This window comes from Xenia sp. Carnegie-2017, unplaced genomic scaffold (assembly GCF_021976095.1).
Source record: "Xenia sp. Carnegie-2017 unplaced genomic scaffold, XeniaSp_v1 HiC_scaffold_3, whole genome shotgun sequence".
Taxonomy (NCBI): domain Eukaryota; kingdom Metazoa; phylum Cnidaria; class Anthozoa; order Malacalcyonacea; family Xeniidae; genus Xenia; species Xenia sp. Carnegie-2017.
The window spans coordinates 8,581,479-8,721,904 of NW_025813493.1; the positions used below are offsets into that span (position 1 = coordinate 8,581,479).

The 140,426-nt window shown below is 34.8% G+C and overlaps 9 protein-coding genes and 2 long non-coding RNA genes across 15 annotated transcripts; 6 read left to right on the top strand and 5 right to left on the bottom strand.

Moving 5' to 3' along the window:
* The first annotated feature begins 8,229 nt into the window (after positions 1 to 8,229).
* On the top strand, positions 8,230 to 12,845 carry LOC124454361. Its single transcript, XM_047005172.1, has 2 exons — positions 8,230 to 9,412; positions 11,816 to 12,845. The coding sequence occupies exons 1-2, from the start codon at positions 8,390 to 8,392 to the stop codon at positions 12,275 to 12,277; spliced, it is 1,485 nt and encodes a 494-aa protein (XP_046861128.1). The 5' UTR covers positions 8,230 to 8,389; the 3' UTR covers positions 12,278 to 12,845.
* Positions 12,846 to 36,918: 24,073 nt separating this feature from the next.
* On the bottom strand, positions 36,919 to 42,652 carry LOC124454740. 2 transcript variants are annotated; one of them, XR_006951590.1, is made up of 3 exons: positions 42,642 to 42,652; positions 40,474 to 40,480; positions 36,919 to 37,057 (listed from the first exon to the last, which is right to left on the bottom strand). It is a non-coding gene; the product is annotated as an uncharacterized LOC124454740 (long non-coding RNA). The 2 variants fall into 2 exon arrangements; XR_006951591.1 differs by lacking the exon at positions 40,474 to 40,480.
* On the bottom strand, positions 38,037 to 39,095 carry LOC124454739. The gene is made up of 3 exons (XR_006951589.1): positions 38,997 to 39,095; positions 38,558 to 38,684; positions 38,037 to 38,069 (listed from the first exon to the last, which is right to left on the bottom strand). It is a non-coding gene; the product is annotated as an uncharacterized LOC124454739 (long non-coding RNA).
* Positions 42,653 to 52,763: 10,111 nt separating the features above from the next.
* Positions 52,764 to 54,812, top strand: LOC124454446 (peroxidasin-like). Its single transcript, XM_047005256.1, has 2 exons — positions 52,764 to 53,851; positions 54,301 to 54,812. The coding sequence occupies exons 1-2, from the start codon at positions 52,772 to 52,774 to the stop codon at positions 54,364 to 54,366; spliced, it is 1,146 nt and encodes a 381-aa protein (XP_046861212.1). The 5' UTR covers positions 52,764 to 52,771; the 3' UTR covers positions 54,367 to 54,812.
* A 726-nt stretch (positions 54,813 to 55,538) lies between these two features.
* LOC124454104 lies at positions 55,539 to 59,651 on the bottom strand. Its single transcript, XM_047004915.1, has 3 exons — positions 59,309 to 59,651; positions 57,647 to 58,024; positions 55,539 to 56,259 (listed from the first exon to the last, which is right to left on the bottom strand). Exons 1-3 carry the CDS (start codon positions 59,397 to 59,399, stop codon positions 56,159 to 56,161), a joined length of 570 nt encoding a protein of 189 aa, XP_046860871.1. The 5' UTR covers positions 59,400 to 59,651; the 3' UTR covers positions 55,539 to 56,158.
* Positions 59,492 to 68,248, top strand: LOC124454176 (peptidyl-prolyl cis-trans isomerase B-like). Its single transcript, XM_047004983.1, has 9 exons — positions 59,492 to 59,517; positions 59,609 to 59,621; positions 59,770 to 59,854; positions 60,690 to 60,766; positions 62,123 to 62,236; positions 62,758 to 62,818; positions 63,761 to 63,793; positions 66,857 to 67,041; positions 67,608 to 68,248. The coding sequence occupies exons 1-9, from the start codon at positions 59,492 to 59,494 to the stop codon at positions 67,740 to 67,742; spliced, it is 729 nt and encodes a 242-aa protein (XP_046860939.1). The 3' UTR covers positions 67,743 to 68,248.
* A 485-nt stretch (positions 68,249 to 68,733) lies between these two features.
* LOC124454178 (poly(U)-specific endoribonuclease-A-like) lies at positions 68,734 to 71,846 on the top strand. The gene is made up of 6 exons (XM_047004984.1): positions 68,734 to 68,806; positions 69,279 to 69,399; positions 70,007 to 70,239; positions 70,666 to 70,823; positions 70,912 to 71,115; positions 71,384 to 71,846. The coding sequence occupies exons 1-6, from the start codon at positions 68,734 to 68,736 to the stop codon at positions 71,612 to 71,614; spliced, it is 1,020 nt and encodes a 339-aa protein (XP_046860940.1). The 3' UTR covers positions 71,615 to 71,846.
* Positions 71,847 to 72,780: 934 nt separating this feature from the next.
* Positions 72,781 to 80,859, top strand: LOC124454102 (transient receptor potential cation channel subfamily V member 3-like). Of its 4 annotated transcripts, none has more exons than XM_047004911.1 (10): positions 72,781 to 72,919; positions 74,082 to 74,261; positions 74,932 to 75,216; positions 75,547 to 75,794; positions 76,557 to 76,758; positions 77,201 to 77,521; positions 77,914 to 78,897; positions 79,199 to 79,804; positions 79,892 to 80,051; positions 80,457 to 80,859. In XM_047004911.1, the coding sequence occupies exons 2-10, from the start codon at positions 74,132 to 74,134 to the stop codon at positions 80,635 to 80,637; spliced, it is 3,117 nt and encodes a 1,038-aa protein (XP_046860867.1). In that variant the 5' UTR covers positions 72,781 to 72,919; positions 74,082 to 74,131; the 3' UTR covers positions 80,638 to 80,859. The 4 variants fall into 4 exon arrangements, with proteins under 4 accessions (XP_046860867.1, XP_046860868.1, XP_046860866.1 ...); XM_047004912.1 differs by having other exon boundaries at positions 79,199 to 79,738; XM_047004910.1 differs by having other exon boundaries at positions 79,199 to 80,051.
* Positions 80,860 to 81,909: 1,050 nt separating this feature from the next.
* LOC124454103 (lutropin-choriogonadotropic hormone receptor-like) lies at positions 81,910 to 110,389 on the bottom strand. Its single transcript, XM_047004914.1, has 23 exons — positions 110,323 to 110,389; positions 108,745 to 108,768; positions 107,980 to 108,500; positions 106,481 to 106,552; positions 95,737 to 95,805; positions 93,715 to 93,786; positions 93,199 to 93,270; positions 91,835 to 91,906; positions 91,523 to 91,597; positions 90,492 to 90,563; positions 90,225 to 90,293; positions 88,800 to 88,871; positions 88,555 to 88,614; positions 88,142 to 88,222; positions 86,483 to 86,548; positions 86,305 to 86,376; positions 86,157 to 86,222; positions 85,656 to 85,721; positions 85,277 to 85,345; positions 84,961 to 85,032; positions 84,745 to 84,816; positions 84,413 to 84,620; positions 81,910 to 84,231 (listed from the first exon to the last, which is right to left on the bottom strand). The coding sequence occupies exons 3-23, from the start codon at positions 108,177 to 108,179 to the stop codon at positions 82,936 to 82,938; spliced, it is 2,973 nt and encodes a 990-aa protein (XP_046860870.1). The 5' UTR covers positions 108,180 to 108,500; positions 108,745 to 108,768; positions 110,323 to 110,389; the 3' UTR covers positions 81,910 to 82,935.
* A 6,381-nt stretch (positions 110,390 to 116,770) lies between these two features.
* On the top strand, positions 116,771 to 120,369 carry LOC124454708 (acetylcholinesterase collagenic tail peptide-like). The gene is made up of 3 exons (XM_047005484.1): positions 116,771 to 116,894; positions 117,176 to 117,640; positions 119,044 to 120,369. Exons 1-3 carry the CDS (start codon positions 116,873 to 116,875, stop codon positions 119,229 to 119,231), a joined length of 675 nt encoding a protein of 224 aa, XP_046861440.1. The 5' UTR covers positions 116,771 to 116,872; the 3' UTR covers positions 119,232 to 120,369.
* Positions 120,370 to 123,603: 3,234 nt separating this feature from the next.
* Positions 123,604 to 135,433, bottom strand: LOC124454450 (tectonin beta-propeller repeat-containing protein 1-like). The gene is made up of 9 exons (XM_047005259.1): positions 135,335 to 135,433; positions 130,132 to 130,199; positions 129,690 to 129,959; positions 128,262 to 128,536; positions 127,333 to 127,522; positions 125,681 to 125,995; positions 125,287 to 125,480; positions 124,299 to 124,482; positions 123,604 to 123,790 (listed from the first exon to the last, which is right to left on the bottom strand). Exons 2-9 carry the CDS (start codon positions 130,178 to 130,180, stop codon positions 123,768 to 123,770), a joined length of 1,500 nt encoding a protein of 499 aa, XP_046861215.1. The 5' UTR covers positions 130,181 to 130,199; positions 135,335 to 135,433; the 3' UTR covers positions 123,604 to 123,767.
* Between the last annotated feature and the right edge of the window lie 4,993 nt (positions 135,434 to 140,426).

Here is a 140,426-nt window from a genome sequence, read left to right on the forward strand (position 1 = left end):
GTATTTTTCCTGGTAGTTTTTATATCAAGCTTATAAATGGTCTTACAGCTTTGTGCCATTATAAGTGGCAAAAACCTAACTAGTTTATGAGTTAGTTGTTTGAGCGATAATTCTTGGGTCAGAGAAATCGAGTTCAGGTAGTTTAAGACCTTCCAAACGTCCAATATTTCTTTATATTTCGGCAACAGTGGTTTAATTTCAAACACACCTTTAACAAATTTTCCAGCCCAATTTTCTACAAATGATCTCCCATCATTGGTTGCAATTATTAACGACAAAGCTGATCTTGCAGTGTTGCACTGTAACGAAGAACTTTTTCAAACAAATGGGTGAGGAAAGCCATCCCTTGTTCTAACGTTGCATTGAAGCAGTTAATGTGTCTTTCTTCGCAGAATCTCTTCCACTTGGAGAAATATGTGTAGTATTGTTTTTCTGGACCATCCCTTCAACATGCAATGATGACGTCTTTTGCTGTGGTTGAGATATTGTAACAAAGCTGATCTTGCAGTGTTAATTGCACTGTAACGAAGACTTTTTTCAAAAAAATGGGCGAAGAAATCGATCTCTTGTTCTAACGTTGCATTGAAGCAGTTAATGTTTCTTTTTGCGCAGAATCTCTTCCAATTGGAGAGATATGTGTAGTATTGTTTTATGGACCATCCCTCCGACATGCAATAATGACGTCTTTTGCTGTGGTTGAGATGTTGTAACATTCTATCTTCGTCCTGATAATAGAAATACTAGCAAACGCAGTTTCTTGTATAAAGGGTGTTGTTCCTCAAGGAGGTCGATAAGAAGAGGCAGTCCTATCTTCTTGAAAAATTATCGGTCTGCCCATGCATACCTCCGTAGCCTTGGCGTACCAAATTGGAGTAGGCCAATCCGGTAGAACGCAAACTCCGATGGCCTTCATTGTCCTCCATAATTTTTCGTAACACAATTGGTATGACACTTATGGGTAGAACCATAAAATTTCAAAGTCCCCCATTGTGCTATTAATGCATCTATTCTTTCAACTTCCGGGTCTGACTTCAGTGATGCAAACCGTCTGAACTCTTTGTTAATTCTAGTGGCAATTATGTCTATTTCTGATGTGAATTTAAGCTCGGCTAAAGACATTTGTAAATCAAACAGAATTCAACATCCACTCTGCACCTACATTAACATTTCTAGATTCTTTTTTGCCTTGTATATTAGTTGTCCCTGGGATGTGTGCTGCTGAAATCCAGATGTTTCGTGTAATGCACCACTCCCAAATATTTTTACCTATGTTGTTATAGACCTCAGAGTTACATGTGCCCATATGGTTTAGAGTTGGGCTACTAGTGTAAAACCGTCCTGCTGTTAAGTTAGTTAACTAGCTTGAGAAAGCTTGAGCATTTTTGCGTTAATTAATATTCGCGATACTTAACCGACATGTTTATATATACACCTAATTTTGAAAAAGTTAACACGCTGCAATATACTTGTGTTTAGTATCGTCTTAAAGATCTTGTTCTACAGATTACAAAATAGTGTTATTAACCTGGCCCAAATTTGTGGAAATATTCTACAGCTTGAGAAAGCTAGAGCCTTTTTGCGTTAATTAATATTTGCGGTACTTAACTGACATGTTTATATATGCCTAATTTTGAAGACATTAACACGCTGCAATATACTTGTGTTTACTATCGTCTTAAAGATCTAGTTCTGAGGATTACAAATATGGTTTTATTATCTTGGTACAAATTTGTGAAGGAGTTCTACAGCATATGAAAGAGTTTGCCTTTTTGGTTTAATTATTTTGTGCGTTATTTAAATGAGATGTAATTATGTCGGATTTTGAAGTAGTGATAAACACGCTGCAATCATTTTTCATTGGTACCATTTTAAAGATGGGATTCTGAAGGATAAAGTATTCACAGCAAAAATGATTTTCAGTGCACGATCGTTTGGACTTCACTCTTCTCAATAAGCACAGTCACGTGACATGAAATGAGCCTTTTTGCGTCTTGTAAATGCAGAATAGTTTAGATAGTTATTAGGCCCACATGTGTGCATTGCTTCACTTTGTTTTTAAGGCTATTGCACTATTTTTGAGGGATTAGCTCGATAAAAATTTGCGTGTATCCATACCATAGGCAACATATGCCTCAGTTGCATTAAATTATGTAATAATTCAATTATTAATAAATGCATTTAAGTGGCTATATGCCAATAAATATATTGATAATGTACATTCTATCGGGGATGATTTATGCAAATAGTTTTGATTTGGTTAATGCATTTCCATAAATCTGGCACTGGCAGTAATTGTATTTTTCTACTTCATTTTTAATATGAAATGTCTAAATGTCCAAGAAACGTTGTTTTTTTTTCATATTATTTACATATTTGGCTATTTATGTCCTATCAGTTTTAGTCAATTCATCTTTTGAGCGTAACGTCAGTGAACATTGATTATGGAGACATTGTATCGTAGCACATTTATCAACTGCGTTAGCTATTTCTTTTCTTTGTTCTTCTTGGCGGCGCTTCCAGCATTCCTGTTGGGGAATGGGGGAGGAGGGAAGGTCATTAGGAACCTCACACCTTTTTTGTAGCATGTGACAGGGATTTAAAAACGCGTAAACTTGGAAGCCTCACATTCTGTATAAATAGGACGCATGCTTATAGCCTTTAAAATAAAAGACAACATTTACGTCGAATAGATGTTGCATTTCTTTGCTGTAATGTGAGGAGGGGGTGGCAGTGGCAGGTGGAACTTGAGTCTACAAATATAAGGTTCATGCAAGTTAAAATCAGATGCTCATGTGTTCAGAGAATATTCTAACCATTCTAGGTACCCAAATATAAATCTTTATATAAATCTCTTTATTTTTTGATTTTTACACATAACGTAATGGTTGAATTGTAAATATTTCAATATTGTTGTAATCATCAATATCGCCTTTTTTTATTTTAAACATATTTAATTATTAATATCTTGAAATAGTTTATTACAGCACGTAATAATGATGGTACTATTTGCTTTGTTCTAATCCAGACCATACTTCAAATTAAATCGATGTTTCTTTTGATGCACTCAATTTAATATAATACGCTTGTTTGCATTTTTTAGTTATCAAATGCTGAAGATATTTTAGCTAGCCATGATAATAATTATAATGATAATGCGCTTCACCCGTCGTCGTGTCGCGAGGTTTTGCCATTTTTAGAGTCCCGACCATTTAACACTCATAGTAGTGAATGTACAGGAAACGACCATTATGAATTTGGCCAATCAGTGACTGACAGTAATGAGGCTAGCGAGGAATTCGACATGGTTACTACCCAGAAGCATTTCACTGAAGATATTCATTACACTAAAGAAAGTGAACATGGAGATGCATCTTCTATTAAACAAGATTCAAAAAAAGAAGCTTCAAGCAGACACACCAACAATGTGGTCAAAACCTTAGCACAATCCAATAAAGAAAACAAATGCATAAAACGTAGAAGATGCATACCAAAAGTCCATGCTCCAGAAAGGAACAACCAAAAACTATGGTGTTTCTGTCAAGAAGAAAATGCTGGAAGCTATATTTTGTGCGATGAAAAGAAAGAAGATTATCTGGAGTTTTATCATCCAGAATGCGTTGGTTTACCTCATCTTAAAACAAAGAAACAACTTGAAAAATACAGTAATAATATAGACGGCAAATCTTATATCTGTCCCATTTGTGCTAGCAAAAAATCCCGCAATGAATACCGTCCACAAGAACTGCTGTCACTTTCAAACAAAGAAACTGATGACAATGATCCAATGCACGTTTTTGGCACAAATGATATTCCCGACGAGGGTGCCCTGGAGTCACATGGAGAAATGGAAGACGTGGTCGATAATAGTGAACTCTTACATTCTTCTTCACCGTGCATTGATGAAAAAGATGAAGATATATGTACTGCAGATCGTGTATCTTACAGCATGGAAAGTAGTCCGGCGATTGAGAAAGTCATTTATCACTCTGACGAATTTCAAAAATGTCATTCCTATAATTTTTCAAGCAAATGGCGCGATGATTATAATGATGAAAAAGTATCATCTCCCTCAACATTTTTTGCAAAACTTGACAATATTGATAAAAGGCCTTCTACTTGTGAAAGTGATTCTAGCGAGGGAGCCGATGAAAAAATTAGAAGACGAAGCTAATATGGATAATATCTGTACTCATGCAACATCTTCACCATTCAGCGATGTTGAATCGTATGAGATGTCTTCCAAGGAAAAGAACGTTGTCAAAACATATGCTAATATTACCCCGAACAATAATTGCCACACATCAACCTATTGCTCCGATGAGCACGAAACTTTCCAGAGAATGATGGACTGCCCATATTTGCCACGACCAAATACATTCTTTATAGCCGATGTTTGTAGGTCTGAAACATTTTTTTTGAGTGAAGCAGAGTGGTCAAGGATCAGACCTACCACGGAAAAACCAAACACTCTTCGGTGTCCATGGACGGATATCATGATGGATCACATGAAAATATCCAACGCCTACTGCACTTCCAATTCGAAAGGCATTTCATCGCTAAGACAAAATCGAGGAAAAGAAATACGCCGATTGTGTTTAATGCTACAGGTCACTGCATCTTTGCCGATTGTTCCTGCAAGTTTGTATTGCAAATCTTTCGCAAAGACTTTCTTTCCAAGAAAGTTACCGTAACTTATGACGGATCTGTGAAACACGCTGCTGGAGAGCGCCAGTCTAGGTTCATAAAGAGTGACAAACGTAAGCAACTGGCAAATCAATTTCACAAAGGACCTGGCCAAATTTCAAAAGTGTACCAAGAAATCAAAGAGGGATTATCGGTAAATGCAAAGGCAGCTGGAAATAGAAATGAATGTGGTAAAATTCCAGAGACTGTGAGAAAAATTGCCAGTAAAGGAAGACAACAAACTCAGCTGGACAAAGACGTCATGAATTCCTTAAAGATGGCTAGGGATGATTTAATTCAGCGAGAAAAACAGCGCGAGATGCCTCCCAAACAGATTGAAGGATTTGTTCAAGCAATTTCATTTTGTCTACCTTGGGTATATATGTGGAATGAAGATCCGGTGCGTCTTTGGCATTACTTATGCATGAAAGATATTGCATACATGGACGCAACCGGAACGATTGTGCAAGATTTCATGGGCAAAAGAGTACTTTATTATGCAATTACTGCTCGACACCCAAAAAAAGGAAATCCATCATTGCCAATTGCCGAAATGATAACGAATGATCACAGGGCTCAAAGCACACGTTCCTTTATTGAGAGGTTTCGTCGAGATGAGGCAAACGTTTTCGAATGAAACGTTCGAATACCACGTCAGTTAAATACAGATTACTCAAAGGCGTTGATATTGGCTACTCTGAAAGAGTTCAACGGAGAAACCTTTGCTCAGTTTTTACTTCGACCATTCAGGATTGTGCAGAGGATGGCATTCAACGAAGATTTTGCATTTATGGTTTTACATGCTGGCTGCAGTCATTTCATGAACATAATTCAAAGGCGTTTGAAATCAATTATGCGTATCGAAGTCAGTACGGCAACGAGGTGTGGTATCGCGTTAACATGTATTGTGTGTCGCTGTTGGTAAACTCTAAAATCCAAGAAGAATTTGACTATATTCTTCTACCTGTTGCAATTTGCTTGCTTCATAAGACTCAAAATGATGAAGTCTAAAACGCGTTCAGCACCTTATGGAAATCGATCCATGCAATGGAGGAACGATAACAAATCCTTGAACATGTTGAAGTGCATGGAGTCTTTTCAAATGCAGGCAATGATGATGCCGATCTTACTGAAACAGAAAGAAATGCAACTCAAAATCCATTCAAAAACCATTACGATAGCTTGCTACGAAATGTCAAAGAAAGAGCGATGGAAGATGCAAAACATAGCAAGGGGGGGAAAAGAATCCATCGACACCAAAAACTAATGCTAAAGTTGGACAATTCCAGCAATCACCGGCAATTCCGTTAAGCGAAACTCCAGAATTCAATAAATGTACACAGAGTAGACGCCGTCATCATTCTTAAATTCTTTTCATAAAGGTAGTAAGAAAAAGAGAGCTTCTAAAAATCACCCTAACACGTTTTTAACAAAAGAGGCAGCTAAATTGTGGCTAGATATGTCGGCAGAGGACAAGTTCCGCTTCAAGGATACAGGAATGTTGAAGAAAAACAAACAAAGTAAAGACAGCGAGCGTACGAAATCCAGCAAATCCATTGGTGCGTCGCAGAAATTACAAGAGGTTTAATCAACATAGGTAACGATTGCTGGTTGAACAGTCTTCTGCAATGTTTGCATGCATTAAAAGTTGAATACCCCGAAACAACGACAAAACGTTATCCAACTGTAGCGAAAGTACTGAATAAAATCTTGCGAATATTAAAAAACACGAATGACAAACTATTGTATCCACAACAGCTGCACGACATTTTTCATATGTATTTTGGTTATGTGAGTGGCCAACAACATGATATTCACGAGAGTTTTATTGTTTTGCATGAACATTGTGACGCAGGCTCCTTTAGAGGAACGTACAAATATAGAAAAATTTGTGATGTCTGTGGAAAAACTCGGTTGCATGATGAGGAAACCTTCACGACGCTTTTTGCTTCCGTTGACAATGCCAACAAAACCTTTACAGAAAAAATCAAAAAGAGTTTAGTCGATTCTGTATTTACAGACTGTAGCACATGCAATGTGAGGACGAGTCACGTTCGCATAGGTGAACTCAAAACACTGCCTAAAAGTTTATGCCTTGGTTTCAAAAGATTTGTTTCAAATGGATCAGGAGTTACGAAGAGTTGTCAGAGAGTTCCACTACCATTAAAATTAACATTGCAGAATGATGGTGCATCGGCCGCTTATCAATTATCCTCATGTGCATTGCATTACGGCTCAGGTATTATGTGGGCCATGACACAGCTCTAATATTCAAAGATGGAAGAGTTTAAGGTCGACGATACATTCGTCTCTGATATGTCAAAAAAATGGAAGCAAAAAGTGTCAACTTATGCATACATAGCCTTTTACTCCGCTGAAAATTTTACTGACAAAGATTATGAAAACGAGCGACAGTCGTCAACCCAACTCAGCGATGATAGTGACGATGAGGACATACCCCGAAGTACAAGCTCATCAAATTTTATAGGCTCTGTTCATAGCATAAGTGCGCGAACCACACAAACGAATAGCAGAGATGCCCAATCAAAGGTCGATAGTTTGCCTCCATCAAGTGCACAAAAACATATGGAAATGTGTAAGGTATTTTACTCACTTTGTGATCTCAATATAAGAAATGAACGTGTTGCTTCATTTGAAACACACGGATACAATCTTCTGGGAAAAGATATCAAAACTCTTGAACCTTTGGAAAAGGGTTTTTCAAACCATACATATGTTCTTTCCAACCCTGGATGGCTCAATGATGAGATTATAAATTGTTACCTTCTATTGCTAACAAAAAACACGGAAAAGTTTGGATTGCGTAGTTTTGCATTCACGACGCAATTCATGACAAAACTTCGATCCGTACGCCAGCCGAATAATAAAGAGCGCTTTCATGAAATGTTAAGGAGGCACTACCAAGGTGTTTTGTTTCATCGTTACGACGTGATTGCAATTCCTATAAATGTTGGAAAAGGTAGTCACTGGTGTATGGCAATAATCAACACTGTTGAATGTTGCATTTATTTGTACGACCCAATGGCAAGAGGCAGTCAATATCTAACATTGGTAGATAATATAAAATTTTACTTCAAAGAACTTTACCGAATGAGAGGTCAATGTGTCGAAATAGCAAACAAAAATTCTCGGCGCATTGGGAAGACAAATTTTCAATGCAGAATGATGCCATTAGCTGTGGTGTTTTTGTCCTGGCTTATGCTCGTTATAGAATGGGCTTATATGATCATAGTCCAAATATTTTTTTGATAAACGCATTGCGACCAATAATTGCAAATGAGCTTTCACAGTAGTCAATCTTTTGTTGCGCATGTATTGCCCAACATTGAATCGTTTGTAATTCGATGCCTTCCGAGACGGCATGATTGACGCTAAGTTATCCCATTTTCTTCAAAACAAAAAACATACGATTGTAAGAAGATTATTTATCTTACCAAATACCCAAAATTTAAACTAAAGAATGATCGGTAAAGAGAGCTATACAAGCCGAAGTTAGAGTAAGTTATCAAATTTCGCCAACAGAAGCTATTTTTAAAACCCTCAAGCAACAAGGTCATCTGTTGAAAAACAATATGTGTAACCATAGCAATTGAGATGTCAAAATGATGCTCTAGTTATCGCCTATAACACTCTTGTGTTGCCAAGTAGCTCAAGGAAAACGTTTGCTGGAAAATCATCGACAAAAATGATATTGGAGCAGTTAATACACTCTTGGGTCCTGCCTTTATGTTCTTGGATAGCTGATTGTTGTGTTTGTTGTAAAAGTGATAATGAAAATACGAACACCACATCATACTCCAATATAGGGAATGCTACATTGGATTCTAACGATGAAAACACCACATCAAATTGCAATGACGAAACCGCATCATCAAAATTTAAAAAATGTCTAATCTTATTCGGCACATCTGTTGAAGCAACTAGTTGTTTACTTGCCTTTGCCGTCTTAATCACTGTGATTTGTGGACAAATTGTGTATTTGGACCAGCTTACAACCGACCGATGTGCAGGTACTGAACACCTTTTAACCAATTATTCCGCACCAACTTCTGTTCTTTCAGCACGAGCAGCAGGAGAATCATTCGAAGTATTCTTCCTTAATTTATGGTTTCCTTTCACTATGGTGTTGCTGTTGGGTTGGAAAAAAGCTAAAAACATTCACATAAGCAATCTTGTTATTTGTTTTATGACGGGTATTATTGCTGTGATTTACAAGGTATGCTTGTACATAATCTTTGACGGTGATATTACTGGATGGTGGAAAAGATCAATTTCAACTGGTATAATGTTAATTGGCATCATCATTAGTATTTGTCGTATTGCATCATATCAGGCACCGTCAGAAGTTAATACAACTCGGATAAAAATGTTGTTAACAATTGGACTGATTTTCTGTTTTGCTGCACTGTTCGCTAATGTTTATCGATTAGTTCTCGTTCCCTGGTTTAATAATCAGTCAAGTGACTTTTTAAAGATCTTGGTCGCTGCCATGGCTTCTTTAATAGCAACTATTCCAGTAGCCATAAGTAACTACATAGTGCTTGTTCCTCTTAAAAATATCATCGACGTTTCACGATCATATATTTTGGCGTATTTTAATCACGTGATACCCATTGCTCTTTATCGTGTCATGCAATCTGATGTAAAACATTTTGGGTATTTTATACTGTTTTCTTTTTTACAAGGACTTATCGATAATGTTACAAAGGTGAGTACAAAATGCTATTTTCATGATGTTTACCTACCGTATTGCTTTGCTTGCGATGAGAAAAGGAAAGTGAGTTTATTGATTTTGAGAGGAAGAAAAGCCTTGGATGTAAAAAGTGCAGCTCCTTTAAAAAACCAACTGATAAAATTCATTACTTTTGTTAAAAGCAACTCTCTCCTCAACCTGTCAGGTTATGTTACAAAAGCTACTTTTAATTAACAATTATTGTATGAGGTTTAGAATTATATGAAACTATTCAGACATTACTTAGTTTCAGTGGCGTAACCAAAGGAGGGTGGGGGGGGTGGGGGCAGTAGCCGCCTCATCACACGCTTGGATATATGTCTGTCGGAAAATTTTGGATGGTTGTCGGAATTTTAAATGGTCATTATGGATGCAAGCACCCCAAAATTACTGATTTTAATGTCATGTGTTTGAAGATTTCAGAAATCAGACTAGATTTTCTGTCAAACTGTGACACATTTCGGAAGTTATGCCTTTCTCAATATATAGTTACGTTAATGTGTTTAAATTTCACGTTGTACGTCTTTCATTAACCTGCAGGTAGTAGTGTAAATAGAACAGTATTCACAAATGATGAAAGTGTTCAGTAATTAATAAATATACGGAAGGAAATTCAATATACTAAATGCTCAGTAGTAAAATACTTTAACTTTTAATGACAGAACCGAACCTTAACACTACCCCTTACCCTAACTAGAAATTGTTTTTCTATGGCTTTTGTTTTAAATACAAAAGATTAAAGGGAGTCTGATGAGCACAAGCAGTTCCACGTGATATAGGAGATCTTTTATCTATTTTGATGCAGAATAACTTAACAGGTCAATTTCAAAGCATCACAACGTTGCTAAGACATATTTTAACATTGCCTTTTTTCCCCACACGAAGAAAGGTCATTAAGCTGCTCAAAATGTGTCAAAAACCTTTTTGCGTAGCACAATGAGGGAAAATCAAGTATCCAACCTTGCATGTATCGCCATCAATCGGGAACATGTTTCGTCTATTGCACTGAAGGAGCTTGAAAAACCATTTTTAAATGAAGGGACATGGAGAAAACTGTTTAACAAATAAGTGACAATTGTAATACCCAACAAAGTTTTCACCGAAAGTTTTTAGTTACAACTGCCTCTGCTTTGTTTTTTTCAATTCTTCCCAAATTCCCAACTCTTTGGTTAATATAAAATGTTTAAAAAACGCAGAATAAACGAAAAACATAATTTTGGAGTTATAGTTACGATATTTCCATGGATTTGATGATAATTTGTAAATAAACGATTAAAATACATACGCTACAATAAAACTTATAAGACAATCACCACTTTTGCTTGCAAAATGAATTGTGGCCACGCTCGTTTGCTATAGTGAACCTTCTTGTTTGTGGGAAAATTTTAGACTTAGCACCACTAGAATTGTCCAGTTACTCCACTGGTCAGTTTTATTGCTTTTAAGAATAGTTCTTAAAGTTGATATTATGCTAAAGTCGAATTGAACAAAGTTTATATTTCACAATTATAAATGGGGACAGTGTAGCCATTTCGGTGTTTTTTAGCGTTCTATTCTCAATAACAAACTTCGTAAGCATTTACTCGAGCCAAATGAATTTTCTTGCTTCTGCTTATAAGGAGTGAGACGATAGGGAGTGTTATAAATGTAGCACCAACACCGCGTTTCTGGACGATTAACATGTATCTACAAACATGTAAAGATAAATGATCGCACAACAAGGCACAATTTCAGACTCTTCAACATAAATAAAGTCACCTAAATGTGAGTGACATTTGTTTTCCACATAACATGTAAACTGGAATTGAGCTTGAAGCTTGACTTACTTTACTTTGACGACGCTCTTTACACGACGCTCAAATACCAATTTGAGAATTTTTCACCCTGTAGCAATTGGTTGTATCAATTTAATATAAAATTTGATAAAAAAATTTGAAATAAAATTTGTTAATTTTTTTATATTGATTATATCAATTTTTTATACGTGTCTTGGGTTATTATCGTAGTCCGTAATCATTCTGATGAAACATAATCGTAAACTTTGAAAACTTTGGTGTATATTTGCCAAAATTTTGATAAGTCACACTTAATAATATAACAATTTAGCAATACTGAATAGCTAAGGTGGATATTTGTTAGAGGCAACGAGTGGGCTACTGCGGAATTGCCAATTTACGACACCGAAGAAAAATAAAAAAACACAGGCGAATTTAAAATTCCGTATAACCTACGGGTATCTGGAGTAATAATCAAGCCAACTGTCAGATAAATTCTATTACTGTCACTTAACAAAAATAATCAATATGTATATAGAATGTAAAAACTTTCATGTGAATTGTATTTGTTTAGTTTTATGACATTATTCATCTCTTATTTCAGCTGACACGCAACTGTCGCAGCTATTTGTTCAAAAGGCTTATAAAATGTTTGAATATAACACCCGTACCATATTGTGAAAAACATAACAGACGATTAGAAGCTCACATCTACATTCAGGAAGTCCTATTTCAATTTGAAATGCTGATCCTTGCTCAGTTATATACGATCTTTTATCGCATGGACACGTTTCAGTCATATTCTTTTGATGGATCAAGTTTGCTTCGATTATTTGTTGGTCTTTTAATGGAGTTTATATTTGCTTGTCTTTCAACAAGAAATCTGATTTGGCAAGAAGGCACCAAGATCAAGCTTATTTTGAAAAAACACTGGATTTGCCATGTGCTTGCAAATGGTTTGGTAACGATGACAACAGTTTTGTACTTCTCTCCCGTCATCATTAACATATATAAATTTCGTTTTGCAACAGCCGATGACGTGAAAGATTTGCAACATTGCAATTAGGAGTTCATATAAAACGATATTCTAAACACGTCAACATTTTTACAAAATAAATTTCATTAAAATTTCTCTAATTGATATATTTGAACTGCACAAACAATAATTATAATCCATAAAACTTTCGAGTTCAGTTGAGTCCAGTTCTGGACTATCCTTACTTTCTTTTGTCCCATCAGACATTTAGATTAAACAACCAAAATGTAAGGATAGTCCAGACAAACATTGGGAACGTCATGTGTTATCAGATTCCTTTGATTTTGATGACCCTAATTGTATTTCTCTCCTGTCATTCTCACAAAAATGAGTCATATTTTGTAAATAAATTGCACATTTCACCTAACTGTATCAGTATATATATAAACTGATCTTTTATGCTTTAACATACCGGTGACATATTCTTGTTTCAGTTTAATCATTTCTTCAAATAAATATTTAGATATAGATAATACGAATGCATCCATCAGCATATTAGAAATTCTCTTGCACTCTCTTGCACTGCAAACTTTAATATCAAAAACATTAAATGTGATTTATGTCAATAAAAAGTCATGCAGCTGTTATGCTTTGTAAATGATCACTCTTTTTTCGTTATTGAGATAATTATAAACTATTTCCAAATGACATTACGTCATGTAATGTAAATATAGCAACTTGATCATATATATAAAAAGAAAATTACGTCATACTTATAACTAGCTTCCAGACAGTATATAAGTACTGAACAGTTAGAGCGAGGATTATTGTCATTATTATTGAGAGATATTCAGTAATACGAAGGATACCGAACGCTCGTGATATTTGGCTCTTTGTTGTTGGCCGTATCGTCATGAGGATTTGAGGACAGAGGTAAGTTGAAGACATTGTCTGAGAAAAAAAGCAATATTGTTAATGTCGTAGACTGATAAGTTAATACAATCTTTTATTTCTTTATTAGATTTCTTCATTTAATAAATAATATAAAATAATTAAAGTCTTCTGCTCTTAAATCTTTCTTGTTACCTGTGCTTGTTACGGTGAACATAAGTTAATATATCTTATAGGCAAGTTTGCACACATGCAAAATTTCGTATTTACCCATAACAGTTAAATTTATATATACGAGTCATGATTGAAATACAGAGACATCATCAAAGGACTTAAAAACGCCTTGAAATGATATTAGGCGCTTTGCTATCACAATGATGTTATTTACATAATAGACAAATTTTAAATATTTTATGGGCATTCAACTAAAGAAGTTACGTCTGTTTAAGGAGTGGATCTGTGCAAATTAAAATAGAAACAAAGTAATGTTACCTAGTAACCTTTACTTAGCAAACATTTTGAAAAGTTTCTTCACATTTTGTTTGGTAATTTCTGCAAATCGGCTACACTGTCAAATAAAAGGTTTGACAAATATATCAAATGATTCAAGTAGAGCATTGACCACGTATAAAGAAGTAAATAGAGCGTTGCCGCTGGCGCACTTCACCTTAAGAAAGCCTCGTTTCTGGAATACCTCACAGTTTGAGAAGGATTATGCACAAATCTAAGCGCCCCAGCCCTAGCTCACGTACGTACTTCTTGTAATTATGCTAGCATAATTACACTGAAGGTCAAACCCAGGACAACAGCAGGAGCCAATGACGGCCGGCCCACACCCTGCGTCCGCGCGGCGGGCCGTCGGGGTCTATTACTTCTGATGTGATAGTTAGTTAGTACTCATCAAGAGGTTTCCCCTCGAGGACCCAGTCCAACATGCGGAGGTGAGCATCTACTCGCTCCTTCGTAAGAACAACTTACCGTTGCAGTTCCCCGGGAGCAGCCCGGAGGAAGCTGTGAGGCCACCCCCTAAATCTCATCAGCTCCTCAACTAGCTTTTCTCGGTGCCCATGCGAATCGACATGCTTACATTGCCATTCCCCATCCCCGCAGCTTACAGCACCGCTGTCGTAAACACAAGTGGCAAACGAATTTCATAGTTTTGCCATCCAACCACGCACGATTATGCCGCCGACCATTGAAATGCTCGGCTAGATTCATGACGCTCATAGCGCCAGTTTGACATGCCAAACACTCCTTACCACTGACGCCATTTCATACACATTGTTTTATTCAACTACAGGTTTTCCCTCACAAACAAAAGAGGTGTTCACCGCAGTGATTGATTATGATCACAGCTTCAGTCTGTAGCCCCTGGCGTGGGTGGGGTGGTGAAAACTAAAAAACCAAGATTATGCAACACTGTCAATGGCGCACAAAGTTTATGTCTAGCGTGAATTGCCATCCGCCACTCGACGCTGGATTTTTTTCAGAGCGTCCATGCGCCCGAACTGAATGCCCTCATCACGCCCGCTCGCACGTGCAGCGTCCAGCTGTCTTTCTAGCTTTTGCGTCTGTTCGCGGAGATCTCTCTTGGTCTGGCTTCCAATGTCGTCTTTCAACGAAGCTAAACGCTCTACTTCGCCCAAAACGAGCTGGTACTCACCTTCGATGCAGTTGCCATCTCAAAGCGCTCAGCTCGTGATCAGCGAGATTGTTCGGAGCACGGTCTCAGCGGACGTACGAATGCGATCGTATTTTTCAGCTTTCTTGTCCAATCTGCGGCTTACGACACGACTAGCGAAAACGTGACGCAAACAGAACAGCTGCTAGGCCTTCGAACGCGACACCAAAAGGAGTTAAGAGGACGGTACTGAGTACGGCAACGCCGCTAACAGCGCTGCCCACAGTGATAGCAGACAGGGCATTGCTCGCGCCGTCTAACCCGTTCACAGCTCTTTTGTACTTTTTGTAGAGCGTTTGGCGGGCTTCTATTTCCGTGTGCAAGTGAACTTCGACCTTTGAAATCTTCTGTAATCGGTACGTATTTCCGGCATCGCTCGCAGTAGGCAGCGAAGGATAGAGAGGCGCCGTCGACATCGGAAGTGAAGAAGGGGGCGCGGAGGGCTCACACGAGGTCATACTGCTGAAATAGCAATGTCACTATAAAACCATCGGTAGCGTCTGTTGAAGAAAAACCAATAACGGCCACCGCGTTAACCTATAATGCAGAGTCGAAAATTGTGAAAGCTGAAACCTGCCCGCGTGGCTTGCGCACTTCGAAAGTTGTCTTCTCGACATCTATCACCTTCAGCCGGACTGTCGCAGCATCGTTTGCAGGAGCCGCAATCCCCATGCGAAGCAGTCGACTCAAGCTGAGAACCGGGCCAAGCGGAGACCATCCGCCGGCCCCCCTCTCCGCCTGCAGAGTAATACGCGTCGGAGGGCGTCACACTCTCCTTGCAGCGCCATCGGAACGACGATACTCAACCCACTTCATGGCCTGAGCTTGGGTGAGAACGGTCTCCAGCTGCGTACGGGTGGGGCGTTCGAAAGCGTATTCCCATACAAATATCGAGCTCAGTGGATCTTGCTCGGCATTTTATTGGCAGCGGAAACACGTTAAATTCGTCAAAGGAGGTTTCCTTGCCTGGAGCCAAATCTCGACTGCTTGGGTCGTGGACAAATCTAACTCCATGCTGATGATATGTATCAGGGGAACTCAAGATAATACATCCTATAGGTACGTCTCCAATTGTATCTCTACCTACCCCGGTTTTCCGAGACTTCCCGCGGGACCACGGCATAAAGAGATGGAAGTTCCAACCCCAGCCTCTCGCAGTTTACCGTTTCTCATATGATACCGCTCGTTTTCAGCCCGCTCAATCCAAGACTCTGAATCTGTATCTTGCCATTCTTCAGATTCGCTTCCTACCCAAACCGCGACACCACAACGTCCTGTCGTACGAGATCAGGCAGCGTTCCTGTAACAATTCTCGGTAAACCACGCAAACGGTCATCAACGCCATAGAGGTTGAGCTTGTTTACCTTCAGCTACGCGACAGTATGAGAGAGAGTGCCCTCAGTATCCTCATTCTCAATTTTCGTTTGTTTTGCACCACATCATCCTGCAAACGAGCAAGCTGCTCCTCCTGATCACTCATCACCGAAGCAGTCGCCGTCTTATCCCAAGTGGTCGCCCAAAATGCCATGTCCATGAAACATTCAAACAAAGCCTCGAGCGTTCAATATAGCAAGACATTTGCAAATGATGCAGCTCCCGTTAATGAGGAGTGCATTAATAAAGGCGGCATCGCTAGTCATCTTCCCTCAGACGTCTCCAGGCATAAAATGACGATCATAATTTATAAATTTGCTCTCCAGTGTTTTGGAGTAGGTCTCAAGCAAGGCCGCCAAATTACCGAACTTCTGTCCTGACCCCGGTACCGCAATAGCATGCTGTTTGATCTCCTGGAACTTCTGCCTCGCCAGGCGAAACTGGGGATGACTTAAGTCGTGTACGACGTTAGCGACCACCTCAAAGGGATACTTGCTGAGAAACTCTTGGGTTACTTTATTCACGAGCACGCGATAGTCAGCCACGATGGAAAGACGCATATCCTGATCCGCCTGAGGCTCCCTGAGATTTGCTTCAAACCCTTGAGGGTTTTCCGTGAACAATTGTAGCAGCTGCGCACGCGGAGTGAAATAGTTTCTTTTGAGAAAGGCCTCGAGATTCTTCTGGCACGCCAGAAAGCAACCAAAGACGAGCAGCAACAGACAATCGAACTCCCCCTTTTTCCGAGTCTGAAGAGAAGGCGCGGTTGTAGTGCCCGCCAGGAGTTAGTTTTTCAAACGGACATCAGCGACGCTGTCGCGAACCTGACCTGTATCTTCAGAATAGATCAGCAGCCTGGATTTGACCGCGCTCAGGACAGACTGTTCATTGATAAGCTCAGGGTGGCCCTCGAACAAGGCATAGAGCTCTTTTACGCTTGGTTGTTTTTTTTCACCTCCAGCAAGCTCAACTTAGTAAGGGGAGGGTTTGGTATACACCGCAATGCATTGCGCAGGAATGATAAAATCCCGGTCACGATTTGTTGCTCCAGCGTGAAGAAGACGTTCAATTTCAGATTATAGCTATACATTGTAAAGTACTTATAGAGGCATTCCCTCTGCGTTCCGCATTTGAGATTAGGGACCTTAAGATTTCACGACGCGCGTTACAACGACGCGTGTTTGGCGCGCATGGCCTGGTGCGAATGCGTCCGCGTGTCATTGTAAGTTAAGTCATTAAGATTGGATTTCCTTAACGACGCGAACTTGTGAGTTCACTATCGTTACTTTCAAAAAAATGGCCCCCTTCAAAAAAACAAGAAATGCTATAGCTGTTGCGTTTGACGCCGCTTTGATAAACGAAGAAGAATTTGCGCTTTTGTATGATATTTCGCGTTCAAAGAACCCAGAATTAAAACATGGCGGCTATTCATCTTTTGATTTGGAGGAAATTGATGAAGTTACATGTGCTGTAGACTTTCGTTTTAAGAAACACGAAATTCCTTTGCTGGCTGAAGCGTTAGATTTTCCTCATCGTTTCAAATGTAAACAAGGAACAGTTTGTGGTTGGCTGGAAGCTCTCTGCCTTGTCCTTTGTCGGTACGCTTATCCATGTAGATACAGTGATCTAGTACTGCAGTTTTTAAGGTCTGTTCCAGAACTCAGCATGATCATGAATACCGTTGTTGATTACATTTTTGAGAGGTATGGCGACAAAATAACCAGTTGGAATCACCTGTTGCTCAGCCTAGAAAATCTGAAGATTTATGCTGAAACCATCCGTCAAAAAGGAGCAGCTCTTGATAATTGCTTTGGTTTCATTGATGAGACATTAAGGCAGATTTGTAGACCAGGTGAAATGCAGCGAATAGTGTACAATGGTCACAAGAGGGTCCATGCTCTTAAGTTCCAATCAGTTACACTTCCAAATGGAATAATTGCAAACATGTTTGGACAAATAGGTAAATGCAATGTCAAGGGTAAATTCTGTTAAAAAACAAACTGAGTTATTTCTCTCTTAAAAGGAAGAAGGCATGATTCTGCCATGCAGGCTGAGTCAGGACTTCTAAATGACCTTGAAGAGTTTGCTCATTGGAATGGAAAGTCCATGTGCCTATATGGAGATCCCGCATATCCTCTGCGCATTTATTTGCAATCACCATACCGAAACCTACCACTAACCATGCCAATGGAAGAATTCAATAAGTCAATGAGTAATGTGAGAATATCAGTGGAGTGGATTTTTGGTGACATTATAAACTACTTTAAATTCCTTGACTTTAAGAAGAACCTAAAAATTAGCTTAGGTTCTGTGGGCAAAATGTATATAGTTGCATCACTGCTTAGAAATGCTCTAACTTGTCTTCAATCAAATATGACAAGTGATTTTTCTCAGTTGGAGCCACCCTCTCTTCAAACATATTTCTCATAATTTTTTTGTGAATATTTCTTGTTTCTCATACATTGTAATTACAAATTATTTTATTTGTCTGCAATTTTTGTTAAAAAAAAACATGATTAGTTTATTTGTCAGCAATTTTTGATAAAAGTGCTACTAGGGCTTGTGATAGTTGTTGCTGTTGTTGAACCAGTAACATTTGATTTGCTTGAATTTGCTGTTTTTGTTGCCTTTGCAATTTATCATGTTTTGCAGCATCTGATTTTGTCTCTCCATGAATTGCTGTTGACTTTCTTTCTAATTCTGTATTTGCAGCCTTTGCATTTCTATTTTCTCTCTTTCCGATTTTAAGCTTTCTTCTCTTAATTTTCTTTCTTTCTCCCCTTTTTCTCTTAGAAACTCTAAACTAGAATCTCCTCCTTTCCTAACTTTTTTTCTTGCACCACCTTGCTCGCTTTCATTTCGCTTCCCGGTTTCCGATAGGTTTTCCATAGCCCTTCTCCTTATCTCCTCTGCTGCTTGTTTGTCTGCATTATTTTTTCTTCTTTTTGCAGCTGTAGCCTCAGCAGCAACAACATCACTAGTATTTTCTCTAGCATGAATTTCTTCAAGTAAATCATCCAGCTCAGTTGCTTCTTGAAAAATGCCACTTGTATTTATTTCTTCTCTTTCTTTCTTGCAATAGTTTGCAAGCAATTTTTGCACTCTGTCTCTTACTGAACTCTGGTCGACACGAAAGCAAAGGTGGTTGCTCTAACTTCTTAGCAATGGCTTCCCACACCTTTCCTCTTTCAAGGGATTTTTTTCTTGTTTCAAAAAGTCTTGACACAACAACCTCCTTGCAAAATTCGACATCATGTTTGCCGTCCACTTCATAACAAAACTGATTCTAAAACATTTTGGAAATATATAGTGGTCAAAATTGATATATCAGTACCCGTTGTATAGTAATTTTATGCAAACATAAAAGGGGAACACCAACCGTTATTACAAAGTAAGACAAATTTCAAAGCCACTGGATGTTAATTTAGCTAAACAATTAATTTAACTCACGATGAATTTCGTGGTGTGCTTGATGAGCAATCACTTGATGCTGATGAAAACTGTTCTTCCATTTTCTTGCCTTGCTAAAAGCAAAAATGAAAACATATTTTACTCACAGATAAATATCAACACATCAATCACATACCAAACTCCACAGAGAATTGTAACAAGTGAATTAAAAGCTGAAATACTTACTTTGAAACTTTTTTTGTTAAAAATTCCACCCTCGATGTAGGACGACGTGGGCTTAAGCAAGACGCCGCGTTGTAGAAGCAAGACAAAACTCAATGACGCACGCACATGCGCATTGGTTTAAAATGCATTTCCGCTCACGTTGTAGATGAGCACGTCGTTAAATCTTAAGGTCATTATTCATGACGCGATGTCGTCGATGATGACGTAGGACTCCGGTTCTATACTCGTATCCTCGATCAATTCGGGTATGACGGAATAATGCTTCAAGACCGTGTTAGGTTGGTTTTATTGATCAGCGTAGGGGTTCGAAATGACGTACAGCCTTTTCGGACGAACGTGAGCAAGGAGCCATTTCATGAAGAAGCTCTTGCCCATATTGCTCTGACCCAAGAGCAAAAATTCTGCCCCCTATTTTTTGAGTGAAGGCAGAAGCTCGTCAAACCATTCTTTTTTGTGAAATTCAAGCCCGGGGATAGCGGAGTATTTGCTCCCACCAGTGCTAGTATCGCGCGAGATAACACTTGGAAGAACAACAGACGCGAGCGCCTGTGATGGCGTCGGGACGACTGACCCGGGGAAAAACAGCAGAAAATCTATTTCGGAAAGATATGCACCGCTCTAAATGTTGAACGACTGCCCGATGTGGGCGCTCGTCAGGTTCGAGGAAGGGCCCGCAAGGCCTGGGAGATGCTGTTGCTGATGGGCTGATGGAAATGTGAAACCGTCATGGGCGCCGATGCAAGATAATTGGGTGCCAAACTTGTGGTTGACGATTTCAACCTAGAAATGGCCCTCAATTTGCGCGATTCGCTGCTCTCTTGCCCGTGTTCTTTGCAGCATCCAGGAGTATGCTCTTGAATTCATTCAAACCGCTATTCTTTGCTCGCCCTGTGGTCTTCCGTCGTGTCCCTGTCGTTCTTCTAGACGCTGCGCGCTTCGACGTCTCCGTCTTCCGCCTTGTTGTCATCCTTGGCGCTGCGCGTGTTCTTGAACTGTTCCCGTCGTCTTGCGAGTCTTTCCAGCCTTCCATCTTTCTGCAGCACCGCCCGTCGTTTGCTCGCGGGATGGCACATATTCCACGCGATAGTCGTCGGAGGGGTAAGACATGTTGCCGTTAAGAATACCCACGCCGAAGATACTGTCAACGACTTTGTCCCCCAGCGAGCTTAGCGCACCGAGGGCGAAGGGATAGCGGTATTCTTCGCGTAAGGGCCTATCCTGGTGACGGCTCCCAACAGCCTTGGGGGGAAAGCCAATCCACCGCGGATCATGATTGCAGTTTGCCGTTCAGGCGGGGTCGTCTTCATTTGGTTGGCTATCCGGTCTCCCACCCCCTTTCCCATCAGCATGGGGAGCAGGCTCAACCCTGCCAGCGTGAAGGAAAGTCTCCTCGCTTCATGAGCATTTGTGACTTGATCGGGTCGCTCAATGCTTTTTGCATCTCCGACGGCAACACGCCGGCCCCTAGGCCTAACATGCGTAGAAGGGGAAGAAACCCGCCATATTGGCGGTTTGTCGTCGCAAGGTCACCTTCGCAATAACGGTAGTTGCTCGTTTTGAGATCACCACCTTCCATATTGCTTCTTTAATTATGCTAACATAACTACACTATAAGAACAAAACTCCACGCTTCAAATGTAATTATGCTAGCATAAGTAATTACCGCATAACTCAGACGACACTCCAGGTGATGTCTATCTCTTTAGACATCGTGAACATATAGTGATCGAGGCACAGAAGGTTCATTTTGATTGACGTGGTGGCGTCGGAGGGGAGTGCAATAAGACTGTCCACCACGGCCGTGAAGTGATAATCGATTGTGAGATTGCGTCGCGCTTTTGCGTTGTCTGTGACATGGTCCAGATTGAGATTGATTGGGATCATGAACCAGTTCTTGCAGTAGTCCTCGGCCGTGATGGGCACTTCCGTGCCGTACGTCTTTCCGAAGAACTCTTGGACCAATTTTTAGCCTCTCAGGTAGGAACTTTTATTGGGTTCGTAGAAGAAAGTGGCTCCTGTTTGGTTAGCTTCGCCCGCGCTGCACTGCCATGAGAACTTTAGGGGGTTATCTAAGAGGTTCTGCTTGTTCACTATGATGCGGAGCTCGCTTACGTTTTCGTGGATCATAGCCAATCGGTTACTGGAGTCGGCGGCGGCACCTTTGGCAAGTCCTGGTGCGTTTCCGAGCGTCGAGTCGGTGAAAAATAGAATCATCTTCCTGGCGGATCGACAATTGTGTAGGAGCACGAGAGTGCCATCGTCATCGTTCAACGACTTCTGAACTACTCTTGGCAGTAGGTGTGGAAATACAGCTCTTTAGCGATCGAGACCCGGTGTTTGTAGTCTTTTTTCATGCAATAGGTGGGGTAGACAAAGTCTAGCTCTAGCAGATCTATACGTATTCTGCTGAGAGGGTCTACATTATCCACACCACCCCCTTTGTTAGAAATGATTATGTAGCGGCTGAGATCGCCCTGCGGAAGGTCGACGCAAATCTTCACCTGTGTGCCTAGAGACAGCCAAGTATCCCCACTGGAGAAGAGGGGGAGGAATGGGCGAAATTTATACTGAAAGTTCCCGATGAGTACACGGACGATATTTTCTTGCACTGTATTCGAGAAGGCTTTGGTTGAAGAGAGCTGGACACCAGGCACCCTTTTGAGGGTATGATCGGCAGCAAAGTCAGGGTTTCCGACTCCGCATGCTGTGTTTGTCGTGAAGGCATAGCCAACGCAACGGTCTACTCCATATGCGTAGGTCTGCAAAGGGAGAGCTTTCAAAGCCTTCTTGTGATCCAGCTTCTGTAAGACGAATAAGTCACTATCCGCGTATTGCAACCTCCCGATCAAGCTCTCCATAAGACTCAGGATGTACTAAACCGGCTGCATATCAGCCACGATGCCACTTTGCGTGACCCCTTGTCCGTTGAGCTGCACACGGATTTTTTTCTCCAACTAAAGGCTGGGTTTGTAGGAGTGATCCAATGGGGATAATCGCCCGTGTTTGGGTGGTTGCGATTGTCTTTTACCGCTTACCGCATCTTGACGGTGAAAAACGATTCCGAAAGTGCTATAAAGTTGTTTGCCGAGCTGACGTCTATCCCAGTCGAGAAACTTGGATTGTCCGGATAAAGAGTGACCCTAGCTCGCCCCTCAAGCAGGGACACCTTATTCTCGGTCTTCTCCTCGATGGCATCCTGGACTACCTTCAATGGTGACAACAGACCACGGAAGGGCTTGGGGATTTGGGATGTGTCAAGAGTCGCCGCCATGGTTCACCTTCGGTAAATGCGTCAGTGGCTAGTACCTCCAAATGGATTGAAGGGGTTGTTTGGTCATGTTTAAACATGGCAGCAGCAACAAGCGTAGTCCTATCCGCGGTGAATAACTCGCCGACGGTCAATCGCGGCCTCCTCGAGCCCAACTTTACGATGTGGGTTAAGGACCTGAACACTGCGGGAAAGGCGATTTTCGTCGAAAATGCCCAGTTTGGGCTCCATTATCTGAATGTCGGGCCTGAAAGCAACAAGCTGTACGTTGTTATTGGTGACAGCGAGACCGCGCTCAGCAGCCTGACGGGGACATGCACAGAGGTCGGGCACCTCATCAAAGTCATAAACCAGACTCTGGCTAACGCCGGTCATTTTGGTATAGTCTTTAGCTACGTGCGGGCTCAGAGCCGAGTTCAGGTCAGGGTGCCGTCTGGTATGACCTTGAAAATAAGAAAGGAAAGCCCCTCCCTCATCCTCAGCTTAGGCAAGATTGCGGCAGGTAAATCGTGGGATGACGCAGGTGGCTACTCCGGAATCGTGAAAACCCTCCCTTATGCAGTAGACCTGAGCGCGGGTCGGCGGGCACTCCTCCTTTACACGGATCTGATCTACCCCGCTGTGGAGTATGAGGACAACTCAGAAAGCCGGGTCCTCAAGACCTTTCTCGTGGAGACACTCAACGGCATTAACGATTATGTGTTTGCTAAGCCCGACTTGCGGCGTCCACGCCCCTACCAACAAAATAATGAGGTGTCCTTTTTGTTGAAATTCAACACTAGAGATTACATTTCCAAAGGGTCTACAATCTTTCTGGATTTAAGAACCGTTGATATCGATTAATTTGAATCCGAGATTTAATGTGCCAAAAGATGATATGAACAACGTATCAAGCTAATGATGGGTCTTCCGGAGGACCTTTAGATTGCCTGCCATGGTGTTGCTGCAGCAGCTTGTCGCGATCTCAGGGGTCAAGGTCTGCGAGTCTACCCACTTCTGGAGTTCGACGATATTGCCGATGCCTTGCTCGATGGGTGGGGAACAATGTCTCGGGAAGCGTTCGTCGACATGGGGAAAAAGAACCTACCGTGCGCGGTGCGGGCAAAGGGCGGCATTCCTCATTGCGCCCTCTGCCCACTTACTGTAGAAGCGCTACGACACCTCGAGAATGTTTACAGGCGCATCATCGAGAACTGATTAACGCTTGCAATCAGCACCCTTGTACTTTTTAGACTCCCGCTGTTCTTCTTGTAATTATGCTTATAATAAGTTCTGATGTGATAATTACAGTATGAGGAATGGAAGATGAATTACCCGCTCTCGAGCGTTGACATCGAACACCTCCTGAAAGCCGAGCGAGCGTGAGGACGGTATGTTGGGGTCTGTAGCTACGACATCCTACCACATCTCAACGATGGGCAGTTTTGCATCAGCAACACGGACAACATCTACCCTCTCCATGATCCAGTCGAAGGGGGGGCACCGATGGCTAACTGTTTGTTCTACTGGAATGCATGCGCTAGTCTCCGATAGCTTTGAACGTGCGCTTGCTGAAATAGAGGTAATATATACAGAGTCTCAGCTGCGCAGATATTTTCTGGAGGCCTTTCTTGAGCGGGACATGGTTACGAATACGTTTGCAATGCAGAGTCGAGCAACGGCTGTCTGCGGGCGCCATGCCGTCCTTCCGGGGCGGCTGTTCATAGAAGAGGGTTTTGTAGAGGGGCTTTTAAAAAGATTAAGGGGGTGTCGGCGAAGACACTGTAGCCAATGATCAGAAGGTGCTTGAACTTGTGCCTCTGACCACTGGCGGTGGTCCTGACGATTTCAAGCTGAAGAGAAGTCGCCTACGACACGTAGTGTCAAAGCCCTTGTCCCGACAAAGCATGGTCGCGTTTCTACGTTCGGAAGCGTTGAGGAACGCCTCGCAGAGGCGTACTACAGTCCTGCGGGGTACTGGCGCAGCCGTGCTGCTATTTCAAGACTGGCTAAAGAGGGTGGCGTCAGGGAGAATGTGGCTCATGAATGGCTAACAAAACAGGCCATCCGGCAGATCTACTTGCCCGCTCCAGCGCGGAATCTTATCCCCCGACCTCAGTTTGACATCAGCACCCCGAATGAGGTCCACCAGGCCAATCTCTTGTATCTGCTTCACTATCGAGTCGGAAAACACACATTCAAATACGCATTGTTAGTCTTCGACGTAGCAAGTCTGTATAAGGAGGCCCAGGCAATCACAGACAAGACAGCGACCCAGGTTGGGAAGGCGTTAGAGTCTATTTATGCCCGTGGGCCTCTTAGATGACTTTAAGTTTTACAAGTCGACTATGGCTCGGAGTTCCGCTGGGCTGTGCAAAAAGCATGTGATAAAAATGGTGTCACAATTCAACGGGGTAAGGTCGGGGTTCATAGGGATCAGGGGATCCTAGAAAGATTTAACCGAACTTTGGCGGAGCGATTGTTCGGTATCAGCATCATTGCGAGCTGGCTGAGCCTGGAACTCGGAACAAAGAATGGGTATCAAGATTACCAGAGGTGGTTAAAGCGCTCAATAATGAAACTATTCGTTTGATGGGCGAAAAGCCCTCCCTTGCGATTCGAAAAAATAGCGTTAAGGCCAAACCCGCTGCGCCTGCGCTTAGTCCAGTTGGTTTCAAAGAGCAACGCTTGCCATCGGATGATATGGTGCGGTATTTGTATGGGCCTGGTGTATTTGAGGGGGGCGAACGGCATAGGGTGACCGATCCTATCTGGAGTGTGACATCCCACCAGGTCGAGCGGACTGTGGTTGAGGGCGGGAAGCCCGTGTTGTATAAATTAAGCGATGGACCCAAGCACGCGTTGATGTGCGAGGAGCTCCAAGTGGTGCCCTTCGGGACCGAAACACCGCCGGCTTAGTCGATAGGGTCCTGTCACGCTTTTTATGAAAGCTTTCACTACCAGGTACTACCTTGCGCTTAGCCGTGGAGCAGCTCTTCTACTGTAATTATCAGCATAATTACTCATTTATTATTTATTCGCCTGTGGCACCGGTTTCCCTATGCCCGTATGCTAGGGTAGAGATCCCATCGGCCGCGATCCAGCGCTTCGTGTCCAGCGGACTCAACGATGTCTTGTTGACGTGCTCACCAAAGTCTCATGCCCGCGACTGCGCAGCATATCCATACCGTGGTGGAAGCGCTTTGCTTGGAATAGCGCCTCTTTGTACTGGGCATGACTGATATGCTTTTTCACGACGGCTTTTTTAACACCTTTGGCTTCGCGCTCCTGCAGACCATCGGCTTTCAGGATAGAGTACATCTTGGGCCTGAGCCCCACAAACTCAAGGATAGGCGCCCCAGTGCACTCATCCTTCATTTACCCAGCACCTTATTGTTAGCTGTGCTGAACAGCGGATGGTCTTTGGGATAGTTTCTGGTGTCGTAATGACCGGCGTTGCGCCTCATGTCGGCCTACACATCCTCAGTCTGGATCTCCATCACAAGGCTGTTGGTGTCGGTGTAGAGGAGCTCTGCTGACGACCTGTACTGTGCCTTGAGATTGTTTTAGTACCAGTCGTACATCAGATGCTTCGAGAGGTCGAGAATGCTCATGCCCACGAAGACCGGCTGGTCTTCGTGGTCGACCGGAGCGCTTACAGGAAATGCTTGGCCGCGTCAGGCCCTCGGTAGAGCAGCGGCGGCTGCGTTTCCCAGTCGGAACGAACGACTATGTACGAGTAGCCACATGCCTTGTGCCTGGAGATTTGCTGGATGCCACTCTTTTCAGGGTTAAGCGTGCGGCCCTCGATTTTGCAGACCAGACTCTCAAAGTCAGCGTACATTATGAAGGGCGCTTTGAGCTGGAAGAGATTCACAGTCTTGCGAGCTCTCTACTTTGCTCAGACGGTACGTAACGACGCCGACTTCCCACCCGTACACGTTGATAGCAAGGTCGTTCTGACGCTCGACTCGTTCGAGCTGGGAGAGCGGTGTGGGTGCGCTCACCCCCGTAAAGTCAAGGCTATCTTCAGTGGGATACTTGCTTGGCCGTTGCGGATGTTTAGCTGCAGGAAACCTCGCAGGCCTTAGAGACCAATGGAGGCAGTCATCGTCTTTGGTTTTCTCGTTGACGATTGCCTTCTTATTCTTGACAGGTGGGGAGAGGAAGGTATGAGCCTACCTAAAGGCTGTTAATGAGCGATGTCAAGCCAGAGTGTTTTAACACGATCCACTACCCACCCAGACCCTTCCCGAGTGAATTTTTCCAATCTCTTCAGGATTGTTGGGAAGGCTTTATGTAGGGCTTGCGGAATCTTATGCGCCTATAGCAGCGTGATCTGCTTTGTCCGGAGCACTGGTGCTTGAAGAACTTCAGTACCTTTTGCTTCATACTTCCGAAGCTCAACCACTACAGCCAACTGGAACTTAACTCCTCGTAGAGCTAATAGCTCCTCGACGAGTTTGCGTTTGATGTAGGGCTGGGCGCTTTTGAGGAAAGAGATCAAATCGCGTTCGGAGGGGTGCCCCTTCGGAACCTGCATTTTCTAAGCTCTCAGATGATAGCTGAAGGCCTTCGTTTCATCCCACTTAAGTTCCGTAGGTGGTGGGGGAGGAGTTCTTGTGGGGCGTCGTGGTTTAAATTCTGCCAGAACTCATTGATGTATGAGTCCATCTCATCATCAGTAGGGCCTAAGCTTGCACGGTTTGGGGATAGGCCTGCACTTGCGTGGTTGGGGATACACCTACGCTTTCGCGGTTTGGGGATAGATGGAGTGACATTTCTTGGCGTGGGTGTTGAGGCAGCGGGTGGTTGAAGAGCCTTAAGAGAGGCGTTCAGCGCGTGTCCGCTGGTTGAAACTTGGTCATATAGTTGCAGAATTTTATTAACAGTATCCATAGAAATGAATATAGCCTATCATACGCTACTGTCTAAATGGATGTAGCCTAGCATATAATGAAAATTCAGTTACTATAACCTATCATACGTTATTCTCTAAATGGTTGTATCCTAGCATATAACCTACCATACGCCTTCTTTAAATAGTAATTCCCGGCCTTCACATCGCCGAGGACCAGGCTAAACTGCTTTCGTTCTCGGAACTCTTTTCTACGAAGGTGGGCTTTTCCGGCTTGCTGGCCACAATCTGCGCATCTTTGCGCCTCTGATACCACAACCCCGACGTGGGACCGGCACCGGCGAGCCACGCTGGATTTGTTGCCGATGCACTCTGCAATACTTTTCCATACATAAATTTCCACACGGTTCTCTAGTGTGGCCTTCACCTACGCGCACTTGTTCTTACCCCGCCTCATGGCTGTCCAACGTCTGGATATAGGCTGTGAATCGTCTTTCTTCAAATGACTGACGAACGGCAAAGGGCACTGCCTTAGACCCGAGGGCCGGCCGCGCGGGCGAGGGGGGTTGGCCGGCCGTCTTTGACTCCTGCCGTTATCCTGGGTTTGACTTTCGCTGTAATTATGCTAGCATAATTACAAGAAGTACGTAAGCGAGCTAGGGCTGGAGCGCTTAGATTTGTGTATACTCCTTCTCAAGCTGTGAGGTGCGCCAGAAACGACGCTTTCACAAGGTGAAGTGCGCCAGCGGCAACGCTCTGTTTACTACTTATAACTACTATTATTATTCATTGTGTAAGCAATCTCGGTTGCGTGGACATCATTTACGACGAATTCACAAAAGGTGATAAATATACTGCTTTTATAATTACTTTACATACAGGTACATACAGGTAAAGCATAATTTTAAAATTAAACGATATGCATCTTAAGTTAAAGTTTAATTGTAATTTTACTCGTCATCAGCAGGAACGAAGGAGTAACAGGAGAAGCATGCGCATTGCTCGTCAACCAGTATTTAACGCGAACGATTGCCAAAAAATGCGAAAGAACGAAGGAGTTGGTGTGGGTGTACCAAATTTAAGGGTGGGCATGTTACTCCTTCGTTTCTGCTGATAACGAGTAAAATTGCAATTAAACTTCGACTTAAGGTAAGTCTCGTTTAATTTTTAAATTCTAACTCGTCATCAGCTACGTCACTACGGAGTTACATGAGATTTTGAAGATCGGTGATCGTAAGTAGAAAAAGTATTGTCCATGCATACTAACACAACAAATGATATATTCTTGAATTACAACTAGAAACTTAAAAGAAACTTTTTTGGTGCAAATACTGCTTTGCTAGTGTTCCTAACTTCAATTCCTGTCAGTTTGGAATGCTTGCATTATCGTACTTCCCATTGTATCTTTCGGTATTTGTTTTTGGTAATATTTTGCAAAGGAGCCAGCGTTCGACCAGCCCGCAGAGTTCATTATTTCGGATAGACTTGTCCCGTCACAAATCCATGTGAGGTTGCAGCTGCTCTGCTACTATGCGGTGTGTAGGTCTTCGAGTTTATTCCAGCAGCCTGAAGACACCCTTAATCCAACGTGCAACCGTTTCTTTTGAGGCTGGATTATGTGTTCTTATAAAGCTATTCAATAGTTGTGAGCTACTTCCACGTATCTCGGCTGTACGCAAAATGTATGATTTCAAATGCTAAATAATACATAGATCCTTGTCAGTGTAGGCTATTAGTTTGAATGGTTTCTGATTGGTTCCCGGTCTTGTGTGTTTTGATTTACTTTCAATGGTGAAGACGTATTTTTTCTGGTAGTTTTTATATCAAGCTTATGAATGGTCTAACATCTTTGTCCCGTTATAAGTTACAACAACATAACCAGTTTATAAGTTAGTTGTTTGAGTGATAATTATTGGTTCAGGGAAATTGATTTCAGGTAGTTTAAGACTTTCCAAACGTCCCATATTTCTTTATATTTCGATGACACTGGTTTAATTTCAAACACACCATTAACAAATCGTCACACCAGCCCAATTTTCTCCAAATGATCTCCCATCATTGGTTGCAATTATCAACGACAAAGCTGATCTTGCAGTGTTATTTGCACTGTAACGAAGACCTTTTTCAAACAAATGGTTGAAGAAATCAATCCCTTATTCTGAGGTTGCATTGAAGCAATTAATGTGTCTTTCTGTGCAGAATCTCTTCCACTTGGAGAGATATGTGTAGTATTGTTTTCTGGTACCATCCCTCTAACATGCATGATGACGTCATTTGCTGTGGTTGAGATGTTGTAACGTTCTATCTTAGTCCTGATAATAGAAATACTAGCAAGCACAGTTTCTTGTATAAAGGGCAGTTTCTTGTTTCTTGTTTTTAAGCGAGGTCGGTAAGAGGAGGTAGTTCTTTCTTGTTGAAGTGGCATTGGTCTGCCAATATATATCTTTATAGCATTGCGTACCAAAATTGAGTAGGCCAATCCGGTAGAACGCAAACTCCATCGGCTTTAATTGTCCTCCATATGTTTTTGTAACACAATTGGTATGACACTAAAGGTTGAAACATAAAATTGTAAATTTCCGCATTGTGCTGTAAATGCATCTATTATTTCAACTTCCAGGTTTGGCTTCAGAGATGCAAACCGTCTGAACTATTTGTTAATTCTAGTGGCAAGCATGTCTATTCAGATGTGAATTTTAGCTACGCTAAGGAAATTTGTAAATCAATAGAGTCCAACATCCACTCTGCACCTACATTAACATTTTTGGATTCTTTTCCTGCTCGTATATTAGTTTTCCCTGGGATGTGTACTGCTGAAATTCAGATGTTTCGTGTAATGCACCACTCCCAAATATTTTTACCTATGTTGCTACAGACCTCAGAGTGACATGTGCCCGTATGGTTTAGAGTCGAGCTACTAGTGTAAAACTGTCTTGCTGTTAAGTTAGTTAACTTAACAATTTTCAGGAATACCTACCAAAGTTTGCGAGCTGATCCATGACGACTGTCAAAACCTCCTATCATTTAATTACACAATTTAAAACACATTGGTTTATTGTGGCCAGTTGGAAAATTCCATGTATTTTGTTGGATTCAAAAAATATTTAAATTAAGTCTGACACGCACCTGCTTTGCGCTTTGAGCCTTGTAAAAATTCAGAACAGGCTGTATAAAATTTCTAAATGCATCTCTTATTTGAGAAATGACAACTTGCAGATAGCTGAAATTATAAGACTGGTAATAACCAGCGCGTAGAGCTTAAATGCAGAATCGGAATACGGGATGCATGAGAAGATTCCGGAAGCGGATTTTTCAAATAAAGATAAAGTAGCCAATCAACGCGTTTACACGCAAAATTTGAGTACATATATTCTAATTATAGAATGGCATTCAGGGTTTACAAAACCTTTTTTCTATTTACCTGCTATTTATATTTAGTTTCAATTTAAATGCGGTAAGTTTTGTTATACGAAAGAATGTTTTATGCAGTTTGGTGTTTGAAATTTAATGAAGATATGATCTTCGCACTTTGCTGGACAATTTTAGCAATTGTCTCATGAACCTGAAAAATTCAGGTGACTCAACGGGATCCAACCCATGACCTCTGCGGTGCCGGTGCAGTGTCTGACCAACTGAGTTATGAAGTCACACAGTGGTGAGCAGGTCAATTTTGTTGGGCTCATGTTTTCTCGTGAAAGGAATGTCATATGAAAGAATGTTTTATGCTGTGCGGTGTTTGAAATTACATGAAGATATGATCTTCGCCCTTTTCTGGACAATTTAAGCAATTTTCTCAGGAACTGACGTTTCAAAAACAACAAAAACAGCCCTTCTCAGGACTATACCAACCTGGACGATATGCATTTACAAACATGTAACGATACTCCCGGCCTCAAACCATTTACTTTAAACGTATTGTGTTAGGCAAAACATCCTTTACATATATAGACGAACTACATGACAGCAAGCATATACTTACTCTATTATCGTACCTTGTCAAAGTGTCAAACTATAGAATAATTTGAAGTCATCGTGCGTGTAGTAATTACATTATACCCAAAAAACAATAAAAAATTAATGGATCGTTACATACAAGTCACAATCCTTTAATTGCATTTATATCTTTACTGCTTAGTAAAATAGTGTTTGAAGTTAAACGAAAAGAAAACGATCCAGCAAACTTGGTGACATGATAAACGACGCTGGAAACAATTATTACGAGCAAATACCTGTATGTTTGTTAACTGAGTTTTTTAAGTCACCAAACTAAGCTGTACTCTCGCATGTCTTGCTGAAATATATAATGAGAGACTTTGTGCATGCTGGCTACAAACACATCTTGTCGCAGTTTTTCAATTCTTAAATAATTCTTGTATAGACAATTTCTTAAATGCAAGAAAATAGCATTGTTCTGGCTTGAAAAAAATGTTTTATGCAAAGGATTAGATTAAACAGTTTCTGCGATCAAAATTCGATTTTAAAAAAATATTTCTCACCAATTTATAGTAAATATCAGTAAAAACTGTTTATTAATTTAGGTTAGAGCGGTTTTATATCCAAGTCTGAACACTGTTAACGACGAATTCAAAAAGGTGATAAATTATGTTTAATCAGTTATTTTAATTAATTGCTTGCCAAGCAGATACATGCAGGTAAATAGACATTAAATATTTTGACGAAGAAAGACTTTAATGCAAAATTACGAAATAAGGTGATAAAAGTGATAAAAGTTTTTGCAAAATCACTTTCTTGGTATGTTTTCCACATAAGAACACATTATAGATCAGCGCATTTGAGCTTCCCTACTCAAGTTAATTTTATAAACTTTTAACATTCACATTATCAACACAATTCAGGGGCTGCACATGATTGATAACTGGGGGGGGGGAATATTTATAGATTGGTATGTTTTAATCTTTTTTAATCCATAACCACAATTGATTGCAATAGAAGCTGCTAAGGTAAAACATGCATATATGAATCTTTCCCCCCTCTCTCAAAAAAATACAATAAAATTCTTCAGCTGATAAGAATAGACTATTTATCAGGTGCAACGATCCATTTTTTATTTTTTTTTAAGCTTGGTACATAATACGAAATGTAAAAATGAGAGATTGCTATTTTCTACCAATCATCTTGCAAACAAAGGCTTGCCTTTACAGAAATAGCTTGTTATTGGTTGCAAAGCCAATTTTTAACATCGAGGGTCGTGGAAAATTAAAAAACAAGGCCACATTACCTATATCTTTGAAAACCACATTACCAAACACTACTTGTACTCTTAATTTTTTTGTCAGACGGTATATTCAAGTTCATCTCGTTCAAATATGTTGTTGATATGTTCAAAGCCTGCTTCTCCCCTTTTTTAGTGTTTTTTGTATCCTTTTAATTTCTTTCAATAGCTTTCACATCGTTTTTAGAAACTGTGCTAAACACTTACTTGTTTCGTTTATTTTCAACACCGACTTTTAATGGCGTCCATATATACATATAATTACGGACAATCGTGTACAGTGGAGACTTATACATAATAAATATAATGTCTATTTGATTCAAAGTACTGTGAATTTTCCATACATTTTGAGTACTGGAGAAAAATCAGGGGCAGGAGAATCTGATTGGTCGGAAAATCCGAAATGTGTTGTTTCAGATGCTAACTATGATAACCGTGAACTTTGGGAGATTAACTGAATTTTAAAAACATACTACCTAGCGTTTTGAGTGAAGAATTTCATGTAGTACAATATCCTTGGAACATCATTTTTAGTTGATTAATTAAATCTTCCAATGTAATTTTGACATTGCAAGACTTTTACGACAACTGTAAATATCAACAAAATTTTATCACAGCTATCACCAGACATTAGCCGTCTATAACTAGAAAAAAATTCAATTTGTGTTGTGTACTCCCAAGTGTCATAGATATTTTCCCATAAGAATGAACAAGAAAAACGTTTTTGCAAAAGGTTTTCCAAAACTTAAGCTACTTACGCTAACCATTGCCTAAGTTTTCAAAACGATTTGCATAATATCAGTCAATAAAGCCAGTTCTTCTGTCCATAAATTTGACGAAACATGAAATTCATTGGATAAAAAAGATACAATGTAGAGGCTAGTAAAAGACTCTAACGTAAGTGCAACTTTTGTTTAACTTTACAGAGTGTCATCTCTTTTATATTGCTGCGCGGCATTAAAAAACATAAACATACTTTTTTACAATACTCTATGTTCTCATTTTACAACACCTGGAATCTCGTCTCTTGTGATTAAACTTATATCCCGCGAATCCGCCGTATCTTCTACTACCCTGTTGCACTAAGCAAATACAGTTACTTCATCAGCCATTTAATCTCATCATATGTATATATACATAGTATATTTGTAATTTCAATTTAAAATTTAATTGCAAATTGCTACTTTGAGTGACTATTTAGAGATTGACTATCATAAGCAAAGCAGAACCAAAAGAACCAAATATCAAAATATGACAGCAATATACTGCTTTGCAATGCATTAATCACTTTATAACATGAATATTTTTCTTATATTAAACTATATATGTAAAAATAGCTAATGTTTAACTTCACAATAGTTGTCATCTTAAACTTATCATTTTTTTTAGCAATAAGAGGCCTTCACTTGTAATAGATAATTTTGAAGCGGATCTATTTTAAATACATAGCTATTGGGAAGTTTACTCAGCTAAGCATGCTAGCAAAGCGAACTATGACTAGCTGATAGAATGGCTTTTTTGTCAAGGGTTAGTTTTTGACTATGAAGCAATTATTGGATGAGGCTGAGTATGATATCAAAAACTATTCAGACCAAGGTCAACGTTATCTACCGAAGCGAGTCATGCAAAAATTGAGTTCGATAATTTTTTTATTATCAACTTCAACTATCTGAAGTATTATCAAAACATGTCAATATAACAATTTTTTCAAACTTTCGTTAATTTTTTTGTCAGACGGTATATTCAAGTTCATCTCGTTCAAATATGTTGTTGATATGTTCAAAGCCTGCTTCTCCCCTTTTTTAGTGTTTTTCGCATCCTTTTAATTTCTTTCAAGAGCTTTCACATCGTTTTTAGAAACTGTGCTAAACACTTACTTGTTTCGTTTATTTTCAACACCGACTTTTAATGGCGTCCATAATTGTAGAAACTATTATTCGTAGATATGACGTCATAATTGCAGATATCAAAAATTATCTGTATGTAGTTGACCAATCACAGTTGACATTGCTTACATCGTGAATAATAAAAATTATTATTGCTTCAAGAATGGAAAAACTTAATAAAATTGGGGAAGGATTAAATGAAAAATACTCTTGGCATTTAATTACATGAGTGCAATGTGTAATGGTTGACAGTTACTTTGGCTTAAAAGCCTGGCGTCTGTATGACGTAATTGGAAATTAATTATACTTATGTAGTCCCAAACTGTACAACGTAGCTGATCAACAAACTCTTCAAAACTACCTTTTTTAGACTGAAAATATCCTCCTTAACGAGCTATAATATTTATTGTTAGAATTCTTAATCATGAGAAATGTTAGTCATGATGAGTGGGACATTTAGCTAAACCACTGAATTTCATAAGAGGTTACTTGCTCTTTGTGACTATGAATATTATTTAATATGGCCGCTTGAGATAGAATTTAATCTTAATTTATTGCACAAAGCAATATATGTAATCATATCATTTGCATTTAAATTAAAAAGAAGTGTAAATCTATTTTCATTCTTTCGTTGTAATCTATCAACCAAAACTACCTATTAAATGTCAATCGACTGGAATAAAAATTAATGTCATCAAAACAATTCGAAATTTTCTTTGCGTAGATGCAAATCTCTTTTTAATCACTAGTTTCATGTACATCATTCAAGAAATTTAATATGGGGACTAGTTTTTGATTTTACGTTGTGCGTATTCAAATTTATGTGACAATGAACTTCACAGATTTATCAAAAGCCAATGCTAAATTAATATAATATGTAAAACTTATTTTTCATGATCACTACGCAGGATAGCTTTTATGAAAGTGAATCTCATGTAATTCTTCTAACAAAAACAAAATTCTCATGCAAGCTTTGCTTTCAAAACATCAAAACTTTATAAAACAGCTTTAGCATTTCTCTATTGCTAAGATATAACAGTTTTTGTTTCAGCATTACTAATTTTTGTGCTTGTCAATTATCTCCGTCACTTTCCTTGTTACTGTCATCATCGCTTCATCATCATCTTCATTGTCATCATCATCTTCATGGTCATCCTTACTTTCATTGTCATCCTTATCTTCATTGTCATCCTTATCTTCATTGTCATCCTTATCTTCATTGTCATCCTTATCTTCGTCATCATCTTCGTCTTGATAAAAAAGAGAAGATATAAATCCAATACAATTTTGTAAATTTTTCTAAAGAAGACTTTACCCACCACGATGGTTTTAATTATATAAAGGTGTAATTTAGTTAGTGAATTTTTACAAAGTTTTTTGAAGACTTGTGATAACTTTCTAACAAAAATATTCTCGTGATCAACCAAAAACAATCATTTTTATCTGATTTTTTTTTTAGTTGGTTCACCACCTTTGTTCTTGTACAACTCCTTCAACAAACAGTAGTGGATCCAAAGTATGTCGGAATACATTACTGGAAATGTAATGTCAGTTTGAACGATTTAGAGGAAATCTAAAATCAGCTTTACTCATAAATACGTTCTTTTTTCCGACCAAAAGCTTTGAAAAAAATTTTAAATAAGATTTTAGAATTTATTTTGACCTACCCTACATCCGCCAACTTTTAAAAAGAAAATTGTGCATATAAATAAAAGCTCCATATAAATAAAAAAAAATAATTCAACTACTGAAAAAGAGACTTTGTCGTGGTGACAAACTTAAAGACGGATTTCAAAATAGCAAATACCGTGGTGAATGTTAATAATAACAATGCAATAGTTCTTAAAAGAACTGTTTTAACCAGAACACTAACCCAACAATTCAAAGGAACCGTTATTTACAGCTAGAAAGAGACACTATGCATTTATATAATATATAAGGACTTTATTTGAAGAGGGGGACACGTAACAGCTGAAAAGCTGACAAACCTGTGGCCCTCTAACTAGATTATACAGGATTACAAAAAAACTGATAATGAATAAATATATAAATAATTACAAAATTCTATGATAAAAATAGCTGGACTTTTTAAAAATATTCAGAAAGATAAAATTAATTTATAAAAAATTAAAATTAAAATTAAGTAGTGTACTATTGCTTAATATTGTTTCAAAGTTGTCCAGGTTTTTATATGAGCTTGTACAATGCTTTTTCACAGCTGTTTTGAATAGATTTATACTAGGCATTTTTTTGATATCATGGGGAAGGCTGTTCCATAACTTAACTGCGTTAACACTGAATTTCGGCAGACTACTTCTCAGGTGTCAACGTCTGCTAACTGAGAACCTCCAAATCATGCTATATTTATAATGTTACAAAAGGTCAATGTCATCCCTATTTTTAAAGACGACATTTAAAACAGAGACAGATTAAACACGTGATCCTTTTGTCAGCAAAGGACAGGATTAGTCAATTTAATTAATAACGACTCCATGACGCGTAGCTGAAATAACGAGCGACATTTTTTAATAATTTTAAAGTTTTCATCAGAATAAACATTGGCACAGCGAGTGTTGCTTAAAAGATGTTTTCCAGTCACTGAATCACATAGAATCGGATTTTCACTTTTACACCCACGTTTTGGTAGTTGTCGTAAAGGAACAGTTTTATTCCTGACCGAAGCTGGTACATGCTGTTTTATTCTTTCACTCAACCTTTGAGAAGTCCTACCTACATAGCGAGCATCACACTCACATTTAAACTCGTAGACTACATTGCTTGATATTTGAGCAGGGAGAGACTCCTTGGGATTGGGTGGAAGAATAGTTCTTTTTGAGAATATAAAGAGCACATTGCATGCAAAAAACAAACTCTCGGTGATATTTTTAGTTTCCCTCTCGATGTCATTAGAGGCCTTACCCATCCAGGGAAGTTTAAGGGAAGTCATTCCATGTTACCTCGCCTTCTAATTGCTCAACATGATATGAAAAGGGAAAATATCACGGTTTAGAAGACAGAAAGAGCAGAAAATTTTGCTTTGTTAATCTTACTGAAAAGCTTGCTGTGTTGCCATCCTCTGCAAAGAAATCATTTAAAAATGTGAAGCAATTCAATTAACATGCTAAGTAATTACATGTATCAATTTTTTTTCATGATTAGAAGAATGACAAATGAATTTTATTTGGTAGACAAACGATTAAACTTAACAGCAAATGCCCTTATTGTCATTACTGTCTCAACTTTGTGATATTTTTACCTAATAAACAGTTTGGCTGTTGTAATTATAGTTAAAATATTAAAACAAAACCATAACCGAGTGAAGGAACTGTGTCCATTGTAATAAATATGTCAAAATCCACGCTTTTAGAATAAAAAGAATGTATGCAAAAATTATAAAAGTTAATTGAGATTTGGTGAAACAGTTAGTTTGACGTCTATTGCTGTTTGACCCAGAAGTAGCTAAAAGGCAATGAGATGAAACTTTATGAAGAAATAGGCTTGTCAAACACGTACGCTGTTACAAGGAGATATGGAAATTACGTGAAATATGTCAAAACAGCTTACCAATGAGAGGTTCGCATTCATTGCAAATATTTTTCTCAGATACAATAGGAACACTTGAAACAATTGAATATCCAGCAATGACAAAAACTATTTCAATGAACATGATCTTCAAATAGGCTGGCATCTTCTACATGAATAAAAATCGCACTTAACAGCTGTTTATTAAGATATTTGTGTTGAATTTTCGTAAGAAAAACAACCCAGAAAACAGTGAGAGTATAAACAAGTAAACTTTTTCAGTGTAAGTATTAAAAGTATATAAAGTTATGGTAAATTTGCTTTGATATTTAGCTTTTCACAACAGCTTTTGACATTTTTACGCAAAACTTGTACGTCTTCAACTGTTGATAGGCAATAAACTCAATTAAAAAGACTGAAGTGAGAAATACAAATACAAAAACAAAGATACACTTTCAAAAATGAAATATAAAATTCTTACCAAATATTTTGTTTAAGATTGTTAAATTATGTCACTTGCAGAGTATGCATCGAAGAATTCACTCACCAACAATTGAAATATCCTAAATCATTATGGCTGATATCAATAAGAACAATATTCATGGAAGATATATTAGTCGTTGCTCATAGATACCAACTTCTCAACGACATATAATACAAAATAAAACAAATTCCGAATACGGACATCCGTTTTTTTATATTCAAGATGATACAAGAGTTTAGACACACACTATGTGTCTCAACTCTTTTGTTATCTTTATTATCAAGAAAACAGGATGTCTTATAGTGGGAACTTTTATATTTTGTATTATTTAAAAGTCTCGGCGATATATTGTTTGATTACGAAATGATATATGAGACTGTTCAAAGCTATATGCACTTAATAAGTGTATATATTGGCAATTTACTGTTGCGATAAATGAGCGGAAACATAAAAGAGCAAACTATATAATATCGTGAGTTAAGTTACACAAACGTAGACATTAACTTTATATCCAATTTTTGCTAATACCTCATATAATTCATAGTGACACATGATATAACTTGCTAAAAAAGGATTCCATAGTATAGGAGTACATTTTTAAATTGTAGCTACATGGAGCGTTCTTCAAAATGTTGAAAATTCGTGTCTTTAGATACAAAGACATATTGAAAGAATTAGAATTTATGTTCTGGCTCTTTGTTATAAATTCGAGAAACGTACGGTGCCCATAAAAACGGATATCGTGACGAGAATATCTCGTCTCGAGTCAATATATGCAGTTTATAAAAAAATTGTGTCGTCTTTAATCCACGAGGGCTTGTAACTTAGAGCATGCATGGTAACGAAGTACTATGCCAAAGGTGTGCGCCAAATCTTTTTTAAGCCACATTTTTTCATATAACCTTTACGAAATTCATATTCTGCTCCTCTCACAAAGGCTTTTGAATAGTATTTGTGTGATATTCATATAATGAGTCTCATATTCATGAGATATATTATTCTCGCATGCAGATAAAAATTGATCTATATAGGCTGTTGCTTACTTTGGTACAATGAAAGACTTCGGTAGTTCGCAAACAATCCAGCCATTTTCACGTCCTTGGGGTTTAGATTCCAAAAGTAAGGCAACTTGAAAGTGTAAGTTTTGACACACAAGTAATGGGTTCGAGCTGTCTGTTCCTTAGTATATTTATGCTTTAAGATTGCGTTTTCTTTCGTGTCATCACTACGTTTTTCATGCTTTCAGGCTTCTACTTTAATAAATGTGCGACGTTTGGGAACTTTTATTCAGACTCAGAGCTGTCCATAGAACGTTAATTGGAGGGGTGCTTTATTCATGTATTCAATTGTGCCCGAATGATTGTCTTTTGAAAGCAATTCACTTAAGGATTAAGCAATTTACTGTCAAAAGAAATCAGTTGGGCAAAACTGTATATATGAATAAACACTCATCCCCAATTAACGTTCTCGTGACCGCCATGCTTCTTATATACAACATTTGCTATATAGATATAAAGTTGATAACAAGATTTTTATTTAAATTTTTTGAATTAAGTTGAGGCGGCATGCAAAATTAATATGAATTTACGTCAAACGGAAGAATTAGTGATTGCTTTGATTATTTTATCTTAGCAATTTATTGCTTTAATTCAACCCCACTTGATGTTAATCTTTAAATACACTGACAAAGAAATTTCAATTCAAACTAGCTTGATTTAATGGTGAATTATTCGTTCTAGAATATTCTCCACGTTGTTGTTCTTCCTACATAAAACAAAAAGCCTTTCTTTACGACACTATACGATTCCGTGTGCTCTTATATTGTTCTATAAAGATAATTACAAGCACAATGTTATTGTTGTCAATGTAGAGACGTCATGCGTAAAGTCTTTTTGGTATTTCATCAGTTTTAATGGTCGATTGTTTAGCTAAGTGATCATTGTGGTTTGCGTTTTTAACTTTGATAGCAAACTTGGAGTATTTACCCACTACTAGAAAGGTTTTCATTACGGAATAAAAATACGTGTATTTTTAACCGTTTATTTATGATTATTTTTTCTTAATAGCAAAATTAGCGGAACATACTTTGTTTTGTTTATCGCCCGTCATATAGTAGTGCTATACGTAGCTGTACGTGTGTATGAGCTATTATGCATTTGGAAAAACGTGCACAAAGACCCCAAATGTATACCTTGAGTTTATAAACTCTGAAACCAATCGTACATGTAGAATATTGTTGAGACAGGCTGACATTTTCTTATAATTTATCTTTATTGGCAAAGAAAATCTATATGGAGCTATAATTACAAGAAGAATTTTAGTTTTCATACAAGTTTTATTCATAAGACATGATTCTTTGTCAAAAGGAAACAACTAACGTACATGAATACTGTAATTTCGAGTAAGTTGCTTTCGTTTTTTTAATATATATTTCAAAATGTGGGAAATTAAGTGTGATAAAAACGTATCGAGGACTACAATGAAAAATGTGAGAAATTTTTAAAACAATATAACTAAGATATGCATAGCCATCAGTTAATTCAGCCAGCTTGTCAAAACAATTCCATAATTTTGAGTAAAGAATCACTGCCAATGATAACTTATAAGGATTCCAAATTCCATTCGTTGTGGTACTACGCCTAAACGCCTACATGCATTCGTACCAGCCCACTTATCCACCAATCTACTTGCTTACCTATATACATACATGCAAGATGTAATGCTTTCACAAGAATTCTTGCCAGTAATTGCACCGACGGAAACTGTGAAATGTTTTGTCATTTTCACTCTGCATTTTTTGTCAGTGAAAATGTGTAACAAAATTCAAAGTAAAAGTTTTGAGTTAATTGTAACATAATTTAGACTCACTTATTTGTTATATTTACTATGGATTAACAAGCAAGCGCACAGACAAATCTTTGTCATCAGATTGTCCAACAATAATTGTAGCGAAATTTTCATCAATTATCGACAAATTTTGCAAGTGTCAATATTTCTCTTAAAGAAATGTAGCCCTGGAAACGATCTAAGATGAACCAAAGAGTTTTCATTATTTGAGCTTGTAAGCACTAGCTATAGCTACATATGTCACAAAAAGGACTAACATTTGACATCCTGGATAAATATATCTTTAATACCTTAGAGTATGATCTTTTGCCAATGAAATGCTTAAAGAAAGCTTAAGGAGTGATTCATTACTCTGAAAATAAATTTTAATCCCTCAGCATGCAATCATCATACAATAAATTGTTCTTAAGAAACTCTTTTTGTAACACAGTTTCTTTCTTGTTAAATAACGCGCGCCACTACAGATGAAAAATGGCAAAATAAAGTATAAATAGTAGAATAGAGTTTTTGAATAGACTTAAGCAAAGTGATATTTTCAGTTCAAGCGTTCAAGCAAAGAAGCTTACATGCAGCAGGCAGTATAGCGGATGCAGTATTCGTCAAAATAAATAATAGCTGCTTAATTTTAAATCTAAGGTACTTTCAGAAAAATACTAAATGTTTTGAATTTTAAAATATAATTTTACCAATGGAATTTTCTCGAATGGGCTTAAAAATGTTAATATATTATTGCAAACTGGGCAGTAGTAATTTATTTTGACGTAACCTAGATCCGCCACTGGACCAACCGGGTACTACTCTCCGTTTTAGGTTTTGATGAGCATTCTGCACGGGACTATATGCTCTTGAGGTACACTGCCTATAAGGTTTGCTGAATAGATATAAGACATACTGCTTGTATCAATCATTTAGTTGAGTTATCTCCAGAATTTATTACGTTATACTGAAGACAGAAAGGTCTTTGTGTGACAGGAATGCACTTGTACTTGAATATTGTAAAATTTCTTGTTACAATCTTAAAGGGCCTATCAAACAATACTGCTCCCCCAAACACTTAGGTTATAATCGCATTCATAAAATAATCTTTTGTATAATACCATAAACGTAGCTAAATAGGTCATTATGTCAGGAATACTGCTCATATATTGCCTTCCAGTAGACAGTTCAAATATCTATATCTAACATGTATATAAATGAAAAAGTCAAATTTAGACGTTTTCAGACTAGTTGCCAAGAATTTTTGTATAAACGAACCTTTGGTTTTCAAAAAATTCATTTCTCTTTATTTCGAAAAATAGTCACCTAAGAAGAAGACCTTATTCAACTTGTGTGGAGTGCTTATATGTACACAAAGACCCTTTATTCTTATAAACATCAAAAAACGAGGGAGGCCATTTTTTACCGAGATGATTGTTCAGAATGTACTGTCCAGTACACCTCATTTAAAAGCACAAAACAAAATGTTAATTAAATTGTAAACTTTTAATTCTTTGATGTTCTACTCGGCTATTAGTGTACTGTATTCGTAAACTGAATAACGTTGTTTCCATAATCCAACTCCTCGTTCTTAAGCAAAAATAGCGTTATATGGCCAAAAAGAAAACTGTCTCAGTCGTTTACAAAGAGTTTCTAATAAACACTTTATTTGAAAACTAGGTACTCTCATAGTTCTGGAGCTTGTTCAGCACGTGTTCTTCATATTTTATACAACAGCGATGCTTTCACAGTTTTATTTTCAGTTGTTAAAAATTTCGTTTTCAAAATCCTAAATTTTTTTTCACTTTAGGTGTTCAGTCATCTTAATGACGACTTGACTGTTATTTAGTACAGCCACACCACGCAATGAAACGTGCAGAAAACTCTTTTTTTCGTAAAAAATCTAGAATCATAAACACTTCCTTGGACTGTAGTTACTAAGAAACATAATACTCTAACTAAGAAGTTCATTGTTAAGTGTTTGAATTGTTTGACAAAAAAAATTGATCTTTATGGTCATCATTAATTGATCATCAAAATTTATCATCATTGAATGCCAATGTTAAATACCAATTTACTCTTGTAAAATCTGCTGTTTCATAGGAAACAGAACAGGTAGTACAACTATGCCTCTTATTTGACATAAGTTAATAACGCCATTTCCTCTAGTGGGAGAACCTTCGCCAGTTCCAATTGTTATGCTCTCAAGCCCATTCATATAATGATATCCCACATACTTTATAACGAAAACATAAAAATGCAATACATTGCGTAACAAAGTTTGAAAAAGGCTTTCAAAAGAACGGATCGATGGTGCAATGGGTTAGCATCGTCTGTTTTGTCACCAATAAATTGACCTAAGTTTCTTTTCTGATTTTCAAATTATGAGTTGCTCAGAGTTTAGCTATTTTTAAAAAATCATTAACTAACAACTTGTCACAATAATGAGCTTAGCAAAGAACCTAATATGATACCATAACAACGCTCGTGGAATCCAGAAGAATTTAATTATTATTTTCTATATTGAGTGGCGGAAACAAAACACTTTCCTTCAACAGCTATAATGACAAAGTTTTCTTTAACGGAATGATCTCTTCGTATAAGACCTCTTCAGGCATACAGGCAAGCACCATTTCTGTATATATATAGAGAGAATATCTGGTAAATGCCCATGCAGATCTTAGATTTGAAGCTATCGTGTTTTGCTTATTCATATTATATGGAATTGACAAAAGTTACAAATGAATGCTTTTCAATCGGTCGTTTTTTTGGCGTTATTCAGCATTTGTCTTGTTCAAGGTACGTAGCCTGGCATCACACGTTATTTGACGAAAAGTACACACAGCCTTATTCGTGATTGTTCCTTCAATGCTAAGTGTGTATGTATATCTCCCAATTACCTGGTAGTCCATTGACATTGTTGTTTGCTTCTTTAACAAAACAAGTTGTTCGCAGTCCATTGAGTAAATTTTAGATATGACTTTAAAAAAACTTATCAAATAATTAAGGACAATATCCAGTCTGGTCAAAAATACCGGGTACATTAAAGCAAGTAGATGTTGGTGATGATGACGTAATGTGGGGAGTTAATAACAAGAACCATATTTATGTCCGCGATGGATACAAATGGAAAAGAATAGCAGGTGGACTAAAACACGTGACAGTGGGAAAAGCAGGTGTTTGGGGAGTTACTTCTGAAGATAAAATACTCTATCGCAAAGGAGTAAACAGCAGTAATCATTATGGAACAGAATGGCTTCAAATATCAGGTATAAAATTTAGCGATAAGCCGGATAATATTTCTCATTGATATTTAACTAAATGTTTTTTGAATGCATTTTCCAATTTTTTAAAAACTGTTCTGAAGCTAGTACTGTAAGAAATAAATCTAGAAATATTTCCTAAAAACTTAGAAAGCATTTTGATAACTAATAGCTAAAATGGCTTAAGTGAATCTCTGTAATTCTTTAGCACTCTACTTAGCAAATTATGTACAATTTTTACAGGTGAGCTTAAGCAAATTGATTCAGGTCCTTCAGGAATTGTATATGGTGTAAATAGCGAAGACAATATCTACTGCAGACAAGGAATTGCAGCGGCAAAACCTGAAGGTGAGAGTTGGAAACAACTTGATGGGAAATTGAAGTATGTAAGCTGTGGACCTTACGGTTGTTGGGGAGTCAATGCAAAAGAAGAAATATTTTTCCGTTATGGAATTACAATGAATGAGTGTCAGGGCACAGATTGGATTAAAGTTGTTGGTAACCTGAGACAACTTGAGGTTAGATATCCTTATTAAATTCATAAAAAATACCGTATAAAAAATAGACAATATTATCGCCACCTCTCACGGTGATAGAGCATTCCTAAACTTATAAAAAATAAAGAAAATAGGTTTGGAAATCTTAATATATTGACGGCAGTTCGTATATAAGAGCTCTTTAATGATTACAAAATATATACATCACAGAACTCTTATCACTTTATAACCGGAAAATACATTCTTGTGTGAAGGGACAAAGAAAAGGTTTAAAGATTATGTACTATTTACCGACATTCTTAACTATTAATTTCAGTGATGAATGCTTTTTTAATATCAGGATACAAGGACATGTTAAAACTATGTGTGCTTACGACGATGTGCATGAAACATATTATGTGTGTGAAACACTGAAAAGTTGCAATTTCATTTATGTTTGTTTTTCCTTCGCTTAGAGATATAGAAAAGGCTGCTTAATTAAAACGATTAATCGTTAATTTAATTTGAAAAATCCCTTTGATAATTTTTTTTTAGAATACTAGTGATTGTAATTGACATGAATGACGACAGTCATAAGGAAAAAAACAGTAACAGCATTTTTTATGAAATATAGGTGACTCCACTTGGCATAGTGTTTGGAGTGAATGCCAACAATGATTTATTTGTACGTGTGGGGGTTACAAAGGAAAAAGGAATCGGAGTAAGCTGGCTCCATCTTGTGGCACCAAAATTCAAACATATATCAGTTGGTAGACACGCTTACTGGGCAGTTAATTCCATGGATGTAATATATTACTACAATGGTATGTTTGCCTACAGGATGCATGTTTTTCCGACTTGCTTTTGATCGTTTATTCAGATTTAACCATCGATATATCAAGGCACGCAGCAGAACGATAAATTGGGGGAGGGGCAATATTCTTACATTCATTTTATAATCCGTAAAAATATGGATTTCAAAAAAATACAGCATATCATGAATATATAACTATTGCCCCTCGCCCCCAATTTTCATTCTGCCTTCGTGCCCGGATGTACCGTAAACGCGTTTGATATTTGACTCATCTGTCACGAATGACAAATGTTGTTCAAAACTTCCGCGCATATTAGGAAATTTTGTCGATCACACTTGTCACGAATAACGAGTACGCACGGCAAGTTCACAAGTGTGCGGCGGACTTTAGCATATACTGGCATCATAAATACATCCAAATATTTTCAGCTTTTCAATAGTTTTATAATTGTCTTTTAATTGGACATGTTTCATTTTATCAAAATTTATGACAAGCTGAGGCTTTGTAAATTTGGTTGATTATAAGCAATTCCACTTGCTTCGAGGAGGAATAAATGTCATTTATTTGCACAAAGATTTGGTTCCACACTGGAAAAGAGCTCCTGGACTGCTGACTCGTGTTGATGTCAATCCTATGGATGTCGTATGGGGAGTTAACACCCAGCAGTCAATATTTGTACTTATTGGAAGAGGTTGGATTTCAGTGGCTGGAAAATTGAACCATGTTTCAAGTGGTGATTCTGGGGTGTGGGGAGTGAATGCAGTAAATGCAATATACTATCGAGAAGGAATTACAAAAGATAAGCTACAAGGGAACTCATGGACAAAGATAGATGGTACGTAATTTCTAATTATAGATTGGTTCAATAAATTCCGCTGGGTGGTTGATGCCTGCAAAAATACAATGTCATAACTAATTAAGCCATAAAGCTTTCAGTAGAATAAACTTTCATCTCAAAAGTTTATACAATATTTGTTCAATTATTTTTCTTGTTGTGTGTCATAAAAAATTATTAACTATTGTTTCTCATAACAATCAAAACTTGAATTTACTATCTTTGCATCCCATATTTGGATATTAATTTTTGTCATCTAAAATATAGATTCAATTCCAGTAGAATACTATTCTGCTCATAAAAATTTACTCGTGAGGCATGATACTCTTGTGAGGCATGATACTACTTTTTTTGTTGCTTAAATGGAAAATGTATGATACCCCATCAATGATTAAAATTTATATCAAGATTTTTTTCCTAGGATTGTTAAAGCAAGTTGATTCGGGTCCATTTGGTATTGTGTACGGCGTGAATGCAAATAAAAGTATTTATTGTAGAGTTAGTGTTACAAAAGAAAATCCAAAAGGGATAAGCTGGAAAAAAATTCCTGGAAAACTTAACTACGTAGCATGTGGTTTATATGGATGCTGGGGACTCGATCTATTGAATGCGATATGGTTTCTACCAAGAGTAAATGCTGAAAAATGCGAAGGAAAAAGTTGGAAAAGAGTTGATGGCTTGCTCATTCAACTTGAGGTATGGGATATAAATTATTTGTTTGAAGCTTGCACAAACATAAAGTTACACTTACTATCTACTTTGATGCTAAAATAATACAAAATCAAAACTCCAGTACAATTTTTCAAGAAATTGTTTTACCCATACATGTAAACAAACAATCTGTTCAAAAAGCACACCATAAATTTTACCATGGCGTTTATCTTTGTTCTTTTGGCTGAATTAGCGGAATTTAGAAAACTTGTTTACAACTATTGATAACAGGGCAGATCCAGAAGATTATGAAAGAGGGGGCCAAACTCTTTGAATTAGTTTGAAAACTGAATTTGGCCTGCCATTTTTATTATTATTCAATTTTTTTGGGTTTTTTTCTAGCAAAGGGAGGCTGCGGCCGCTTCGCCCTCCCCCCTAAATCCTCCCATGGATAAGTGGTGCTTCTTTGTATATTGTTAAAAGAATAACATAAGCATCCAAATGCATTTATATTCTGATTAAATAAAGTTTGCATCGATTTTCCATAATCAAAAAACAAGGAAATATTAAGCAAATAATGCTGGCAGCTAGCTTATTGATAAAAATACTTTACTTGGTAAATGTTATAGGTCAGCAGTGATGGAAATGTGTATGGAATCAATTCCAAAAATATTCTGTATGTTCGTCATGGTGTCACACCACTGCGTCCAACAGGACGTTTCTGGCGTGTCATATATGCCCCAAATTTGACGCATATTTCTGCTGGCCACAGGCTCATAGCTGGAGTTGATAAAAAGAGTAAAGTTTATTTCTTTAATGGTAAGTTTGTGTTTTTCAATTGAACGATATTTTCAGAAACATTTAGGACAATAGCCAAATGAGCTCAAACAATATTTCTAAAAGGTTGGATTATGCCCTTCAATAACGGAAATAATTAAGTGATTGTGAAATAAATAATTAACAAAGAATTGTTATAAGTAAAATAGCAACTCACATGAGTCGTATTTTGCATGCTAATCAATGATATATTGATATTATTATTGACAAAATTGTCCTTCATAAAGGTGGAAGCAAATTATCAACGTTTCCCTTCAATATTCACAATATCTTACAATATTTGTAGGTATGGAATTTCCTGAGGAAAGATACGTCATTTTATTAACAGACAAATACAGAAAAGGTGAAATTGGCAAATTCTCCGTAAGATATCCTAATCCCAAAATCAAATACAGCATAAACAAGCTTGAAAACTTCTTCAGTATTGATTCAAGTTCAGGAGTACTCAGCCTATTTATAGATGTTAACGAGAATAATCGGAATATGATCAATAATTCAAGATTCACAATAAGTGCAAAAGCTGGAAATGAAATCGCTTTTGTACAAGTAACCATTTACGTGCTTCCATTAAGCTTCGGAGATCCATTAGCCTTACCTGTTATGAATGCTGTAAAGAAGGGTCTAAAAGAGACCAAATCGATTGCTTTAAGTTATGGCAACTTTGCAAAAATCACACCAGAGTTACTTGACATGTTCTTGAAACAAATACCTTCGAGCAATCCTGTCTCGCGTATTTCTGCAGCAAAGACCAGAGTTGAGCAAGCCATTAATCTTGTCAAGTCAACGATCATAAACGCATATGGTAAGCAAACAATGATACAATTTTGAATAAACATGAAAAACAAAATAAATTCTAAATTTGTGATTGCATGCAAAATGGGCGGTTAACTGATATTTTACCGTAAAGTAATGTAGTGGCAGTGCATTTTTGGTGCGTTACTTATGACTTCTTTTATGGAGTAAGTAAATATATGGTACTTTTCTTGTTACATATAATTTTTTTAATAAGTACAATATTAATAAACCTTTTTAGAAAAGAAAAATGGCAAAGGTGCAGTACTTGGTTTCTTTCACGTTAATCAACTTTTCTCATCGTCTGTCCTGAAACTACTTTACAGAGAGTCAGATTGCCATGAGGTTTACACTTCTGTCAATTGCTCTTCTGATGCAAAATATCGTCGTATAGATGGAAGATGTAGCAACTTAAAATATCCTCTTGCTGGTGCAGCTGGGACACCATACATTCGGTTACTGAAAGCGGTAAGCTTTTAAGGCTCTTTTCAAAATATGAAATGATATGATTTAGTTATTGAAAATTTTAAATAGCTAGCAATAAAATATTGCCTACCTAGAAATTTATACTGATTAAGTAAGTTTAGCATTAGGAGACTTACTCCTATTGCTCAATGCACTTAATCATAAAGTGAGTGATAAAAAATGATTCTAAACCTTGTGTTGTTAATGATGGTAAAGTTTTGTAAAATCAGCAACTTACATGTCGAACAAAGGAATCTATCCTTTCTTATTTTAGAAATATTACGATGTGGATGGCTTGAGTGATCCTATTGGATACCCTAATCAACCAAATGCTCCATTAATGCCCTCGCCTTTTCAAGTAAGCAATGACTTCATTAGGGATGAAGTGGCCTCTTCTGCTGACTCAAATCTTACACCAGCTCTAATGCAATTTGGTCAGTTTCTTGACCATGACCTTGATCTTTCGGCAGGAGGTGAAGGAAGTACAGCGTGTCTCAATATAAGGTACAGGTTTTAATAAAAGTCTGCAAAATCTGATTTAATGAAGCGTAAGCATTGACGGATCAAGAGTAGGTCAGAATACATTACTGAAAATATGTAAAATACTTTACATATTTGTAGATGTAGAGTCCTGAGAAGGACTGTTGTTGTTGATGTTGACTGACGTTTTGGCAAACTTAGCGGTAGTCATCTTCAGAGCCAAGTGAGCTCTGAAGTTAAACCATTCACTTAAAAATACTTAAGAGCCAATCCTGTCGAGAGTATTTTAGTGTTAAATAAACTTTAGAAATTTCTAACCAACAGCGTTATTATAAAAGTATTTTGAAGTCAAAATGTAGCTTAATAATTTATTTTAACCTACTCTAAATCTACCACTGAACGTAACTAATGAAATAACTGTTGTTGCTCAAACTGTTACATTTCATTATGATTGGTTTGTTTGATTTTGCTATTTAATGATGAAACATAGAGATATTGACGCACTCCTGAAGCAACTAAAACGAATAAACGTTATCCAGATGTTATACATCAAAGTTGCAAAATGCAATTTTTCTGGCAAATTTCAATAGAAGATAATCATTGGTATTATATTTGACAAAAGAAACGCTTATTTAAGCATTGTGTAAATTCCTCTGTCGATGGGAGTTTGAAAAAGAGCAAATGCCAATTGATAGCTATTTATAGTTTCCTGCAAACTTCACACTCAAGACTTTGGCTAAAATTTTGTTTGTAAATAGAGCAGTAATGTATATGTTTTTCAGAGACTGTGCCATTCTTAAAAAAAGTTAAGTTCGTTTAATGATTTCAAAGCAATATAATTAACCATTATATTTTTAGTAGAAAATAGAACAGACATAATGAATTATCAATTTATTGATTTTAGTTGTGATGGATCTCCCAATGATTTTCAAGATCCTTGTTACCCAATTCTTCCTCTAAAAAATAATAAGCCATCATGCACCAGATTTGTACGATCTTCGGCTATGTGTCAAACAGAAGGTTTTCCCGTTGAACGTGAGCAGCTCAACGCAATAACTGGAGTGATTGATGGCAATAATATTTATGGTTCTTCTGAAAACACAACGAACAGTCTAAGAGATTTGAAAAGTAGGTTTTCTTTATTTTGAACTTTTTAATAGTAAACTTTATATTGGAAGTACATTTTCCATAAAAATATATTCGCAAAATGAACGTGATTACTTGCGTTTTTAAATTTTTGACTTGGTCAAATTGCTCAAAATTTTTTTTGGTTCAAACTTGTAAAAAATGATGGAGATGTTTGTAGTCAGAATAGTCTGGAACAATCCATTTTTGTGATGTGATGAAAAGGACTCGTAAATTAAAATATACATTCAAACAACCTTGGATGATGCTAAAGTTTGACTAAACCCAAACTTTATATCATGGCAGAAAATGTCCATTGAAACCCGATTTTAAATCACGATAATAAGAGGACAATTAGACTAAATTGAAAAATTTTATCACTGATAATGTGTACTATTTAGTTAGAGTATGTTATTAATAACAACATTTATAGAATGACTAAAAGTTTGAGGACGAAACATTGCATTATTCATCAAAAAATTTACAATATTTATGCGATGTAACATAAAAGTGCACAGTCTGTAGATTTGACTATCGGAATAAGCACATATTTAGTGGATCTTTAACACAGGGATGGATCTAAGATGGCTCTGTAGGAAGATTTTTCGATTAGATTATCGGAACCATTTTGCATTATCATGTCAGACGTTTTTATCTAAATTTTGGTACCCTTCATTATGGTTGGGATATTTCAAGTGTGCCACATTAAGCAAGTCTCACAATTGGCTTTCCCAAATTTTTTTGTGTGCGTGTTAGTATTTTGTAGGGGAAGTGGCATACCTCTTGCACCCTTCTAATCAAGGCTAGGAGGAGTAAACACCCGTCTTCCCTTTTCTCTAACTTTATCTTTGTTTTAACTCCACTTTATATTAAAAAAATTCAATTGTTGAGCCATGCAGTGTTGCAACTTGCTTGAACCGGTTCTGGGTTGTCGGCTTCATTGTCAGTATGCAAAACAAACCAGGTCAATTTCTCAAATTTTTACATTGTTAACAGCATTGAACAAAATCTTCCTGTAAAAACTGGCGACAAAGTAAAATCTTAATCTACTCTTTAAACATCAAGTAATATATCTGTTCTGCATATCAAGAAGTACATCGAGGTTGACTGCCAACGTTAAAAGATCTAAGACATTAATTAATGGGTCATTACATGCACACAATTTTCCACGAGTCATAAAATTTGATTATTTTTAGGCAACCTAGGATTGATGCGTGTATCGCAACGTGATGGAAAAGACTTACTTCCCGAGGAAGTGGACAATGAGATGTGCATCAAAGGTTGTTTTCTTGCAGGAGATGTACGAGCAAACGAGCAACAAGGCCTTACGTCGTTTCATACCCTTTTTCTACGGGAACACAATCGCATTGCAAAGATTTTAAAACAACTGAATGACCATTGGAATGGAGAAACTATTTTTCAAGAAGCAAGGAAGATTGTCGGAGCAACAATTCAACATATTGTTTACAAAGAATACCTTCCCATAATCCTTGGCCCTAATCCCTTGCCTTCATATGCTCAACATAATCCAGACGTGACTCCCAGTATCCTCAATTCCTTTGCAGCGGCAGCCTATCGTTTTGGCCATAGTACAATACGATCAGAATTCGATCTACTAAATTCTAATTTTGAGCCTTTAGCACCAGCAGTGAAGCTAAGGTTTATGTTTTTTAATAACACTATCACCAAATCTCTTGGTGTGGAGCCAGTCTTACTTGGTTTGGTTGGAAATATGTCTGAAAAGGTTGACCTCGTCTTATCGAAAGAAATTACGGAGCATTTATTTGAACGCGATGACTTTCATGGCGAGAACTTAGCTGCATTGAACCTGCAGCGGTCACGTGATCATGGATTGCCCGGATACAACCATTTTCGAGTATTATGTGGCTTATCAAACGCAAGCAGTTTCGATAATACAAGCAAAGAAATACAAGATCCAAATAATCGAGCCATTTTGAGACGTTTGTATCACGATAACCCAGACTTGGTTGAGTTATGGATAGCTGGTCTTGCGGAGGTTCCCTATCCTCAAGCAATCGTTGGTCCTACGTTAAGATGTGTCATACGAGAACAATTTTTACGTTTACGAGATGGTGATCGATTCTACTATGAGAATCCTGGAGTCTTCAAGTCAAGGCAACTGTCTGAGATAAGAAAAACTGGCCTATCTCGTGTGTATTGTGATAATGTCCATGGCGTTGTTTCAATACAAAGGAACGTATTTAAATCAGCTAAGGAATACGGCCATCGTGCGAACAAATTCCTAAGATGTCCTTGTGCCAGTGGAAAGGTGAGCTAAGTGCATTTAATAGCAAAGAATTATTGTTGGGTTCAGTTGTCCACCTTTATAAACATTTAATTTGCAATTCGTTTTCGGTTGTGAAATTCCAAAGCATATGACATGTTATACATTAAACATAAATATTTGATATTGAGCATCTACACATAGTACCAAATTAAGCGCTCATTATTTTAAATCTGATAAGTTATGCTACACTTAAGAATTGCAAAATTAACTGCATAGGCAAATTTTTATGCTGCCTTGGCATGGAAAAAACTATTTTTGATAAAAAATTCTAATTTGAAGAAAATGTTTAAATATCTGCTCTACAGAATTTGATTTTCAACAAAAATCATACCTTATTTTTGCAGTTTCTTTAGCAACCATGGGAAGTTGCCGCGCTCATTAAGAAGTCAAATTTGCAAGCATTACAAATATAAATTTCCCTTTCTTTACAGAATGTGAAAGTGGTGAACCCGACATTGACGAAACTAATGGAAACTGTGTTTGTAAGGCAAAATTAATGGTGTAACAATATACCATGAAATTGGAAGATAAGAAGAAATTGAATGCAGCAATTATTCGCCATTTACATTTAAAAATATTTCATGCTGATGGAAACAGAAAAGACTACATACATAATGTTTACGCATAATGTAAGTGGGTTTTTACGAGTATGTTTCATGATGCTATAATTTTAGTCATCAAGAAACTGCATGTTTTTGATGATGTTAAGTTATTATAGCAAAATTACTGATTTACAAAATTTCTTTAATGTACACATCCTAAAAAATAACTATCCAAAGGGTCGAGAGAGTGCTTATATGTTAATTATTAATGTTAAAGTACACAGCAGGAAAATGAGTGGGAGAAGTTTTCAGCAAAATCTTAATAAAGTTGTATATACCTATCATTTTGTGAAATAGCCAACCAAACTGAGAAAAATAAAACGTTTCATCAAAAAACTTAACTTTTCATCTGAATGTTTTTGCATGATCAATTGTTTCGCACAATTGCGTAATGCATATCTGGATGTTTAATAGTACAATATACGAGTACCTTGTTGTATCTTTTAACCCCAGATAATTGATAACTTATAATTGATATTGCGTAGTTTCTACTTCCAGTTGTTAAAAAATACAACAACAAAGTGTGTGGATATAACATAGATAAAATATGACATATTGACTGCCGTGCGTGAAATTGATGACTGTTGAAATAGATTGTATTTTTGGCTAAGTTTGCTGGTAACCTTCCCCTTTCTTTCTCTATATATTATATTACAAGATAAAGAGGCATATAGATGCAGGGATGACACCCCTCAATTACAAGTATATGTTGCCTCATTGGCAACAATATTGATAAAAAAAAATATATGTTGCTTCAATGGTTTTTACATTCTTCAAGCTGGATGTGGAAAAAATTATTTGTTAATGTTGCAGAGCGGAAGGTTGGAATGTTGGGAGTGAGAGTTATGAAATGTCGCGGGTTGATCATAAATGCTTCTTAATTATATAGAACAGCGTCAATTTCTTTACGCGTTTGCATGCATTGCAAATACTTTTGTGCACGCTGACAAGTTTACAGCTAACAGTTTACAGACTAGCTATTTATGCCATTCAGCATAAAATGTCCAAAGGAAAAGGTGTTGAAACTCAAACGTAACAAAGAAAAAACATTGAAAAAATGCTTAAAATTTCTTTTAGAAGAATAAATATATTTGCAGAACTTTATTTCTAACTATAGTGTAACTCATGTAAAAATAAGTACTCAAAAAACAAAAAGCAGACCCTAAACATTAGCATTCAACAGTTTCTACATAAAAGCATCATAATAATCATTCCCTTAAAGAAGGACGAATATAAAACAATGTGTGGCGTTTGCTGAAAGTTTAATGTTTGTTCAATTCATTGTTTTGTTTTTCCTACACGAGTGAAACAGCATAAAGAGGCTAATGTGAACCAACTCATTTAGTCCACAACCCACTACTATTAACATATCACATATAACGCAACTCTGTACTGGGTCCTGCCCTTATCCAGTAATTTCCAGTTAAGGTTAAAGTTTGCACCCCTTACAACTGCGTGGTTAGGAACATTTACTCCATTATTTACAAAAATACAAACCACTAACTATGGAAAAAAGTGATGAAACATTATATATTTTCATCTCTACCGCATCTTCGGGTAATTGATATCAATTGTTGTCGTCAGAAACGAGTCCATAAAAATCAGTTCAACAACAGAATACTTCAATCTTCTCTGAATTTCTGTGTGTCTCGAGCAAAAGAACAACTTCCTCTGGATCCACAGGAATTTATTGAATAAAAATAAAATTCCATGCAGCAAAAACGAAAGTAATTGAAATTATCTGATGTATCCCGGAAGTACCTGCTCCGCAACTTGGAGTTGTTTTATCTAAATACAATAGAAGCCCACCATTAGCTCATTTTATAAGAAATGAAGTTAAAATAATGTATGACGTATGTTTTGTTTTTTTGTTTTCACGAAGAACGGAAACTTTGGCAGAGGAAAAATAAGTAATAAATTATTTCAGCATAATTTTTGTATTAAATATCTTCGAAACAATAGTATTTGTTACAGGGGCGTAGGAAGACCGACTAATTTTTTTTTTGGGGGGGAGGGATGAATTTCGAAGGGTACTTGCCTGGTAAAATGGCTATTTAAAGTTTACATATATCATTCATAATGTTCAAATGCCTTACCATGCTAATATGACTCATTGAGACCAATATGAAAGTTCTTTATTGTTAAAATTTTGAAAAAAAGACTTAGTCTGCGTTCTTTTTTGAAAAATTCGATTGCGACTGTCTAATTAAAAATTGAATCTCTTATTTGTTTGTGCATATAATGCAAAAGTTTATAGTTGAAGCAACTTTTGATAGATTGTGAGTATTAAACAACTTTTGGAAAACTTTGCATACAGAATGGGATCTTTTAGCAAATGCATGATAGTAAATGGAAGCAGCAATTATACATACAACAAACAAAAAAAGTAATGAAGTAAACAAATCCCTTCCATGAATGTTAGAAGGGGGTGGGTAAATGTTAATACTAACTCACCAAATCAATCAAGCATAGCTGAATATATGAATATTCACCCCCCTCCCCTTGACTTAATGTTCTAGTTTGGCTCGTGGGGAAGCTAAATTTTCATAGTCCTTAAGACACTGCTCCTTTCCTTTAAGTGGATTTAAACGTGTGATTTGCAATTTTGATTCATAGAAAAATAAAGTTCGTTCCAATGATTTTTTCTAGATTAGTTTCATGTAGTTGCAATACACTTTTTCTAGAATTCCCTTACCTGGATCAGATCACCAGACCTACCAATCTAAATCACCTTTGTACCATCACAGAACCCCCCACACCTCCATGTCACTATAGGCACAACTTAGTATCTAGTTTACTTAGTTTACTGATTTGATGTCAAATCTAATTGCTGCATTGGCATCCATTGATAAACTTATTGAAGACACTTTCCTCAATGCACAGCTTATTTAAAAATCTTTTCGCCACGAAAAAGGCTATATACCTCACAGAAAAAGGAACATTAGTCAGATTTTTAAAGTTGGGGGTCTTGGTGCCATTAGCCACCCCCTCCCTCCCTCTGTTGCTATGATGCTGATTGTAGCAATTAAAGCATTAAATTTATAGTGCTACAGGGCTCGAAAATGTAAATGCATCTGAAGTTAGTTGCTGTAACAATTTTGACTAGCCTAGATCTGTCAAGTATTATTTTTTGCAAATACAAGTGTTGGAACTCAAAAATTAGTTTTTTAAATACCTGATAATGTTTTTAGTAAAACATTTTTTGCTGTTCCTTCTGATGTTCCAACTTGAGTTCCAACACTTTTCTGAGTCGGCTTGATGTCAGCTTTTCGAATCTCCAAAGATCTGCTATAGCAGATATAAGGTTCATGAATGCTTATACAGTCATACTTTCCAATATCCCATGGCTGAATGTGTTTTATTGTAAAAGTGCAAATTCCACTTTTCAGGTCTTTTATGTGACAAGTTGTGTTCAATTGTTTATTCATTCTTGATGACAATTTGAAGTATGTTATATTTTTTGTCAAATTCACAATGCATCTCAATTGAAGTCTTTCACCATAGCTGACATTCACTGAAGGAAGAGCTTCAAATATAAACTTTTTTTGCCACTCTAGAAAAAAAATCATCTTCTCCATATTCATAACTAAACATTTGTGATTATAATCACAAAATTGATGAAATACATAAAGATTGAGGAAATGATAGAGATTGCATAAAAAAAAGAAGCTTGTCAAAAAAATAAGAATTTTATTGATGACTGACCAAGAAGGCCTTTGTTGAATATAAAATAATCCTGGTTCAAATTTGAACAAGAAGGAACACATCTATCATTGATATATATAGGCAGTATCTCCGAAAATGGTGATATTATGCATTCCTCATTCTTCAATAACAGTGCTTTTTCAAACCGCGTTGTTTAGATAGTGCCAGCATACTATAAATGTAACATTTCAGGAAAGTTTTTTTATCATTTTGACGAACCAATTGTCATCTATATGTCAGCTGGCAATTTATGTCTGTGACAACGTACACAAGCCTTTTTACACGTCTAGGAGTCCATGGTGTATGTCTTCATTATCATTATACACACGAAAGATAATTAGTGATGAAGAGAATTACTTTTAAACCTGAACACAATATGCTATATAGTTGTATGTGGTTTGCACATTTTGATCCTTTATTGCTTTGAAAAATTGAAAAGTGTTTGGTTACGTAATTTAGCGACAAAATGACGTTCGTAAAAGTCGCTTCTTTGCGTGTTGACAGATGAGCACGCGAACGAGAAAATATCATTCTGATTATTTGTTGACGTTGCCAAAACTTGCATGGGTTGAAAATTTTTGGTTAAAAACTCAGAAAAAAAAGAAAAAGTGTATAGGACAAACTTTTTACATTTATGATTAGTTTGAGCTACAAATATCTTATCTATATACCATATTTATATTATATGCTGTTAAATAATGAATTGCATGAAGACAAACACTGAAACCCACACACACAAAAATAAAAAATTTAGAAATTGCACCGAATATTAAAATGAAAACTGTGTGTATTGTGTCAACTGGTCTCGTTATACACAACCGTTCGTAATGTAGGCTTAGATCAAAACAGTAACAGCTAACAAGCATATTAATTTACTTGTTCAATCACGCGATAAAAAACGATCAACAGTCTGTTTCTGAATCCAGTTTCATCATAAATTATGCTATATGCATCTTTTTCAACTTGACAGTATTTATCAAAGTGAACGACATATGTGCTTTTCTTGGACGAATGAATCGTGGTGTGCATTTCTCAGCAGTGCAACTAAACGTCTATAAACGTCATTATTGTCATTTCCTTAGAGCAATGTAAATATTACCACATAAAGTGAAGTTTAATACTTCTACTTTACCTTTATTCTTAGGAGGCTGCAGACAGCATTGACCATTCTTCAAAGCTAAAGCGATTATTATAAAAAAATATCTTTGATATATCGCATTCATAGCTCTATAACCCAGCACATATATAAAAGAATTTCCTTTTTTCCGTCAACATTAGTGGGATTACAAATGATAAACACAATTGAGACTTGAGTATGGTGCAACCAGCTCTCAAAAAGACGTTATCTTTAAAATTAAATATCGACTGACACAGTCACACAGACGATCGTCTAAACTGTATCGATAAAAGTTTCTTATTCGTGGCTCTTTAGTCAAATCTATATGGTAGCTCAGCAGACCATATTTAGTATAGAACTGAATCATTAATAACATAAGAGCTTAACAAATCAATATCACATCCGGACGTTTGAAAAAGACTGTTTACTGTGTAAAATTCCATCAAAATTCCTTACACGGTATACTTTAAACGTAGTTGACAAGTGATAAGAGACGTGTTGAATTTCGTGTTTGGCTCGTGCGAATAATTGCAGCTTTCGAACGTTTCGTTGCTGGTCAAGGTAATTTTTATGATATTATGCATTGGTGCATAAAGATAATTGTATTCCTTCTTTTTAATCATATGTAAACAAATTACAAACGTATAAATATATTCCTAGCTGTGAAATATTTATTTCACAGAGCGAAGATAATTACTAGACATTTAGACTAGCCTTGATTTTTTATCCTGTTAATCATATTAGTATTGAAAAGAATTTGTAAAATTGTAATTGTATTATTATTATTGTAAGGTCAAAACACGCTTGCTCTGGAATCTTCCACAGCTATATAGTGTTGCTCTTTAGAGTTCTGTTCCATGCAGTATCACAGTCAAACATTTACGGACTCGTTAATCATCAATTTTATGGATGTATTGTTTAATCCTAGTGCACGATTCAAATGAATACTGATCGTAAAATTTATAATCTAGCAGTATTTACGCATACATGCAATAGCTACTCAACAACTATACCTATGAAACAACACGTTCGGCAATTCAATTATTTCTTAAAGTTGTTTGATCTTTATTCCCATTAAGAAGGCAACAAAGTTCAAATCTGTGGACATATTTCTTTTCATTTCGATATTTGATATGTCAAGTCAAAGTCAATCCGACAATAGACCATATGAGCAATATGGAAAACAACAGAAACTCCTCACGTTGTTTCGTTAACAGAACATTTCATTTCCTGGACTGTGTCTTGGTATTTTAATCATCTACGAGAATGATTAATAAAAGAAACATACCAATATCAGGAAAAGTGATTTTTTCAAATATTGTATATAATTTAATTGCTAATTGAAATCAATGTAAAGCACGCTTGGAGGTCAAAACTGGTATCATCTCTCGACTAGAAAAAGACATTTGGTCGAAGACTGCGCATTATTCTGCAGAAGAAGAACGCGGCTTATCTTTGTTTTGGAGTAGTCAGGTATATTATGACTGTAAATGATACTTTGATATGAAATTCTCCATAGTCAATTTCAAACTATATATAGATACTAATGCATGATAATACATGGAGGCAAATCGGTCACACTTCGACTTTCTAATTCTTGCTAATAAAACTAAGTTGTTAGTACTACAGAGAACGATGACTTCAAAATTGGTTGAGACTGACTCCCATGTAACACGCATCTTTCGCAAAATGTTTAACCCGAAGGTAAAGGCTCGGGTAAGGGTAAAGATTGCCAAACGTTCATGAAAAATCATATAACCAAACTGACTATAATCAAGTAGACTGGAATCAACTAAGCTAACGATGATTAGCCAATCGGTAAAAAATCTGGTGCTCATAATCTCACGACAAATTGTTCACTCATATAACGCTTCTCAAATTTTATTGCCAATTTCGTTGCTTTTCCCGGTCAAAGGTTACAACATATAAATGAAATGTGACACTTCATACACAGACGTGAAACAGTATGATACTGTTCATAACTTGAAATAAACTGCTCGATATTTCTTCAACATGTCTAAAATAATCTGGAGAGCTGTGTTCACCTTAGTGGCAATCAGCAAATGCTTGTTTGCTGCATCTCACCTTGGTCCTATGGTCACAGATAAGGTAGCTATGATCGAAGAAGTATTGACTCAAACAATTATTTCCAACGCTGTTTCCCTTGTTTTTCAAACAACGATAAACTGTTTGCGTTATGGATGTTACTCTTATGGTTACTTTTCTTCAAGTTTGCAGTCACTACGCTTCCTAATTTTTCTGTAATTGTTCCACTTTCAATACTCATTTTGCCTAAACCTTGATATTAGCTGTATGAATGTCCACACACAGCACCAGCTCTCAAATTTATTCCTGCTCTGTAATTATCAGGCTACAGAGTACAATCATTCCATTCTTAAGAATGTAGTGTTTTGACAAAAACAAAAAGGAATTTGTACAGCAGAAGTTTATAATTTGGCTACTATACTATGCCATTGAATTTTAATATAAGTTTTTTGTTATAGCCTGAAATAAACAGGCTTTGACGAAATCTGTTTCAATTAATGACATAGATTTTATGTTGAAAATAAACAGGTGTAACAGTGCAATATTAGCCTAATTTCCTCCAATCTCAAAAATTTAAGAAATGAAGTATAGTTCATAATAAAAAATAATTATTTTGTTATAAGTTATTGAATGTACGAGGACGTAGCTGCGTTGTACTGTTAATAAGACATTTCTTGGCTTTGTTACTCAATTTGCATTTTGGTATTTGGTTGTAAGAAAAATAATTAAAATGTGTATGTTGAAATGAAATGATTAATACTTGTGGTTTTCTTTACTTGGTAGGTTTTTCTAGATGTGACAATCGGAGGTGAAAAAGCTGGTCGCATCGTTATCGGATTGTTTGGTCAAGTAGTTCCAAAAACTGTGAGAAATTTCGTTGCCTTAGCAACTCATGAGGTGAAAAATAGCTTCGTTACTACATTTAACCCTTTATTTTGCAAAGTTTTTGAAAATTTTTTGTGCACATGTCGTTTGGTCGTTATTGCTAATCGCCTGATCTGCCATATGAAGGGCATGGGCGTACTTGACGGGGGGTAACCCCCAAAAGTGGGCAGACAAAGCCAGTTGGCATTACTTGCTGAAAACTTGGGTAAATTAGGTCATTTAAGATTGAAATTTTCCCAACTACCTCCATCAAAAAGGTTTCCTCGCATGCCCATGGTAAAGGGTTAGACTCAATTTAAAAATTACATGTAGTTTTTTGTCAACAATTGATCTAGTTGAACATTGAATACCGTATGAAAAATAGAATTTATGTTTTCTTTGATTGTGTTACCGAATCACTTTGTCTAAACTTTAAGTTCAAAAAAGACTGACCAGACCCATGATTCAAGCAGTTTATATAATTCTAAACTACTTATATCTTGTGTTTAGGCTGCCCAAACATTTCATATTTATTCAAGTTGCTATTTATTTAGAAAGGATTTGGTTTCAAAGGGAGTATTTTCCATCGAGTGGTTAAAAACTTTCTTATTCAAGGTATGATAATATATTCATAGCGATCAACAATCATATATCAAAATTGTTGACAATATAAGGCATTATATAACTGGGTTAGGAGTGATTAGTGTAATAGCAATGAAAAAATTTGAGACTAAGTCATTGCAAGAAAAGAAGAAATTTTCTTAAAAAAATCATGATGCTAAATTTAAAGCATGTAAAAATCATTTTCATTTGTTTCACATTTTAGAAAGGTCACGTCTTTTAGTCGACTTCCACTCTACTTCAAGCATAAAAAATTTTCTTGGCTATATATTTAAATAATTAACATACAATTTACTGATCCAACTACAAAAAAGATTACACAGCTCTTGCTTTTTAGTCAAATAAAAGTTCTCACATGCAACAACAAATCAAATTCCCATTACTATGGGTATGGATATAAAGTCAAGTTGCGTTTTAAAATTCTGTACTCCTTTTTCAGTATAACGATACGATCTATGTGTAAGTTTACCAAGATTGTAATTCACAAGATCTGGATACCCTAAATTTTTCATGTCAAAATCATGAAATAATCTTATGTATGCTGGAAGGTGTAGAATATTTTCACAAAGAACTTTGCAGAAAAATTTGATACATTTTGGTAGGATGTTATGATAATCTTTATTGATTTGGAGAGTATTGACAGCTCATCACAAAAGTGTGCCCAATAAGAACATAAAATACCTCGAGAAAACATTTCTGATCAGATTTCTTGTTGAGTTTTGTAAAAAATAATGGACTTCGTAGGAAAAAGTCATGCATGCATGCATCAATATTGACCCTTTCTCCTTCCCCGATTATAAATCTTGCAGAACCAAATAACCAAATTGCCGCAATTAACACTTACGTACATACGTTCCTGCATTTTTGCACAACTTTTCATTTTGACTAACGTGAAGTACCTATAACGATCAATAATTGGCTTAAAATTTATTTTAGGTGGAGATATCTTGCGTGGTGATGGAAGAGGGCGTAAGTATTTAAATTTATTTTATTTTTTATTAAAGTATCTGCTCCTATTTATAGTAACTCGTCATTGCCAGCGACATAGCTCAGTGAACTGTAATATCAACTGAAACGCTAATAACGCCGCCATCTTAAAGATGAAAATGAACCTTGTTTTTCTGAGTTTCAGATTTAATAATATTGTTTTGGAAAATAAACAGCGATATACATAAAATGCAGTAGTAAAAATTACCATGAAAAGTTTTACCTCGTGAGATTTGGTAATAAACGTGAAAACGTATGTATGATTACATCATAACTGGCTTTAAAATAGGCACTAATTTTAGAGATCATGTCATCAGATGAAACACAAGCTGTACTACTAGTTGATGCTACCAATGCTTTTAACACTATCAATCGGCAAGCAGCACTACATAACATTGCAATGATTTGTCCCTCAATATCAACTGTACTAAATAATACCTATCAAGTGCCAGTTAGGCTGTTTGTTACTGGAGGAGGAGAAATTCAGTCAGCAGAAGGGATTACACAAGGGGATCCGCTCGCAATGGCAATGTATGCACTTGCAGTTACACCTTTGATTCGTAGGCTTAGATCAGAAGAACCAACTGTCAAGCAAGTGTGGTTTGCTGATGATGCTACATGTGATGGGAAAATAAAGTCTTTAAGAAGATGGTGGCAAAACATATCTGACATTGGGCCAATGATGGGTTATTTTCCAAAGGGAAGTAAAACGTATCTTGTTGTTAAGTCACAGCACTTGGAAGAAGCGATAAACCATTTTGGAGGAACAGAAATTAATATAACAACTGAAGGCCATGGAATGTTGGGATCAGCAATTGGCTCCAATTTGTTCGTCCATGAGTATAGGGCAAGAAAGATTAGGGTATTTGTGGAAGAAATTGAAAGTCTTTCAAAGGTTGCAAAACGTTATCCCCAATCAGCGTTTGCGGCATTTTTTCATTGTATAATGGGAAAGTGGCGCTATATAATGCGAACAGTTGAGAACATCAGTGAGTTATTTCAACCTCTGGAAGATGCAATTTCGCAGACATTTATACCATCACTCACTGGAAGAAACCAATGCAATCCAGATGAGCGAACACTCCTTTCACTTCCTATACGATTTGGTGGTCTAAATATTATCAACCCAGTTAAAAGTGCAAATGAAGAATATCTTGCTTCCAAAAAGATCAGCCAATGCTTGAAAGACATGATTGTTCAACAGAAAGAGATACTTCATAAACCTCAGTTACAGTCAATCAAAATGACTTTACGAGAGCAAAAGAAGAAGAAAGTGGATGATATGATCCAGGAAATAAGAGATAGTTCTACGCCAACAATGCAAAGGAAGCTAGATATACTGAGCGAAAAAGGATCGTCATCATGGTTAAGTGTACTTCCATTGCAAGATCAAGGCTTTAATTTGAACAAAGGGGAATTTTGAGATGCATTAAGTTTACGTTATGGATGGCAATTGAAAAATACCCCTCTGCACTGCATTTGTGGAAAGGCTTTTGCAGCCGATCACGCGATGATATGTCCTCATGGTGGTTTACCAATAGTGAGACATAATGTAGTTCGAGATATAACAGCACAGTGGATGGCAGAAGTTTGCTCGACAGTTGTGAAAGAACCACAATTACAACCTCTTTCTGGGGAAGTGATATTAACTCGTACAGGCAATAGACAAGAAGAAGCGAGACTAGATATTCGTGCTAAAGGTTTTTGGTCTAGACAGCAAGATGCATTTTTTGATGTAAGGGTATTTCACCCAAACGCGTCGAGCTACCAAAACGCCAATCTACCTGCACTCTATCGTCAGCATAAGATGGCTAAGAAAAGGGAATATGGTGATCGAGTAAGAGAGATTGAATATGCTGCTTTTACACCACTGGTCTTTTCAACATCAGGTGGTATGGGGAAAGAGACTGCAATTGCTTATAAACTGCTAGCTGATCTGCTGGCACAAAAGAGAAAGCTGCAATATGGCATCACGCTAGCGTGGATGCGTTGTAAACTGTCTTTCGCACTGATTAGGTCAGCAATTACTGCGATACGAGGAAGTCGATCTGCCTCAACTCGCGAACATACTTTAAATATTGACCTAGGTTATTGGGAAAGTTGTCTTTACATTTGACTGTCCCTTTATCATGGATATTTTTAAACACTGATTTTAGTCATATTTGATTCAGTTTTTTTAACATTTATATTTGTAATAGATAATAATGATCACAATAAAATACGTCATTTGACTTAACACTAATTTTAGAGATAGCGTTCCAGTTTATATTACAGTTCAGTAATGTATACTGCTATACCTCGAAGTGTGCGTTTATTGAAGGAGTGGGTGGAAGGGAGTTGTTGTGTTCTCGGTAAATATCTGACTACCTCAAAAGTTTCTAACAAAAAATGTTAGTTTTAAAACTTCCATTTTTGGTAAACTCTATTCGTCAAAAGACCATGGTCATCTCTCTGATTGTTTTAAAACTGCCAGGCTACATATAACACTTCACTAAGCAAAATGATCAAGTCATGCCATTTTTCATTGGATGAATTTGTTTGTAAATTCTTTATTTAATTAATATAAGTCATCAAATTTGTGTGTGATGTAGCTAGAACATAGTTTTTTTTCCTTTTTGCTGTCAAAATAAATCAGTGCGAAGACCTCGGAAGGAGCATAAAAGTGTTTGGGGGGAGCACATTTTACAAAAGAAATGTGCCTAGCTCACCTTTCCACTGCTTCGGATGCTTTGAATCATTGCTTGAAAAACAATAATAACTGTCATCTTTAATTAGAGAATCAGATTTCTTAAGTTACAGACTGCATCAAAAAATCAGATAGACTCATGGTGTAAACATTTATAAAATGTCTATGTATGTATTATATTTGAAAAAATGCTTCAGTTCTTTTTGCCTGGTAATCTCTGTAGTCACTGATTTGTGTTATGACATGACTTCTGACAATTTGCTGTATGAAAGAGAAGGTTAATGGTTGTTTCAAAAAGTGAACTGCTGCATTGATAGTAATATCTATTATCACATTAATTTAATGTCTTGTATTTATAGGAATAAGTGTATATGGTGAAATATTTGATGACGAGAATTTCAAGCTTCATCACTATGGTGCTGGCTGGATAAATATGGCAAATTTTGGAAAAGATTCAAATGGCTCTATGTTTGCTATATTCACAGTTAACACTCCCTGGCTAAACGATCGTCATGTTGTGTTTGGAATCGTTCTTCAGGGAATGGCAAGTATTTAGTTGTGTAGCTTTCTTCTTTTTTTTGATAGGCAGCTACATGCAAAAGTTTTGTGTCTTACAGTATTGAACTGCGTGTATTATGAAAATATTTTATCATTTGTAATAAAATTTGGAGCTAAGTAGATTTGTATGTAATTATTAGTTTTTCTGATCTGAGCTTCTTCAGTGGGACTGAGAAGAGTTATAATTGATCTCAAAAATTTGAGTGCACAGTTAAAATTATAGCAAAAATAAAATGCGTTGTAAAGTTCCACATAGAGCTGAATCCACTTAATTACAAAACTGACTCTTTATTTCGTTCCATTCATGTTATAGCTTCTTACACAGTAAAAATAGATTGGTCAAAATTGAAAAAAAAATGGTTATTTGAATGCACCTGAGAAGAACAATTGGTCAAAAAACAAACAATAAAATGGTTAAATTTACCAATTTATTTGACTAATTTAATTTGGTTGTTTTATTCAAACATTAAAATACTTACTATCTTTAACGAAATACATTAATGAAATTAAATTCGATGAAAATTTGACTAAATACAACAATCTGTTTTCAAGGATGTGGTGAAAAAAGTCGAAAACATGGAAGTTGGTTTTGAAGACAAACCTCTGACGGAATGTGCCATTGCAGACAGTGGAGTTTTGCCACTAGATAAACCATTCCGTGTGGAAAGGAGACCAGTCGAGTTCTAAATGCAAAATTCTGCTTAAAGATTAAAGCTTTGTAAAAAAATATGGGCAACTTTATTTCAAAAGTACATTGCAATCAATTGCATTTTATGTTGTGTATAAAATTAGTTGTTTTCTGGTTTTATTTACCGCTCAAATTTAAATATACCCGCTCACATGCGTTTTATTTTTAAGAGTTTGATGGCCACCTTAGCATTTGGGAAAAGCACATATGACTTGCTAAAATTCAAAGGCATTGCTAAAGATTTTGATTTTATTTAGTTTTATCAGTTATTGGTTCCTGTTATAATCCGTCCGATGTCATCTAATAATTCTCTGATCTGTGAAGAAAAAAAGCTAGCCACAATTTTTCAATACAAATAATTATGTATTAGCTACATTTGAGCATGTTGTATATTCATAATATTAGAAATTAAGACTCTGTAAAATATAGGTTTTTCAGTTGATCTTAGCAGTTGACGAATCATAAAAGATGCTGTGAGTTTTTAAATAAAGAGTATTGCAGCATACATTGATGCACATTTTTATTGCGCATCAAAGATCCTCACTATATACATCTATAACGGGGTAGATAAAAAACAGGCGCGGACGACGGACGCGGACGCGGACGGCGGACGCAGATGTAAGACGAACGTCTGTTTGTACGAGCTTTATCTTTGAGGATATATTTTTTGACCTCATCATTTAAAGCAATTAAACATGCATATTTCAATTTTCAGTCAGTCATATAGAGTGTAACGCAATGAAACCTCATTGTATTTTTTTCGTGTTTTGTCAATGGCATTTCACTCATTTTGGCCTTACGTGCGTGAGCGTGTTCATATTTACTGCACTGATAATGATTTCCGTCAACTTGTCATTTGGCAAAGCAGTACGTATATTGCAGTTTTCAACTTGAACTTCCTTTTGAAAGCTGAGGTTAGAAGCAGTTGCAAGTTAGTCAGTGCGTCAGTTACAGCTTGAAAGTATACTTTAATCACATCGATTGTACATCATGTCCAAACGTTTGTACTCGGACATTGTAAAAATTGGTTATGAATCGACTGATTCCAGCGAAGATGAAATAGGTTGTCATGCATAACATAACAGGTCAATCAGTACGTGAGGTTTCATTGCGTTACACTCTATATGACTGACTGAAAATTGAAATATGCATGTTTAATTGCTTTAAATAATGAGGTCAAAAAATATCCTGAAAGATAAAGCTCGTACAAACAGACGTTCGTCTTACATCGCCGTCCGCCGTCCGCGTCCGTCGTCTGCGCCCGCTTTTTATCTACACCCATCTATAACCGCTAAATTACTGTACTCTCCCGATAAACTTTTCATCACGGTAACACACAATGTTTTTTACCTGCATGTGTGTCACCGTTTGACCAATGAGACCTTGCGCTTTGCAAAATTTAATTTTTGCTCGAAGAGCATCTGTTATAGGTCATCTTTCATTTGCCTCATGCTGATGTATAGTCTCCTCGATAGTACGGTGTATACACATAAGATTTCAGAGTTGGAAAATACTGCAGATCTCTTATTGAAATGACTCGCTTGCATCACTTTTTCTGGTATTCTTTCTACTCATTTTGACAAAAAACATTTTACAGTGCAATTCAAAAGCAAAATGGAGCTTAAGAATTGGCGGATGGAACTGGTTCAATTGGTAGTAAGTAATTAAGCTTTGCTTAACAAATTTTTGCATTTGCGTTTTTTTTGCAAACATTGTTAATTTTCCAATTGGCAGGCATAATTATTTGCATAGCAAAAAGAAATAATGGGTTGGCCTACCTGCGCTGCTGCTTGTCTCGGATTTTTATCCTAGACGATGAAGTAAATTTCAGTTAAATATCACGCACGACTGCAGTGCTGAGTGTTTAATGTCATTCAAAATCCTTTATTGAACTAGTAAAAATTTACGTAATTCCAAACAATTGAGAGCTTACACATTAAATCTCAAATTAATACAAATGACGCACAGCAACATAAATATATTTATCACAAAAATTGTCTTAATGGGGGAAGACTTTTTTAACCACGGTAAACATATCGTCACGGCTTGCATGCCAGATAAATATACAAGAATCATGATATGGGTGGACGCAGTAGCAAAGCTAGTCCAACTTTTTACTTCAGATTTACAAATATATTTCGGCGTTCACTGATTTAAAACAATCAATTTATGAAAAAAGTCATCGTAATGATTCAAAATTTATGTAGTCAAGCTACATCTGCAGACTGACTTTGCTTCAAAACAAAAATATTTATTGTTTTAGTTACTATTGGTATTGGCGTCATGGAAGATTGGGTAAAATCAGTGACAGCGATACTATTTGTCAGCGCTTGTGGGGACTGGACAATAAGAGAGCTGTTCAAGGATTTCATTATGATATTCTTTTGCAGTCAAAAATTAGTAACAACTCCACTCTGGACAAAGCAACTAGACCGCTATTTAGTTTTGTCAACTTAACTAAGCTGAAGAAGAGACGTACTTACAAAGCTTTTATTAGTAAGATGGTATTACTGTACTCCAGCGTCATCACTTTAATTTCATTTAGTATTTTTCATACAAAACTTTTGTTGTCTTCATTATCATATTGTTCTGATGCGTCTGTTTCTATTCAATAACATTCTACAAAAACTATGGCAAACTAAAAAGTAGAAAGGATGCAGGCACGTAGCCAGAACGATAATTGGAGAAGGGGCATATTCTTACATGCATTTTTAGACATTTTTATTCATAATCTCGCTTAACGATCGTGTTTTTACAAAATTTTTTTATGGGTCACACTTTAGCCATGGATTTTTTGGCAAAAAATTTGCTTGGACTCATTAATTAAGGGCTTCCGTTTCAACCATGATTTAAAGTAAAAGATTTTTAAATAAACCAGTATTTTAAATAAAAAAATTTAACTTTTGCTCCACAAAATTCCAGGACTTCTGGAGGATTTACAACCATCAAATGGAAAGAAAATTGATGAAACAGCAATTTCAGAGAATATTGAAGAATTGTTGTCGGTTGTAGTAAAAACCCACATTTTTAGACAATTGTACTGGTACCTTGTGAGAAATTCGTATATTTACCCCAATATGGTAATTATTGGAAATATTTTTATATTATGAATGAAATTTTGCTAAATATGTACCTATTTCATGACAATCCTTCTTGTCCACATTATAGGCTCAGTTTAAAGACACTCTTCGCAATTTGTGGTTTAACCAAGGAAAGTCGACCGACAACAATTTGACTGCATTTCAAAAAGTTTTTGTTGGTGAGAACGTTGACTATCCAAATGAGCTATCTGTTCGCAATTGGATCCAGTTTTATTTAATGGAGAGAAAAGGCTTGAACTATTTTGGAAACTTAAACTACTACCAGTATGACGTAAGTTATTGGTATGAAATTATTAGATCAGTATTAAATCATGAACCAAGTTGAACCGTTCTCAAGATTACGATATTGGGCAGTAATACTATGATGCAATTGTTTTTAAGCTTATTCTATATAATAATTATCTCGTGTTTTCAAGCGTATACACATTTAAGTAACGAAAGTATTGGTGAATATCAACAATTAATCACAAACCCCGAAGCAGCTAATAGCTTTAGACTTTTAGTTCAGGTGCTGAAAATAGCTCCCTATTTGTTTTTAGCCTAAAATAATTTCAGTGATGTTTACATGGAAAGAAGGAACGCCACTTGCAGACAACATGCTAATTGGGACGTCACCTGAGTACGAACTTGGACTGTACACTTTGTGTTTCTTTACAAATCCAACTAATGATTGCGAGTGTAAGACAAACACAAAGAAAATCATTGTGAAGACTAAAGTATCCAACAATAGTTTAAGAATATTAAACTCTCGCTTTGAAATAGAAGTTTAAAATGATAGCTTGCTCTTTATGCATATATATATATAATTAATGCACTGAGCATTCGCAAAGTGGTTTTAAAAATCAGTTTATGTACGAACATATACCATCAAAGAATCAAAACGACAAAATTTAGTCATCTCATTAGTATGAATTGACTGAAATATATGTTGATGTGCCATATATTGATGTGTCATGTAAGAATATTATGATGTAATGATGTTATTATAAAATTGTGTGACAATCTGTCATGATTATTGTTTTCATATATTTCTGAATTCATCATAATTTTATTTCCTCTGTAGATTATAGTCTCAAAAGTTAAATATCTAGCAATAGAAAAAAAGTTTAAAACACTAAAGAAGCATAGACTAATCCTGAATGACAAAACAATGAATGAATTGGAAATGTACATAATGCAAGACGACGTGAACAATTATAGTTCTTGCATGTAACTCACGATGACCAGGCCTTGGATTAAATAGTGTAGTTAAGGTGAATGGCCACTTATACCAAGTATATGGGACTATAATAGCTAGTACCTTCTAGCAGAATCTACACGTACATCTATTTTCACGCTTTTTCTTAGCAATTTTGTTCGAGCGCTTTTTTATAAATTATTGTGAATTGGTCTTTTCTTCGCTACATCAATTCATAGTGAGAGCATTCTCAGTCTTTATTTTCCACTACGAGCAACTTATTGATTTTGTACCAACACCTGATCAACCACACGCAGACACTCTGTCCGTCTTAACATAATGTCATGTGAATTCGATGAAAATGTTGGTCTTTTGAACAACGTTGCTTTAATTGGCTATGCCTTCCATTGTTGCTGACAGGTTTAGTTCTTATTTGCAATCTCGCTCATAATAATTTTTCATTCTTATTTTCGTAAATATTGCTGGGGGACAGTTTCAGATGGTATGAAGGGATACGCACCACCCCCTGAGGTCAAATAATTCGTTAATATTGATAGTTCTTTAATGAAAACGACATTATATCTCGACATTTCCAAAATCCAGACACTTCTCTCTAGATGAAATCCTGTATCCGCCTCTTTATTGCTGAGAGAATATTACTGCTTCAAAATTTTCGAAGTTTGGCGTTAACTGCCAATATCATGTGTGCACTGTTATGACAGGAATTGGCAGCAAGATATACCTAACATATAAGTGCATACTGATACAAAACGTATTTCAAAAATGCTCATCCTCCATTTAAATTGTTTTTTGTTTCCTTTTCTTTGCTGTAATTGGAGGATAACATCGCGGCCTTCTATTTCTAAAGAAAATTTGAACAATAATCTGTGGAGATAAAGTATGTATACCACTATTTATGATAAAATGATAAAATATCATACATTGTTTGTGTAAGAGACGTTAGAAACATAAATGGAGTTCTGTCAAAGTTGTGTCTAAATTATATCTTGGTTTAGAACCATCGTGTAGCCAGGTTATTCATTTCAAACATTCATCACTTGCCAAACAAACAGCAGCTTAAAATATCTTTTTGAAAAGGATACATTTTGGAATTTACATGTTTAATGTTTTTTATATTGTAATATATACGTCTTATTGTCTTTAATTATGCACTTCGGCAGGCTATTCTGATTTTGTAGAAACCAAAGGAATCAGAAAATAAAATAAAGATTGAAAAGATACTTCATAGCTTTTGTGAATATCACACACAGTCGACATCGTCATTTCGTATAGAGCTTAATAATAGGAAACATAGTTGTTTGAGTTTATAAAGTGAATCAAATTTTGTCGCAGTATGGTTTCTTTAAATTAGAGAAAAATCACTTGTCATAAATTGCTATTTCGTTAAAAATATTGTACAAGACGCATCATGATTATTGATATTGAACAAACGGAATCCTTATATGTGATGTGATCCAATATAGTTTTAGCGATAAATTCAATGCCAAATAAAAATAATTAAAGTTCATTCAAAATAGTCCATTACGAAGATTTTGTCTTGTTTTAGAGACTGTCATGGAAAAATATCTTCCAGATAAGAGTGTGTGCAAAGTTTCTAGTTGTAAAGAATGTCAAAGAACTATGATAATATAATACTGTTGTCAAAACAGAGTATTTGCTTGAACATGAAAAGATTAGCATATTAGCGTCAAAAATTTCAATTGTGTTTCTATTAGATAGACTTGGCATGCCTAATGTCTATAAAGAATTAAGAAAATATTTATAAAATAATATTTGATTGAAAAAGTTCTCATACATTTTCAATTTAAGATACATTTGTAATCAGTAATGTAGCCAGCCAAGATATTTTGGTCTTGCTACGTAAATTTCAAATCAATATTATGATCAATTTCTTTAGTTTTTTCAGATACTATAGGCAAACACTGAACATTCCTAATTTAGCAGCTTCAAATGTTCAACAGCCCATGAAATTGTTCTCAATAAATGTAAAGTGAAAATTTTAATGAAATGAAGGCTTTAGTTGAACCTTAAATTTTCAGTTTCGTCTCACCAGAAGATTTTATCAAAACTGAGTTTATAAACAAGTAAAATGAACAATATGGAAAACGGGAAGGAGCCTGGTAGTCGCTTAAGTCAGTTGAGTGGTTACAATTCGCGAAGATCGTGCGTTGGAGAGGTTCATAAGCCTTACGAAAAAATGCTGTTGGAAGAGCTTCCTGGTAAGACATGCATTTTGTTGAATCCGTGCATTCACACCAAAAAATCAAGTTTTGACGTTGAGTAGTAACTACTGGAGTAAAGGAAATAATCGTACAGAAAGCAAGTTTGAGTACAGGGCAGTAAGAAAATAGTTGAAATTCAATTGGAGATTTTTACAAATGGAATATTTTGTGTAACTTTTCGTTTGTATTTGAGAGTCTTAAGTCAAGACGCTTTAGTGCAATTTTACTTCTCTTGTTAAAGGATTTTTACGAGGCCTTATAGCCATGTTTTCTATACATCTTTTAATACTTGAAAGACCTTTATCAGCAATTTTTTAATTAGTTATTAGTTTTTATGAATTATAGGAATTGTTCTTCTCCAATGCTTGCCAAAATGGTGCCTTCGCAACTCTTAAATAGATCATCACTAATTACATTAAATGGTGAAATAGAAGATCTTAAAATAAAACATCTTTAAAATATAGGGGAACTCAAATATGCATGCATTCAGAGGAATAAAATAATGGAATTAGTCTGCTACATTTTTACATCATCAGCTGTAAACAGTAGCTAACTAAATTTTTTTAAAGTTAACAATTGTTATAGGTGATTGAACATTGCAAAATTTTTGTGGTGAACACATCATTGGCACATAGAATCAATAATTAATTTTAATTTAATTATGGAGGTGGCAAGCGATTGAATGTCGCGGTACATGCTGTTCTTGAAAGCGCGTTAGAAGATATTTCTGGGTTAAAAGAAGGACAGAAAATTCGAGACCATGCTCTCCTAAACTATTTTGCGTCTTTGGCCAACTCAAATAGTAACGAGGACGAATTTGACTTTAATTTTGTGCAATCGTTGATAGCCAATGGTGCGAATGTAGATTGTACAGATAAAAATGGCCAAACTGTGTTTCATGAAGTAGCTCGCTCATGGAATCTAGATGTGGCTATGTTCTTGCTTGATCGCGGTAAAACTGCGTTTCTTGTTATTAACGCTTCCTCCCAATGCGTTGTCGCATGGGAAAATGAAAAATTTTTTTCAAAACTCAAGACCAAAAAAGAGTTAAAAAGCAAGTTAAGCTTGCATTTTTATATGCTTGAATGATCTCGCTTTAATTCACTCATTATATGGTAAAGATTCCATGTTTTTTCAGTCCAACATTTTTTCGCACTAAATCATTTGTATAAAAATTGATAGTTTTAAGTTTTTTTTCATGAAATTAAGTTGCTTGTGCTATAGATTTCCATGGCAAAAATAAGATGCAATCAAAACTTAATAAATGTTTTCAAAAATTCAGGTGCTGACATCAATAAGCAAGACAAATTTGGTCGCTCTCCATTGCACGTTGCCGCTGCGGTCGATTATGATAGGATGGTTGAATTTCTTATTAAGAATGGAGCCAACATTAATATAATAACACATGGTGAAGGGCAAATGCCCATACATTTTGCTGCCAAAAATGATGCATGCAAATCTATCAAAATGCTGCTAGGATACGGAGCAAACATTGACTCTCGCGATAAGAAAAATAGAACGCCTCTGCAGGTAACAAAAATAAGATAGCTTTCACATAGGAAATCTAAATTACATTGCTAAATTAATGGAAACACAGAGTACATGAGCTATGAATTGATGCTCAGTTTTGTTTTAGTTTAAACTTCAGCAAATCCAGATCTACTTTTAATATTAGGTATTGATGCAGTGTATGCAAGGCGTTTGTTTGGTGAATGGATGTGGGGAATTCATGATTTAATTCTGAATATTAGAATTACAGAAGCTTTGAACAGTGATTCAAGGAAACTCTTAGCTGCAAGATTAAGTTTATGTTTTACATGAATACAATTAGTATACCAAAATAAAATAGTTGCCCTCTTTCTTTCAAAAAAGGCTTAGTTTGCAAAACTATGCAACTATGCAATTTTCTATATTCTTCGTACATCCAAGAAAATATTATTAGTTATATATGTGCACGTCAAACAAAAACAACAAGGGTATTATGACATTTCATGCCTTCCCCCTTAAAAATGATTTGCATACCTTTAAAACAGCCCTATTTCCCCCCCACCCCCAACACACAAATAAAAGCTTTGCATCGCTGAAAAAAGCCCTAACTTGAGTAGCTTGGCAACCTCTGATATACGATGATAAACATTTGCTTAAAAAAAATGTAAAATAAAATAGGTTTTGTTTTCATCTTGTCCTCAAAAAGAAAGAATAGTTTCTTTTTGTATAGAATTAAAAGTAATAGATTTTGCAGCAGCATAAATTTGACCCACATAAAGTATTTTATAAATGATTTATTTTTAGGTTGCAGCAGAAATGAATCGTGCTAAATCGTCAAAACTTCTTGTTCAACGTGGTGCTCCAGCTTGTGTCCATGACAACAAAGGCCTTTCCGCATTATCGTTCTTAATTGAAAAGCTTCCAGACGTGGCAATCGTAGCACTGAATCAATTTTATTCCACATGTATCATCAACAGAAAGGAGTTCTTTTTTTTGAATTATCTTGGTAAGTGCTTAATTGGAGAAATGTTTCGTAAGCCAGGACGTATGAATCATCAATTATCTCTTAAAACACCACAAAAACTTTACGAGGCAATTAATCGCTTTTACCAAATTTTTTTTAACATGATTGCAATAACTCAAATAATAAGCACTCAAACAGCTGATCATGCAGAAACGTGGGTCAGGACTACCAACAAGTTTTTTTTGAAATTATTGGTTTATTATACCATGCCTTTTCAACGATTGGTTGAACTTTTTAGGCGTTCATTTTCGTTTTCTAATTTACAGTTAATTTGTAACGCCTTGGAAATTTTAGCACCAAACTATTTTATATAATGTACATCATTTTATTTGGTTCAACCTGTAAATGAATAGTTAAAATGTTTGGAGATGGAGCATAGACAACATGCTTATAGATATAATATAAGTAACAAATGCTTATTTAGAAGGAAACGTTTTGGAAGATCCTAAATCACCTGCGTTCTCTCCCCTCGAGATCGCAGTGCATAATCAAGAGTTTGATGTCATCCTTCATCCTGTTATGAAAAGACTTGTTGATGTCAAATGGCAACAATTTGGTCGTCATGAAGCTATATGCAACTTTGTAATAAATATACTCTACGCAGTCTTATGGACAATCCTAGCCGTTACATCACCAGCAGATGCAAATGCTTTGTACCTTCCTTGGTTGAAAAATTCTTGGAGAATTGCTTTATCGATGATTGTATGTTTAATGACACTTGATGAAATACGTCGACAAGTTACAGGTATATATTCACTTTACTTTTTTATATAAGGTTCTACTTAAATGGTTTTACTTATATACTAATTTTCTACTTATACTTATGTTCTATAATATCCATGCCCCTGTATGGACGAGATGAAAGATTTATGAGACTTTAAAGGATATATTTGTGAAAGTTACGAAATTAACTCAGCTAGTCAACGGTGGTAAAATTATGCCGCAATTCACTCTGTTTTAAAGCCAACTGCTTTCCTTCAAAGTAAAATTACGCTGAGTAATTTATATTATACGTCAACTTTGCGACAGAATAAATAATTTCACATTGTTATTCATAGCATATTAAATATTACGTACAATAAAAATGAATTATACAGTATTTTGAAAGGAGATTTTAAGTTTAATTTCTTGCTTCAGGAACTGTAAGATACAGAAACCGTCAAAGGAAATGGATATCGTGGAGAATATCTGAGATTAATGATGATTTGAAACACTGTCATCCACGATGGCCTCAAGAGGAGTCTTATTTAAAATCAGAAATCAAGACTATCCGTCAGAGACCACTCATATCATCAAGTGACTCGTGGATGTATTTTGATTGGTTCTCCTTGATCCTTATTCTTGCTGCGATTGTTAGTCATTTGGTATTTTTCAACATCAACAGTGATCTGTCCCAGATAATATATGCTCGAATAATCACGGTACTTCTGCTTGTGTTGTGGTTGAGAATCATGCAATACGCCAGACCTTTTGAGAAAGCAGGCATATTTGTTGCGATATTTTCACATATTTCAAAGGATATTTTAAATTGGGCCATTTTGACTGTAGTGATTACAATCCCGTACGCGTGTGCTTTCTGGATAACATTTGGTGAACTTTCACCGAGACCAGTACGAAGTTATAGTGACGTTTCTTCTTTGATTTTTGAACTATTTCAAATGATTATTGTTGGTGACTTTGATTTTCAAGCTCTACTGGAAACTGATGCAGTTATGGCCCGAATACTTTGTGGCAGTTACATAGCTATAATGGCAATAATTAACTTAAATATATTGATTGCTTTATTATCGGACACTTTTACAAGAGTTTATGGGAACGCTGTAGCCAACGCCCTTATGCAACGTGCTAAAACGATTCTCTATTTGGAGAAGTCATTATCAGAAAAGAGGAAAAAATCATATCATGATTTTATCCTGAACTTTGGTAGCCCAGAAACACTTGATTTTCGGCGAGATGTTTTGGGCAGTAATGATCGTGACGAGCAAAAAGCGTCAGACATGCTAATGGAGAGTGTAAGTGAGATTCACGAGTTGATCCATGACAGGTTTGCTACAAAGTATGGTGAGGGCAAGAGATCTGATCTTGATCACATCAAAGAGAGCATAGCAAAGATTCATGAAGGTATTATTGACATTTTTTTTATCAAAAAGATAACTTATACGTTCATGGTTTTTAAAGTATTCATGTATTACTTGCCGAAATATACGTGATAGTTAATACCATAAATTAGACGCTGGCTGGATGATTTTGGAATGTTTAAATTGTTTGATTATTTACGTTTCAATGAAATTACACGGCTGATATAGAATGATTTATGGTTTATTGTGAAAAAAATTTTCTGCTAGATAGTTTCTCTCGTCAATATGAAAATAGATGCAAATTCAAATTTGTCTCACAACATAATTTTGTCTTTCCACTTAAGAATTTCATACAGCTAAAATATATGGTGACCATAGAAAGCTTGAGCAGAAAGTGAATACAATAGAAAAGATTCTCATTCGACTAAGTGCAGCCTTAAAAATTGATATTTCTGAGTCGAACTTCGAGAAATGGTCATCCTTCAATAGTAACCATGGTGATGAAGATAACATATTGCTGAAAGAAGACCGTGAGATAGACTGCCACAGACCTTCCACCCATTTTGATAAGAAAGGGAGCGATAGTAATGCTAAATATAACAAAGGGGCATTTGAAATACGTCCTGGACAGTTATACTTTCCAGTTACAGATATGAACCAGCTCAGCGATGAGTTTCAATCGACTCTTGGACGAAAATCTATTGGTTCTAATAAGCACAGTAGCAATATACGTAATGATTTGTATCAGTTCAGTGATTATGATGATGACCAACCTGAAGACGTGTGTCCAACCCATCCTACTAGTGACAACAACGGCAATAATATGATGCGCACCACATACAAAAGTTTCACTGACCTTAACAAAAAAAGAAAAAGTTTACAAGGTAACGACAGTAGAAAAAGGTTGAGCAAAATACGTGCACACGAAAAAAATGCTACATACGACCAAGGTATGAGGTCACGAACACCATTGCATGCCAGATATGGCTCTATGAATGACATAAGATATAATCTCAATTCATCAATTCCGTCTCCAGCGCAACAGGTCTGGCCATATTGCAGAAGGTCTTCAGAAGCATCATATGTTTACAAACCATATGATAGACGTAACTCACCACGTGATCCGTTCTACGAAGAATCTGGTCAAATGCTTAATGATCAAACAAATCAAACAAATCACGAGCGTCAATCAGTAAGGTAAGTTACAATTATGTATTGAACATATCTCGATCAGAACATTCAAAATTATTTCAAAATCTCTGTTAAGCTAATAACATAAGCATCAAACTGTGATTGTTAGTTATTACTGCTAGCATTTTCTGGACGTTCTGGAATTATTTTGCAAGACAGATTGTAAATGAAACTTAAACACTGAAGATTGAAAGAAAGTTGCTAAGATTATTGTAAGAATTAGACCCGTGTTTTATTTCATGGAAAATTGTCTCCAGCTTATGCATTATTTCATAAGTGTATAATAGATCATTGTTCACTATATTTTAGTCAGTTGTCCAAAGTGCATAAACCTCGCGTTATTATTTACTTATCTTGAATCTTGAAATAGTAAAGTGTCAAACTAACGATGCAATCAAACAAAACCCACAGATCCTTGTTTGGAGGAAGCCTTAGCAACAATCAATGGAAAGAAAGTGAAGAAATATCCCTATTAAATGAAATTACACCATCATATCACTCAAGCATGAGACTTGTAGCCTCTGAGTCTGAAATGTCATTGTCTCAAGAGTCGACAACAAACGACAAAACCATTGTGGCGCATGAAAGATAGAAACCGCAAAGTGCAAGTGAGAGAAAGAATATTTTAAGGACTTTAAAAACACAAGCGCAAAAGTGTAACATTCTCAAGTTTATTGAAGTCGTTCACATGATGAAAGGCTTAACTCAAGCAGTTGGTGTATCTAAAAATTAAAAACATCATGTTTGGTAACATTCTATTTTACATGAAATTGCTGTGCATGATTAAAGAGCGAAAAGAAAAATTTTAACTTTAGTTTTAGCTGCGTTATGTATTGTTTTGTTTTAATTTCCGTCCATCAATTTTAAGACGCATCTACTAAACAAAAAAGCGAGTCGAACTTTATGCTATCTGCAGGTAGTTGATAGAATTTAGACCATTTTCCACGTACACACTTTCTGATCTTCCAAAACCAAGATCACAGGCAATTTAATAGATGTATACATTTAGTCACATAATATCAATCCAGTCAGAATAACTGTCACTCCTATGTTTCTCATATCCTCCCTGAACACAATAATCAACTTCATACATAGCCTTCCTCTCCTTTCACTGTTATCTTTAACAACGACGTGCGTTTCCCACATAATCCTCTTCTTTCTTCATTACACATCCAAACAACTGCAGCCTCACCACTTTCAATTTTTTCCCAATTTTCATGATTTTTGCAATGCTTCGAATTTACTAAGTCCCCCTTTTCTCCGTTCTAGTCAATCCAAAACTCTTCTAGTGCCAATCTGTCAAGAGCTTTGTTTACTAGCCTCTGTTTATTAGCCAAATTCTCACTGTTTTCACGTGACTGTCCTCACTACTATTTTACTTTCCTATTTTCATCAAGGCCTAATTGAAGGAAAAGTGTATTTTAACTTTTACTTTCTTATAAGCGTTCGAGGCAGAGCTGAATAAAACATTTTATTTGGCTTTTTTTTTTAATTAAGCTGCATTTCCATTTTTTAATTGTTGCAAACTGCAACAGCGGCCAAACAGCACTAAGATTGAAAACTAAAAGTAGTAATGTTGTTTTACCTTTATAAATTCTTAACATAGTGAACGTATTCAAAACTACGGATAAGGAAAGACAAGACGGTGTTGGGAGTAGTTTCCTCTTTCGTTGGATTTTCATTATAATAGAAATCAATGGTCGTAGTCAGACCACACGTTTTGGTACCGTCAACTGGAGAACATTATCATTCTTAGCTTCCTTTTGCGCAGAGTGCATGTGCAGAGAAAATTGAACTGACTTTCTCCACTCAAATGATGAAAACAATGAAATATTCGGTGGAAACAATGATAGACAACAAAGAATACATTGTTTTACATTTTTGTTTACAATCAAAGTTTATTTACATTGTTTTACATTAATAGTCAATACTAAAAATACTCCAATCTACATGAACAGAAATAATGCGATTGTATGTGTCATTACGAATACACTGTTTTTTACAAAAAATATAGGTATTGTATAATTTTAAGTTCTGAACGATTAGTCTGCAAGTTTGTTTGACAAGCGTTTAAAAAAACTCTATTTTCATTTCCTTTCTTAAGCATTTGAAAATATGAATGTCCTCGCAAAATATAAGAAATGGAAAGAGCAAGAAAATGTTGAACATAAATTCGTGTAGAGTTGTGAGTAGCGAATTTTGCGTCGCTCTCTAGCATCTTGAATGGGCTGGTTGACGAAAATAGCTACATTTTATCGATAGGGGAAACCGCTTTATAGCTTATTACTTCATATAAAAAAAAACTTAGTTGACGGACAAGCCTATGTCAATTTAGCAAATTTTCTCAAAGAATTTAATCCCTGCGATTTTTGCTATGAAGAGCAGTGATTAGCCATGCCATAATCCTGGCATCTTGTGAAAAGAAGAAAGCACTAAGTACCTGTTAGTTATTATTAAAATAAAACTCCATAGCCAGCATCAATCAAATAGGAGAAAACTGGGTTGTAATGATAATCTCTAGCATCCATTGATTTTGAAATAAAGTAATAAGGTAGAAAATGAATGCATAGGTATTACCCCTACCCAAATTTTCGAGCATCTACAAATTGATTTCTTGTCTTTAAAATGTTACAGATGACAGAAAAGACGAATGCAGCCTTTACATCTGCATGGTGCACAAAGACCACTTAAGAAAGTTGTTTTGCATTTGAATATTACAGACTTACGGCTTAACATAAATGGGTATTCAACTACCATTCATTAGCGACTAAGTAATTTCATTGCTCAAGAAAAGCTGGTGATGATAGTGACGTCGTTTTAGGTTTGTTCTTTTCCATTGAGCAAATCCGTCATTGATAGTTTGCTTTACTATCGTCTAGCAGGATCCCCTTTACAATGACGTAACTCTTTCAGTCAGTAGAAGATCACTAATCTCAGTCTCTTGTGGAATTATGTCCGAATTGACTTTATTTGAATGTGACGAAACTGATTGTCTACCATTTGTTGTTATAGAATTACTAAACGCTCTGGCAACTAAAGGTGCCGAGAACCTACGAGCGCGAAGAAGTAAGTTTGGGTTCTCGGAAATTGCTCCGCTATATGAGCTACGCCGACTGAATGATATTCTTTGTCTCGTTATTTTTATGAAAGGATACTTATCTTCAACCTTCCTGCACATTACCAATAGATCCTTTTTAAAACTAGAAGTAAATATTGCGTAGAGAAAAGGATTTGCGCAGCTGTTAAGTGGAAACACAAAAACAGTGAATATTTTTGCTTGTGCTAAACTGACTAACGGCGAACCAAAGGTGGCTGTGAGTGACAAGAATACAATAGGAGCCCAACAAGCGAAGTCGGTGATAACCAGCAAAGCCATACGCTTGGCCACACGAAAATCATTTGCGTTCCAAGCATTTGATCCACGTATTGAACAGTACATAAAAATGTAGGCGAAGAGAATGACCATGAAAGCTGCTGCATTAAAGCAAAGTAAAAACACCAAGAACACCAGTGATTCTGTATTTCCAATGTCAAATGGTAGACAAATGCTGAATTTTCCGTAGTCGTTGACGTCAAGCAGGGGTAGTGTTGCGGTAACAATGGCAAATATCCATCCGATTACCATAACAAAAATTGCTGTTCTTAACTGAAGCTTCTGATTTACCCGAATGGCGTTCTTAATGGCTATATATCGCTCCAACGTAATCACGGTTAATGTAAAGACTGATAGTTCACTGGAAAGGGTGGCAAGGAAACCGGCTGTTCGACACCCAGCACTATTTTGCCATTGAATACCATAATGATGAAAGTTACCAATCGTCGAGGCATCAACAACTGCTAGAAGTCCTAGGTAGATTCCCATAAAGAGATCGGCGAACGCCAGGTTGCTAATCAGGAAACGAGATACATCTAGTTTAGTGTGCCTAGCAAGAATTACAACGATAACAGTAAAATTTCCGCAAACAGCTAAAACAAACACGATCCAAACTCCGAATCGTAGAACCCAGTCTCCCATAAGGTCATCACATGGAACAAACGGGCCTGGCTCAGGCGTGCACTTGATGTGTTTATGATCATTCTTCGTATGAACAGTACTATCATCTGAAAAATATGACTCATGATCCTCTCCTGAGCCAACAAGCCACTTCCACGTTTCGTCAAAATGTGTATTATCATGATCTGAACCCTATAAAAAAAAAGAAACTCATTAAACTGGAGACAATGTGCTCTAACATAACACATTCAAAGTAACAGACTACACATCAAACATTCACCGTAAAATATTTCAAAACTGAGAAAATTCGAATGACGTCTTCGATTATAAGCATTTCACAAGGAAGAATTTAAGTACGAAATAGAATAAGTACCGTGTAATTGTTCGTCAAATCTTGTTTTGGTTTAGCATTTAAAAATGCACAGCAATGGTATGCATATTCTAATTCAAGTTCTTTCACTCTAGGAAGACGTCTTGGAGGAGGAAAATCTTTAAGTTTATGATTTCCTTTCACTGATATTTCCTCAAGGAATTCGAGGCCACGAGTTGGGAGATTTGGAAATTTATTGTAAGACAATTGTCTAAACACAAAAATCAATCGGTAAGCTCGAGGCAACCATTGCAGTGAATTGTACATTCACCAAATATCTTGTTAAATGCTTACAGATTTTAGCCAATACAAAGAAAATAAAAAATACATCTTACAATTTCTTTATATTTTTGAAATCAGAGAAAGCATTGGAATGAATAGATATTATTTGGTTATGACTGAGAAACCTATAATGCAAAAGGACAATATATGAAACTCATCACCAACAAAAACAGATGATTAGAAAAACGTTTAGAAAGGTTTTTTCATAACATTCAAAATAATAATGAATGCTGCCAATAATTGATAAGCCAACAAAATTCCAAACTTACAGACTATTCATTTTAACCAGGCCTCGAAAGTCATTCTCAGCAATAATTTGGATTTTGTTGTACTTGGCTGAGCTGAAATCAAAATAACAATAGCTTGTAAATCCGTTGTTAAAACATTTACATAAAGTATATACACGTAAAGTAAACATATAGCACTGAAATCTTTAATGTCGGATATAAGATAAAAGCCCAGCCTTGTCTAGTTGTGCGTGCATCCAAAAGTCATAAGATTATGGAAAATTTTGGAAGAGGTAGTTAGCTATGCTTTCGAAACAAGCAAAAATAGAAGTGCTTTTTATAAAGCATTTAAACTTACAAGTCAATTAGATGACTTAATCCTTGCAATGATTGATCCAGGAATTGAATTTCATTAGAGTCGACCATTCTTTTAAAAAAACATGAACTTTTAGGTGATTGTTTTAAGGATGTAAATTTCGACAGCAAATATTTCATGGAAAGAATTTTCTCCTTAGAATTACCAATTTGGAACACAAAAATATAAAATGGAGAACACTACATGTTAGAATGCCTACAATCACAAAGACCCTAGATTTCTCAACTATGCATTTTAAAATATGTTTTGCTCACTGAAAGAGCACACTTTGAGAAACATTGACAATTACAACTCTCAAAAAACTTGAAAATTAGAAGCAATTGCACAATCTTGAGATATTGTTTGCAAAAATTTCACATACATTATAACGAGGTTTTTACAATTTGAGAGCTTGGGCAGTTTTGTTATCTTATTGTCATTTGCTTGCCTGTAATGAAAAATAAAAATTGTAGAATTTTTTTAAACAAGCATAAATTATTACGTTCACCCAGCATAAATTCACTTCTTTCAAACTTAAGATCCTTTCTTATTAGAAGTACGTCATTGTAATTTTATCAAGTGAAAACTGTTTTAGACTAGATATGCACCAAAATTCATCTTTGCACTTCTTTAAAAAAGGAGAAATATTTGGTCCGCGTTTTGTTTTTATTTGTTAAAACTAAACTAATAGATATGTTATAAATTTCATCACTCTTAGCTAAATGCCACATATCTATTATTTGATATGATACTTATACTGGAACATTTACAGGGTCATTATACTTATGAACGTAACAATAAATAATTAACTACGTAACAATACTTAAAATGTACGAGTAACAAAGTGTACATAAAAAATGCCAGTCTATAGCATTCAACTTACAATTCTTCAAGCTTTGTACAATATTCCAACGCCTTGACATCTTTGATTTTGTTGTGGTTAAGTTGTCTGTAAAAAATATAAATGTGTACCATTGGTTACATCGCTACATGTCAGCATTCTTTTAAAAACACTAAAAACCATTACTTACAAATGCGATAAATTTTTCAAAACTTTGCAAAGTTTCTCTGGTACATTAGATAAGTTTGTTGATGTTAAAAGGCTGAAAAAGCAATGGATGTTTCATAAAAAATTTGTATATGTTTATCATTAACTATTTCGATCAATGATGACGTAGAACGATCATCATTCATATGCTACATACTTACAGTTTTTCTATTTTCTTGGATCCAGTAAAATCTGGAAATTCTTTCAAAGAAACGTCGGTAATTTCCCTGGATTGGGAAATAAATCTCAAATCAAATAATTTTATCATGCTAGACGGCTTGTAGTTTATGTTTTAAAGAAGGCAAAACAAAGACGGATTAACATTGTATTTCTGTAGTAGCTATCTACATCAGTTTTGTGCTACAGCAGCACTTACATGTCGATTGTAAAAATTCGTGATTTGATTGATTGAATTGTAAAAATTCAATTTTTTTTCATGATTTGCCTTATTGAAGATTTGGGAATTGAGACCACATGCAGGACGAAGTCGAGGTTTAAAAACGTACATCACTTTAGTCATCTTAAGGAAACGTATCACATCATCAAGACCGATTTAACAATCACAACGCTTCTTATCACAAAAGACGCAAATAGTATAGTGATTAATTTTTCTGTATGGCAAAGCATAGTTTGTCATAAATTGAGCTGGAAAATATAACTATTTGGAAGAATTTTGAGTAAGAAGGAATGCAGGCTCAAGGCATTTCCTTGTGGGTTTACTTCCTTTATGAAAATAGGGTGCAAGAGAATTATTTGGATTTTTTCAATACTAAGTCGACATGAATTGTAACGAATTCAATCATTCCAATGAGGTGTTGGATGCTATTGTATTTTAGTTTCTATTCTACGGAAGGAGATCAGTTCTTCACGGGTTAGAATAAATTTGAAAGCAAATTTAGTAGATTGCACGATAAAATGCATTCGCATGCTTTCTATCTCATTCAGTAATTGCACAAGAAAGATCCTGTCGTAATACCAAATTGAATACAGTGATTTAGCAAACACGACGTTTCGTCTAAGACGCCGTGAAAATGGCGTGGCATGCGCCTTTTACTTCCGGTTCAATCTTCGACGGCAGTCGTGTGGACGACGACGACGTGAAAACGTACAATTTGACGTCGTATCGACGACGGATGAAACAAACTTAATTTTTGGACAAAAATAAGGAAATATCCTTGATATTTGCTTTTTAAAAGATTATATAGGACTACATATACTCATTTGAGAAAAAACAAACTAGGAAATAACAATAATATTTTGTTTTCTAAAGCGAAAAAAAAACAAACAGATAAACTACGCGGGGTCTATTCTAATTTCCGGGGTTTCCTCCGAGTCAAAACAATTTTAGTCACAAAGACGCATGTCGATGATTTTGCTTTTATTTATAATTTTATTGAAATGAATATACTGAATTATGTTATTGATATCAAAAATTAGGTTAAAATGATCGAAAAACATGATCCAGCAGGAAAAATGTTGAATTGGATGAAATTTGTTTCATACTATTCTTTGACGAAGGCCTACAAATGGTATGCTAAATCATAAATACTTTAGGACGTGGGGGCGTCCTAGACCCCCAGATCCCTCGCGAAAATTTGACGACGTCTTAGAAGAAACGTCGTGTTTGCAAAATCACTCTAATGTGCAACGTTGTTTATACGTTTTAGATAAGTAAATTACATTGAAAAGGTTACTTTGCAGAATTGTATTACTCACCAAAGTCATCAAAGTATGTAAAACCTTTTCTGAGAAAGTATTTAAATTGCCTAACTTTAAAATGAGTTATGCATAGTTATGAGATAAAAAAAACCAGTACTTACAGTTCCCGCAAACGAGGCATTTCAGCAAAGGCTTTTACTTCAATATTATGCTTCCTTGCACTACCTATTCTTTCTAGAACTCTGATAAAAAAGCAATAGAAAATGTTGTTTCGTGTTAGCAGTGAGAAAATAATACTCAAGCATGTATCAAACTAGTTGAAGGAATTAGGTATATGAAATACAAAAGTATACGAAGTAAATAAGTTTGCGAAGTAAATAAGTTTGCGAAGTAAATAAGTTTGCGAAGTAAATAAATATACGAAGTAAATAAGTTTACGAAGTAAATACGTTAAGGATGTAGATAAGTGTAAGAAGTAAAAAAATGTACAAAGTTTTATGTACGTTAAATAAGGCGTTTTTGTAGAGAATATATCAATCCACGGGTTGATCTACAAACCTATCAAAATACTTACAGTGTTCTGATTTTTGACGATCTAAACGCATAATTGGGAATATTTAATGGAGGCAGATGTCTAAAAACAAATTCAGATGATAAAGTAAACTGATAAGAATGCAGTATATAAACATAAATCATACACTACTGAAAACTGAAAAGCAAATATGACAAATAAAAATAAAAAATGATTTAAAAATAAATTTGACTCGTACGATTTTTCAAAATTCAACACCAAGCTACTTCATCATCATAGGAACTTACAATGTTCTCAAATTTGGCATTCTGTATGTTACAGCAGTTGGTAATTTAGACAAAGGATTTTCACTCAAATATCTACAAATAGAAACACTATTAAGATAAAGGTGTTTACTGCATCCTCTAAGATTCTCAGATACGATATATGTAGTTTATAAGCTATCAGCAAAAAAGTGATTAATGAGCTGATGATATTAAGCTCCTTTGAAATCATTGTCTTCTATACGGATTGTAACATGCATATACAAATGTTGGCCCCCAAATTAGCGATCTTCCGCGGTACATGAAATTTGCAATTTTTTTGATGTTTTTGCTTTTGACTTTGTATTTTTAATTGAGTCAATTCTACACTGTTTACAAAATTGCACACAACTTTGTGTTTTCAACAAAGTCTTTGATGCACAGCTGTCAGCTGAACGTGTAAATATAAATATTATGGCATGTAGCTACTCTCTTTAAGCATTTCACTAGCTTTGCCATGTATGTCATAAGTAACGAGCCAGGAAGTCCTTTTTAAGCCGTCGTGAGAAATGAAAAATTTAAGGATGGTATTGCCACCTTGCTTCTTAATCGATTTGTGATTGGAGGCTTATTTAAGTTGCATTGTGAAGTTCTTTTTGCAATAGTATTTAGTTGGACTAATGTATTTTTACATATGTTATAATAATATATTATTCCTTGATAACGCATCTATTTAAAACTATTTGTGCTTCTCGTTCGAGAATTAAGTTGTAACTGGGGGGGGGGGAGGGGGTGAGAGCAACTTCAAAGATTACCAAAATAGCAAGATTACTTTCTAAGGGACTGATTATATGAGCATTATAGTTAGTTGGGTAGTTGGCATTCAGCCAAGTGTGAAATCATTTTGGTAGATGGAAACAATTCTATACTCATCATTAGATAAATCTTCTTGAGCAATTTCAGAATTTTCTAATTTAAAAATTGCCCAAAACTTTTAAAATTAAAACAAACAATTTAGCCTTATTTGAGAATTACAACATGAATCACTTGTGGTGATTAACAAACAGTTGTAATTTTACGCTTGAAGTTTTGCCTCCCTTTAATACCTCGAATTAATTTTATGCCTTACTGAATCCCATTTAGCCGGGATCATGTAAACAGTCCCTAAGACAATGTGCAGTTCTGTCTATTGTCTGTCCCTTAGAGTAAGTCCTTTTCTTGGCCGTTTCCGTTGACAACTTACCATTGTGCACTCTACAAATTACTAAACACAAATTACTCCAATGACAACTCCATATGTTATTGTGTTATAGGCATTACGTTTCATTGAACTATAGCATCAAAACTTGGCAAAAGAAGCGCAAGCCATATAACAACAAGCGAATCAAAAATTTGTTCCTATGCAAATACATTTTTGGCAACAGCATAAAAATACGTTTAGTATTAATAATTAGTAAATCATGAACTTACAGGTCTGTAAGACTGGCTAACTTGCTTCTTGGAACATCAAATGATATAAGTTTACTTGACTTTAAGTCCCTGGTATAAAATACGCAAATATTGTAAATGTTAAAACACAAAATGCTTCAGGTACACTGCAAATCATTTCAATCACTGCAAATATAGACTCTCTTTGCTCCATTGAAATTTTTATAAATACAATGGTATAATAATACCAAAAAACATTTATAAGAATGTTTCATTTATTTAAACAACTCTCTTATTGATTTTACTTACAAAGTCTTAAGATTATTCAATCCTCTTAAAACAAATTCTGAAATATTCGTAAGTGAGGTCCCTCGAAGGCTTCTAAAAATAAAAGAAAGAAAAATTGTAAAGTTAAAAGTCAATTAATGAGAATAAAATATGTGAGAGCCTTAATCTATAAGAGCTGTGAATTGTAGCTTGCACATGTCTCATACAATAATAAGAAATGGGTGGATCAGAAGTCAAAGGTGGATAAGGAAGATCACTTATATACATCTTCTCTTTTGTCTATTACATTGATATTACATTGAGCAGTTTTGTGAATTTTAAAATGAATATGCATCATTCTGATGCATGAATTTTCCTACTCTGTGTTTCAAAAATTAACTATTGTTATTATAAAGCAAACGTCACTTCCGGAAAAATAGCGCGGTTTGGATGGCACAGAAACATTTTTTGTCGGTCCATTACTTTCCAGTGATGATCAGCTGTCAAATTCACCTAATTTTACGATTATTTAAATGAAAACAAACTTTGTAAAGCAAGAAGCAAAATGAAAAAAAAGCGAAACAAAAAACCGAGAACGAATATGAGTGGAAGAAAAAACTCGGAAAGCGAGTTTAATTATCCAGATCACACAACTTCAAACAATTAATTTTTTGTTAACAAACACTGGAGAAGTGAAAGCCAACCCGTAAAAAAGTGAGGACGAGAGGAACAGAAGCTTCATTTGTGGTCCAAAAATACCAAATAACAAACTTTTTAATAACCTTGCTTACTCGGTCTTTACTGAGAAATATCGGATCTTTTATCGTGCAAACTCCGTCCTAATAGCTTGTTTTGTACAAAAAAAACATCGTTCCGATATTTCACCTAAAGACCTCGTGCTAGGTTAATAAGGGCTGACATATTATTACAAAATTTCTGCAAAAATACTTTAAAACAAATAATGAAAACAGAAATACATATGAAAAAATTGTCACAAACAAATTAAGAATACTGGTAGAATATTTAGTGTTTCAATTTTGGGGAAAACTTAAAATAATTTGTATTATACTCACAGAGCTTTCAATCTTTTCAAGTTGGGCAAACTACTCATCCAAGAATTCGAAAGATATTGATTTGAAGAAAGATCCCTACAAATTGTATAATAAACCAAACATAAAAAAACATCAATAATATAGATTTATTGCTTCTATAGATTTACAACCATTTCCAAAATTGCTAAAAGCGATATTCAACAAAATTGGACTAAGTTGGAATCGAATGGAAGTCAAAAATATATATTTAAATAAATCGCACATACGTTTGGGAGAAACAAGAATTAATTAATGCAAATGTATGTTTTTACACTGAACTTTCAGTATACTTACAATTTTTCCAGGTGTTGAAACATTTTGGGGGGAAATTTTCCAATTTCTGTCAAATTATTTCCTTTCATTTCCCTACAAAAAATGTTACAACTTCATACGACTTTACAAAAATAGATTTCAATTATTGTTTGAAACGTCAAACAGATACGCAAAAGTATTCAAAATTTGCTCCAAAATTTAATAAAGTTTGAGAAATAAAATTTTCAATCATTAAAAATTATGTTAAATGCAAAAATATTTATTATATCAACTACAAACATTTCAAGAAATTTAAAAATGTCATTTTTAACTTAACCATAGAAACAGGAACAAAAAGTTTAAATGAGTTGTTATGTTATGTATGCAGTGAGATATTTGAATCAAAAATAACGCCAAAATATGGCTTTCTTAAATAATTAAGTAATATAAGAAATTATTGTTAAATAAATATCTGTGGAATATTATGGTGTTATTTTAGAAATTTCACCCTCTCGAAACTGTGAGGCATCATAAGACGTATAAGTCCCATAGTCATAAACCTGCATGAAATAATTATTGCTGTTTAGCATTTTAATAATTACAAGGTGGGAAGCAAAAATGGAGTGTCATTATCTGGGATATTGGAGCCTGTGTTGTGGAATTCAGCAACCAGTGGGAGGACACGTAAATTTGATATTGAAAAGTGCCCTTTTTTATAGAAAATGTCTCCTTTTTAAATGCCCCCCAACTTTCACTTGCTTCCTATGCCTCTGTCAGCAACCACAGCAAGGGAGATAGTATAAGAGCTTTAGACTTAAGACTAGACAAACACTTAAGACTAGATGAGTTAAGATTTTTTCTATTAATATTTTTGTCATAAATACATAATAATTTCCTATTCATTTTGTGATAAGACCAATGTAATATAGACTAAAAACATTGGAAAAAGTTAAAAATCATTAGAGAACATCTAAACATTTGAGCAGAACGTCAATTTTAAGTGAATTTATTTTATGTTCAGGTGTGGGAAGCAAGTGAAAGTTTGGGGGCACAAACTTTTTGGGGCAGTTTTTTATTTAAAAAGGACACTTTTTATATTAAATTTGAAAAGTTGGCGTTTGGCATGTGCTCCACCCCGTGCCCCCATCTTTCTTACTGCCTACGTTAGTTGTGAAGATTTCTGTTAAAATCCACAATATTGACTTAACTTGCAAAAACGTCCATGTCTTAAACAAACGCCAATAAATTTTTGCGCCACTAGCAATTTTTCCTCAAATCAATACTTGCATTCTCATTGCACTTCCATTCAAGTGTAAAATGGTTGTTTTGTAGTTAAAAAAAAGTGCCCTTGTTAATTGGGATTTCTATAAAATTAAAATTGTAAAATTAAGATTGAAACTACTTACAAAGTCGTCAAATTGGGCAGTTTTGCTAAAGTTTCAAATGGTATGCCACTGAAAATGTTTTCGTTTAATGTTCTATAAAATATAAAATGATTCATGTTTATTGAGACAAATGATGCAGGTTTTATGTGCCATAATATAAACAAAGTTCATAGTTGTACAAGAAACATAAAAATATGTAACATATATCATGTGTTGCACATCTGCATCACATGTTGAAAATGAACAGAATTTAACATAATTAATCATTTTATTGACTGTGTATGCTCTTTTATAAAAATAATTTGCATTCTTACAGATTCATAAATTAGAAGGTCTATTGTGTACATCAATTCAAAGATATTTACAATAAAAGAAAAATGTCTAAGTAGATTAACAACAATACAATTTTAAACTTAAGGAGCAACTACAAATTAAGCATTTCTTAGTCAATTGCTTGACTTAATTTGGTTGAAAATTGCAATCAGGCATTTGCAAACAAAGTGTTGGCAGAATAACATTCACCATTGATTTACTTACATACTCCTCAAATTGGGCATTCTTGAAACAATGACATCTGGAATTTTAGCAAAATTGTTTCCATCTAATACCCTGTAAAAGATTTGGATGTCAATTGACCAAACTTTATACTTAAGTTGTCCGACATTTTGAAGCATGAGCAAGATCAAAATATTTTTTGCAGCCAAAATGCTTAAGAAAATATAATATGAGTTCCATTTTATGATCAAATTATTTCCTTTGAATACATTAACTTATGGAATTTAGAAAATTATTAACATAAAAGAGGCAAATAATAATTATTATATATACTATATGATACAACAAGCAAGAAAACGTTCACGTTTACACTATCCCTCACTTCTAAACTAATCACCTTTCTGAAAAGAGAAGAGGTTAATGAAAACACCTGACTGTGTCGTACTCAAATTTATTTTAATTTCAATATTGTACGTTTTCTGGGAAAACAGCTTTGTTCAATGTTGCTAGAAATATTCATGCAAAACTCTCGCTAACAGGAGAAAATACGCTTCACTTAATGATACATGGTGCGCAGAGCTACATACAGAGAAATGTTCAAATTTGACTTGTTCATAAAGGATATACTTAAGGGTATTTCTTATGGAGTTTCCTTGTTTCATTATACATATTCTTTTTTACAGTTCAAATTGACGTTGATAAATTCTCCAGGAAGTCTTTAATATTGTTTAATTTATTTGTAGATATATACATTAAAAGGAACAAGATGTTCTTTTCTCACTCAATGAAAATTCCAACTGTTTTCATTTATGTTAAACATTTTTGCTATAATAAGGTAACTTAGAATTGTCCCTAATGACATTTCTTCACTTTCAGAGTTCTCAGTTTCTTCTCGATACATGAAAAAAACTTTGGTTGCCTATTTTGCTAAATAAAATCTTGCATAACGATTAATATTGTGGCTCTTTTTAAAATTGGTATTTTTGTTGTGGCATTTTGTTTCACTCACGTACGCTCTTGCATTTTCCTTGTCTTACTATATTTCAACATTCAGAAAGAGTCTACACTTTTTTTCTATGGCAAAAACATTTCGACAACTCTATCAAGCGCACTAATTTCTTATTTATTTTGCGAATTCAATAATCTTTTGTTCAGTAAACCTCAAAGCGCTCACCAATTTGTATAAACTGATAAACTACGTATATAGGATTCAAGAGACTGATGACATTTTCAGATGAATCAACGGTTGCTTGTGTGTAACTCACTGCTCCTACCACAAATGATGATATTTTTACATAACTGTTAAAGAGCCTCCCGGTCGATTATTAAATTATGCATATAGCACATCATCAAAAAAGTTTAATTCTTACGGCAGTCTTTTCCCATTTATGGTACAGTCAAACTGATAATTTCAACATAAATGAAAAAAAATCTATCTAGCAATTATTCCTATCACGTTTAACTTATCATTCAATGACATTTGAATAATCTATCTTACAAGATATCTTTCAATAAGGATTAAACTATAACAATACATTTGAAATTCTAAATAAGTTTCGATATCTATGATCAATGAGTTTGAATTACATATATATTTCTGTTACAGTTTTAGTGTTCTTGTAGAAAATGCATTTTTTCGATTGTGTAAAGTAAATTATTAAACCAACGAACTTTGAGCTAATGAGCAATTGTGATTTTCTATTGAACCAAATACGTCTGTTGACTAGTTTATATAATCCTTATATATGAATTACGAAAGCAGAAATTCTCACAGACATGATTTCCTTTTAAAACAAGTCTACTTAATTTAAAAAACGTTTTTCCGCTATTAACATCTCTATAGCTATACGATTTTTTACAAACGACATTTTTAATGGGATGAAAAAGAAAGATATACGCATTGTTCCGTTATATTGTCTTACCAACATTTCACTCTAGGTCACATAGAAGATAACTAATAAATTGTACAAAATTGTCGTACTTTAAAATATTCACTAGAATTATGGTTAACACGTGAATTGTGAATTGCAAGAATTACGATACTTAAAATAGGATCAAACTTACAACTTTTCCAGTATTGGAAAGATGTTCTGCACGTCGGGAAGATCGTCAAGTTGATTTTTTTTCAAGTCTCTACAAAAGAAGATAGACACACCAAAAAATGATTAAATAGTTAGCATCAGTTTATACGGAGGCTACAATTTGGCAAAGAGGTGTTAAAAAACAGTACGAGGTTTAACGTACTGACGGTTAGTTAACTAAGTTTTGATTGATGGTACTTGAAAATACAGCTGTATTACTGGTGGCAGTATGGGATAGGTGACATTGCAAAAAAGCCGGAAAATCTGTATCAATTTTAAGTTTAAAGTTGCACATAATTGCTAAAATTTATTTGTAGTTATGTGACAAAGTCCGCAAAAATTTCAGAAAATACTTTTGAGCGAAAGTTCTTCACTGTAGTTTTACTGATATATTTTGACATTGATTTGTTTGTAATTGTATTTGTTTATAGTTGTGAGATTTTCCAAACAACACTGGTTGGGCTCACAATCATGAATTAACTTATATCAGACAAAATAATTAGTATATTGCAGATTTAACTCCCTTTGCATGTGACATGTGTCAAATCAAAGAATCACGGTTTACTGTCTTGTAAAACCCATCAATGCATTTGCAAGCGTAGGACAATATTTTTAATGCTATTAGAGATACGGCGAATGTCAGGCGCCAAATTAGTTTCTTGCCATGCCCACTTCCTCCCTTTGATTACTATACCCTTTGGCATTTCTGTAAATATTGCCGAAATTAATTTTTCGAGCATCTGTATTTAACAAAGTCTGCTTTCCATATGTCTTTTCAACACAAACGTCTTTTTATATTCGGGGTCAAAATTGTTGATATGCATACATGAGTATATCGTATTACAGGCGAAATTTATTTTCTTAGTATTTTTACTTTTCTGATGCAGAATAAGTATTTGCAAGTTCACTTTCCTTTTTACGAGTAATTGCTCATAACTGCTAATAAGTCAATAAGACTGTCAACAAAAATGAAATCAATAATATTGTTGAAAATTATCTGCTTAATAGCAAATAACAAAGTAATTCAAGCCTATAGTTTTACATGGTTTACATAAACATAAATACGCCAAAAACTAAATCTAATTAAATTTCTTTTAAATTCAATTAACTAGCCAATTATTTGCCCCCATCGTCTTTCATAGGGGAACCATGTCATTTCAGTCTAATTAAATTTATTTTTATGTTCAACTACAAAGATTCATTTGTACAGCTTTCATCAATCATGCTTTATAGTTCTAGTAAGTTCTAAATTGCACTTTTTCAGAGCTGGATTTTAACCATTCGGATTTTAAGTTGTCAAATGGACGATGTGGCCTTTGTGAGAGTTTATGAGAAGCTGTCGTAATAAAAAGCACTTGATTTGAGCAGTAACGTAATCAAGCGGCAAATTTGGTTGCGTTATGAAAATTTGGCTCTGCCATACAAATTTTTCACGAATGATCACTTATTGTAAAAGCAATAGGTTTCTAAGCAAATGATTAATCACATATTGTTCGAAAATGTGCATAACTAGGACCAGAATTTGAAGGCTGGCAATGCTACTAGATTTGAGAATGCAGATGTCCTTAAATTTTTCTAGCAACATATGCTGATGGAATATTTCAATAAAATATGAGCCATAAATGAGTTATGGCACGATCGATAAGATATAGTGACATAACAGACATCTTTTTGTTTAATTTCCTATGCCACACAAGTTGTCTTATAGTTGTCAATATTAATGAAAAATTTATTCTTTTCTCATTAAGAAAACGTTTTTGCCCTCGAGTCATGACGACATATGTACAATTGGTACGTTTCCACGCTTTGCGAAATAATTTATCAAATAAGATGACGGGAAAACATACATTACGTAATTTTTACTCATAATGGATATATCAGCATTAAAAAGGTGTTCTATTGTTCGCCTCATCTTAACTCACACCTCTTCGCGACATCAGACAGATTTGATTTTTGCAAGTAGTCTTTTCGGTCATAGTATTTTCATAATTTTACAAGCTAGCTAATTTCTGTGTCGCACAATTATCTTCACAAGAAGCATATTATGGTTTACAATGTTTTACTGAAAGTCTTAATGGAAACATAAAATGAATGGAAACTCTCGCACAATAACTAGCTTATAAACAAAAAAGCGTTCTTTACAGCTTACAGCTCGTAAACGGCTCAAATAACAACCAATCGTTATGAGATGCTCTTTATAGTGTTTTTGTAATCTTAACATTATTAATTTTTGTTGTAACTGGCTATACAATTTTCGATCGTACTTCAAACAATTTTATTCAACTTATTTGCTTTCTTTTTATTTACGATGAATCGCTTTCTATAAAGGTTTCCTGGTAGTTAAAAAGGCGCCTTCCGGCTATGTCTTTTAAAGGGATCAAGAACAATCTAGGTACTTCCCAGCCAAGGGTCAAAAGATACATTAGCTAATTTTTGACATGATGACCATGGCTGGTAGGTTTCATTTGTGAATTTGTTGATATATTTTCACGTGTTCGTTGTAGCGAAGTGTAGCTATCAGATTGTTTGCATTTTTGTAGGGCCTTATTTCATCATAATAAAAGGAATTCATACTTATTATTTTTCAAACGATAGTCTTAACATTTTTAGAAGACTGCAATATGTTGAATAACACTTTCTATATATAACAACATAACAAAATCGATGGCAAGTTACACAATTTGAACTGAAACGTTACCAACAATGTATGCACGCAGAAAATCACTCATTGCTGCTGGGTTTTGCTAAAGGCAGTCTGTATGAGATTTGAATGAAATAACGGAAATATAATTCATATGTTGTAGGTATTGAGGCTTTTTACTTAATCTTAAAAACTTAAGCATGACAGCTTATTCTTTTGCTGAGGTTTTGGAATTTTTATCTAATGATACATGCTAAACAAGGTTTCTGGCAGTTGGCATCGGAAACAAATTCTTAAATGAAACAAGCAATATTCGATTAATTAGTTGAATAGCTACACAGCTTGTCCACATACAGTAATTCAGATAAACAAATCAAATAAATCCTTGCTAAAATCCGTATTTTTATAACTACAAAATTAGCAAGATGAAAGCGTAGCATTTTAATTTCTAATCAAGAATATCGTGAACCACATGTAGTTGTAACATCACCTTTTTTGTGTGATAAATGACAGCAAAAATAATAACAGTAATTGTAAGGCTTTATTTAAAGAGGTTAGCGCACAGGCAAATATTTTTAGAGATAAAAATTACAACAATTAGACGAGAGTAAGATTGGGAGATATCTTTCAAAGCTAGTTAACTGCTATACGCATAGTAAATCCTTTATTGTGATTGGTTTTTTCTTTTATTTTAAAGAAAGGGAACATTTCTGTATATTTTTACATCAAAATACATTTTTCATCAATATATCATATATCAGGGTACACATAAGTGGATAAACATTGAAAAACTTATAATAGTCTATGAATGTTGAATATAATTATATTACGCATGCAAAATATCCACTTAATTTGTTTTAACTTATTGTTAAATATGCAAAAGCCTTATTTCTTGTATAACTCTAGGTCTCTATAAAATCCTAAAATTCGTCTATTTAATTCTCGTCTATTTGCTTTGACTATTTTTGTATCTAGATAGCTGAAAAATATTTCACATGTCATCCTTTTGATGTGGTTTCTTTCAACTAAGTGCAATTAGCTAGCTGACGTGTTCATGAATTTTTTTCATTTTTTTATCACTCATAATGCATTTAATGAAGGAATTGAAACATTGTGTCATTCCAGCCATTTAATAATAACGATGATCGACGAAAGGAAATATTTAATTATCGAAAATACGTCATGTTTTCTAAACTGTTCTTGGATGATTAACTACTTCAAACGAATATCAAACCATTCTCGTTAATGTGTGAAAAGATTACTTTGATGAACGTCCACCATATGAATTTCAATAGTTGCGTGCTAATCGCACTTAATTTTGTTTCTTTCGATCATGTTGTCTTTAATCTCTCTGTCTTTAAATAGCATTCAGAAAAAGTCTACAATGTACATGTAGGCTATCTTGGAGAACTTTCAAAAAATAACCAATTATAGAACTGGTAAATTACTTTGAACACTAGTAAGAACACTAATAAATATTAGTCTTGGACAGTCTAAGATTTAGCTTTTTGTTATAATGTCATAATGAACATGTTTTCTGTTTCAAAGCTATATACTCTATTCACTAGGTGAAATTTTCTAAAGTAGTCAATGATTTACATAATATAGAGGCAATAGAGTTTGTTGTTTCTTTTGTTGGGTAGTTTCTCAATTATCGACACATTCCAAAGGATGTAATATTTGAAAACTAATTTGTATTTCATATATAGTCATAAATCTAATAATTTAAGTGGTGCATTGTTCTATTTATAATACTGTTAGGAAATGAAAAAAATGAGCCCGTACATAACAATATGCACTCCTACCGCATAACCCTTGAAATCTGCGCTGTATTCATGCTGTTCAATGGTTGTGAGAAATAAAAATAGAACAGTTTAGTCATCAAACTTTAATTTAATAACGTGTAAATGACGGGCATTCTTATTATAACGCCATTAGACTAGACAGGCAACAACAGAACAGAAAACTAAAAATACCATAGTTCATACCAGAAAAATCGATGATTTTAAACTTTTTTGTAGAAAATGTACATAACATATTTAACATTATAACTATTGTAGAAAATTTTGAAGTTAGCATGCTCTTAAAACCGCAAGTGCTTGTTCTTGAGTAGAAATTCATTCGTTAAAGAAATATTATCAATTTTTATTGCTCCAGTATATTATGAACTTTTCAAACTAGTGCATTAGCCTTACACTAGGTACATCCAGTTTGTTGTGCAATGACATACGTTCAAAAAAGATTTGTGTGTTCAGCTTTGTGTGTATTCTATTTCTATTTATTAAAATAACTTTCTCTTTATCTTTTTTAGTAAACTAGTGAAACTTAAGTGAGTTTTTGAGAACATTCAATCTTTTGACGAATTTTTTTATCATGCTAAACAAAGTAATCCTTCTGTATATACCTTCTCTTAACAAAAACTTTGTCGGAAAATTCGTCAAAATGACAAAATCCAAATGTTGTGCTTCCTCATTAATTGTACCAATTAAAACACAGTGCAATCAGTATGAGTCCCGTGTTTAAGGGTAATTTGATCATGATGTATAAAAATACTTCATTCCATCATTTTTTTGTGTATGCATACTTGTGTTTATATAATAAAAATGTTTTGATTACAAGTAACATGTTTAGCCATAATTTACTATATTAAGTTATTCTAGATTAAAATTCCAAGCAGTTTTGCTTTAGGAATCACACTAATATGATGACCATAAAGGTCTAGTTTGCAACGAGTTCCCGCTGTGAAGCAGCCAAATTTATCAATCGATAGAATACTTTTTTTTGTGTACAAGATCGTTTTCGTACAATGCCTCAGTTCACTCCTCGGTTTTGTCAATAATGAGTAATATGAACTTGATGATTCTTTGCATTCATACCAATTATAAATAGTAACGTCGCTTTATTTTAGTACACTCTTCCAAGTAAAAAAATTACAAAACCATTTGTTCAATGCATAACGAACTTATTTAGGCAATATATTTTGCATAACGATGCTTATCTGTCAATCAGAAGTATGTCACAACAAACTATTGAGTATAAGCTTGAAGATATATTCATAAATTCTCACTTTTTTGTGTTTTACATGCATCATGCCAATATTCACCCATAATTTAAACAAATACTGACATGAACAATAGGCACAGTGAATATTTTCAAACGTTATTAACATTTATTGTCATAGCATTCTTTTTCTAAGTAGCTTAGAAACAGCGCCTCCATTACAGTGAGCATAAAATGTTAATGCTTGTAAATTTAAATTAAGACTACCGAAAGATAAACAAACAAAATCCGTCTAACTTAGCTAAATATTCATTAAGAAGTCATTTCGTAACATGCCCTTGTAATAAAATACGAGTACAATGTTCTTATCTTTCATGTGACGAGAATTTTGCAAACTAAGAAAATAAAACAAAATAAAACTGCAAAGGATAATAAGCGCAGCCTGTAAAGAAAACTCTGTTGTTTGTCTTTTGTTAACAAACTTCAAAATATGATACCGATGAAGACAATGCAATAACAATGATGCTGCCTAAATTGTTTATTTTCAACGATATTTTGATTGGATGAATTCAGGTCAAGGGTAAAAATGTAGCTATTAGACTAATCATACATAATAGAATAAAAAAATATTTCTACACGTGATAGAGAGCTAAAATTTTGGGATGCAGAAAACTTTTCCCTCGTTATTTTGGCTTTCGTAATTATAAAAAATAAGATTCTTTGCGTTATAAACTTTTTCATATTTTTCCAAAATGGGCATTCAAATACTCGACATTGACTATTCCAGTTATGCTTCTTCATTGGATTTGAAACGTTCATGCGTTTTTGCTACTCTGCTTAGTTAAAATAATAATGCCGTTGCATGCATATAATGAAATGGTAAATTTTAAAAAAAACACATTCACACTTCTTTCGTCGAGTGTATACGCTCAACAGATACATTAAAATATATAGGCTTGAACCAGACACATTTTAGCCTCAAAGTTAACAGTTACACAGTCATTCTTATACGTTATGGTAAAAAGTGTTTAAACAATTTGGACTATGACGTGCAATGCCTTGGAAGGAATTGATTGGTAAATTTGCAAATAAATGTTATATGCTTAAAATTTTACAAATTGCTCAATATTACAGAAATGCGGCAACGAGTAATTTCAAATCCATCTGTTATCCACCTGAACAGGTATATTCACGCTATCAAAAAATATCTTTAACATATTTCTAAACCTTTGCTCGTAACGGGAAATAAACGTAGGGAATTATTAATTCAAGTTTCTTGAGTAAGTAGATACGAAATTTGACTATGAAAAATTGCTCGTCAATGAAATGACTATGACAAAGAATATTCAAGCATTGCATGTGCAGGAAAATGATAAATCTTTTGCCAGCTCGAATCTTCAATCTTCAGTATACATGGAAATGAATCAACCAGTTAATTTAAAATAGTTTTTGGTAGTTGATTTAGATACTATTACAAATGTAATGAGTTTAAATGTCGTCATAATAACGTGCTAGCCTATAGTGCCTAACACGTATATAGCCGAAAAACATTCTATTATTGAGACTTTAACAAGCTTAAAATATAATATCCGGGGGCAACGACTTCTTTCAAAAAGAATTCGAAAATGTGAAATGAAATCTCATGGATCTTGTATCTAAATCCTAAGACGTCAATGTACTCAAAATTCAAGCACGCAATCTTTTTTATTATTCAGAACTTATAACAACTGACGTAGAAACGGATGCACATTTCATTAGCTCTCAATTCAATCAATCATTCAATTATTATAGTTGTTCCCTTATATAAACGAACAGTAATTTGAATTATTAAGACAAGTTTTCAACAGCATATATGAAATTGAATGCCATACATTATTGACCTTATAAAATATTGTTGTTTTTTTCAGAAAAAGATTGGAAATAGTTCAATTCATGAACGTCAATGCTAAACCAGGCAGGCTCTATGACTCTAAACAACTGGTTTTATAGAAACAATATTTCGTTCTACAACTTCTGGGATCGACTGATCGTTCTAGATGACAACAGCTCTTGACCATATAAATACATTATTTGAAAAAGAGATGGATAATGGCTATGAAGGATGTACAAAATTAAAATCAGTACAAATCTATAACGGAAACATTAATGTACAAATGCGTCATTTTATTTTGTTGTTGAGTCGAGCATTTTGAGCTGCTATTTGGTAATCTTAGGGCAAAACGTAACTTCAATAGGTTATTAGAGTATCTTTTAAAACTGTATGTTAGGTATAAGTTGTGCATACTTTAAACAGTGTTGTCAACATCAGAAAAACAACCAGGCAGAAACTGGGGAGGTGTATTTCATATTTGGGACATTTAAACCTATATGTTAAGTATCAAAAAGTTGTATACATACTGATTGTTAGCATGATTGAATATATTTTCATTCTTATTACTGACAATATCTCAAACATTTTTTTATACATCTAATAAATTTAAACATATATTTTCATGAAACTATAGGTGAAACAAAAATCAGCAAAAAAAATAAATCCACAGCTGTCACCTATACAACATATGTCCTGTGCAATAAGTTATCTGAACGACAATGTGAACAAGCCATTGTCTTTGTGTGTGTTAATACATGAAGCTTACATTTCTAATTAATATTACGTTTAATCCTTCTTTAATAACCATCAAATCTTTACCATCCAGAGAATATTTGCTAAATTAATACACTGTCATAATTAGTTGTTTGTTGAATGGTAAAATTTATTGTATCGTCTATAATCTCTGGCATAACAAAGGGTGTACAAGGGTGATTTATTGGCATTGATAACTCATGATGGTTCACTCCAAATAATGTGCAGTAAATTCATTTTAAATTACTTTTTTTCATCTGTTCATTTATAGATTGATAAGTAGATAGTGAAACCTTAAGTATTTAGATTTCACAAGCAACAGTGTAAATTGTTAGGTGAAAAAACGCTTCATTAGTAAATGATACAGATTAATCCCATCAACACGTCTTGGGAACGTGTAAAGATTATGATCGGAGTAAAGTCAAATCTAAGTTCCTTCTCAGTCTAATTTGTGAAGATTAGAAAACAGATATGAAGCAAGAGTGGTGACAAAGTATTGTCATTATTTCATGTCGGATTATCTTACTTCAACTTGTACGAAAACATTGACTTCTTTATACCCGCTTGCGTCTAATGTTACTGACATAATGGAAATTGTATTTTTAGCGAACAAATACATTCATTATATGTATGGCGATGTGGGCTATAAAAGTCTTTCATCTTCAAACATGTTATTTTGCTGAGGGCATACCAATTTCATACCGCATATTATGAGAAGGTATCCTGTTACTTTAGCTTGTGTGAATTAATTACGATGCTAAGAATAGTTAAGTGTTGTATGAAATTTCACCCATCAGGAAATGTGTGTTTGACTAAATCATTGAGCTGAGCTTTAGATATGTTTAATATATCAAAAAATATTACTGTTATTTAAACTTGCATTTTTCTGTAGACTGTACGCATTGTGTTTTTCTTCTAGGCTTGCTTTATCGACCCTCGTACACATATAATATAGCTCAATTGATCAATTATTTTTACGTCAACACAGATAAAGGTAGTGATTTTTATGTCATTGGTTGTGCCATCAATACAAAATACGTGCAGCTGACATGCTTTTCCTAAGTTGTGACAGTATACAAAATGTAAATATATATGATGGAAATCAAGAAATAAAATGGTTGCATAAGATGAACCTTTTTCTTTCCTTTCACTTGTCAATTTTACTTCTTTAGTTTTTCAACGGACTCTAAAGATATCTTTGATTGACAATGACAAATGTTGTGATATTTTAAAACTTAAAATTTCTATATGATAAGAAGTTTTTAAGTTCAAACTGCATGCGAAAAGAATAGAAGAACAATAATCGATAAATTGCATATGAAACTTTAGTGCTAGAAAAATTTCATCGCATGCAACCCTTACAAAATTTCACATTTAATTTCATAGCTATATGAAATAGGACTTTCATAAATGAAATAGACATTTTCAAATATGAAAGAAAACATTTCACATATGAAATTAAATTTTCACATGTGAAAAGTAAATTTAATATATGAAAAGTCAGTTCCACATATTATTAAATGTTTCAAGTTTTAAATGAATTGAAGGGCAAGTTCCTTTATAATTTTATCACATGTTAAGTATCAAGAGCTACTAAATGTCTCGAGTTAACTAAAGAATAATTTCGTTTAGAATCTAATCACAAAATATTACATGTTTCAATTCAACTGAAGAGTAAATTCCTAAAAACTTTATCACGTGTAAAGTACGTCTTAAGAAACATTAAATGTTTATCGTTAACTAAAGAGTGAGTTACTACAAAATATTGTCAAATGTAAAGTAACAAGAAATATCAAGTCTATCAAGTTAACTGAAGAATATATTCTTATAGAATGAAAGATTTCTTATTAATATTCTTTGCTTGTAGTGTTGTCTCGGATGTTCATATTATGCGAAACGTAGAAGACATAGAAGAAAATCAAAATGTTGAACACACAAGCAATGGTTGATAGAAGCCAACATATGACCATTGCTCCCTTCACAGCTTTAGTAAATTTACAAAAAATAAGTTTATTGACATAATTCGCTCTTATGATGATAAATTTCTTAAGAACCATGTTTTATTGCATTCAATAGGACGTTTGTCGTAAATTGCCGTTTCATATCAACATTTTGAATATTATCAACACGGACATTTATTCTGCAACTTTTTTGTGGCCAAATAGCAAATTTAAAACCTCTGCATAAATTTTCCAAATGGTGTAAACTTGCCCTTGATAAGCAAGTCTTTAAATTTTTTACTCATTCTTACCACAGTCATTACAGGCCCTTAGAATGTATAAGCTAAGCAATTTATGAAAAATGAAAAAAGAGTTACTGTCATCACGCTTCAATTCCATCTTATATTGTGCATTTTTTCAAGTTCATTGCGATTCAAGTAATGGCTTTGTAGCGTCTTGCCTATGTACTAAATATACTTCAATTTTTATGTAACTAATCTCATACTTCAGATGCAATACTTACATACGCTCTGCGTTTGTGAATCTTTCAAATATTTTTCTTGATATTTTTTTGATTTTGTTTTGACTCAGGACTCTGAAATAATTTCATAAAATAGATTTACAATGTGCATTTCAAAAATTCTTGTTAACACTATTGAAACGAATCCAGATACGTCGACAAAACATCATTTTGACATAAGTTACAAGCTTTAATTTAGCACAATTGGACAAAATTGGCAATGTAATTCTATTGCATTTATGTTATGGGTGTTTCGACATAAAATGTAATGATCAATGTCGTTTTGTTTTCGTCAACAATGTTGACAAAACATCATTTTGACATATGTTAGAAGCTTCAATTAAGCACAGTTGGACAAAATTGGCAATATAATTTTATTGCATTTATGTTATAGGTGTTTCGAAATAAAAATGTACAAACCTAAGCCAGCCTGAGGGGAAACACTTAGAAAAACTTTCTTTGAACATTGAAAGTGTGAACACGAACCGACTTTTGATCATTTTAATAGTTGAAAGTCACATAGCGCAATTTATGCAAATGTTCTATAGCGTGAAATGAAACTGTGCCTCATTTAAGTTATTTGCAAAAAATATCGACTCAATCAAACAACTTTGACACTAGAAATATGTTTTTTATATATGTCATTTTATGCTTTATGAATGACAAATGGCACGAAATAATCATTGTGCGCAAAATAATGATTCGCATATATAGCGTTTCCTGTTGACAACACATGCATGCTGGTTTATTGAAATATTAAATGAACAGCCGACGCCATGTCTTTAGTGCACTTTTTTTGATAGCTTAAAATCATATATATATGGTAATCGACGAGTATGTAAAACTACACCACGCACTAAGTCTTAAAAGTTCCGTCGAAAAATTGAGTGACAAATCTATAATGCTAAGTGTAGCAAAGGCATTTTTTGACTGTAATTTATAGTGTGGATTTATGTGAAATATACACAAAATGATACAAATGTATTAATCCACGAGCAAAAATGCAACAAGGTATGTAACAAACCTAGCGACACTGTTGCATTTAATGTATGTAAGTATATATTTAGTACCAAGCAAGCGGTCGAATTCCTTTAGTATCCGTTGATAGAAATTAAATCTTGCGTTCTAACAGATCATAAGGTTGAAATCTATCAATACTGCAGTTTCAAACATAAATTTATCATATGCTCTTACGCAGTTAATGTTTTCCAAAAACTTTTGAGTTTGGTTTACTCTGTATTTAAAAGTACTGACAAGCTCTTTTACATTAGTTTGAATCTAAATATCTTTTTCCCGTAACTGTGACATTGAAAATCTTCGCATTCGTTTGACATTATTTTACATTGTCAAACACTAATTGAAAAATAGCTGACAGCTGACCATTCTTTGAGAGGCAAAACAATCCTTCATAATCATGAATTGAAACAGATGTATCAAAGATAAATCCGAAGTCATGCACTTATACCCATTCTAATTTATCATTAACTTTGTTGTACACTTACATTTTACGAGCTTTCTCCCAAGTGCAGTTTGGAATTACAGACAGGTTCTTGCCATCGCAATTGAGCTCCAAGCCATTATGATGACAAATCTCATCACACGGGCATAAGGATTCCTGTGAATAATTCCGCGTGAAGTTATGACATTGATTCCTCACCAAAACAATCCAACAGATGATAATAAGTTGACGCAGCTCAGCCATGTTGTAGTCGCATGGAATACAAACACACGCTACGCACGCTATCAAATACAACTTCAAAAGTGTTTAGACGGAAAATAGAGTCATCGAAAGGATTAACCAATCCCATGTTTAATACCTTTTAGCCACCAATGAAACCTGATACATTAAACCCGTATCAGGTTTCCTGACAAATACCAATGGAATTTGGCCTCAAGTTAAACCAATAACCTTTCATGACCGGTGACTATTATTAGAACATACATGAATGCTTTAGACTATTGTAAACTAATCCACGTCTTCCTTAATGTTCTGTCTTGAACGCTTTCACGTCTGTGCTCCAGTCTAATAAAGTAATTTGACAATTTGAAAGCCTTTTGGCAAAACGCAATAAAAGCAATATGTGCTTTGAATACGTGCATGTAAAGTGCGAGTCAAAAATAAACTTGTGTTAAAATCTGTTCTTTGACCACCCGTGCCAACAGGCTTATTTGATTGATGACAGCATTGTTGCTCTTAAGGAAATTTTCTGACATACGAGTGGCAATATTGTTGTTATAAATAGCTTGACCTATCTTGCTAAACCTACCATAGTCCAACATCCTTTTTTTTTCTAAATAAATATATAAGTAAGTTAGACTCGTTGATTAATTTGACACGAATTTATTGACTTTAATATGTCATAAGAAAATATTTCCCTCTTAATAACTATCGAAGAACTGTGGGAATTCACACGTATGGGGAACAATGTTTCTAAATGATAAGAGGTGTTTTGGTATTTTTACTTAATGGTGTTTTTGTCTCGTTTTAATTATGCGTGCAAAAGATTATATTTAGCGTGAATATATAAGAATAATTGTTCATTTGTTTCTCAATAGGTTCTTTCAAATATTGGCTAAGTAAACACTGATAAAAAAAGAAACTACATGAGATTAAACTAGGAAAAGAAACAAAGCATGCAAGATAAGAACAACATATATGTTCGCAAACATAACATTTGAGTTCGAAGTCGACACGGCGATGAACAAAAGCGAGAATTCACTAAACTTGACCTCCAGTTTGTTGTAGTGAACTGTTTGTGGAAGACACGAAAACCCCGTTAGATTTAAATTGAAAATTTCAACAAAACTCCGGATATAAAGAAATTTATATAGTTGAGATTAAATTCTGGATGTATATAGGTTTATTTATTCTGATACTTTGTTATTAGTTGAAGTTGTTTTATATTTCTTTTTGTTTTTATATTATTAGGCTGCACTACTTTTTTGTAGAATCAACACACGGAGTTCTCCATGCTGATAATATGCTTTAGGTTAAAATCAAATGTTAGCTATATGAGAAAAATAAAGCAGTTGCATTTAAAGAAATCATCTGCGTGAATAAAATAAAGGTTAATCGTGGTACGTTGATTTTGAAATGATGCCATATATATATATATGCAATATTTTCAGTGAACGTAAGATCAGCACTTGCTTCTTGTGTTTCGATTCAATATTTTTTCAAAAACTTGTTGGAATGCTATAGTTTTGTCGACACATACTGGCGCTTCATGTGTCATTTGGCAAAGATAAAATGTGATCAAAGAAAAAAATCATGACACGAAGAGTTTGGTAAAAGTTTCCCAGGCATCTAAGAAATGAAAACCTAAAGCAAAACGCTTAAATAGCTATTTGTCCAAAGCAAATCAATTATGGTGAAATGCGCCGAGCATCACAAATAACAATCTGTTGACAAATATGTGAAAAGACCCATGTTCTGGAAGGAACCTTTCTACTTGCTCTGTTTCCTTATACACTTTGCTTATCATTTTTGAATAAAGAAGAAGTTTATTTAGCGATATAGATCATCAGTTTTCTTCCTTTAGATTTGTATATTAAGTCAGGCAAGTCCTTTAAGATGTAAGTTTATAATTTATCCACTGCAGTATTTGTGAATATTTGTGAATGCTAAAGGTTAGTACTCAAATCGTGCGTATCACTTTTACAGCTACACAAAATCCGTATATACATGATGAATTTTTCATTTTACCGGTGAGAAATAACTTTATTCTTATCATTGAAATACGTTGCACAGATATCCTGTGCATGCAGTCAGAAACGCATTAATTCCATTCATACTCATTTCATTTCAATAGTTGACAAATGCATCAATAAATTCCATTCGTCACCTCCTATCTGAAACTTCTATTTTTTCATGAGTGCTGATGATATAGACGCTTTCACACGTGATCTTTTAGAGATAAAAAATTTAAATAGATAACATCAGGAACGGCTTCAAAGCTTCAAACTGGCATCGGACTTCAACATGCAAACGTCATCGCAATGTTTTGGTCAGTCAATTTTCACGCCCCTTTTGACCTCAATCTTGATCTTAATTGTCAACCTTTTCAGTTTGTCTTGACAATAACATAAAATTGTCTCGTTAAGATCGATCACCGAGTGCATTACGTATGTGTCTCTAAATTGATGGAAAGCATTGCTCAGTGCTTAGTACTCAAGCTTTAGGATGAACAGAATCGCTGTATATATTTTCTTGTTGAGCATGATCTTCATATTATAATTAGCGTTTATCGTATTGCTTACAGCTGTATTAACGGAATTAATGATGAAATTTTTGCTTTATAAGTGTGCAAAAATAGTTGAAAGAAATAATTGGCACCATAAATGGACAGTGGAGTTGCTACTGCGACAATGTGTGCTCAACAATGATCATCATTGCTAACAAACTCAATTCCCCGTTGGAATATACTTTTCATTTTTCCAGCATCTGTTAGTTTTTACCATCATTGTTCAATTTTTAACGACATTAAGGAATACCAAAGTACAAAAGTGTCTATGGACTGAAATGTAAAATGTAAATCATTAAAAGTTTAAATTTGATTATCGGGGTAATTTAAGTACAAGTTACCTATGCAAGCTGTCATATGATTGTGGTGTCTCTGAGTCAGTGCAAAGTTCTGATCAGCATGTTGGCTAAACAGCTGTAGTCATGTATCATCGTGTATCGGAAAGAAACCACAAGACTAAAAGCAAGATTTTCTGTAAATTTTTTTAATTTTTACTTATATGTTTCTTAACTAGCTATATAATGATGGCTTGAACAGGTTTACAACTTTTTGTTCAAATATGATCCTAGTTTGAGCAAAAAAAATGCAAAATTAGACGTAAGGTATGTTAAAGTAGAACAAGCAATCTAGATAGATAATGCCGTTAAAAGGAAATATGCACTGCATATACTCTCGAAATAATACCACAAGCAGTTTTTCAATGGATTAGTCTTTAAAAATATATCATTTCCAAGTCGGAGAACTATAGCACTCAATTACTTGGTTTGTGACTGGAATGAAACTAGAAGAAATCTCACCCATTGTATCATAAATTTGAAATCTTTACAAAAGATCGTGACAGACCCCATAAATGCAATATTCAAAATATAATATCTGTAACAAAATCATATGCGCGGGGACACAAACGCTTCACTTCAACGATATAACGCGCAATTCACCGTATATTACACATCACTATTTACCATCGATAAGGGAAAATATGTTGCTAGGGAAACTACAATAAGTAGTTATAACATGTGATTACTGTCATCCTCTGAGATACATAAAGTTGGTTTTTCATGCCCCAAGCTAACTCCTGCAAAAATAAAGGCAGCCATTTTTTACAATTAAACTTGTGTTCATGGACTCGTAGGAATAATCCTCATGACTGTATATACATTATATATATGTCCTTTAACAACATGAAGATTTCCAAGACTTCCATTTTATTCATTACGTAATCAGTTACGTCCAACTGTTTGAATATCGATGAGGTGAAAACCTTAAATTGTTTTACAATATGGACTAAGTTTACTAAGCATCACGTTTAGGGTGTCATCAAAGTCGAAATGGCTGGGCAGATATAGTATGTCAATCACTAAAATATTCTTTCAAATCAATTTAGTAATTTTACTAGTAATTTTTGTTATGCCTATTCACTCATCGTGCAAACCAAATTTGAGCCGAAAAAATTCCAGCAGTTTTCTGCTGCAATGTTTGGAAGCAGTGGAATGATTGACAGGCTGTAGGGGGTGGCTCATTTCAGATTTACGAAAACCCTTAAATGGACCTCAAATTGAAGTTGCTGGTACAATCAAACATTCCATACGTTAATAGACCATATCAAAGGCTACATTAAGCATTTAACTGTGATGACACTATATATTTTTAGAATGTTAGTTTAAATAATAACAATTTCAGTTGCAATAGGCTAAAATAAGATAGAAGTGAGAAATATTCCAGAACGAGAATATTGTAATGTGACTCGTGTTAATAAACTTCTTTCCAGAATATGCCAACACATCAAGGTGTCTCAGTCTCATAACCATATTTCATAAAAACCTGTTATCATGTAATCGCAGATGGTCAAAAGCTAAGCATTTGTCAAGAATTCATTTACATATTAAAAACAATGGAAATGTTATGTTAAATACAGACGAGAAAAAGATTTCATCTAAAATATTACAAAAAAGATGCTAGTAGTTTCACCAGTCTATAATGAATCGAGTTTCTTGTCAACGTACACGATATCCCGACATATTACATTATGAAAGAAATTTTATAAAATAAATACATTAAAGCGCGCGCGGTGATTGGTTTATAGCTGTGTTTGCATTAGCCTGTGAAAGCAGATATGAGCTCAACCAATCAAATCAATCAACACGATCAATCGGTCAAAGAGAATTGGCAAATCAATCATGAAGACATTACAGAGGAAAAATTGAAATGATTGTTCTAAATTTGTCAGTTTTGCGTTATTTTTATGTTATAAAAGACATAAAACATGTATTGTGCGTTTGCACCGGCTTATGCAAACTTCGGAGCCGTTTGTGAGAACCCTCGAGCAAGTACAACCTTCGACCTTTGGTCTTCGGCTTGCAGTGATCAGCTCTCGAGTTCTCCCAAAGGTCTCCTCAGTTTGCATATAAGCCTGTGCAAACACATGAAATAAACATTTTTCATTTCTTAAATAGAACAACTTTAGAATAGTTACATAATGGTTATGTTTGAGCTATGTGAAGTTAACAACTTTCTTGTCTGGATGCAAAAAATTACACACTTCACTAGTATCGAAAACCTTATTGCGAAGTGACTCTTTAATAAGGATTTTTGAGCTACTTTCTCTGTTCAAGTATATATGGTACTTTAATGGCATCGTAGTTAAAGTTGAGATAAAGAGTGGAGAAATTTTTACAAAAAAAAATAAAGCTAGACCGTTCTTCTTTCTTTTGTAACTGTACAATATATTAGCTAACAATGCAAACTTCCCTTTATTTCATATATTTTATATCAATTATAACATTTATAACATTCACAACTATAATTAATACTTTTATCACCAAAATACTTTAAATATCAAAATTTATCGTATATTTGCAAAAGACAAATTCAATTTTTATTTATTTTATTTTACCTACATGCATTTTGATTACATACCATTAATTCTGTGTTTTGCTATGTATAATATGTAATGATGTATCAGTTTAATTTATCAACGCCCCGTCAACTGCTCAGTCATTTTCGTGGTTTGATAACAGCAAAAAACATGATATTTCTTGCATAAACTTTCTCAATTTCATTATAAAACATCTTTCAAAACCCTTTAAACTGACCCAATCATAAATTATGCTATTCGTTATACATACACAGACACCAATTGCTAGGAATTCTGCAATTCCCACGAAGAAATAAAACTCGCCTTTTATTTTTGGAATAATAAAGAAAAGCAGAAATACAAAAATATTCTACCAAGCATATAAAATGTCTCGTGGAAGTGATTTTTGTGGACAAAAAAAGACTAGCCTAAAGCACTAAAATGATCAACCGATGTCAATTATTGCTCGGTGCTCCTACCCACATTACGAGTATAAGTTATTCATTTAGTCCCGGTGTATTTCACACAATTCCGAACGTGAATGTAACGATCAAATATCATGCAGCACCAACAGCTCAAGCTAATCTGAATTGACGTGACTCCAAAATAAGATTATAAAATGATGATGTCTTGCCTTTCACTTGGGTATGGCTAAGTTTGCCATAATTAAAATTAGGTGAAAAGAAGTGACCACACATAAGCGTTGGAAGGTATTATGAAAACTAATTCTACATAAAATGTTGATAGCGGTGAGAAATTTTGTGTTATTGCACTATAAGCATCACATTGGAAAAAAATTAATTATCTTCCATCAAGCTTTTGATAAGAATCAATATAATCGTGCATCTATTACTCATTTTATCTGATTTTTGGAAGGAAACGCTGAATGAACGCAGCCAGCCCGTAGAATTTGTCCAAGTAGATATTACTGAGCTCACTTACTGCAAATACAACAAACTTTTAGCGAAATGAGAAATGATAATTGTGTGATATTAGTATAACAACATTTGAGCCTGCATACTGGCTCGACCATTGTTCAGACGCAAATTTATTCTTCATCCATTTTAGGTTATCATTAAAATAAACTCTTGTTGTATGTAAATTAAAGTAGAGTTATCACGCTGGATTTCGTGCATTAAAACTTACTCTAAATTTGTTAGCTTTCGGTTCAATACAATGTTCAAAAATTAAATTGCACAATACTGAACAAGAAAAAAAATTGAAGTAGGATTGGCTCTGAAATTGAAAAAAGTAAAGTTTATGCAACATAAAATAATGTTAACTTATACAGAAATCTCCGGAGGACAAACCCTCGCAGTCACGACAGGCCAGGCCCACCGACGTGTGGACACGCCCTGCTGTCTGACAAGGTTTGCCCAGCTATGGATTAAATAGTCCCTAGCCATGGGTAAATGGTGTTCGGCGTAACGGGAAAAACGCCAGCAAAGGCGCTCACGGATTAACTGTGTCGACGGCCTCTCCCTGCAAACGCGTAGTTTCCCAGTCGTCACGATCATTTGTGCCACTGAAGATGGAACCACGTGGCCAAGCCAATAGAACATGACCTGCACAACCATGCTCTTCTCACTGTGCATGCAGTCTGCAATCAAAAGTCCATCAATAGATGGATAGTTGCAGGCAGACATCGTCGATTCGACGGGCAGCATCTCTCTCTCTCTTTGCTATTATCAATTTCACTTACTTCTATTGCTTTGTTTTGGTTGAAATTTTTTTACTTATTTCGAACAGATACCGTATAATTCTTCAATCAATCTCGTTGTAATGCTAATGGTTACAAGTATATCCTAACATTTTATTGTTTTCTTTAATTGTGATGCGTTTATGGCCAATTTGACATTTTGGATAGCCCCACAGATAATATTAACGGTGGTGTAGCCAGCCCGCAAATTTGGTCCTGCTATGTTAATTTTTTTGTGTTCACTCGCTGTAAAAACAACTGATTTTTAAAGAAATGAATGATGCTAATGTTCTAAAATTTACATAGCAGGACCAAAACTTGCGGACTGGCTGCGCCTATGAATATAGAGCTTAAATTGAAAACACTGAAAAGAAAAGCAATTGAATTTGCTTTCTAGCTTTTCACAAACTCGCAAGACCAATCCATGTTTTTGCTTCTTGCTTGATATTTTACTTACTAAAGCACTTTAACAAGATACTGTTTACTAGACTGGACTACATACAAGTGCATCTACTGTTACACGTTTATTAGCAATGAGCATATCAAATGAACTAAACACGGCTAAATATGTATGTATGAAAATAAAAACCCAACTCTCAATTGTCGAGCTGACAACACCATTAGCGTATGTAGTGATGTAGCTCATTGTAGCTATCAGAATGGTATAAAGTCAGAAAGAGACAATAAAAACTGGACAAATGGTATTGTTAAAAGATTGACTTCAGTATTACACTATCTATAATCGTTCATGACATTAGAAAATAGTTTTATTTTATTTCATCTTGAAAAAGTTTATTTTGTTACATAAGCTGCTTTCATATATTTGCGTCAATCTTCTAATAAAAGTTTTGCTTCATCAGAACTGTACGTACACGTATAAGAAACGAGGGGAAGGGTACAGCCCTTTGCAAGAATGACAAGACAAACAAATTTGCTGGGAAGTGCAATTTCAACCTAACACGTATAATGTTGTAAATTAAAAAATCTCACCCATCCGTACTTCTCGTCTAAAAAAATTGTAACTATCATTGCTCATAATGTGTAAACCTTTGTATGAATATAGCTACAGTGCTAGGAAAATATGATAAATGCAATCACTGCATATAAGTGACCTAAGTCGGCACCTTTTAGTTGAAAAGTTATGGTTCTTTGTTCTAGTTTATACATATAATCAAAATGTCATTGTATTGATAAATTATGAGCTTCTTTGTATCTACCCATTTGTATTACATTTTACTGGTAAAAACTTGACTGATTTTTTCATGACTGATTTGTCTTCCTGTTTGCATGTGTGCTTGCAATTCTTTATATGAACAAGCAATGTTTGCTTACAAAATTGTTTGGTGTTTTACAATGATTTACATTAAAGTTCAAACGATTGCAAACAAAAGAGAGTTTTCATTGAGACCATAATTTACTTATTAACTGTAATAACAAACTTATTTCCTGGCTTTGCATTACATTTACTAAACGTTTTGCGTGTCATATATCAGACACCCTGTAGTCACATTTAAAACTGCGCAAATATTTTATACCTACAAAATAGTATTTTGCTGAACTGCATATTTGTAGGAAAATTTGAAATTAGGTCCTCAAGAATGAAACCGCATACCAAAAAAGGTAAGTTTGAGCATTTTATATTTTGTATAATTGTATAATGAGTGCATTTATATGTGTAGTTATTCTATGCCATCGCGCTATGCACAATGGCTTCTTGTGTATTACACTTTGAAACCAACACAGCATTTAACGAGCGTTTAGAAAGATTAGAAACGCAAAACAAAACGTCCCCTTACTTAAACACAATATATGAATGCATATCCTTTCTGCATTGATTCACATAATTTTTTTCTTTAAGTAAAACATGCTATCTCGTTTCAAGTATATTATTTTCGATCTAGAGTCACCAAGAGGCTATACAATGACACTGTCTGTATTTATTGTTGCTGCATTGATTACCCTTGCTGCAACGGAAAGTGAGTTGCCTGTTAACAAAAGTCCGTTGTGTAATGAATGTAAAGGTGATGATGGTGAAAAAGGTGTAAAGGGAAAGCGAGGAGCATCTGGTGTGGAAGGGGAACCTGGAGCTCCCGGTGAAATGTACTTCCGAGGGAATGACATTGGATGTGGCTCTAAATTATGCCCCGTTGGTGCACCAGGAAACAAAGGAGGTTTTGGTAATCCAGGGCAGAAAGGGGAACAAGGAATTCCAGGAGACACAGGGAAAAAAGGGGATTCTGGTGATGTTGGTAGTCCTGGTCAACCAGGACCTCCAGGTTCTTATGATGGTGACGTCATGTACTTGCCTTACAAACCTGGAAGAGAAGCTAGGCAAGTTTGTTACACTTTCAGGAAAGTGTGTGCAGGTAAAATACTAAAATTTCCTGTACGAAGTAAAAATTAATCTAAAATCTTTCTTTACAAATAATTTTACCTATTATTTGAAATATAAATATAAAATAAAGCATTAATTAATTTTCTTAATAAATCTTTTGAGGCCATTCTTATCTCCGAGTTTCTGAATTTATAGTTTGAGGACAATAACTTGATTTAACAAGGAAATTTCGTCCCCGTAAAATTAACTATTAAGTGAGGAAAACAAGGTCTTTATTTAAATAAACTATAAGTGTGTATAGTTTTTGACATTGCAAACGAGATTACAGTAATTAATTAAAACTTATTGTTTTATTTCACTTCATATGTATTTTTGCACTGCACCAACTTTTCTAAGCCTTCACTAAAATTTTTGACAACAATGTACGTTTACTCTATCAGAAAACAATGTTATTTAATAGTTTTTGATCTGGTAGCATGAATGTCACATTTATAACTAAATGTGTAACTTCAGGAATATTAAAAATTGGTGATTAAATGTCCCGCAAACCGCGCAGCCTGAGGGACTTTCACTAAATCTCTTGAGGTTTAAAAGTACATTTAATTACTAACATCTCCGAAAGCATGTGTTTGGTTTGTAAAAACATGGTTGCATAGTGCATGCTAAATGCATTACACTTTTTTGTTAGTCAATACTTTTATCAAACTAGTTCAAAGACTAGTTGACAGCAACTATTGATGGTGTTCAAAACGTGTCTTTTTTATGGTTAGCAAGGGAGTAAATTGCGAATTTTGTAATTGAACTGCCTCAGTGACTTGATTTGAAAATACATGTGATAGTGTAATTTTTGATGGTTGATGATTGATCCACCTGTTTTTATAAGTTGGTGAGAAAGAAGTTGCCGATGCGAGGAGAAGACGAGTGTCTTTTACCACTTAACGCCATAATACGTTGAGCAGGAATAAACTAACGCTTAGAATATTGAGCTCTGCTATTTTGAGCAAGAGGGCGAAAGATTTACTTATGTTTCAAGTATTGACGATGGGCAAACAAGAGGACTGTGGGGTTGATAAACCTGCCTTCGTATCAGTGCGGTTTCAATCACTTGCAGGAACATCGTGCCATTAAACTTCTCCATTCACCACGTTTGAGAATGATTTAGGAGTAGAAAAGTCAATAATCAAGTTGACGCAGCTCCTATATACAAGCTACGAGAATAAAATGAAGGCACACTAGTTTTGTTATTGATATTGAGCATCCCTTGTGTAATAACTAAATATCCCTAACCCCTGTTTTCTAAAGTAAATAAGTCAGTAAATACCACTGTAAAAACAAAAGACACCGAGGCAATCATGTTACCATGTGAAAAATGATATAAAATATTCGTTTTGATTGTTTTGATGCAAACATATTCTCTGTGTTTGAATTTTCTAGTCCCAGGACTTCGTAACGGTTGGCGGGCCTGGTATCGAGAAGGTCAAAGTGGCTACATGATTTACAAGAAATGGATGTATTTTGTCAACTTGTCAACCTGCCCTTGCAAGTATCACAAACCATTGCAACCGCAGCCGAACAAGCCTAAGGACTGCGTACGGTTAGGTCGATGCCAAAGGAGGAATTAAATGATTGTCTACCTTAAATATTCAACTTTATTGAATGGAAACAATTTTATTTTAGTCGTCACTGAATATTTACGATATTACATATGTAGCATATGTAAGTAGCGTTGTGTCACAACAAAACACGTCGAAACACAAGAAAAAGAAGAAGCATAATATTAATATACTATTATAACTTCAATACATGCATGTAAGCAGCTGGCTAGCAACGTAGATAGAATACAATTATGCACCTGCATGACCAAACAACTACGATCATTGTAATGATGCAGTCAGTTTGTGAATAATATGATAAAATTGAGGCAATATTAATGGACATACGTAGTACATTACTCCCTTTGCTTTTCGGGCTGTACAATCTTTTTATACGAACTTTGTTTTTCTTCATAACAGCATTAGGTCAGTAAAAAGACGTTACTATATAAATTATACCTTCTTGAGCATTTAGTAACTGTTTCCAATTGCTGAGGTTATAAAATGTAGTATTTTTTTAGAAAATGCTGGCTTATTAGGTATTTTTGTGTTAAAATCAAATTCCACTTTTCAGTTGCTTCTTTTTGGCATAGGGTTTTCTATGAATAGTAAAATTGATCGCTAAATTGTAAAAGTTTGGGAATCGTTAATAAGGATATAAAGATGCTAAATGATCGGAAGAGACGCTTTCTACCATTTGCATTATCAATTTAATCATGAATGACTTTACGAATAACTGTAAATTTTTGACAATTCAAAATGTGCTATAGTTTTTACAAGTTTGCCATACTTATATTATATTAAAAATATAAAATAGAATACATGTATAAATGATCAATTTTAAATATTATAGCGCCTTCTACATTTATCAGTTAAGACTAATCGGAAAGACCAAATCGCGTTTTCTATGATGTTGCTAATTGAAAATTTAAATGGTTTGTCAAAGTGTATACAATGTGTAATGACTTGCACTATGTGCACGTTCAAAGAGAAACATAACTCGTGGCAAACTATCGTGAAACATGCTGTTTTGTATCTAATTTCCACCCAAGCTTCAATAACGCTTAAAAACGACAAACATAAAATGTAGAAGACAGTTTTGACTCCTTTGCTTTTTGAATATCGTGTCTATCCTCACCAAATGTATTGTTGAATATTTATCAAAGTCAAATAAAAGAAAAAAGACAAAAGGAAAAAGAAAAAAGGAAAAAGGAAAAAGAAAAAGGAAAATGACATTTTACATAAATCAACTTTAAAAACATTCGTGGGCACAGTATAAAAAATATACAGTAGGGCCACTCCATTGAATCTTTTCGTGCCACGCATATCTAATTACGTCTGTGATTACCAAATTTTCAGCCAGTAAATTGCATTGTGTGACCAAAAGGATTGACGATATGGCGAACGGCAGCCAGTAAACTTATTAAATATACAGCAGCCAGCTGCACAGCTAAGTGACCCTGTTATATATTCCTATACTTTGTCGTGGGCCTTATGGCCTTGATGTTGATAACTCAGCACCGGAAGTGAGGTACATTAAAGAACACATAAAATAAAGACAAGGCTTTTATAACACAGGAGTATAGTAAATAATGAACATTTTAAAAAGTAGAACAATTTGAACGCTGTTTCCAATTGAATTGTGATAATAGTGTACTGTGTTTACACTTACAAAGCAAGCGTGCTCTTCAATTTACGTCATTTCTTGTACTTCTAAGCCCAAGAAACACATTTAGTTAAAACTTTCAATCAATCAAGTATATTTCAAATGTTCTTACAACCAGTTTCTCTAACTGAAGAAGTTATTTACCTAACTCTGATAGAGGTATTGTTAAAGCCAAATATAGTTTTAAATCAGTTGAAAGCAACTTACTTTTGCAAACAGTCAATCAGGTTTTATGACATATTTTTTTCCCACTATTTTTTTTTTCCTTCAAAGATATATTTAGACCTATACTCAACAGTTTTCATCACTGTACATGAAAGTTTCGGCTTGGGACCACACTAGGACTGTGGGAGGTGTAGTGAAGGCGAGTGGGAAGGGGTGAGTTTCATACAGATATGGTAAAAAATAAAGTGAAGTTTGTCTAAAAACTGAGAGAGAACAAAAGTAATGGTCCTGCTAAAATTGTTGTCTTTTCTGTTAACCCTTTAAGTCCCAAGTTTATTTTAGAGAAAAAATGAAATAGCGAACAATAACAAAATAAAGTTATAATAAAAGCCAACATTTACTAAACTACATACAAATCATACATCAATTTAAAGCTAATATAATAAAAAATTTAATTGTAGTGTTCAAAATAGGATAAAATTCGTTTCCATGATGGCACAAGGTGTCAATTACCGAAGTGATAATATTTCCAAACTAAAACATTCAATGTAAAGATAAAGTTCTTGGAATATTCTTTACATGTAATTGCTTACTACTAGTCACAAAAAAGCCTGTATTATAAGCTTTCAGATGATGTATAACGTTTCTCATTGAGGCACTAGAAAGCTTAAATAATTGGAGAATTGCAATCGTACCGTGCCAGCAAATATAGCAATAAAATGAGAAATAATTTCAAAACTATCTATGAGCTTGAACAAACTTATAAGTTGCACTAACTTAGGGTTTTGTTGAATAAAATGTGTAATTTATAATACCATGCTTATATTTACCAACAATTCTGTCAGAAAAACTATTGTCTGGTGTGGAATATTTTAAAGCAAGGTGCTACACATAGTCCCATAACGTAGAAACTCCCACTTTTTCCGAGATGTTATCCTCTGATTTATAGAAAACACATCAGGTGCATTCAGCAAGTGCATATGTTCATAAGTAGGCAATATACTTAGCAATTACTGCCAATTAGGGCACAACGCTAATTATTCACAATTTTGAATAAATTTATCAAGTGTGGCATTTTGTAATTGCCAGTGTCGAAGTAGCTGGCTTGTACATATAAAGAAAACATATCAACTATTTATGAAAAAATTGTTTGTGAACCATCAGTAAGTAAAAAATGAGCTCCTACGATAGTGAAAGTTCAGAAAAATATGAACTGATCATGGCTAAAGAAGAGAGACTTATTCTCCTAATGTTTAATTATCTTCATATCATCATCGGTGGATTTTTCAACATGCTTGTTGTCGCAACTTTTTTGCTTGTTTACGAACTTAGAAGATATCCAAATGATGTTCTCATTTTAAACCTGGCCATCGCAGATTTTATATATTTAGCAACTTTCCAAACTTGGTTGACAATAACCATTCAGTCGGGTCGCATACAGGATGACTATTATTTTTATTACGAAAGTCTTAATACTTTCGTTCAATTAAACAGTGGATTAAATATTTTTCTTATTGCCTTGGATCGTTATTTGGCTGTAATGTTACCATTGAAATACAAAACTATGATTGTAAAGAAGACAGTTTTGAAATTGATCATCGCGTGCTGGTTTGTGCTTTTGGGTATAGGAATAATTAACACATTTGCGTATATTTGTGAACAATATCATCTTTGGTTGATATTCTGGGTTTCTATTCATTTAGTACTGATGATTTTGATAACATTAACCTATGTGCCTATATTTTGTTCTTCATACAAGCAAGGAAAACGGTTTTGGAGAAGTCAAACAGCGTCAAGGTGCGCTCGACTGAAATATCACGTTATGCTGAAGATAACATTGAATACGTTTATCATCGTGTATTTTTATCTTATGACGTTCTTTCCAGTTGTTACTTACATTGCATACGCATCATTACTGAAAGGTGCCCATAACAGCCAACAAATGACAAATCGATCGAGAATTTACACTTTTGCAGCTCTCAATAGTTGTTTCAACCCAATATTCTACGTGTTTCGTACAGTCAGATTTAAAAGAGCCGTTGTCAAGCTTTTCAAACAATACTTAATGTATAAAACGTAAAAATTGAACATAAACTACATTTTACTTGTGCATTTATGTTGTTTATTGGGAACGTTTCCAACTGCAGTTATAATACATATTTGCTTATTATGAAACGCATGTCATAATTCATTCAAAGGAGATAGGAAAACAAAGACTCGAAGATGGCATATGCAATCTAAGTCAAAATCAACTGACGCCATGTGCAGTCGTTTTGCAAAGCATTCTCATATCTTGAAAAAAGCAACAAATTTCTTTCATTATAAATTGATCGCTCCCTTTCAAATTTTAAAATTATATGGCACGCATTATAAGCATTTTAATGTCACTCATTCCACTGCAAATAACGGCAAGTAGGATTGAAATCTTTAAGTGTTAGAATATATAAAACAAATGCACATCTCAACTTATTATGACAATAAGAAATAATGAGGAGAGGGGAGGGTTAATGAGGAAGGAGCTGTACGTCATATGTTTTTCACTGTAAAATAAAAAAGTTCAAGAAGAGCAAGTTTTTTTGCGATACGGTTTTTATTATAACAAAAAAGTACTTTTTATTTTTACGCTACATAGCACTCATACAAACTATCAAGAAACAAATAGAACAACTACGCTAGATTTGGAAAATGTTAATCATTTTTCTTTCATCATGTTACTGTTGAATTTTGCTGAATTTTCAAGGAAATTGCTTTCGACAAGCTATAAAAAAACATAGTTAAGTTTTAAATTTTCAAAGTAAGGTAAAAAAAAGCAAACTATGAAATACGTTATTTTCTAGGCTCAGTTGATTGGCACAGAAACATTTTAACCGGTCCATAATTTTTCGTAATGGACCACCGTCAAAACGCGTGATTTTCAAACAGCAAAACGGAAAACCATTTACAAATGTAAGTCGAAAAACGATACAATTGGAAACCGTTTAATTTTTACTGACAAAAACTAGAAAAGTGAAAGTCAACCCATACAAAACAGCCAAGACGAGAAAGAAAGAAAGCTTCGTTCCAGGTTAAATAATGCCATATAATAAACCTTCTAATAACCTCACTTTCTCGGTCTTACTGAGAAATATCGGACCTCCGTCTTTTTGTACAGACCAAACTCTGTACAAAAAGACCTCTGTCCGATATTTTTCCGACCTCGCGCTCGGTTATTGATGGCTTATTAATTGAAAAAACGCCTCGTTATTTAGCAAGTATTATACACATACCTTTGGATTCAAAAATTGCTCCATTTATCAAAACATACTTATTATTCAGGCCAGTGGTCACGAATGAAGCATACGACAAAGCAACTTCCCAACCTGAGCCCATTGGAGATGCCGTAGTTATACCAGTTCGACGGTAGACCACGTTGTTACTATATACTCCATATACATCACCAACATCTCCAGCCTTAAAAAGAATATTTTTAAAATACTTCGCTAAAGATAGGAAATATTAGCTTTATATGAATCATAATGGTTATAATATATTAATCCTAACAAGGTTTTAATATGCACATGAAAAACATGTGACTTGAACTCGAGATTTGAGTTCGCACCTTTGGGATACTAGTCCGCCACTCTACCTGTTGAGCTACCAAGCCCACAGTGGTTATAACCAATTGAATACTACCTTGTTAGAAGGAGAATGCAGTAAAAAGAGAACAGAATGTGTCTTAATAAAAGATAATCACAGTACAATGCGTTAAAGATAGGACAGTTTTTACGTTTTCTTTCAAAATAAAAGTTTGCATGCTTCCTTCTTTACATAACTTTTGCTATAAGTAAATTGAAGACTGAAATGTTAGTTATTTAATTTCCTAATGTATTCGTTCTTTACATATATTCTTGTCAAAGACTGAAAGCAAATAATCTAAATTACATGACATAAAATTAAAATAACTCAACATACCAACATTATTGTTGAAAGAAAGTTCATTACAGTCTTGCATATACTTTATTTAAAGGCGTTAAGAATTGCCACTTTTAGCCCAACAGAAGTTTTTTATTAAGAAAACAAAAAAAAACCCAAATGTCTTGTCGTGACAAAAATGTTTCTTATAATAACACAGAATGCCTTTAGCAAGAAAAGCTGCTTTATTATGGGTGTAAGGTAAGGTTTGCTTAAGACATTGCCTTTTAAAACAAAAGAATTAAAAAGTTCTGCATGCAGCATGCTGTTTCACCTATCATGAGAAATGTAGTGATTACAAACCTCGATTTGCTTAAGATTTCCTCCGATTTGAGTCCAACGTGTTCCAGCACAATTCTGTGTTGATACACCAGAACGATACCAAATTTGATCACCTGCACTTACACCCCAGCATCCCAAGGCACCGCAACTAACGTATTTCAATGCACCAGGAACTTGCTTCCATCCTGTTCCTTGGAGGTTATTAGTTGAGATTCCTAAAAAATAAGAAACTTGCATTTTCAACAAATTATTGCTGGTGCTTTTCCTCAAAATGCGCTTGTTTATTGGAGATAACAGTTTGAATAACTTTTAATAACTTCATCATGTTTTGTCGTAAATGTTATCTGCATACTATTTAAAAATAGTGAGAAACTTTTGAAAACATCAGCCACTTATAAAAATAATAAGTAAATACCTAAACGACAATAAATTTTATCGTTACTGCTCACTCCATATACAATTCCTTCTGGACCAGAATCGATTTGTTTCAACTTTCCTGAGATTTGTTTCCAAGAATGTCCCCCCAAATAGAAATAAATATCATCATGTTTATTTACTCCCCAAACACCAGCTTCACCAACAGAAACGTGTTTTAGGCTTCCAGAAATTTGAGTCCACGAATAATTTTTGTTAAGGCGGTAAATATTGTCATGACGGTTCACACCCCACACACCAACAGAAAGGCCGTGATCAATCTGTTTCAATGAGCCTGCGATCAAACGCCATTGTTCTGTAATGGACGAGAAATTTATTTAGGCAAAAAACTGACAGGTTTTATGGTTTTGGCAGGAAATTTTAGCGACGAAAAGAAAGACAATTTATTATTAAAATTTAGATATTAGTCTTTTCATCTTGTTTACAAAATGCCCATGATATAATAGAAGTATATGACATCTTATGCTTTTTCGTATTAACATAACAATTCTCATGAAACGTTCGTTTTTTACCATTCGATCAAACAAACTTCTTATTATTAGGCATTTTGACCAGATTTTGATGCGGTTACAACAAAGTATTTCACTGACTTTCTTTACAAGCATGAATGCATGAACATTTTGACTTGGTAACCAGGCGATGTAAGTGGGCTACTTACCAGTCCTCTTTGTAAGGACTCTACTTTTACGAAACAAAATGAAAATCACCATGCAAAACGGTATAACATGGTTATTTTGAAAAAAATTTGATGTAGTTTCCATGGTTACCAATAAAAAATTTATAGTGCATCTTAGAAAACCTCTAAAATCATGTAAAATAAAAGCCTAGTATTATAAAACTCTATTGCATATGAAAGATTATTAGTAAAACTATCTAAAAATGATACTTTTGAAAAATTGAATTTTTCTTGATTTTTTTCCAATCGAGCCACCTTAAATGATAGAAACACTTGCGAAATATGGAAAAAAACTTGAAGTTGCTTGTGAAAGTATTCATTTCTTCCTTCCTTGCATGTTTTAAAACTCTATAGAAACTCGGAAAATGTTTCCTGTTTTTTAGTAATGTCCTGTCATTGTGTCTTAAGCAACGTAAAATTTTTCAATGGTCTATGAGACCATACTGAATAAAATAAATTGATAAATAATGGAAATTCCTTTATTTTTTATGCGTTTAGTGCATGCAAAAACAGCTCAGTGAAAGTATATACGAACATGCAAAATATCGACAAGAAACACCATTGGACAAATGATATTACGAGAAAAGCATATTACAGTCTGGTCAAAATTCATGTGTACAATTCACAATTCTTTACTGCTAATTAATCCTTTGGAAACATTTACGTTTTTAAATATTGTTTAGAATTTGGCAAAAAAACCAAAATGAATTCTAGTATAACCAAATCATCAATGTGCAAACAATTTGCTACTAAAACTACCAAACACAAGAGCGTTGTAAGATCGATAATTGGAGAGGGTGTCATACATATTCATATATGCAAGACTTTTGAAATTCGTTTTTCTCAATAGTTTAAAACATACATAAATAAGTATGTGTCCCAACTGCCCCCCCCCTCAGAAAATCTTACAATGTTTATGATCAAGAAACTACCTACTAATGCATACATTTAATTACCATTAAATTTGTATATTTTGTGATTTTCATCAATTCCATATACATGAGATAAGCTAGCTGACACGTGATCAAACTTGGGGGCAGCAACGGATCTCCAATGTGTTCCAGTAGGATTACAGGAGCTAATTCCTTCACGAACATATAAATTCCTATTTTTGTTCACACCGTAAACAGCCCCACTGGCTGTGGCCTATAAATAAAAAGTTGTCATACATGTTTAGTGCAAGCGAGTGGTGTCGTATGTAAAGATGGGGTAGCGTATGGAGATTGTGAAGAACACCCCTCTTTAATGGAGCAGGATCTCCTCATTTTAAATGGCGTTGAATTGGCATAATCAACATATATACAAATTATATTTTGTTTGGAGATAACATATGCGTATCAACAAAAATTGAATTTGTTTTAAAAAGGGTTGAGCAAGCCCTGTATTATAGTATTTTGCTCCGCCATGTTTTGATACAGTTGCTTGTTAGTTGCAATACTGTTCTTCAAAGTTTACATTCCAATTCCTAAAAACTAAGTATTGCTGATAAAGTTTCACAAATTACTTTGTATACATACGTTTGATCAAATAAGATTCAACTCGATTAAAGAAGATCAATTTCAAAGGGAATACAAGATAAAAAGCGGTCTGTCTAACGTTAACGGATAGAAAAGAGTACATCGTTTCGGTAAGCAAATTTTGTAAATATCACTTATGGGGTTGAATTCCAATATTTCTCTTCCTTGTAAATTTAGTAAAATTCCTGAAATGAAACTAATTTGCAGCAAAGCCAATTTTTCAAAAAATGAATTTAATATCAATTTATACAGTATCATTTCCATGAAAATTTTCTTACTCGCACAATACAACAAAAGGATAACGGCTTTGCTTTAATATTTGTTACGAAATTCTAGCCAAAGTATCACAATTATCAAAAAATGCTGACCTCAATTTGTTTTAGCGATCCTGTAATACGTTTCCAAGTATCTCCTTGACATTTAGAAGGAGTTACTCCCGTTCGAAAATAGATATAATTGTGCTTGTTTACACCCCAGCAGCCAAATTTTCCACAGCTGACATATTTTAATGCCCCTGACACATGTTTCCAGCCAGTTCCTTTGAGATTGGATGCAGTGATTCCAGTTCTGCAGTATATGCTATGCCCAGAATTTACACCATACACAATTCCTGTAGGTCCCGAATCAATTTGCATCAATCTTCCTGAATAAAAGTTAATGCAAATACTTAACTCTACAACGAGTGAAAATTGCTTTTAAAATGCATTTGTCGTAGTGAATGAAAATTGAATAGTTCTTCAAAGAACTAATGAAAACCAAAATAGAGATAGCTGTAAAAATAGAAGTGAATATAAAATTACAAATACTCTTCGTGAAAATAGCGGTGGTAAGTTTGTTGACTGACTACATGATGTAAGTTTTAGACTGTTGCGAAGCCAGTTCATTTTTTGTCTTCTACAATGCAAATATTTTTGTTTAGGATCACTGTAAGACAGTTATAAATGAATTGAACTTTCAATGAAATAAATTATAGTTTTGTTGAAAATTATATTAATGGAGTAAAAGATCGTGATGGCTTTGCCACTAGTTTTGTTAAACTGTCTCAGCTTTCTAGTTGCTGTAAAGAAGCAGACTTATTTCCCTTGTAGCGTGCCAATTTTATAGAAGAAGAAGCCTAAATGAGACAAGACACTTGATAAAAATGTAGAATATTAAAGAGAAAATTAACAATAGAACTAAAAACAACTCAGGTGAGATTTGGCCAGGCAAAATATCCAGACAATATGAGATTTTTGATGGTGTGTTTACTGTTTACATTTGTCATGAAAGCGCGTCATTGAAGTCCATAGAGACAAACATAATGTATTTAAAATTAAGTACTTGGACAATATCAAGTAGTCATTGTCGATCGTCCTATATAATGTATATATAATTCAATATCCGGCAAGGGGAACTCTGCTTTACACCGTCCTCACAAGTGTTCCTCCTTAAGAGTCCTCTTCAAACTGCCTGCAAATAATCTTCCACCCGCAAATAATACACCACCTGCAAATACTACATCAAATCAAGGATAAAGCCTGTGCATACATTTTGTAATCAAATTCAGTAACATTAACTTTTCTATTCGAGAAAACATTTGATTGAATTGTTTTTCTTTTTTTCTCAAAAAGACTTTATACAACAACTATAATAATACCCAATCCTTAAATCATAGTCTATATAGATCACCAGTGGCATTTTTTGATAGAAATTCCTCGTGTATCAAGTGTAAATGTTCCCCAAAGCTATACTACTGTAACTTTTGCGTTTGTCTTCGTTAAAATAATATATAAATTAAAATTAAGATTAATACGTACCAGATATTTGAGTCCAGCTTGTGCCAACTGGCGAACTGAATGTCACTCCTTCACGAAAGTAAATATTATCATGTTTATTCACTCCCCAAACTCCAGCGTTTCCAACACTAACATGTTTTAATGCACCACCGACTCTGGTCCATGCACTGCCTTTACGTACCCAAATTGCATGATCACTACTTACACCCCAAACAATGTTGTACGGACTTAAATCAAGTTGTTTAAGTCTTCCAGATAGCAAGGACCAGTTTGGATTGCTACTTTCAACACCTATAAACAAAAGTAATTATGAAATATAAAGGCAAATATCATGAAATATAAGGTTATTGTTATAAAGTCTACTATGGCTTTGTGTATGCTGAAATTCGTACTTTTAAGTATACAATTAGTTCGTATAAAAAAATATGTATACAATTAGTGTTGTTGAATTATTTCTGCTGACCTGTCAAAAACAACACATGAACAAAAAGCAAGAAGCACAGCATCTTCATATTTTGCAAATGGCTGAAACTGTAACGGAATAATTTGATTATGTAGATGGTGATATATGTCAAAGTCTTAATTTATTCTTTAGCATGTGCTATATTTTTCTATCAAAAGTACTAGTGGACAATACACATCCCAGAAAGTCGTGCTTTCTCCTGTTTTTATTTAATGCATTAGCTGTAAAGTCCAACAGTTGTTCTCGCATTAATGCATCAACATGTTTTACACAAGCAACTGCAAGCAACCCTTATTTAAAGAGATTAACAGGAAATCGCATCCATTATTAAAAAACGACGAAATATACAAACATAAAGACTGCTTGTTTGCAAAATTCTATTCTCATTCTGTTTTTGGTAAAGCGGCAAAACAAAGCAAAGCATATTCTCTAGAAGTTGGAGGAAATAAAAGAAAAAGGATTTTTCTTTCAATTTGTTTTGTTCTACCTTATGCTTATGTCAAGTGGCTGTGGTTATGTTTATGCTTATGCTGATGCTTGTGTCAGTCTTCTCCTTGTCCTCTTTTGTAATTTCTTTTGTCTTTATTTGTTCTTATGCTTATGTCTTCTTAGATTTTTACATTTAACGTGGTCACGCGTTAAGGTCATTATGAAACACAGCCTTTTTTATTTCAAATATTTATGCTATGGTGCATCATTGTGGTAGGGATCCGACGAATATATACTGATAGATAGACGACCCTTGGACATATGGAAGTCATGTATATTTCAAATGTTATCGACATCATTTTGAGCAGGGAGTCAGAAAATTGAACGACCATATCTATATAAATGTTATATATTTTACTTCTCCAGCCAAACATGTCAAGTTGAAATGTTCAGGAGAACAAGTGCTTGTTTACAATATCTTCTTGGCAAAGAATTAATTTAATCAAAGACCTGTCATTACCACACGGAAACTACGTGTGGTAATGCAAAATGCAATGTTTGATAAATATATATCAAAGTAATAATAATATATAAATACTATATCAATAAAGCAACATCCACATATACAGGGGCGGATTTAGCTTCGCATATGAACTTAGGCACAATGTTGCACCGTTAGCGCGACTTTTCTAGTTGGGGTTCAGGAGCATGTCCCCGCCCCAAGGTAAAATTTTAAAATTGGATTGCGAAAAACGCTATTTCCTTCGTTTTTGCAGTTGGTCTTCTAAAATATTTATTACTGGAATGAGCTAACATTCTTGCTCATAAATTATCGATCTTTGACAATTTCGCTCAATATCAGAGCTCTTCAGCATGCCTAGGAAACTCGCAGAAAAATATGCTTTGAGGGCTTCCGACATGGAGGCCTGGTTCATTACAAACTTGGCCTAAAAAAATTCTTTACGCTTCATCAACTTTTTTATGGAAATTCATTTTATAATGGACTAGTCATACCTATATGCTGATTACTATGCAAAGGGTTTTATGTCAATTTATTAAATAAAGTTGTCAACAAAAAAAGCAAAAAAATGTTTGTACATGTCGATCGTCCAGGTAAGTAAAGTCCTGAGAACGATTGTTTGTGTTTATATTGACTGAAGTTAGCAGCAGTCATCTTTACAGTCAAGAGTTAAAAAGGCATCATAAACTTTCACTCCTTACTACGAAGCTAGTTCAATTATTCTTTTGTCTTTTGCAAAAAGATCTATAATCTTTTCTATATCTGGCCATTTAACCTGGCAGCGGCCATAGTACTTCTTGCATAGTTCTTTAATCTTCGCAAAGTAGAGAACGACCTCTCACACTCACAAGAAGTGACTGGAATAGTACCAAAGATCTTTAACAATACTTTTATGTTCTCAAAACCTGGGAAATTTACCTGTGAGATATACCAAATGGATGAGCCTTAGTTGTCATGGTTGTCTCAGTAGGAACAGAAGGTGTAAACCTTAACTTTGTACACTGGGCTTTTTAGCTTGGGACAAGTGACTACTTCCCCTTCTTTTAGTTCCCTTTCCCTCCAAGTATCAAAGGCACATAATGATTGTGTTTGAATGCAGTTCCTTGAGGAGCTAAACCTTCAAAGCAAAACAAAACTCGCAAATAATTACTAGTGGAAGCAAAAGCTCTAGATAGAATTCGAGGTTCAATTCTTTGGTTAAATATTAAATTCCCTCATAAGCACTAGAGTATATGTCAGGATAATAAGAAAAAATGCTACAGGATGTAACTGAAGAGAGTGCCAACAAGCAAACAAACGCAGTCCATGCCATATCTTTTGCATTTAACACAGCTTCTGCCCTGACCAGTTCAGCAACAGAACAACCATTTCCAGCACTATCAATGGCTTCAAAAAAGACTGATAATAAGCACATAAAAATAATTCTATAGAGGTCATCAGCCTCAAAATAGTCACCACAGAGTTGTCACCAACAAGCAGAATCGACAATGAACTATAGAGGCAGTTGCCATTTGTAGCAGATCTGAAATAATGCTATGTAAATTTCAATTATCATGCTTCAGTTCATTTTCGTATATCTTATCTTAAGTATACTATTGAACACGTCAAGAAATAAATCAATAGAAACGTTTTAAATATGATCGAAATTCGAAAATTTGTTTTGTTTTGAATCACATAAATAAACCACAAATGACAAATCCATCGGGCATCACATCAAGTCAATTTGTATTTCCTTATATATTCTTGTGTAAGCATGCATGCATAACATGTCATAAGTTTTCTAACCTTAAGGCTACCAAATTTGTGTTCTTTGTGTTGCCACTCTGCGGTATGTAAAACTCGGCATTGATATTTCGTAAAATATCAACACCGAGACGATCCAACAAATTTTCGTTGGTGACAACGATTTTAACATTCAGGCAATCCAACATCTCTCCGTAGAGTTGAGCCATAAAAATCTCATCTTTCCTCGTAAAAGCTTCTTCTCTCAATCTGTGCTGAATTTCGCACAACACCGCTTGAACATTTCAGCAAAAACGGCGGCTCGTTAGTCAGCACAACGGCAATAAACCAATCAAGAGACAGATTTTAGTCTCCAAATTCAGCTCAATTTTAGGCGTTGCTGACTCTGTGCGGGTTAGCTATGTGTACTTCTCCCGCAAGTGAATTATAAATATTTTTAGCCACTTGATCCCTTAATCCCATGCTTAATCCAGGTCTTGGAAACAATAACATTGTTAAGTGACTGCACGTTGTTGCACAAATTTCTCATAATTCTATCCCTAACCCTGACAATAGTTTATTTTTCTAATGCTTTTGTTGTGAGGACACAAAAAATTTAATTGACTTTAGGATAAAGAATTCATGATCATTATGCACACAACGAAACTACTACACCTTACCGAGACGAGATTCGAACCTGCAAAAGACGTATAGAAAAATGCTCTTGGTCCTTTCGACTAAACGAAGTTCGTTTCACACACTGCAAATTGTTTTTATTTTAAACTAAGGGCATATAAAATTTGATTAATTTTTTCCGCTACTGTGAAGAATTTAACTACGTCACGTGCTGAATGTGACGTAGTTTCAATCCGCCCCTTCACTTATAGGACAAAACTATACCACGAACTCCCACGGAAATTACAAGAATCAAGATCTTTCCAACAACTTCATCCCAACACAAACGAATTGGTCACAAACAACTCAAGCAAACCACTAACCCAACAGCAAACTAAAATTATATACAAGGGATTAAATTACAACTTCAAAGACGCGAATAAGTATTGAAGCAATAAGAATTGAAATAATTTCGTGCCAAACAGGAATGTTGGGCTATAATTGAAGTGCCGTCAGGCACTCTTTGTACAATGACATTCAAATGCGCATATAATGTGCTTTGAAGTGCTGCCTCTTTGTATATGCTTATTGTAGATGTTAGTTTAGACTTAGATTCACTTTGTTTAATAAATCAATTTTCGGATGAGTAAAACTTCAGATCTTTCATCAAATTTAAAATATACGGTCTTTCTTTTGAGCATATGTCTTTATATCTTTTTTATTTTGGATGGGATTTCCTGTTTATCTCTTTCAAACAGATTACGAAGTAAACGTATATTTCCTACTTATTAATTGACAAAGATAGCCCAGTTATATCAAGAAAAATATACTTAATCTTGATTTTGATTATGATTCATTTTGATTTTCTATATTTTCCTAATATTTTTCATACTATAGAGCAATCTCAATTAAGATCAAGAGCATGGTGGTGCTAATCGAAACTAAGCTATGATATTGGTCCGTCTATATAAACTTAGCTATGATATTGGTCTTTCACCAGAAGTGTTTTTTCCGGAAAATTTTTACAAACCTTGATGTTCTTCATTTATTTAGTTAATTTAAGTTAATTGTCAAAGTGCGACCAATAGATGTAGAAAGAAAGCATCTTATAGCTAAAATTAACCAGCTTACCTGAGCTTAACCGAAGCCTGATAATGTCAAATTGTAGTCATTTGCTACACTTCGCTGCTTTTTGAGACACAAGGTCACATTTAACCAATTGATTGCATATGACGTTAATATACATTGTTACAGCGATATATAAGTGCTGAATGTTTTCACTTACATAGCTAATACATTCACACAGACACTTGCATTTAAACAGTTTTTGCAAGATTATTTCAGCGAACATGACGATTTTACAGATTGTAGATTGTCTTAAGTCAGTGGCGCGCAAAAGAAGAATACAAAGTAATTATTGTACGAGATTGCTCATGCAAATTTTTGTCTTTAAATTATTTGGTCTACCCAAAAACACGTATCAACAGAAGGAATTTCTCTTAGTTTTTGTTTCGCTTCAGAATTGGTTTAGTTTTACTTTTTTTCGGTTTATGCGCTTTTAATTAATTCTTGTGCTTACGTCGATGCAGGTGTTACAGTTTTCGCTCAAACTTTAGCTTATTTAAATTATTAAAAATCATTGCTCAGTCAAATCAAATTTGTTAACAGGATTTTCCCAAAATTTTCATTCCCTTTCAATTAAATTCTTACACAAACTCCCACTTCACAGTCATCTCACTTTTACGGAAATTTTGCAAATCTTAATTTGAAATGTTCTACGACAAAGCGTATTGAAATTAAACCTACTACGGCAAGGCAGTATACTGTTCTTTAATTTAGTTCATTTACGTTAATAGTCAAAGTGCAACTGATGGATGTAGAAAGAAAGCATCTTATAATAAAAATTAACGAGCTTACCTTTGAATTTTTAGCAAACTTGTCAAGTTCTTAGCGCTAACTCTTCTGAAGCCTGATAATGTCAAATCAGTAATGACCTTTAAGACAACTTTTGTGGTATTTTACACGTAGTCATTTGCTACACTTCACTGCTTTTTGAGACACAAGGTCACGTTTAACCAATTGATTGCATATAACGTTAATATACATTGTTATAGCGATACATAGGTGCTGAATGTTTTCACTTACATAGCTAATACATTCACACAGACACTTGCATTTAAACAGTTTTTACAAGATGATTTCAGTGAACATGACGATTTTACAGATTGTAAGATGGTCTTAAGTCAGTGGCACACAAAAGAAGAATACAAAGCAATTATTGTACGGTATTGCTTATACAAATTTTGTCTATAAATTATTTGGTCTACCCAAAAACACGTATCAACAGAAGAAATTTCTCCTTGTTTTTGTTTCGCTTCAAAATTTGTTTAGTTTTATTTTTTTTTTCCCGTTTATCCTCTTTTAATTAATTCTTGTGCTTACGTCAACGCAGATGTTAGGATTTTCACTCAAACCTTGGCTATTTAAATTATTAAAAATCATTGCTCAGTCAAATCAAATTTAGTAACAGAATTTTCCCAAGATTAACATTCGCTTACAATTATATTCTTACACAAACTCCCATTTCTCCGTCATCTCGCTTTTACGGACATTTTGTAAATCTTAATTTGAAATGTTCAACGACAAAACGTATTGAAATAAAACCTCCTACTACGGCAAGGCAGTAGTTCTTTAATTTAGTCGATTTACGTTAATTGTCAAAGTGTGACGAATGGATGTAGAAAAGAAAGCATCTTATAATTTCAAATCTGTAATGACCTTTAAGACAACTTTTTTGGTATTTTACATATAGTCATTTGCTACACTTCGCTGCTTTTTGAGACACAAGGTCACATTTAACCAATTGATTGCATATGACGTTAATATACATTGTTACAGCGATACATAAGTGCTGAATTTTTTCACTTACATGGCTAAAACATTCACACAGACACTTGCATTTAAGCAGTTTTTGCAAGATGATTTCAGCGAACATGACGATTTTACAGATTGTAAGATTGTCTTAAGTCAGTGGTGCACAAAAGAAGAATACAAAGGAATTATTGTACGAGATTGCCAATGCAAATTTTTGTCGTTAAATTATTTGGTCTACCCAAGAACACGTATCAACAGCAAGAATTTCTCTTAGTTTTTGTTTCGCTTCAGAATTGGTTTAGTTTTATTTTTTTCGGTTTATGCTCTTCTAATTACTTCTTGTGCTTACGTCGACGCAGGTGTTAAGATTTTTGCTCAAACCTTGGCTATTTAAATTATTAAAAATCATTGCTCAGTCAAATCATATTTAGTAACAGGATTTTCCCAAGATTTTCATTTGCTTACAATTACATTCGTACACAAACTCCCATTTCACCGTCATCTCGCTTTTACGGACATTTTGTAAATCTTAATTTGAAATGTTCAACGACAAAACGTATGGATAAAAAACCTCCCACTACGGCAAGGCAGTACTTTAATTTAGTCGATTTGCAATAAATGTCAAAGTGCGACCAATGGATGTAGAAAAGAAAGCATCTTATAATTTCAAATCAGTAATGACCTTTAAGACAACTATTCTGTTATTTCACACATAGTCATTTGGTACACTTCGCTGCTTTTGAGACACAATGTCACATTTAAACAATTGATTGCATATGACGTTAATATACATTGTTACAGCGATACATAAGTGCTGAATTTTTTCACTTACATGGCTAAAACATTCACACAGACACTTGCATTTAAGCAGTTTTTGCAAGATGATTTCAGCAAACATGACGATTTTACAGATTGTAAGATTGTCTTAAGTCAGTGGTGCACAAAAGAAGAATACAAAGGAATTATTGTACGAGATTGCTCATGCAAATTTTTGTCTTTAAATTGTCTGGTCTACCTAAGCACACGTATCAACAGCAAGAATTTCTCTTAGTTTTTGTTTCGCTTCAGAATTGGTTTAGTTTTATTTTTTTCGGTTTATGCTCTTCTAATTACTTCTTGTGCTTACGTCGACGCAGTTGTTGCAATTTCCGCTCAAACCTTGGCTTATTTAAATTATTAAAAATCATTGCTCAGTCAAATCATATTTAGTAACAGGATTTTCCCAAGATTTTCATTTGCTTACAATTACATTCGTACACAAACTCCCATTTCACCGTCATCTCGCTTTTACGGACATTTTGTAAATCTTAATTGGAAATGTTCAACGACAAAACGTATTGAAAGTAAACCTCCCACTACGGCAAGGCAGTAGTTCTTTAATTTAGTCGATTTGCAATAATTGTCAAAGTGCGACCAATGGATTTAGAAAAGAAAGCATCTTATAATTTCAAATCAGTAATGACCTTTAAGACAACTATTCTGTTATTTCACACATAGTCATTTGCTACACTTCGCTGCTTTTTGAGACACAATGTCACATTTAACCAATTGATTGCATATGACGTTAATATACATTGTTACAGCGATACATAAGTGCTGAATGTTTTCACTTACATAGCTAAAACATTCACACAGATACTTGCATTTAAACAGTTTTTGAAAGATGATTTCAGCGAACATGACGATTTTACAGATTGTAAGATTGTCTTAAGTCAGTGGCGCAGAAAAGAAGAATACAAAGCAATTATTGCACGAGATTGCTCATGCAAATTTTTGTCTTTAAATTGTCTGGTCTACCTAAGCACACGTATCAACAGCAAGAATTTCTCTTAGTTTTTGTTTCGCTTCAGAATTGGTTTAGTTTTATTTTTTTCGGTTTATGCTCTTCTAATTACTTCTTGTGCTTACGTCGACGCAGGTGTTAAGATTTTTGCTCAAACCTTGGCTATTTAAATTATGAAAAATCATTGCTAAGTCAAATCAAATTTGGTAACAGGATTTTCCCAAGATTTTCATTTGCTTACAGTTACATTCTTACACAAACTCCCATTTCACCGTCATCTCGCTTTTACTGACATTTTGTAAATCTTAATTGGTAATGTTCAACGACAAAACGTATTGAAAGTAAACCTCCTACTACGGGAAGGCAGTAGTTTTATTTTTTTTCGGTTTATGCTCTTTTAATTAATTTTTGTACTTACGTCGACGCAGATATTACAATTTTTAATCATACACAGGTAAAAGCAAACTTGAACACAAATTTGTCATTTTAGATATATCTATAAATAATAAGGCATATTCTGGTCATTTAGGCAAAAACAAAAACTATCAGAATAGTTGCAATATTCATTACGCGTTACGAATGTTCAAGAGAGCAAACTTACGTTTAATTATTACTTTTAAGCAGAGCCAATAACAACATCTTATTATATGTTTTACATAAATAAACTCGACAGCACGAAACGAATTTTATCTATGAGCACTTACTCCTGGTCCTAACTTGCGACATAAACATTGGTATAAACATAAGAATAACGGAGAGTTGGGTAATCTTGTGCTTATACTTACGTTTATTTCGCAACTGAGGACATGTAGGTGATAGTATAGTTCCGAGTGCACTTATGTATAAGGCGAGGGTTATGGTAAAACGCGGATACGGACGGACGGATAATAACTGCGGATAAAAAATTACGGACGGATGACATTCGCAGACGGACGGAAAGTCGTAGGAGATATGGTATTAGATATGACTTTCAGCTATGATTATTATTCCAAACATTATTCACAAACATATTCGTTTTATAATATTTGATTTCTTTCAATCAATTCCATAAATCAGTTAATTTTAAAAAATAACAAAACACTTATAAGTAGTTATAAGTGATATAATTAGCATTATGATTAGTATGGTTGAAGTTTGAACAAGTATGCCAAATTTTCTTTAATGCAAAATGTTTTGAGGTGTGATATGTGACATTAACCAACTGGCCATTTCTACACAGCTGATCTTAAACACTTCGTTATTTAGGAAAACTATTTTTCCATTGTGGAAAAATATAACATAAGAAACTCTTTGCTCGCTATAAATAATATGTCTTTTCCTTTTGCACATTTCCTTTTCCTATAGGAAAATGTACAAAAGTATACACTTTGCACACAAAAACGTATATAATACAGTAATCTTTACAATGCGTATCATTTACTGTTATAACTTGCCCGGATTTAATTCATTAGGTGAAAAAATGCTGTTTTATGCGAATGCATTTCCCATTAGTGTGAAAATTGGCGCTTTCTTCTCTGCTCACTATTTCCTGTGATCGATGAGTGAACAACAAAGGAGTTATTTGTATAAGCGAATAATAATTTTATTGCTTCCGCGCGTTATTTTGTATCTTAAATTGTAAATAGGAGATATGTTAATCAGGGAGAAACGATAAGAGGGAGGAACACACTCTTAACATATACAAAATTACTGGGAAAGTTTGTTACTATTTAGTTTATTTACTCAAAACAGTCCGCTTGCTAAGGTCATGAAGTTCAAGGTTAATTGCGGACGCTGCAAGAGCAAACAGGCTGTTTGCCACAATTGTTTGCATTTTGTTCACATGCACATAGTGGGATTCACGTGCACAGGTGTTAGCCTCATAGGTAATGCACAACCAAATCTCATGTCATTCAGCAGGTGGCCGTCGTCAGGTGAAATTTATCAAAAAATCCACCCTTCCCTCCCTCCTTCCCTTTCCTTCTGTCGATTTTGCATGTACCATTTAGACTTGTTTCCGGGTGGCGTTTTTGTCACCCCACCTTTTCTGTGCTGTACAGAAAAACTTTATTCGTAAAGATTTTTGTTTGAATTGTGTGCAATAATTACTTTAAAATATATTATATTTGTTATTTCTATTTTATTAAACCGGCATGTTCTTTCACACATTGCCAATTTTTATCCAAAAGAGAGTACTCTTTAATGTCATGCGCAAAGAAAACAGAGCTCATGATTTTGCTATGATTAAGCGGAAGCGATAAAGGTGTTTTTTGAACTCACTATGGTTACATCATGCTGTAGTTTAGGAATGTGGTAATGTTGTTATCTGCTTTCAGTCCCTGAAGTCTTTCATAATAAATCCAAACTACAGCA

Bases quoted from the DNA above. Each gene is read 5' to 3' on its own strand.
- LOC124454361 (XM_047005172.1), top strand. From the start codon at position 8,390: ATGATATTGGAGCAGTTAATACACTCTTGGGTCCTGCCTTTATGTTCT. The intron at 9,413-11,815 runs GTGAGTACAAAA...CTCTTATTTCAG, and splicing joins TTATCGATAATGTTACAAAG to CTGACACGCAACTGTCGCAG.
- LOC124454446 (XM_047005256.1), top strand. From the start codon at position 52,772: ATGCGTGTATCGCAACGTGATGGAAAAGACTTACTTCCCGAGGAAGTG. The intron at 53,852-54,300 runs GTGAGCTAAGTG...CTTTCTTTACAG, and splicing joins GTCCTTGTGCCAGTGGAAAG to AATGTGAAAGTGGTGAACCC.
- LOC124454104 (XM_047004915.1), bottom strand. From the start codon at position 59,399: ATGAATGCGATATATCAAAGATATTTTTTTATAATAATCGCTTTAGCT. The intron at 58,025-59,308 runs GTAAAGTAGAAG...TTTTTTTTCTAG, and splicing joins GCAGCCTCCTAAGAATAAAG to AGTGGCAAAAAAAGTTTATA. The intron at 56,260-57,646 runs GTATTTAAAAAA...TATTGTATTTAG, and splicing joins TTTACTAAAAACATTATCAG to ATAAAACAACTCCAAGTTGC.
- LOC124454176 (XM_047004983.1), top strand. From the start codon at position 59,492: ATGGTGCAACCAGCTCTCAAAAAGAC. The intron at 62,237-62,757 runs GTGAAAAATAGC...CTATTTATTTAG, and splicing joins TTGCCTTAGCAACTCATGAG to AAAGGATTTGGTTTCAAAGG. The intron at 67,042-67,607 runs GCAAGTATTTAG...TCTGTTTTCAAG, and splicing joins GAATCGTTCTTCAGGGAATG to GATGTGGTGAAAAAAGTCGA.
- LOC124454178 (XM_047004984.1), top strand. From the start codon at position 68,734: ATGTCCAAACGTTTGTACTCGGACATTGTAAAAATTGGTTATGAATCG. The intron at 69,400-70,006 runs GTAAGTAATTAA...TTATTGTTTTAG, and splicing joins TGGAACTGGTTCAATTGGTA to TTACTATTGGTATTGGCGTC. The intron at 71,116-71,383 runs GTAAGTTATTGG...ATTTGTTTTTAG, and splicing joins TAAACTACTACCAGTATGAC to CCTAAAATAATTTCAGTGAT.
- LOC124454102 (XM_047004910.1), top strand. From the start codon at position 74,132: ATGAACAATATGGAAAACGGGAAGGAGCCTGGTAGTCGCTTAAGTCAG. The intron at 75,217-75,546 runs GTAAAACTGCGT...TCAAAAATTCAG, and splicing joins TATGTTCTTGCTTGATCGCG to GTGCTGACATCAATAAGCAA. The intron at 76,759-77,200 runs GTAAGTGCTTAA...ATGCTTATTTAG, and splicing joins CTTTTTTTTGAATTATCTTG to AAGGAAACGTTTTGGAAGAT.
- LOC124454103 (XM_047004914.1), bottom strand. From the start codon at position 108,179: ATGGCTGAGCTGCGTCAACTTATTATCATCTGTTGGATTGTTTTGGTG. The intron at 91,598-91,834 runs GTAAGTATACTG...TACAATTTGTAG, and splicing joins TTTCAACACCTGGAAAAATT to GGATCTTTCTTCAAATCAAT. The intron at 84,817-84,960 runs GTAAGTTTGGAA...TTTGCATTATAG, and splicing joins CTGGTTAAAATGAATAGTCT to GTTTCTCAGTCATAACCAAA.
- LOC124454708 (XM_047005484.1), top strand. From the start codon at position 116,873: ATGAAACCGCATACCAAAAAAG. The intron at 116,895-117,175 runs GTAAGTTTGAGC...TTTTCGATCTAG, and splicing joins GAAACCGCATACCAAAAAAG to AGTCACCAAGAGGCTATACA. The intron at 117,641-119,043 runs GTAAAATACTAA...TGAATTTTCTAG, and splicing joins TTTCAGGAAAGTGTGTGCAG to TCCCAGGACTTCGTAACGGT.
- LOC124454450 (XM_047005259.1), bottom strand. From the start codon at position 130,180: ATGAAGATGCTGTGCTTCTTGCTTTTTGTTCATGTGTTGTTTTTGACA. The intron at 127,523-128,261 runs GTCAGCATTTTT...TTTTATTTATAG, and splicing joins GATCGCTAAAACAAATTGAG to GCCACAGCCAGTGGGGCTGT. The intron at 123,791-124,298 runs GTATGTGTATAA...GTTTTTTTATAG, and splicing joins AGCAATTTTTGAATCCAAAG to CTTGTCGAAAGCAATTTCCT.